The sequence below is a fragment of the Microtus pennsylvanicus genome, chromosome 9 (genome assembly GCF_037038515.1).
Source record: "Microtus pennsylvanicus isolate mMicPen1 chromosome 9, mMicPen1.hap1, whole genome shotgun sequence".
Taxonomy (NCBI): domain Eukaryota; kingdom Metazoa; phylum Chordata; class Mammalia; order Rodentia; family Cricetidae; genus Microtus; species Microtus pennsylvanicus.
The window spans coordinates 60,413,189-60,540,606 of NC_134587.1; the positions used below are offsets into that span (position 1 = coordinate 60,413,189).

General features: G+C 47.6%; 5 protein-coding genes and 2 long non-coding RNA genes across 9 annotated transcripts; 4 read left to right on the forward strand and 3 right to left on the reverse strand.

The window, feature by feature from the left end:
* Positions 1-2,888: 2,888 nt before the first annotated feature.
* On the reverse strand, positions 2,889-4,444 carry LOC142856852 (uncharacterized). The gene is made up of 3 exons (XR_012911732.1): positions 4,275-4,444; positions 3,296-3,435; positions 2,889-2,984 (listed from the first exon to the last, which is right to left on the reverse strand). It is a non-coding gene; the product is annotated as an uncharacterized LOC142856852 (long non-coding RNA).
* F7 (coagulation factor VII) lies at positions 4,234-15,276 on the forward strand. 3 transcript variants are annotated; one of them, XM_075984493.1, is made up of 8 exons: positions 4,234-4,351; positions 7,714-7,874; positions 9,903-9,927; positions 10,009-10,122; positions 12,021-12,161; positions 13,037-13,146; positions 13,592-13,715; positions 14,189-15,276. In XM_075984493.1, exons 1-8 carry the CDS (start codon positions 4,276-4,278, stop codon positions 14,779-14,781), a joined length of 1,344 nt encoding a protein of 447 aa, XP_075840608.1. In that variant the 5' UTR covers positions 4,234-4,275; the 3' UTR covers positions 14,782-15,276. The 3 variants fall into 3 exon arrangements, with proteins under 3 accessions (XP_075840608.1, XP_075840606.1, XP_075840607.1); XM_075984491.1 differs by having other exon boundaries at positions 4,238-4,478; positions 7,760-7,874; XM_075984492.1 differs by having other exon boundaries at positions 4,238-4,478; positions 7,760-7,874; positions 10,009-10,113.
* A 2,175-nt stretch (positions 15,277-17,451) lies between these two features.
* F10 (coagulation factor X) lies at positions 17,452-34,112 on the forward strand. Its single transcript, XM_075984494.1, has 8 exons — positions 17,452-17,576; positions 19,322-19,482; positions 22,934-22,958; positions 23,926-24,039; positions 25,789-25,920; positions 28,903-29,135; positions 31,564-31,681; positions 33,497-34,112. The coding sequence occupies exons 1-8, from the start codon at positions 17,507-17,509 to the stop codon at positions 34,084-34,086; spliced, it is 1,443 nt and encodes a 480-aa protein (XP_075840609.1). The 5' UTR covers positions 17,452-17,506; the 3' UTR covers positions 34,087-34,112.
* Positions 34,113-35,791: 1,679 nt separating this feature from the next.
* LOC142856855 (uncharacterized) lies at positions 35,792-40,438 on the reverse strand. The gene is made up of 2 exons (XR_012911733.1): positions 40,381-40,438; positions 35,792-36,292 (listed from the first exon to the last, which is right to left on the reverse strand). It is a non-coding gene; the product is annotated as an uncharacterized LOC142856855 (long non-coding RNA).
* On the forward strand, positions 39,069-48,025 carry Proz (protein Z, vitamin K dependent plasma glycoprotein). The gene is made up of 8 exons (XM_075984496.1): positions 39,069-39,156; positions 40,849-41,012; positions 41,996-42,020; positions 42,637-42,750; positions 44,502-44,633; positions 44,992-45,065; positions 45,384-45,501; positions 46,313-48,025. Exons 1-8 carry the CDS (start codon positions 39,075-39,077, stop codon positions 46,801-46,803), a joined length of 1,200 nt encoding a protein of 399 aa, XP_075840611.1. The 5' UTR covers positions 39,069-39,074; the 3' UTR covers positions 46,804-48,025.
* A 3,002-nt stretch (positions 48,026-51,027) lies between these two features.
* On the reverse strand, positions 51,028-72,054 carry Pcid2 (PCI domain containing 2). The gene is made up of 14 exons (XM_075986200.1): positions 71,262-72,054; positions 67,339-67,428; positions 64,918-64,991; positions 63,918-63,983; positions 61,351-61,392; positions 59,879-59,933; positions 58,385-58,488; positions 56,818-56,893; positions 55,851-55,992; positions 53,760-53,860; positions 52,721-52,794; positions 52,474-52,599; positions 51,682-51,805; positions 51,028-51,412 (listed from the first exon to the last, which is right to left on the reverse strand). The coding sequence occupies exons 1-14, from the start codon at positions 71,295-71,297 to the stop codon at positions 51,323-51,325; spliced, it is 1,200 nt and encodes a 399-aa protein (XP_075842315.1). The 5' UTR covers positions 71,298-72,054; the 3' UTR covers positions 51,028-51,322.
* Positions 72,055-72,194: 140 nt separating this feature from the next.
* On the forward strand, positions 72,195-111,347 carry Cul4a (cullin 4A). The gene is made up of 20 exons (XM_075986199.1): positions 72,195-72,386; positions 72,676-72,791; positions 81,310-81,424; positions 87,100-87,158; positions 88,214-88,287; positions 88,757-88,919; positions 89,426-89,515; positions 90,525-90,607; positions 93,446-93,513; positions 95,509-95,627; positions 96,154-96,346; positions 98,617-98,721; positions 98,838-98,948; positions 99,025-99,110; positions 99,521-99,628; positions 103,301-103,414; positions 105,784-105,889; positions 106,246-106,418; positions 107,342-107,494; positions 109,814-111,347. The coding sequence occupies exons 1-20, from the start codon at positions 72,239-72,241 to the stop codon at positions 109,907-109,909; spliced, it is 2,280 nt and encodes a 759-aa protein (XP_075842314.1). The 5' UTR covers positions 72,195-72,238; the 3' UTR covers positions 109,910-111,347.
* The last annotated feature ends 16,071 nt before the right edge of the window (positions 111,348-127,418 follow it).

Here is a 127,418-nt window from a genome sequence, read left to right on the forward strand (position 1 = left end):
CATATTCCTAGCTAGCTCTTACATCTTAAATTAACCCATTTCTATTAATCTGTGTATCGCCATGAGGCTGTGGCTTACCAGGTAAGGCTCTTTTCTGGTGTCTGGTGTCTTTCTCCTCTCTCTCTTTCTCTCTCTCTCTCTCTCTCTCTCTCTCTCTCTCTCTCTCTCTCTCTCTCTCTCTCTCTCTCTCTCTCTCTCTGTGTGTATATCTTCAGATTTCCCACCTGGTTTTATTCTGCCCTGCCATAGGCCAAAGCAGCTTCTTTATTAACCAATGGTAATAAAACATATTCATAGCATACTACAGAGGGGGAATCCCACATCACAAACAAATGTCATGCTTCATTCATGGTTGCTTTTATTTTCTACTGCTGATATAAATGAGCACTTAAAGTCAGAAGTCTTTATTGTATGGATGAAGTTTAGAGAAAGGCCAGCAGCTCCGCTGTCCACCACCTTGGTAAAGGCACTGGGCTCCCAGCACACTGGCACTCAGGGATGGTCACAAATGACCAGTGTGGCAAATCTAAGAATGAGGCAGGAAGTGGCAGGACACAGAGGAGGCACAGGCACCCAGCATGTCATAATGTGGGTTTTATTTATCAGACGGTGATGATGTCAAAATAGAACCAGGATGTACTTGTGGAAAAATGTGAAGGGGACCAGAGACGTGCAGTAGAGACATTACAGAGTAATAATAACACCCTCGGCAACTCCTCACTGACAAGCTAGATATTGAGGGAAGTGTGTTGATTTGTGAGCAGGAAGGGTCAGTAAATGGGGAATGGTGTGCAGAAAACACAAAAACATAATGACAAGATGGACCCAGACGTATCTGGCTCACAGCGTGACTAGTGTCCTAACTGGTGTGGCAGCACCAAGTAGATCACTGCTAAGGGAGATTCTGAACAAAAAGTGAGCAATGACGGAAAATGAGAGAAAGCAAAATAAGTAAATGAAACCTCAGAAGAACTCTGACATCGTAAGGCTAGTAACAAAAATGAAATTTAGGGCGGTTGGAGTATAAGAAACAAGGAGGTGATCACAAACTTGTAAGCCAGGATTGATGATCAGAATGCGGAGAGCAGCCTTGACATTGATATTACCTTCCTAGACACTGACACCATCTGTCAAACAGAAAATGAGACACACGAGGGCAGCCCCTGAAATATGCCTGGGATTGAACCGCACATCATCGAACGTGACAAAATTGCTAAGTCACTCACGAGTAAGATGATGAATAGAATCAGTGAAACAAAGTCTACAGAAGAAATTACTACCTTAAGGGAAGAAAATAAATAAAAATCAAAACCTTGATTATTGAAAAATGTAATTTATAGAAAAACTAAGAGACTATTTCAGAGACAGCGTGACAACATGTCTGTTTACAAAACAACAGTGGTAGCGTGCACGCACACACACACACACACACACACACATCCCATAGGGCCAGTAGCCTCCCAAGCCAGGGGGATTTTTGTTCTGTTTGTTTTATTTTTTTGGCCAGGTTTTACAGGATCAGACATGCATTCTCTCCTGTGGAGTCAGCCTCAGATCCGAATCAGAGAAGAGTTGGTTTCCCCCGTAACAGCCGCTGACTCACCATAGGCTCACCTTCCTGCAGGCCCCTGTCCTAGCACACAGGGTTCACTGTTAGCTGAAACGGTTGGTGACTGTTTCTCCTGGTGGTGCCTTCAGAGCTATGAAAATGCCATCGGGGGTACGTTTCCGAGTCAGCTGCAGTTTGAGTTTTCTCTGTGCTGCAGGCGAAGTGCGGTGTATCTTCAGCAATCATCTAGTTACGGTGGGCAATCGAGCAATGGCCTGTGTTGGAAAAAAAAAAACACATATTCTGATCAAGTAAATTTGTTTATGTCATTTAATTATGGGGCAATATTAGAAAAATAATGCTGTGATTTACCACGTTAAATTCAATCATGTAAGTCAGCAACTTCATAGATGCACAGAATTCTATCGATCATTTATCTTGGTTATCACGCCATTGAGTTAAAAAAAACAGTTTTTAACCTGGCAAAGCATGCCTAACAATCTCCAAAGCAAAAACTTTAAGTTTCTAGATTTCTTAATAATCCTCATCCAAGCCGGGCAGTGGTGGCACACGCCTTTAATCCCAGCACTTGGGAGGCAGAGGCAGGCGGATCTCTGTGAGTTTGCAGTCAGCCTGGTCGGTCTACAGAGCTAGTTCTAGGACAGGCTCCAAAGCTACAGGGAAACCCTGTCTCAAAAAATGCCAAAAAAAAAAAAGGAAGGAGGGAGGGAGGGAGGGAGGGAGGAAGGAAGGAAGGAAGAAAGGAAGGAAGGAAGGAAGGAAGGAACAATTTTTATCCAAGCAAAAGTAGAAGAGAGGGGTGAGCTAGCCTTTGCGGCATAGAGGACAAACATGGGGTGCCTCATGGTTAGGATCATTTACTAGAAACACTGGACTAGCACAAAGGAAAGGGACATGCATGAGTCGTGTGGATTGAAAGTAACTGTGCATAACTGGGAAATCCAGGAGCATCTTAGCATCACCTATTATTAGCAAGACTAACCCACAAAGAAAGACACAGATCCAGAGAAAATAAAAGTCATACAATTATAGTCTCAGAATTCATATCAGCTCTCTAGTTCTCAAACTTCAAGGTACTAACATCATCACCACTGGTCCACAACCTTCCCAGGGCACCAGAAGCTCTGTTCTTAGGAGCACTCCTAAGATTCTGTCTCTTCATGGAGTGAGAGAGCCTGTATCTATGTAGGTGTCATGGATGTGTGTCATGGATATGCGAGCATAGCATGCATAAGGATGCTATGTAAGTATGAAGATGGTGTGCATGTGACCATGGCTTATGTGTGTCCCCAGGTAGTTCTGAGCCCACGGTCACTCACCCTGTTCTCTTGTCTGTCAGCTGTACGAGGGAGAGGTCGGTGCGTGGCAGTATGCTGGGGATCCCAGTCCCGTCCTGCAGGCTGTAGGGACAGCCCTTGGGAAAGGAAATTTGAGCATGGCTGAGAATGAGACTTGGTGTTTCCGATCCCAAGGTGGGGGAAGATGGTGCCTGAGCACACACAAGGGATTCACAGAGCAGGACTCGGGGATCCCAAGGGGAACTTGGTCTTCCCTGAGAAAGTAAGTGGGGACAGGTCCAAAAGAGAGTCAGACAGTGGCCTCCGTGCCTACCTCTCTGAGCCATGTGCCAGGGCTAGGCACAGTGCTATTGGTAGCCATGGGGCAGGTATGACGGGAAAACCAAATAGGCAAGGCCCCTGCAGGTCCAGGGGGAACCCCTGATACCTGAGACTCAGGGCCAGCCCAGGTACATGCCACAGGGAGGTCCCCATCTGCTGAAGAAACTTCAGCCAGGGCCCAAACACCAGGTAGGCTTGGCTTCTGTCCTCTGGTGCAGCTATCACAGAGAGCTCAATACTCGTGGCCTAGAGATCAAAGGGAGGAGAACTGGAGACCGGGTCCTCACTCTCAGGTGAGAGCTGGGATAAATTATTGTGGCCTCCTCTCTTGTCCCTGTGATGAGGGTTGGGTTTTGCTGGGTGAGCTTTGACCTCTAGCCCAGAAGAAGCATTGCCTAGACTGAAGGGACCCAGGAGTCAGAGGTGCCCCTGACGTAGACTGTGGTGGCACCAGGTAGGGACAGATGGGTACTGTCAGTGTCCCATAGATGAGGTCATCCTAATACCTGTCCCTGAAAAGTGCCCCCCCCCCGGAGAGGTTCCAACGCAAACCCACAGTCCAGTCCAGGAGGCTACATACCCATAGACGCCGTGTCCTTAGGGTGGACCCAGTTTTTACACAGTGAGTCTCATATCCCGAGAAACCGATCACAGGCAACCCAGTGTCAGAAAGCCCCACCTGGGGCCTGGGCCAGAGGACACAGAGGAACCAGTCATTGGTCCTCTGCTGAGGGCTGCTTTCAGTGTGGGGAGGAGTAGGGCAGTACAGCTCCTGAGAGCTAGCAAGCCCAGCCTAGGTCTCCCCTGCAGATCTTTTACAGGCCTTAGGGCCATACCCAGCATTCTGTCCTTTCTAGTGTCCTCACTGTGGGTGTAAACATCCTGTGGGTGAGATCTGTTCCTACCTCCAGTGTGAGCCCTCTTTCCTGCCATGCCTTTCCTCTTTCCCTGGATGTACAACTACTGGAAACGTGTGCGCCTGCCTCCAGCCTCCGTTCCAGTTCTCTCCACCCCTCTCCCCTCCCCCTGCCCTTTGCCCTCCCAGCAGCATCTGGACAAGCCCCAGCAAGAAGCAACAGTCGCACCATGGTTCCTCAGGCTCGCCGCTGGCTGGTGTTTTTCTGCTTTCTGCTCCAGCTTCAGGGACCCCTAGGAACTGTAGGTACGGAAGTCCCATCTGTCCAGGGAGGGTTTCTCTGTGGACTGGGTGAGTTGAGAAGCCAAGCTGTTCGCAACAGCAGCTGGGACATCAACAGGAACCCGCTCCCAGGAGGCTCCATCAGATGTGTGTCCCTGCCAAAAGCTAATAGTGTCTGGGTGTTTGCCACCGGGAGAGAGGCTGTTCTTCACGGGGGCAGGAGCTTTGGCTATTGTTTTCCAAAGAGTTTTTAGAAGTAGGGAACTTTGCTGCCACTGTCCCCCTGTGGACACCTGCCTGTGAAGTTAGCTCTGGAGGCCACTCAGTGCAGAGTTCTGGGGCAAGGGGTCTCACATGTCAGGACAGCCACAGGACACTGAGCTACAGGGCTTGCTCATGTCTTGGCCCTATGGTCACAGCCATAGCCCCTCATACACACACATACTTACACACACACACACACACACACACACACTCATACACACACTCTCACATACACACACACTCACTCACACCTCCCACACACATACACACACTCATACACATACATACTCACACATGCACACACACACGCTCATACACCCACACACACTCTCTCTCTCTCTCTCTCTCTCTCTCACACACACACACACACACACACACACTCATACACACACTCTTACATACACACACACTCACTCACACCCCCCACACATACACACACTCATACACATACACATACTCACACATGCACACACACACGCTCATACACCCACACACACTCTCTCTCTCTCTCTCTCTCTCTCTCTCTCTCTCTCTCTCACACACACACACACACACACACACACACACACACACACAGAGCTCTGAGGCCTTGGTCTCTCTGCCTGGTGAAGGTCCTTGACAGGTCCTGTTTGACAGTGTCTCCATCTGCTCTTCTTCCACAGCAGGGGCTGATTCTCTAGGAACACCAGTCATGAAAGACTCTCCAGCTTGAAAAGGATACAGTGGTCCTTACCCCCTCCTCTTCCTTCTTGCTGTTCCTTCCCGAAATGATGCGACTGTCTTCTAGTCTTATCTTTCCAGAGGCCACTTCTTTTGGTAATGCCAGCATCCTCCTGTTGACCACAGCCACCTTTTCAGCCCCAGCCAAAGCCAGTTCCTTCCAGCAAGGCCCATATGGGTGCCTCTTCAGCATGGGGAAAGCCTGCCTCACTCTCTCCTTTAGCCCTGTTCTTGAGTACACTGGCTGCTTTTGACTCTTCCCTAACTGCTTCTCGTTCTCTTCTCCTCTCTTCCCATCCCAGTTCCACGCCTTCCCCTGGCTACCCCCTCACAGACACACAGTCTATGTAGCATAGTTGTCTTACAGGGCTTTGGTTTGCACCCCTTACTAATTTGGGTAAGTTAGAACCCTCATCCCCATCACCACACTCATATCTAGGGTTCAGACCCCATGTTCATTGGAGTGTCCCAGAGAACCTCAAAATCAGCATGTCCAAACTTCTGCAACTGCCTTCACCAAAGCTTTGTTTTTCCGAAGCCAAGCAGGAAACACTGGTCACTTAGTTCCCATCAGGGTGGGAATGGCTGGATCTGGTCCTGGGGCCCAGTGGAGCATCTCCAATGTAGCAAATCGCAGGAGTAGGAACCCCAGCAGGTGCGACCATGGTGCCCAGTGCTGATGAGGTGTTTTCGTAAGATCTGCAGCCCCAGGGCCATGTGGCCTGAGATTTCTGAATTTACTCGAGGGCACACACAGCACAGGGCACACACATGTGGGACTAGATGAAAAATTTACATATATGTTAGTGCATACATTTTCCCGTGTACCCAAGAAAGGGATTTCACAATGTGTGACTTGCTGTCTCCTTTTTGCTTGATGTCACAAAGTAAACTTGTGTTCGCTGACGTCATAGGAGACCACCGTTGGGCAGCCTCAGACTGTCACTACCAATGTATCATTTTGTGAGTTTTTGTACATCCTCCAACTTTTTCCTCATAATAAATCCTCAAGAGAGATAGTATGCAGGTCAAACCACACGGATATTGTAAATTTTCATTTCATCTAATGAATATATCACCGTATACTTCTGTGTAAGGCTGTACCATGGTATCTGTCACCAACCATCAATGAAAACACACCCAATTTAGATGCAGCTGAGCCTGGAGCTGGGTCATATTTGTGACCTTCAGCCTCCAAAAGAGGGTAAGCCATTGAAGGAGCCAACCTATGCACTTTCTATTCCTGGAGGTGGACAGGGACTCTTTGGTTCCCACCCCAGAAGAGAAAAAGATTAACGTGGGTAGTTGTTTCCTCCACTGAGAGAGCTGGATATGGCTGTGTCCATCATTGAGATATCTGGTGTGCATGGTTTCCATGAGTTGACCCAGTGTGGTTTCCTTCACTTACTGGGAGGATCCAGTGTGGGTGTGGGGGGGTCCAGTGTGGGCGTGGGGGGGTCCAGTGTGGGTGTGGAGGGTCCAGTGTGGGCGTGGAGGGTCCAGTGTGGGCGTGGAGAATCCAGTGTGAGCGTGGAGGATCCAGTATGGGCGTGGAGGATCCAGTGTGGGCATGGAGGGTCCAGTGTGGGCGTGGAGGATCCAGTGTGGGCGTGGAGGATCCAGTGTGGGCGTGGAGGGTCCAGTGTGGGCGTGGAGGGTCCAGTGTGGGCGTGGAGGGTCCAGTGTGGGCGTGGAGAATCCAGTGTGAGCGTGGAGGAGCCAGTGTGGGCGTGGAGGGTCCAGTGTGGGTATAGAGGGTCCAGTGTGAGCGTGAAGGGTCCAGTGTGGGCATGGAGGGTCCAGTGTGAGCGTGGAGGGTCCAGTGTGAGCGTGGAGGGTCCAGAGTGGGTATAGAGGGTCCAGTGTGGGCGTGGAGGATCCAGTGTGGGCGTGGAGGATCCAGTGTGAGCGTGAAGGGTCCAGTGTGGGCGTGGAGGGTCCAGTGTGGGCGTGGAGGATCCAGTGTGAGCGTGAAGGGTCCAGTGTGGGCGTGGAGGATCCAGTGTGGGCGTGGAGGGTCCAGAGTGGGTATAGAGGGTCCAGTGTGGGCGTGGAGGGTCCAGTGTGGGCATGGAGGATCCAGTGTGAGCGTGAAGGGTCCAGTGTGGGTATAGAGGGTCCAGTGTGGGCGTGGAGGGTCCAGTGTGGGTATAGAGGGTCCAGTGTGGGCGTGGAGGAGCCAGTGTGGGCGTGGAGGGTCCAGTGTGGGTGTGGAGGGTCCAGTGTGGGCATGGAGGATCCAATGTGGGTGTGGAGGATCCAGTGTGGGCGTGGAGGATCCAGTGTGGGTGTGGAGGATCCACTGTGGAGGATTCAGGGTGGGCGTGAAGGGTCCAGTGTGGGTGACTTTCCATCAGCTTGAGGAAAGCTGCCAGTATTGCCTGGGACCTTCTGTTTCTCAGTTTTTGTAACCCAGGAGGAAGCACACAGTGTCCTCCACAGGCAAAGGCGTGCCTATGCGTTTCTGGAGGAGCTGTGGCCGGGTTCCCTGGAGAGAGAATGCCTTGAGGAGCGGTGCTCCTTTGAGGAAGCCCGAGAGATCTTCAAGAGCACGGACAGAACAGTGAGTGCCCCTCACCCCTGGTGCCACCCAGACTGGAGGGAAGTGAGCTGGGGATGGCGGGGTCACACCTGTGTCTCTGAACCTGTCTCCCCATTTCTGTGGTGGCTGATGCCCAGGAACCCTGACACACACAGGCTTCTACTCTCAACTATGTCATGTGCAGTTTTAAAAAATATTTAATGTGCTTTATTTACTTTCTTTTTGATATTTATATTTAATTAACATTTTTCCCATTTATTTTGCATATCAACCACAGTTTCCCCTCTCCTCACAGAAGACCCCTAGCCATAGCGGAGAGGGCGTGTGAACTGGCCATCCACTGTAAGCCCATATGCAACTTTTTACAACAGAAAAAAAAACCTCCTTTAGGAGGCTTTAGCACACTTGATGTGTCCACTATTTTCCCAAAGGAAAATCCCTTATTCCCTAAGGATCCAGGGCTATTTGTGAAGTTGACCTGAGAAGGGAAGAGTGCCCTGTCAGGGAGGGTCTCACTCACACACGCACGCACACACGCACGCACACATGCACGCACACATGCACACACACGCACACACATGCACACACGCACGCACACACGCGCGCGCGCACGCACACATGCACACACACACGCACGCACACATGCACGCACACATGCACACATGCAGCTCTCACTGCTGCCCCTGCGGCAGGCAGCTCCTCTGGAAACTGTGGCCTCTTCCACCACACTTGGCCATGTGCACTACGATTCTGAGTTTCTCTCTCTCTCTCTCTCTCTCTCTCTCTCTCTCTCTCTTTTTAATCTGTTTGTTTCTTTTAGTTTGTTGAAATAAGGTCTTGCTATGTAGCCCAGGCTGGCCTCCAACACTCTCTTCCCGCCTCTGCCTCTGCCTGCCAAGCGCTGGAATTCCAGGTATGTGCTACCCTGCCCAGCCCTATGGTTTCATTATGTAAAGGGAGCATATTTAAACATTCTTGAGCTTTTTCCATTCTAGCCAGACGTCTGCCTTTGAACGTTTTTCCTAGGAAGGGTGTGTCAGGATAGGACCAGTTGTTGAGACCGGGTTCCTCTTGTTTCATTTTGTCACCGTCTCTAGAAAAAAAAAAACAGTCGGTCACGTTCCTGGAGTTACTGTGAGAGGCTTATTGTTCATTCTCTAAGGTACTTTTTCTTCCTCACCAGCTTTGAGTCAATATCACATCTCACTCTCCTAGAACATCTCTTTCACATACTCACACGCACACAGAAGACCTCACACTCAGAGGAGGCCTCAACTCACAACAGAGAACAACTCTCTCCCGAGAGTCCTCACACTCAAGAGGCTTCACACGGGAAGTCCAGGCGCACAGGAGAGCTTACACCTTGCAGAACACCTCACCCAGAAAACCTCATTCTCAGGGGTATCTCGCCACCTCAAAGGACACGTCACACAGGATGAGAACCCCGCATTCACAGAACACAAGTGTCCTCACATGCATGGGGCACCTCACACAGGGAACCTGTAGACGTTACTTTTCTCATTATGACCGAATATCTGATAAAAAAAAATAACTGAAGGAAAGACAGACTTCTTTAGGGAAAGACAGACTTCTTTAGGGAAAGACAGACTTCTTTAGGTCCATGGTTAGGAGGAAGTCCATCACTGCAGGCAGGGAAGGCGGGGCAGCAGGAGCTTGAGGCAGCCAGACACGGGGCATCCAGCCAGGAAGTAGCGAGAGGTGGATGCTGGTACTCAGCTCACTTCCTCCTTATCATTCAGCCCAGGGCGCCCAGGGAATGATGCTTCCCACACTTAGAGCTCCCGGCCACAGCTGGAGAAGGCAGGATCGGGGCCAGAACCCGGGTGCGCTGCCTTGGGAGAGGCAACTGTGTTGTGACTTTAGATGTCTCTAGAAAACGCATAGAAAACATCGGCCTCAGATATCCCTCCTCATCTCCAAAGGAAATATGGCTTCCCAAGTCCCTCACAGAGGCCCATGTTAGGAGCCCCACCCGTAGCTCCCGAGCTCCCTCCATGGGACACTAACTGCTACTTCTCCTCCCCTCAGAAGCAGTTTTGGATTGTGTACACAGGTGAGTAGGTGGGAAGCTGTTTGTGCCCCTCCCCCAGAGCCCTCCTTTGCATGACACTAACACACACTGACTCCCCTACAGATGGGAACCAATGCGCCTCGAATCCATGCCAGAATGGGGGCACCTGCCAGGACCACCTCCAGTCTTACATCTGCTTCTGCCTCATAGACTTTGAGGGCCGGAACTGTGAGAAGAGTGAGATCAGCGTCCTGCCTCAGTTTACAGAAGGATAGAGTGGGCGGGGGAGGGCCTGAGTGCCTGCTTCCAGGGTGAACAGCCTCACCAAGGAAGGGGAGGGAGTCCAATCCAGTCCCTTTGGGAAATCTATCCAGGACACATTAAGTAATCTTCAAATTGAGAGCCTTGGATTTATGAGTCTAAGATTTTGGGTCTCAGACTCAGTGTCCCCTTTGGTTCCCTGTCCTGGGAACTCTAGTGGTCTTCTGGAGAGAGCTGAGGGAACGTCCCTGTGTCACCATCCAGCTTCTGTCCCCACCAGGCAAGCCAACTGGGTAGACTTCATTCTCTACCGGCTGGTTTAAGGTGTGAGGTATTTTTTTCCAGCTGAAACATTAAACTAGTGCTAAGCTTGGAGACCATCAAAGCATTCTGGCCCCAGCAGCTCACTAGTGGGCCTCATGGGATCCACTGGCTGCAGATACACACCAGTGTTGTGTCATAGAAGAGGCCAGGGCAGGCTTCCTTCCAGCTGGGCTCTTCTGTGGACTCACACAGGCAGCTCTCCGTTCTTCTGGAAAGGCATGTACTATGGAATATCACCAAACTAGTGAGCCCTTTAACCCCAAGCCTAGGTGTGCACACACGTAGATGAGAAAGACCCATGTCCAGCGCCTCCCGGGACCATGGTCTGCCATTAGTCGTACATTGCTAGCCATCTGTATGGCCCACAGCCCCAGACAAGAAGCAGTATTCTGGTTGAAGGATCCCCCAAAGTCGCCTCTTGAGTGGGGGCAAAAGTCTCCTCTCTTCAGACCAAGGGCTCCTTGTTGCCCAAGTGGGTTCTTCTTGCTGTCAGCTGCCTCCTGTTCTCTTCAGAATGAGGCCAGCCAGAGAGAGTAAAGGAAGGAGAGATGCTCACAGAAGGTCACTGGCCTGAGCAGCCTGTATGTCTTAGCACTGACTGTGACTCAAGGGTCAGGCCTCCATACTGGAGCTCTGGGCTCACTCACGTGCTGAGCCAGGTCTGGTGTCCTGCACCGCTGAATGGACCACACCACTCTGCTGTCTGGGCCAACGGCCTATGTTGGAACCAAGGGCCTGGATGGCTCACGTGGTCTTGAAGTTTGGCCCTAGAACAATTCCTCCCTTTGGCCCTTCCATAGGCCAGTCTCCCATTCTGTTGAGGGTTTTTATTGTCCCTGGGAAATCTTTGCTTACCTCCCAGAACCCATCACAACCTCTCCTTAGACTCTTGGACGGGGTAGCCATCACACACCAGCTTCTCCTGAGACTCTTGGACGGGGTAGCCATCACACACCAGCTTCTCCTGAGACTCTTGGACGGGGTAGCCATCACACACCAGCTTCTCCTGAGACTCTTGGATGGGGTAGCCATCACACACAAGCTTCTCCTGAGACTCTTGGATGGGGTAGCCATCACACACCAGCTTCTCCTGAGATTCTTGGACAGGGTAGCCATCACACACCAGCTTCTCCTGAGATTCTTGGACAGGGTAGCCATCACACACAAGCTTCTCCTGAGACTCTTGGATGGGGTAGCCATCACACACCAGCTTCTCCTGAGACTCTTGGACAGGGTAGCCATCACACACCAGCTTCTCCTGAGACTCTTGGACGGGGTAGCCATCACACACCAGCTTCTCCTGAGACTCTTGGATGGGGTAGCCGTCACACACTAGCCTAGCATCCTCCAAATGCCATTAAGGAGCAGCTGTCAGGACTGCTCAGATGTGCTACTCCCAGCTCCAGGTCTCCTCCCTCCAGATCAGTTCCCAGGGCAAATGACATCAGGCTCAGCCTCAATAATCCGCTGCTACACAATGCCTCCCCAGGGGACAGGAACCCCTGCCATCATGGCTGCTGGCCTCTCAGGTTGGCTTCTCCCGTCCTCAGACAAGAATGAGCAGCTGATCTGTGCCAATGATAACTGTGGCTGTGACCAGTACTGCACTGACCATCCAGGGACCAAGTGCACCTGCCACTGCCATGAGGACTATGTGTTGCAGCCTGATGGGGTGTCCTGCAAACCAAAAGGTAAAGGGTCCCGAGGGCTGGCGTTGCCTTGCACTCTGAAGAACCAGTCACCTTCACTGGCCTATGGCAAGTTATCAGGCCAAAGATGCGTAATAAGGCCAGACCCCTGCTAAGCCAGCATCTGGTAGACACTGAATGACTGGGTGGAGGATGGAGAGGTGAATGACACTGCCTAGGAGCTGTTAGCTTGGAACTTCGGGCCAGCGTCCTGCCCTGTCTCAAGGCAAGCCATCGAAGGCAGGCCAGGAATGACATGAAGCCCCTCATCTCCTCTAACACCCAACTTGGACATCTCTAAGACATACCTGGCCAATGTGCCCACTGCTGCACAGTTAAGAACAAAGCATGACTTAGGACAGATTGTGTGCACGTGGGCAGGGGCAGTGTGAGCGCACACGTGGGCACTGCCTGCAGAGGTCAGGTGTCAGATCCCCTGGAGCTGAAGTTCCTCAGAAGAGGATGAGTCCAGCCTGGTCCATGCAACTGGAAGGTCAGTGGACCACAGCTAAATCTTCTTTCTTATCCAAGGACCGTGAAGCAGAGGAAGACGCAGGAGTGAGGTCGCCATGTGCGGGTGGCACATTTTCACACAGGCCATCGCTTGCCTTGTAGCAAACCCCAGCAGTGTCTTCCCTATGAAGATATAGCAGACCACAACTCTAGAAAACAAGGCCCCAGTTTCCCCAACCCAGAATCTGTCTCCTCTCCCAGCTGTTGCAATAGCCCTCCCTGACCACCCTAGAGGGAAGCATCTCCTTTACTCTGAGCTCCCTACTGTCCCCAGTAGGAGCTATGGCAGGGGCCAGCTGCATCTGAACCTCTACCTACAAGCACCTCACCACAGCACCCCTCTTCCTGACTTCTGTTTCATACAGTTGAGTATCCATGTGGGAAAATACCTGTTCTGGAAAAAAGAAATTCCAGCGGCCCCCAAGGCCGGATTGTGGGAGGCAAGGTGTGCCCCAAAGGGGAGTGTCCGTGGCAGGTAAGGCTCTCTGTCTTGTGCAGACCCCGCCCCCAGCTCTGCTTTCCCTGACTTCAGGGTTTCTGCCCTGGGGTGTAGAACTTTTGAACTGGGTCATATTTACACTCAAGGAACGTGGACCAGTCTCCACCCCACCCATATCCCAAGTTACTCCCCTAACCCCCCCCACACACACACACTCACACTTGTGCAGAGAAGAGAAAGAAAACAAGTATTGAGGCCCATCCCATGCAGGAAAACCAGCACGGTCTGCTGCTGCTGGGGGTGGGTGATTTGGGGACCTGCCTGTGTACCACACCCCCATCCTCCAGCACCCTTGTTGTCTACCAGGGCCACCCAAGCCAGAGATGCTCTGAGACCTCAGAGGCCCTGTATTGTAGGCAGGAATCTTGTCAAGCCAGCTGCTTCCTGGTGTGACTTTCTGTGTCTGTGTGTCCCCACCCAGGCTGTGCTGAAAAACAGTGGGTTACTGCTGTGCGGGGCCATCCTATTGGACAGTACGTGGATCGTGTCTGCAGCCCACTGTTTCGATACTATCAGGAGCTGGAGGAACATAACAGTGGTGATGGGTAGGTATGGCCTGTCCCTGGCCTCTGACCAGAGGGCATTTTCATATGTCTTTGGCTCAGGGTCAGCCTCCCTAACCTGATGACATCTCCAAGGAAGGCCGTACTAGAGCTAACCCACCTTGTCCTCTGGGCTTTCCCTCTCCTCAGGGAACAGAGGGAGGTTTGGGGCTTCTCTTTCCATCCTGCCCTTCTCAGAGTGGGCGGCAAGGGTCCCATCCACTCCTTATTCCCCCTCAGTGCCCAGCCTCAGGTTCAGCCCATTGGCAACCTTCCCTCCATAACTGCAATGGGCCCTCATGCAGGCTTTTCCTGGGACCCTGGGAAGAATACAAATCCTCCAGAAACCAGAGGCTGAACTGGCCACATCCCTGTCCACATACTCTAGGCCCGAGGGCCAAGACAAGCAAGAGCTCTGTGTGAGGGTATGGCCACACATTAGGGTATGTACCCTGAGTGGAATGGCTTCCTCTCAGGTGAGCAAGACTTCAGCGAGAAGGATGGGACTGAGCAGGTACGACGGGTCAGACAGGTCATTATTCCTAACAAGTACATCCCAGGCAAGATCGACCACGACATTGCCCTGCTCCGTCTCCACCAACCTGTGACCTTCACTGACCACGTGGTACCCCTGTGTCTGCCCGAAAGGGCCTTCTCCGAGAGAACCCTCTCCAGAATCCGCTTCTCAAGGGTCAGTGGCTGGGGCCAGCTGCTGGACCGCGGGGCCACAGCCCTGGAGCTCATGGCTGTTGAAGTGCCCCGGATGATGACTCAGGACTGCCTGGAACACGCCAAGCACAGTCCCAGCACCCCCCAGATCACTGACAACATGTTCTGCGCTGGCTATATGGACGGCACGAAGGATGCCTGTAAAGGCGACAGCGGCGGCCCCCACGCCACATACTACCGTGGCACCTGGTACCTGACAGGTGTGGTCAGCTGGGGCGAGGGCTGTGCAGCTGTTGGCCATGTTGGAGTGTACACCAGGGTCTCCAGGTACACAGAATGGCTGATCAAGTTCATGAACTCCAAGCCCCAGATTGGGATTTTTCGAGTCGAGCTTCTCTAACTCCTTGGACAGCCCAGCCTTTCCCGAGGAGAAGCTGCTGCTGTGTATAGCTGTTTTGTATCAAATCCTATGGAGTATCCTGCTATTCTTGGGGGTGGGGAAGGGGAAAGAGATGAAGAGATAAAGGGGGCAGAAAGAGATATCAGAGAGAGGAAAACAGGAAGAGAAACAGAAAGAGGGATCTGAATGAGAAACTAACAAAGACACTCAGGGACTGGATGGTAGAGCCACAGACGGGCAGCCCAAAAAGGCAGGGTGGTCCTGAGGGAGATGAGATCCAGCCCTTGCTGCTACCTCCCTGCAGCTGCCTCCCATCTGCATGTGCTCTGCCTGCAGTGCTGCAGTGTGCACACGTGCATGTAGAATGTGTGCGCGCACGCATGTGTGTGCACTCACAATGTGTACATCATCTGCACTATCATTCCCTTTCATTTCTTTCCTTTTTTGCATGAGTACCCCGTCTTTATTTCAATTAAATGAGAAACACTTTCTGAGCGTGCAGCATCCTTCTTCCAGGCTTCCCAAGGGAGTGTTTCTGAGTTAGTATGCCCTCCCGCCTGCCCGACAGTGAGAGGCTGACCCTCTCAGCACACTTTGGGGATGCCTGCTGTCCCCCTGGATTGACCTTAACTCCCTGAGTGGAGCCTCCGATGGCGTCAGATGCACATCAGCAGGGCTGTTCTCCCTGGGAAGAAAGGGACAGTGGGCTGAGAGGGAGCCGAGAGGGTTTGTCCTCAGTGTCCCCAGCCATTAGTAGGTAATACATGTACCCAGCTCACAGAGCTGTCCTGAGATGGTACCAGGAGCCCTTGAGAGGCCTTACTTGAGGGTCTAGCTCCCAGAAGACGGTGTGGTCAGCATGGGGTGTGCTTACTTTCCAATCAACACTCCTGGGAGTGGGGCCAGAGAGAGGGCCGGGTACAAAGGAAGGACCTAATCCCAGGCCACATGTCTGCTACGAGGACCTCACCACCTCACCCTTGATGCCATTACAGATTCAGTGTAGGCAATGGGACCTCCACATCAGCATCGCCAGGCAGGGCAGAGGTCAGACACCAATTGACGGCCACCAGAACACATGCATCTTTTCCAAGTTCTGCTGCAGTCTGGCCCAGCCTGATTAACGGTAGTGACTTCCTGCTGAGATGCCAGGCAAACATCATTCCAGTAACCTCTGGCTACGTGCGTGCAGCCACAGTCCTGAGTCTTTGCCTAACCAATCACCATAGGTGGCACAGGCTGTAGCCAGTATCATTCTGCCCACTGGTGTGAATACTCCCCAGGCTCAAAAATATCCCCACCAGATAAGGTTTCTAAGGAGGACTGGGTCAGCATGAGTGCCAGCAGTCTGGTCCACATGGAGAAGGTGGAGACAGCTGAGCATTTTCCCCTCACAGGACAAATCTTCGAGTTTCGTTGTTGCTGCTGCTATTGATAACTTCCAGGGGTGTTGGGACCATTTGGAGTCCTGGCCTCCAGCTGCTCTTCCCTGCTAGAGGTCTTTACTTTCCTTCTGATTTGAGTTACTGAAAGCTGTGTCAAAGTTGTTTATCAGCTCTGCTTCATGAGCACGTGTTGCCTCGGCCTTGAGGATCAGAGGATAAGGTTTTCACCTGCTGGCCCACCTGACTGTTGGGTGTATAAGCCTCCGTGGTGCTATTGAATAGAGGGCTTCTTACCAGTGACTAGAGGTCCGTGTCTCTCTCTCTGTCTGTGTGTCTTTGTGTGTTTCAACCTCGAGCCCCTTGCCTGGAGCTCGCGAACTGTATGGTAGCGCATAGAGCGCAGACAGGCATTGTGCGCGGCACAGGGGTGCCTCCTAGTGATGGGCCACAAGCTCAGAACCTCTGAGTCTGACATTCCAAGAAAGATTTCTAGGCTCAGGGCAAACCGCCCCACCCCCCAGCCCTGCCACGGCCTGGAGCGGCCTCCTTACATGTATACACACTCCCAGCAGTCACATGACCACAGCGTGGGCGAGAAGCTGTTTCCACCGTTAAACAGTCCTCGAATGACTTGTCCTTTTCTGGCCTCCTCTTTCAGGACTGAGGGAAAATGGCCACCCCTTTGCAGGTGTGAACGACAGGCCATGACCACCAAACACCAAACCTCCCCTCACACTCTCCGTCCTCCAAAGTTGGAAGTGGCAGGCCTGGCAGGCAGGGGCAGACACCCCGCCTCCTGCCAACCCTGATTTGTGCCTTGGGTCCCTGTGGACTCTCCTGGATGTCACATATCAGAGAAGAGAGTTTGTGTCAAGACACCAGCAGTTCAGGGCTCCTGTCCCCCAGCAGCCCGGCCTGCTTCCATGACTAGATTACACAGCCATTGTCCAAGGGACACACGAGCCCCACGCTTATGTCTGTGCCCGGAGTTAGCTGGGGCCAGCCAGAGGACTGAGGGCTTGGGCGGAAACCCGACATGTGCCCTGGTACCCAGGCTTTGCCTCATCCCATCTCAACTAACAGGGGGTAGGATGAGTATTAGAAAATGCTATAACTGCTCTCAGTGCAAAGCAGGCCCTTCCAGGCAGTTTGGGATAAGGATAGCCAGCCCGGAAAAGGCTGGGGCTGGTGGCCACAGTTCCCAGTCCCCTGACCTCATTGCTGGCTGGGGCTCCAATCAGGAGGCTGAGATAAGCAGGAGGACCATGGCCACCTGGGGCTCAGGGCGAGTGAACCTTGCCCCCAAGCCTGTCCCAGCAGCTGCTGTCCTTGACCACACCATGGGGAGCCTGCTGAGACTCAGCCTGCTCTATGTTGCCCTGGCCAGCCTCCTGTCACCTGGAAGAAGCCGTAAGTGCTCCAGCCCTTCACACTGTAGAGTTGCCCAGGAGGAGGGCGTGAGGGTGGGTAGTGGGAAGGGCGGGGTGGTAGGTGCACTGACCCAGCCACAGGCTGGCTTCTGCTGGTATAGTTAGGGCCAGCTGTGACTACTCATGCAGGCACAGGGAGTGAAAGGCCTGAAGAAAGGAGGAGAAGGGAAGCAGAACAGAGACAGGGTGGGACAGGGACAGTGATAAGGAGAGAGAGGAGGACAGAGATAAGGAGAAAGAGAGAAACAAAGGAGATAAAGTCACCCCAGCACGGGAGAGACAGGAACTGGGGCTCCCAAGCTTGGGAAGCTGAGGTGGGCCACAGACTGCACAAGACAAGTTTGTACAAACAGGCAACAAACAGCCCCCAGACCTGCTCCAGAGAGGGCTCCGCTCACACAGAGCTGGCCTTGCACCAGGACAACCTCAACAACACAGGGGCACTTCCCACTCATTTGGTCCTGACTGAGGAAAGCACCCTGGCAAACCTGACACCCAGTCGATGGGTCAATGCCTGCTAGTAACTGCCAAGGTCAGCGCCACAGAGACAACCCAATGTTTGAGGACAGCAATGTGCAGGGGCTGGAACAAAGGCCGCAGGTAACAAAACACACAGTCAGGACTAGGCAGTAGGATGTGTGTGTCAGGACGTTAGAGTCTTTGCCGGTTCCCAGGGACAGTGTTCACAACATTGCCGTGTTTTAATTTCATGCTGCCAATCTTGATTTTACTCAAATCAGAACCTATGGCTGCCAGCAGGGTGGGTCTGCGTGACTGTCTAGGGTGTGGGTATAGTGTTCCAGCAAAGCCATTCACAGAGACTGATTTAATCAAAAGGACAGGACGCCAGACCAGCTGCCTTCACTCACTGGACAGGGGATTAGTAGGTAGCATTGTTTCTAGACCTATGAATAGCCACAGGCAGATGGGCCACCTATGTTTATATTCCCAGAGAGGTGACAACAGCAAACCAAGAGATACATAACATCATAGAGCAGCCATGTACTATGCCCAGAAACAGCACAAGGCAAAGGGTCCAAGAGATATGGAGGTGGTCAGGATGGTGGACCTCCAGAGGGATCACATAATAGATCTGTGGAGGTGGTCAGGATGGTGGACCTCCCGGGAGGACATGCGATGGATCTGTGAAGGTGGTCAGGATGGTGGACCTCCAGAGGGGTCACATAATAGATCTGTGAAGGTGGTCAGGATGGTGGACCTCCTGGGAGGACATGCGATGGAGTGACCCATGTGTGCAGATGGGCACACCAGTCATTTTTCCATCACTGTGATCAAATACCTGCCCAGGCCACTTTAGGGAGGAAGGGTTTCTTTTGGCTCGTGGTCTCAGAGGTCTCAATCCATCGTAGCAGGGAGCATGTGACAGAGTGGAGCAGTTCCCCTCATGGCAGCCAGGAAGCAGGGAAAGGGAGAATGAGAACATACGGTCTCCTGGACCTGCTGGTCTCCTCTCTCCTCTCCAGGCTCCCAAGCCATGTGGCGACACACCCATGCTCACAGTGCATCTCCTCCCTCAGTTAGTTCTACCTGGAAGCCCCTCACAGACACACCCAGAGGTGGCTCAGTCCAGGCTGACAATGCAGGGTCATCTTCCTACCAGGGAAGAATGAACCAGGCAGGGAGAAAAGCTTGTGCGAAGGCCCTAGCGAGAGGACACCAGGGAACAGGTGAGGTCCCTCACCCTCGCCCTTCTCTGTCTGCTAGTGTTTATTAACCGGGAACGCGCCAACAATGTCCTGACGAGGATTCCAAGGGCAAACTCATTTTTTGAAGAGATGAAGAAGGGCAATCTGGAAAGAGAATGTATGGAAGAAGTATGTTCTTATGAAGAGGCCCGCGAAGTCTTTGAGGATACTCAGAAGACGGTGAGTCAGGCCAAGTCCTTGCCAGCTGGTGCTGGGCCTTCTCAGTTCCTTTCTAGCTGGGGTTGGGCCATTCTGGGCTGCTGCAGGGTTCCAGGCTGGCCCAGATTTGGATCCTTTACCCACAAGCCTGTGAAGCGTAATTGGGGAAAGCAAGCAAGGGGTTAGACGGTCAGGTATATTAACCTAGCCTGTTGCCTGTAGAACATCCATTTTGATCTCTTCTGCATCCCTTCAGCTCTCTTCCTGAGTAGAAAAACTGAGGGGGAGAAATGCCATATAACACAAAGTTAATGAGAACTTGTTCGTAACCTAAGTTAACCTAAGAAAATTATATATGTCTATAAATACACACGTGTGTGCATGAACGTACATATGCATGTATGTGTGTATATGTACATATGTAATATTTATGTGAATACACGTATGTATGTGTGTACATATATAATATTTATGTATTGTGTATTATGCTTGTATGTGTGTTTGTATATTTATCCCCTCATGGTCCCTATCAGTGCTTCCCGGATAAATGTACAACCGTGGCCACTGCCCTCCCTCTCCAGTGGGTAAGGAGACATGTGACAGGAGACCCACAGCACCGCCATCACTACCTGCATACGCAGCATCAGGAGTGAGCCTGCTCCTCTTCCCCAGAAGACGGGGATCTTCAAGTGCCCGGTGGAAACGTGAGCCCCAAGTAAACAGGAAGGAACTAACAAGAAGAGTCCCCAAAGGGGGCCGAGGAGGAGCTGAGGGAGGGAGGAACAGTTATTCCAAGCAGTTATTTCCGGACCCAAGTGGAAATGACAAGGCCCACTGCTGCTGCCACCACTGAAGGCCACAGAGCAAGACCTGCTCAACTACCAAGGCCAAGTCACTGGCTCCTTTTAGGAATTCAGCCACCTGTGGCCAGGGCCACCTGACCAAGGGCTTTAGGCCAATGTGACTCCTGGGGACTGGGATGGGACCAGTGGCTTTCATCCGGTTGTGACTAAACATCGTGAGAACAGGTAAAGGTGTGAAGTCTTAAGGGCTCTCGCTGTCAAAGGATTCTTAGGGTCTGTGATCAATTCATCTCATGATCTTAGACAGAACACCCTAGCAGCAGCCAGAAGAGACATGCTCTCCTCATAGCAAACAGGATAGCAAAGGGGAGGACAGGAAGGAGCTGGATCTGAGATCCCGCCAAGGACACCCCCACCCAACCACCTCGTCTTCCAGATAAGCCCCACCCAGAGTTTACAGAACCCCCCCCCAAAGTACCACCACCACCTGGACACCAAATGTTCAGTACGTGAGCCTCGGAAGGACAAGCCATCAGAAAGGCCAGGTCACAAGGCAAGGCCAGCTCGAGAGGGCAGGGTGCATTTACACGGGTGGAATACCGAACAGCCTTAGGGGGCGCACTGAGGTCAGGACCCTGGAAGAGTGGGAAGAGCCGGTGTCATGCTCTACAAAGCTGCATGGGCACCACTCCGTCACTTTCTCTCCAAAGAGATTAAGACTCCATTGAAGCCACTCGGACTGGAGCATGGATGATTTCCCGAGGAAGGAATCCACCATGCGTGCTTAAATCCTCCTTGGTTTTTTAGAAACATCCATGCATTGCATCACCTGACACAACAAAACCAGGTGTGAGGATTGTTCCAGAAGTGTACTGTAAGGTTTTAGTAGTTAATGACTTTGACTATACTTAAGAACAGGAATGCCAATTCCAGGATTAGAGGTTCACTTGACTCACGACCCTGAATCTTTCTATGTTCTGCGTGACCACATAGTCTATTATGATCCCACTGAAATCACGGAGAAGAGTGTAATGGGTGAATAGACACCCTGTGGGTGGTAGCATGATCACATTCATTCAGAAAGCCCATCCCATTTACCCCACCTTTGGTGAGAATCGGCATGGTGGAAAGGCATGATGGAGTCCTGGAGGTGAAGCTGACAGAAACCAACCTCTCAGGACTGAAGAAACCTATGCAGTTCCTCACGGCATCTCTGTGAGGTAAGCTTTTACAGCCAGCCATCTCCAGCTGCAGCCACGTTCCTCAGCAGGTTTGTTAGGGAAGGAGTGCTGGAGGTGATACCCACCCACATTCCTCTATCCCTACAAACAAGGATGCTTCTAGTGTGGGGGGGTGGCTCTAGGGGGCACTAACAGGTCACAAAGAAGGCGTGTGACGCTTAAACTGAGCCGTGAGAGCCTTTTGAAAATCAAGCTAAGATCATTGACCATGGCAAGACAGGTCTACGGGTGAAAACTTCTACATGGCCCATCCTATATGACTGGAACACGGGTATCAACTGGGCCATGAGTTTCTGCAAGATACAGGCAACATGAGGGGAGAATATGGTTTCTGTCACAAAAGACAAGATGAGGAAAATGCAGCAGGCTTGGGTACACAGGAAGCTGGACACGCCCTGGAAAGCAGATGTTGAAGGAAGAGAATTTCACAAGCTTGTTTCGTGTATGATCTCATTTATCAGAGATTCTTAAAACATCATTACTTTATCAAAGAGCAGTAGGTTCCTGGTGATACCAGGACTTGACAGTTTGGGGATGGTGATTGAGGGTTGGGTGAAGATGGGGCTGTGTTTGCTTGCCACAAACCAGGTGAGTGCTCTCCTCCAGGCTGGAGCTCCAGCCTAAACAGAAATATTTTAAAGACAGCACATTCATTGCCATGACAACCATAACAGGGTCCTATAAGCAGAATGACTTAGAGTAACAGGATTTATTCCCTTGAAATTTGGAGGTAATGAATGCAAAGCCAGGACCCAGGTCAGGCTGGATCCTTTGGAAGTGCCAGAAGAAACTCTATGCTGTAGCTCCGGTAGTTACCTCTGTTGTCACCGCCCGTGACCTCCCTCCTCTGTTGGCTCCAGGTCATTCTTTACTTCGAGGTGGACACTGTCATTGTCCTGGATGATCCTGGATGACCTCACCTGAGGTCCTAATGATGGCTCTAATTTACACCCACAAAGTTCCATTTCTAGTTAAAGTCATATTCTGAGGTCCCAGTAGGTCTGAATGGGGAGTGGGATTGTGACCGACTGTGTGTGCTGTGACTGTCTGTTCGTGTGACATAGGCCTTGACCTAAGATAGTTAGCAATTTATACCTTTCCCACTCACACAACTGGCAACCTGTGATTTTTTTTCTTAATTTTGAGCACGGGGTCTGTTAACTGATCATGCTCCCGTGGCGTATGACGAATAGCACTATTTCTCCTAGCCTGTTTCTTGTTTACCTTGAAATGTGGTCTCAATACTCATCAAGGGCCATGTGTTGAAGCAGATGGGAGACAGGCCCTCTCAGGAATGCTGGCAGCTCTCCCTTTCAGATGGAGAAGTTCTGGAACATTCCTCCAGGCAGGTTACTGGAGATGGTTACTGTTAGTGTAAAATAGTCTGTTTTTTTTCTAATGTGTTTTAAAATATTTTTTTTCTTCTAGAATGAATTCTGGAACAAATACAAAGGTAAGATATTTCTATTTTAATCATGAGAGAGACTCCTCAACATTTAAATGAAGAGAAAGGATTAGCTCTGGAAAACATTTTAAATTACATTCTGGTTCAAATCTTATTTATCTACACTTTTCCCTTCTATATTTCCATGATACTTTTAAAACGTATTTTATAGTAAATTTATATGGATTCCAGTTTATTATTTATTAAAATACACATCTTTCTGGGGATCTTGTTGCCCTCAGTGTCCTGTCCACAAACTCCCAGGTTCAAGCTGCCCTCATTATCAACCTCTTGAGGAACTTGGACTGTATGTGTTTTCTACCATGTCTGGCTCAGATACAGATTTAAGTCCGTTCTTCCTTGTATCTGAGGATGCCAAATTCCATGATATTTTTAACAAGTTTAGCAAGCTGAAGCAAACAGTGGAGCTTGAAATACTGGACTTTCCAAAAGGTGGTCACCCTGACGAATGTTCATAGCATCAGAGATGATACTGATCATGGCTACCTGGAAGTTATTTCAAAATGCCTATTAGACACTCCTCCTCTGAGTAAGTGACAAACCAAGAGAGGTGGAGCCTGTGCCAGAGCTGGATCATCCCCCGGTTTTCATTCCACACCCAGCGGCCTTGGGGGAAAGAGTTCCCTCCTTCTCTGACCAGCACCCAGTCCAGAAACAAGTGCCACATTGTCCCCTGTCCTCCTTTGCAGAGGAGGTAAAGCCCCTCTTCCTGGCCACAAACACATTGTAATACATCCCAGAGAAACCAGAAACCTGGCCAACGTTGCAAGGCACAGGGGTATCACACATACATAGCCACCAAAGTGGGAACTAAACAAAATCTGGTTATGATGAATTTATTCTCAAAGAGAAGCAAGCTCAAGCTATTGGCAAAGTGGCTGCAGGTACCACACAGTGTCAGTGGTGGCCACGATGAAACGACTTCAGCCTTGGTTTCCAAATCCTCTCACTGCAGATGGTGACCAGTGCGAAACCAAGCCTTGCCAGAATCAAGGCCAGTGTCGCGACGGCCTCGGCGAGTACACATGCACCTGCATGGAGGGATACGAAGGCAAAAACTGTGAATTCTGTAAGTCCCTCTCTTGATGGAGCTTCGGGTCATACCACAACCAGGGAAGAGGGAGACACTGAAACACCTAACGAGACACCTAAGTTGTTGGTCACTCTCCGACACATCGAACCACTGGATGTGTCTGTCCTCTAGCTGCTCGGCGGGGTGTGACGTGGGAGACACGGTTTCCCTGTGAGAACCGGGTAGACCGTGCCCACGGCTCCTCCTGCTTCTGCTCTGGCACTGCCTTTGTTCACACCTGTCAACACAGCATCAACAAGGAACAGTCTAGGCTGCCCAGTTTCAGATATGTGGTGCCCTTAGCTGATTCTACAGGAAGCCTCACTGAGCTATTCGTACCATGGTTACTCCATTTTTAAATAGTCATTAGGTTTCTCTCAGCCCGGTTCTCCCTAACAAGTAAGACCTGCATTTCCTTTACCTCTTTATCTTTTTATCATTTATTTATTTATTTGCTGCAGTCTCACTTTTTAACCAAGGCTGGACTAGAACTTATATAACTTATATATAGCCCACTCCAGATTTGAACTCCTAGCAAATCTCCTGCCTCAACATCCTAAGTGGGATTACAGGTGTATGTCACCATGCCCAGGGTTAAATTACTTTCCTTATAGAATGAGATCTTTATCCGGATGCCTTCAGGACTCTCCCCAGTGGAGCTGCTGATTATGATTATGAACCCTTCCACAGAAGCTCATCCAGTTCCTGTACACACTAGACTAACATATCTAATGAGGGCACAATCCGGGAGCTAAAATTCCATCAAAGTAGATTTTACTCCATAATTGTTTTCTCACCAAACCCAAGCAGAGGGCTGTAAAGCAAATTGCTACAGACGTGGTTATTAGCGTGAGCTGGATCAGCTAGCACTCTGGAAGCAGGTGGGTACCTCTGGTCTAAGACGCGGTGGATGGAGGAATACAGGCTCAGTCAGCCCTAAGGTGCAATGGCAGGTCAGAAGTTACCAAGGGAGTTTAGCAGGCGCTATGCCGCAATTTCATGTAGCCTAAAGTTCCTTTGCTTTCATGATTTCCTAGCCTGTAGATGGAGCGGTGGGACTTAAATGGCACCCCCACCCCTCCACTTCCGTCTTCTCTGGAGCTGACTCCTGGCTTTCTGCCACACACTTCCCATAGATAATTATTCCTTCCACGTCTCATGGGAACCCAGATCCCAAACCATGACATGCCCACAGCACGGTGCCCGGTGCGTCACTGGGGCCAGGGTAGTGCTCAAATACCGTTCATTGTTACTGAGTGAGGGAAGAAAGAGGTTCAGGTAGGATGCAATTCTTCGCCCATGCCAAGGGCAGCACCCTGGATGAGCAGGATTGCACAGCCCTCAACAGAGAACATGCATCTGCCCTCCCTCACAAAGCTTCTCATTGGAGAGCCCTGTGAGGATGCCAGGTGTCCCTCCCCTGGCCTGTGCGGATGCTGGGTATTCCCCTCATAACCTGTGCATATGACAAATGTCCCTCTCGTTGTCTGTAAGGATGCCAGGTGTTTCTCTTGTAACCTGTGCTTGTGTCAAATGTCCCTTTCAAGGTCTGGGGAGGCAGCAGCAGGAAGAAAGGCTTACATGTGGCTGGCATCTTGTTCGGCTGCCTGTCCTGTTATCATGGAAACCACCCTGGTGTGGTCCTTTGCATATGGCTAGGCATGGCCGAGGCTGGGCAGACAGAGCTGGCATGTCTGAATTCATCACGTGTCTATGGGAAGGGCTCATCTGTCCTCTGTTTTGCAGTTGTTCGGAAACTCTGCAGCCTAGACAACGGAGACTGTGACCAGTTCTGCAGCGAAGAGCAGAACACGGTGGTGTGCTCCTGTGCCAGCGGTTACTTCCTGGGTGATGACGGCAAGTCCTGCATCTCCACAGGTAAGAGTCATCGGGCTGTGGAGACGGTGTGACATTGCTGAGGGCATGTTCTGGTGGCATCTGCAGAGCAGTGATGACAGGAGATGGAGAGTAAGAGACGGGACTCTGGACAGATCAGCCATAAAAGCTTCAGGTTTGAGAGGAGATGCATTAGACCTAAGGATAAGTGGCTGCTCCACCTCCGCACCTGAAGGGGCTAACACTGCTGCCTCATTGCTGGCAAAGGAGGTGATCCCAGGCATCACTGAGTTGGGCATACCCACAGCTCTGGCTGTGACTTCTGTGCAGGGTAGTCCATGCTCCTCTGGCCTGGGGGCCTGGAAAGCACAGCTATCATAATATCCCAGGGGCAGAACCTGCCTAGGTCAAGAAGGAGGCCTGGGCAGGTAGCGGAGCCCGCACTGGTATCATTTTTGAGGCCCCACGCTGATTGGGTTTGCTTTTTACCTGGTGAGAGCTGGGTGTTCTGGGTCTTATGAGCAACAGAGCCACTACTAACAAGGCTCTCAGAGAGCGGTGAGTGCCATGTGGGCCGAGGAACACGAAGGCCACGGGAAAGATAAGGCCCAACTGGTGTTCTTGGTTACAAGGGTCTCCTGAAGAAACAGAGACACTGCAGGGTATATAAGCTTCTGGGCAGAAAGGACAATCAGCCTCTGATGGACTGACCGCCTAGTGACTCTTCAGAAGTTCTTTTTATTGATACACAAAAGGCCCTTTAGCGAGTCAATTCCCGCATACCAAAATCTCTTATCTGAACTAGGGGTCATCTTAAGGAACTATTACCTAAGCAAACACAATCATGCTAAAAATGCCAGGTTTGCCAGGAACATCTTATGACTGAGGTTATGCCAAGGCTCTGATATTCCCAAGACAGAGCAACCTCATAAAAACTCAGATAACAATCATTGATTATTTACAAGAGATTATTTCAAGGCCTAAGTGGTCATCACTCCAGAGTAAATGACAGGGGCAACGGCTCTTTTAATATTCCACTACACTCATCTGGGCCATACAGACATAAGTCAGAGTTGGTCCACAAATGGTCCCTAACTTTCGCCATGGCATCCCCCGGGGTGGGTTTGAAGTGCAGGGTCTCAGCCCCGCATACAGCCTGGATGATCAAGCTCAGATGAGAAGAGATAGGGCTCAGGATGCTGAGTCATTTCTCCCTCTTTCCCCACTCATCTGCTCCTCACCAAAACAAAACAAAAAAACAAAAACCGATTTGAGACTGGAGAGAGATGGCTCAGTGGTCAAGAGCACTGGCTGCTCTTCCAGAGGACCCGAGTTCAAGTCCCAACACCCACTTGGCAGCTCACAACTGTCTGCAACCCCGGTTTCAGGGGATCTGACACCTTTACACCAATGCACATAAAATAAAGTGAAATAAATTATTTTTTAAAGCGATTTTTTTTCAGAAATTAAATAATCAGAGAAGAGTGGCTCCAAATACATGCTTCAAGGATGAATTCAATTGCATAACATGAAATCTCTCAACAACCTAAACACAAGGACTTTATTCCCACTGACATATTTTTAAGTTTAAATTAGTTCAGAAAATTTTAACTAGAGCTATTTCTTTATATGTGTATAAATTATTTTAACTCCAGGGATAATTGCAAATCAATTCGAAATAAGACTTAATATCTGAAAACGTAACAAAAGGCTGAGGTGTGGCTCAGTAGTAGAGAACTCACCCAGCATGGGTGCAGAGGTTGCAACTGCATATCTCAGCCCAGAGATAGTAAATTGCAGGACAATGGATGCCATGTCCCCAGCAACAGAGTCCCCAATCCTTCTCACTGGCTAAGAACACAACCATATCTCATGGGAAACAGGAGCAAAGGCTACACTGTAACATGACCTTAACCCATCACTGGCACAGACCAGCCACTAGGCTCAACCTCAGTCTACAGTATCCCTTTCTCACCATTGGATTTTGCTACTTTTCTTGCAAAACTTAAAGGCTCTTAGCTCTGTTTTTGTGTTTCTGGCTCTCGCTTTAACCAATAACCATGCCACAGCCTGAATGCTGGGCTGCCAAGAAATTTCTTCCACCAATTTAGTTTGCCTGTCGTCTTTATAACATGGCTTCCACAGTCTGAGGGTATGAGCAAAATTAAACAAGTTTTTATAGTCAATGGCCTCCAGTCCAGTTCCCAAAAGAGTTCCTGTTCCTTTCCAAGCTTCATAGTCTTTGTTATCCACAATCCCATCAGCATTCTTGTCTTCCGAGCTCCCACTGGGAACACCCGTTTAGCTCTGCCAACAGAAGTCTAAGTTTTCTCTGGCTCTCATCTCTAAATGCTTTCAAATCCTTCTACAAACTGGCTCCAAGCCTTTCGAACCACATTGACCAAGTAGCCATTGCAACAACCTCACTCTTGGTACCAAATTTTTGTATTAGCCAGAATTTCAGGGATGTGACAAAGCACCTGACCATTAAAGGATAAGGGATTTGCTCAGCTCAGCTTTCAGAGACTTGAGCCGATCGTGGTGTGGGAAGCACAACTGGGCTGAGGCTCGTCTGGTGGCTGCCAGTAATGGAGAGAGAAAATGTCTGTGCCAACAAGTTTTGTCCTTTTCTCTATGTTGTTTTGTTTGGGTCCCCAGGGTATGTGATAGTGCTGCCTACACTTGGGGTATAGCTCTCCCATCTTAGTTAATCTTCCTGGAAATGTCTTTATAGTTATGCCAAGACTTTCTTTGAGACAGTATTTCTCTGTGTAGCCCTAGCTGTCATGGAACTTACTCTGTAGACCAGACTGGCTTTGAACTCAGAGATCCGCCTGCCTCTGCCTCCTAGGTGCTGGGATTAAAGGTGTGCACCACCACCACTCTGCAAGCTGTGTTTTACTAGTATCTCACTTGACTCTCAGTCAGGTTTAACCATCACCCCCTGGGCTTCCAGGGAGCCTCAGTAGGCCTGTGGAGCTTCTGGCTTTGCTGAGGCCTCCTCTGTTCTCCCTATTCTTTCAGTGCCCTTCCCCTGTGGGAAAACCACCATAGGACGTAAGAAGAGGTCCTTGGACCAGAGCACCAACCACAGTGAGCCTTTCCATGAAGACCTCCTGGACTTAGAATTGCTGTCACCTACAGAGAATCCTTCCAACCTGCTCAACCTCAACCAGACACAACCGGAAAAGGACAGCTCAAGCGTTATTCGGATTGTGGGTGGCCGAGCATGCAAAGACGGGGAGTGTCCCTGGCAGGTAACTGGGCCAAGATAGAACTGGTGGCCCGTAGAACAGGCTGGTGGGATGATCCACTGAGGTTCAGCAACTCAGACCTGCAAGGGTCCTTCCTGGTGGTCATCATTCCTCTTCTAGTGTGAGAGTATTTTTTAAACAAAAACATTTAAATACTAAGAGGTATAAAATAACTTTAAAAAAAAGACACATTTATTTATGTTCAAAATGTTTGTTTTCAACCACTCTTTGGTTATTGACGTGGCCCAGGGCTGCCAGACTTAAGAAAAAAATCCCAAGGCCCCCAGCAAGACTTGAGTCTCCCACAACGAACGCTCCCTGATGTAAAACTGAACACGGAAGGAAAGTGCTCACCCACTTTCTGACCCCAGCTTTGCAGGGTTTTCTGAATCTCCTTCATCATCCCCACTAGCACTTGAGGGTTCCAGCTTCCCAAACCTAAATACCTATCCAAAAAGAAAGCTGGGGGTCACAACCCCTTGGGATTGCATATCAGATATCCAGATATCCTGCATATCCGATGTTTACATGATGCTTTGTAACAGTAGCAAAGTTACAGTTATGAAGTAGCAATGAAATGATTTTTATGGTGGGGGTCACCATAAAAGGATTAAGGGACTGCATTAAAGGATTGAAGCATTAGGAAGGTTGAGAACCACTTTCCAGTAGTCACCGGTAATCCCCGGAGATCACCTAAAAACCCTCCTCCTACAGGGCCCTGGGCAGGCCTGACTGCCCAGAGGCAGGAGAAGCAGCCCCAGCCTCATTGCACATATGCACCAAGAACTGGCTGGGCCCAGGGAGGCTGCTGACTTCCTCTCCCTTGCCACTCAAGCAAGGTTTGAGTTTATATAACTATCCAGAATAAACAGGGACTGGGAGAATGGCTCAATGGTTAGGAGTGGGTACTGCTTTTCCAGAGAACCAGAGTTCAATTCCTGGCACCTGTATCAGGCAGCTCCCAAGTCCAGGAGATCTGCCACCTTTGACCTCCACAGTGACCCCCCACTCATAAACATACACATAAACATAATTTAAAAAACAAATATGTCTTTAAAATAAGAAAGAGAAAATAAACTCGGTAAAGGGAAAGTTGTCTTTTTAGCTATGAACAACACCAAGAATTCTTTCAGGACTTAATACTTCCATGTACTTTTTTTGTTTGTTTGTTTTAGATAGGGTCTCACTATGTGGGCCTGGCTAGTCTGGAACTCACTATGTAGATCAGTCTGGTTTCAAACTCTTAAGAGATCTGCCTGCCAGCTTCTGTCTCCCTATTCCCAGGATTAAAGCAGCCTTGACTTTTTGAATGTGGCCTCCATGAGAGCAGTGGTTCTCAACCTTCCTAATGCCGCAACCCTTAACACAGTTCCTCATACTGCCGTGACCTCCAACCATAAAATTATTTTGTGGCTACTTCGTAACTGTAATTTTGCTACTGTTACAAATTGCAATGTAAACATGTGGCATGCAATCCCAAGGGGGTCATGACCTGCAGGTTGAGAACCAGCATGTGAGAGGGTAGGGAATTCCCTAGAGAAAGTCAAGCCAGTCCACGCTTGGTGCCCAGCACTTCAGACCCAGTGCTCTGGGATGGGCATGGTTCCCCTCATGCCATCAATGTTTGCTTACCTCAGATCACTGCTCAGTGATCACATTCAAGAGCAGCCACATGTACCCAGAGTCAATCATGCCAGAAAGTGACATTTCACAAGCAGGAAGGCAGGTCTGAAGGCGGGATGACTCTGGATGATTCTGACTCTGGGAAGTGAGGTGTTTTCACAAAGCCAGGCTGGTCTAGGTCATGAGTCACGGCCACGTAAACCCAAAGGCTCTACTATGGTGAGATGCTTTTCTGTGCATAGGGAGAAAATGCTAGGACTGGTTTGGACAAGATGAAAGAGGAGGCCCTGTTAGAGGGACCTTGTCATGGGTGGGAAGGAGACAGGCAAAGGCATCCTGCAGGGCTACCACTTGGCCCAGGGCTGGAGCCTCAGCAAATGTCTGAGGACCATCAGTCGGTCAGTCCATCTTTAAAGCAGACCAAAGCTATAGTGTGGAAATAAAGCTGGGTGTCTCCAGGAGTCAGTCACAATGTGGGCACTGGAGAACATTCAGATTGCCGGGCAGGAAGGGCTGGGTCACTTGCATGGATGATTCCAAGAGGTACAGGGCCAGAAAGAGTTATAGGGCTGGCTAGTGGGGTAGTGAGCAGTGCCTTTCTCTCTAGCACTAAGAGAAAGGCAGGAAGCAGACAGGCAGAAGGGGCTGGATCTTGGGGTAGTCCAGCGGACATGGAGAGCTGTGGTCAAGTGCAGGCTCCTAGAAAAGGTTCCTTGAGACCCTGCAGAGAGCCCACACGGCCTAGTCAGCTTGGCATGGCCCTCGTGCAGACCGTAGGTGGTTTGCAGACACTCTGTTCTGGTCGCAGGCTCTGCTCATCAACGATGACAATGAGGGCTTCTGTGGGGGTACCATCTTGAATGAGTTCTACATCCTCACGGCGGCCCACTGTCTGCACCAAGCCAAGAGATTCAGGGTGAGGGTAGGTAAGTGACGCTCCAGCCCTGGGGATGCCACCATCTCAAGCCCTGGGAATATGATTGCTGCTCTCCCCCTAGAACTACACAAGGGCTCTATGAGCAACACCTGCTCAAATGCAGATGCTCTACTTGGAGATAGTCAGAGAGGAGAAGGGGGTGGTCATCTCCAGACTTCCGGGGCCGGGCCATTCCACACAGAGACTTCCCACCTTCCCTCTTCAGTGCTTTCATGGCGTTCCTCTCAGCGTCCTTCCCTCAAAAACCTTCCCAGCCTGCCTCTCTCCACAACACTCCTGGAGTCTCTTACTTCCATTTATGCCTCAATATTACTTCATTTTGGTGTTTCTATGAGACCCATGAGCTAGGCAGTGAAAAATCCTGCACAAACCCCAAATGCAGTTTGAAAATGTCTGGCATCCCTCCGCTACAGATTTAACAAGCAGAGATGGGCAAGGTTATTCCAGTGTCTCATTTCCAAAGCCCTGACTTCCCAGGTGTTTAGAAATAAATAAACCTCCTCAGCTACGAGCGAGATGTTACTACAGTCTCCTTTCACAGCCAGCGGCACTGCGCCTTCAGCTCATCTCAGGTCAGACCGCTTGGGTCTGGGTGCACAGCCCAGGTCTGGAAGAGGAGAGAGACCCTTGGCCCTGAGCTGATTGACAGACCCAGCTTGCCAGAAGTACTCAAGTGTGAGGAATTGGAAAGCACAAGAGCCCTAAACATTCACACAAAAATGTGATTAGTGGTTAGCAGTATTTACCACTCTCGCACAGGGCCTGGGTTCAGTTCCCAGAGCCCATGTGGTGGCTCACAGCTGTCTGTAACTCCAGGTCCAAGGGGATCTGATACCCTGGTCTCCACAGGCACTAGGCATGTGCACAGTACACACACATAAACACACAGGCAAATGCTCACAGACATGAAATAAAATAAACCTCTTTTAAAAGTCTTTAAAAATATGACCAGAAGGGGAAGCCCTGGGAGGAAGGCAGAGCCCTTTGGTCTCTGCAGAGAGCAGGCTCTTCGTGAATCTGCGAGCACTGCCTCGTCCTTCTGAGCGCTAGGACACAAGCATATGCTCCTTGACGTGGGTCTGGTTTTTTATTAGGGAAAATTATTTTGTGGGGTGGGGTGAAGGGTTTATTTGCCTTAATCTTCCACATCACTGTTTATCACTGAAGGAAGTCAGGGCAGGAATTCAAACAGGGAAGGAACCTAGAGATGGGAGCTGATGCAAAGGCCATGGAGGGGTGTTGCTTATTGGCTTGTTCCTCATGACTTGTTCAGCCTGTTTTCTTATAGAATTCAGAACCATCAGCCCAGGGATGGCCCCACCCACAATGGTCTGGACCCTCCCCAATTAATCTCTAATTAAGAAAATGCCCTGCAGGCTTGCCTACAGCCCAATCTTATGGAGGCAATTTTTCAATTGAGGCTCTCTCTTCTGTGATGACTTTAACTTGTGTCAAGGTGACTTAAGACCAGGCAGCTCATTCCCTCCCTACCTCCCTACCTTCCTTCCTTCCTTCCTTCCTTCCTTCCTTCCTTCCTTCCTTCCTTCCTTTCTTTTCTTGTGGAGACAGTATCTGGTTATGTAGCACTGGCTGGCCTGGAACTTACTATGTAGATAATGCTGGCCTTGAAGTCACAGAGATCCTCCTCCATCTGCCTCCTTCCCTGCGTGACTACAGGTGTATGCTTCTTTAAAGGTAGCTGATGTGCAAACATCCAGCACTGAGAGAACTAACTGCCATCTGCACTCTCTCCCTCCCTCCTTCCCTCCCTCCCTCCCTCCCTCTCCCTCTCCCTCTCCTCCAGGGGATCGGAACACAGAGAAGGAGGAAGGCAATGAGATGGTGCACGAGGTGGACGTGATCATAAAGCACAACAAGTTCGTGAGGGAGACCTATGACTTCGACATCGCAGTGCTCAAGCTGAAGACTCCCATTACGTTCCGCATGAACGTGGCCCCCGCCTGCCTGCCTCAGAAGGACTGGGCCGAGTCCACACTGATGACGCAGAAGTCGGGCATTGTGAGTGGGTTTGGACGCACACATGAGAAGGGCCGCCAGTCAAACATCTTGAAGATGCTGGAGGTGCCCTATGTGGATCGCAACACCTGCAAGCTCTCCAGCAGCTTCACCATCACACAGAACATGTTCTGTGCTGGCTACGATGCCAAACTGGAGGATGCCTGCCAGGGGGACAGCGGCGGCCCCCATGTCACCGAGTACAAAGGCACCCACTTCGTGACTGGCATTGTCAGCTGGGGAGAAGGGTGTGCGAGGAAAGGGAAGTACGGGATCTACACGAAGGTCACAGCCTTCCTCAGGTGGATCGAGAAGTCCATGAAAGCCAGGGTGGTTCCCACATCTGAGACCCCAACGTCAACAAGCCCTCCCCATTAAAGCAGCTCTCTAGACCTGCTGGGTCACATATGCGTTGTTTAATGTTGCCACCTGAGCAGGAAGCTTCTTAGGGCAGATGCCCCCCTACAGGGGTAGACTCTTCAGGTTCAAGTTTGCTGTTCTTTCAACTTCATGGTATCAGAAACAGACTCTGATTGAGCAAAGATTTCTCTCTTCCTAAGTCAGACTGCTGGACTCTCAGGGAGTCACGGGCTCTAGGGGATTAGGCCACTGCTCACACTTAGATAGATCCATCTCTTCTCACACTTGGATGGAGCCTATCCCTGCTCACACTTCGATAAAGCCATCCCTGCTCACATTGCGATGGAGCTGTGTCTTCTCCCCATCATAGTATATGATTCTGATTTTGAGTGGTCAAACTGACCCGCTCAACTGACTGTGCTTAACTTCCTTGAGAATAAATGCGCACACACACGCATGCAAGCACACACATACAGTGGGACAGACTTCAGTTCCCCAGTAGATGCTTTAGGTCAGGGGGCTCAGACTCTGATTTGCCCTTGCATGGCCAGAGAACTCTCACTCTCTCTGGGAACTAGGCTGCATAGAATTGAAAGGAGAGAATCCCCGGAAGATAGGCTAAGATCTTTGTCTAAAGATAAAGGGACCTTCGACCCAGATCTGAGTCAAGCACCAACCCTATGCTGGGCTTCCTGTGAGTGTGTACAGGAGTCTTTCTGAACTATGCTGTCTGCTGAGTGTACATGGACTCTGTGCTGAGCTGAGCAGTGAATGTGCGTGCAGTCTCCCTGAGCTGGGCCGTGTGCTAAGTGTGCTCGTGTCTTCCTGAATGAGACTGGGGGATAAGTGTGCACAGGAGTCTCCCAAGATGGCTGCCTGGTGAGGGTGTATGGAGGTTCCCCGAGCTAAACTTTGTGTTGAATGTGCATGGGCTTCTTCCTGAGCAAGTGCTAATAGTGATCTGACGCCCAAGCACATGGGTCTTAGCCCTGCTCTAGTTAGGAGACTCCAGAGGGGTCTTTGCAAAGCCTAAATCCTGGCCTTACCTCAAACATTAAATTCTAAGTCTCTAGGATGAGCCTCACCCCAGAAGTTTCTGCATCTCTTCCAGACACTGTTACGCCACCAAAGCAGGTGTTCAGTGGCATGACGTGGCTGGACAGGGTCCAGGGCATGTCTCACCCCCCCCCCCAGTCTTGCATTGCCTCCAAGCCCCAAGTTAAATGTTTGTGGGAACCAAGCCTACTTTCAGTAAATAGACTAATGTTTTTTTCCAAGATTTTTCCTATAGTTTGCACTTTGCGTAACTTTCCCAAGCAAAGTTTAAAGGTTCCGGTACAAACCTTCCCCCAGACCAAGAGCTGGATAGAGTCCTTTGTAAACAGATTTTGCAAGGTTAGGGAAAGTCGAGAACAGCGCTTGATTTCCTAGAATCATAGTAGCCAAGAGTGAGGCTGGGGTCTGAGAACCAAGCTGAGCTGTGCAGACACCGCTGGATCAGTGACCTACTGCATATCATGGCCCACTGGCCCGGCATGCAGGTCAGCAGTGGGAAGACCACGGTTTCACTCACCTGGCAGATGGACTTTGTGTTTGTCCCTAAGAACAAGAACTCCCTGGTCTCCAACCACCAACCCAGGACAAAGTCAGCACCCACACAGGTCCCTGTACCAACAAGTGCAAGAGTGTGTGGGTGTGGGGTCAGCCATGGGGAAGCTGAGCAGACATTAAAAAGTGAGTTTACTCAAGAGCACCTCATGTTACACATAGTTCACCACTAGAACAGCTAAGAGAATCTTCAATAATTTCAAAGCAAACAGAAAAGCCAGTACCCAGATCCTGAGTCAGGGGCCAGGAAGGTGAGCCCCAGATCTAGTGAGGTATCTCCCTTTATGGATCTGAGAATCAGGACCTAGGCTTCCTGTGGTACTGGCAGTGTGGGCACAGACTCCCTGGGGTGTGATGGGACTCCAAGTTCCCTGTGGTGCTGGCAGTGTGGACACAGGCTCCCTGGGGTGCTGTGGGGACCCAGGTTCCCTGTGGTACTGGCAGTGTGGGCACAGGCTCCCTGGGGTGCTGTGGGGACCCAGGTGCCCTGTGGTCCTGGCGATGAGGGTGCTGGTTCCCAGAGCAGTGATAGTGGCTTCTAGACTGAGTGCAGAAAAGAGTAGCATCCTCATGTGGTTCTGCTCCAGCAGAACTCTCCTGGACCCAGAAACAAGACCTAGAAAATAACAGGAGAAAATATTTTCCTTCCTGATGGTGGCTTTCGCGGAGGCCACACCCCTCAGTGCTGAGGACCCTGAGCCCCAGATGTCTTCCGTGTTTTTTTCCTCTCCTGGATGGAATGGAGAAGCTGATCCTGGGGTTGACATGCTGTTTACCAGCCCTCAGATCAGCACTGGGAGGAACCCGTGCCTAGGGAATGGGTGAGTTGGGAAGTCAGAAATAAAGCTGGGCTCAGCACCCCGACTCTAGGAAAGTGGGCAACATCCTCTGGGAATTGCTCCCCCTGTCTGGACCCCAAATTTATCCAAAGAATTCATTTAAAGTGGTCCTAGGTGGCAGGGGACAGAATAAAGGACAATGTCCTTCAGAAAAAAAAATGTGGTACCATCCAGGTGACATTAGTACACATTGACAGAAAAAACTGAGCCCGAGATGCTGAACCTGAACGTTTAGAGGTGTTGATGGCAGTTGTTGGTGTCAACCTGACAACACCTGGAACTAATTAAAACTCAAGTGACTGGTACACTTGGGAGGGAATTTTTTTTTCTTGGCTGAATCATTTTAAGTGGGAAGAACCACACTAAATCTGGATTTTTTTTTTTTTGAGGTGGGATGATCCACCTTTAAAACCTGGGCCACACCTTCTGCTGGCATCCTGTATAAAGGACATGCCTGCTTGCCGTCACTCTGGCTGACAAGTCAATTACTTATTGGCATCAGAACCTGCTTCCTTAGGATTCCAGTGTGTATTGAAGACCTGCTGAGACATCCAGCCTTGTGGGCTGAACAACTCCTGGATTCTCGCACTTTCTGTTGGTAGACAGCCATTGTTGGACTAAGAAGGACCCAGCCTGTAAGCTACTCCAAAAAACTCCACATATATGTGGAACCCTGAATAATAATACAGGCTGCTGAGACATGGTGGGTGATTCAGTGACTAGTTAGAGACATCTGATGTCTCAGTTCTCAGATACCCAGATCATCTGAAGGTATGATACATGTTTAATTCTTGTCAAGAGATTCAGCTAAAGAAAATTCCGTGCCTGTGGCAGAGAAGGGACCACTAGGACCCTGGAAGAGAATTCTGTTCAAATAAACAGACCTGGAGTAAACCCCAGAGCTAGAGAAGCCCTTGGCCTCTAGGCAGAGGGAAGGGAGGACTGCAGAGCTCACACTGAGGATCAGGAGGGCAGCAAGAGCTAGGTTTTAGCATTCTCACAATGTATTCTTTCATGGAGACGGACTGTGAGGAAACTCAGATTCCCACATACCACGCTACTGTCTCTGCTCTTATCCAGGGGATTATGTCCTCAAGGGTCACACGCTGACATCAGTTTCCAGTGTAACCATGTGAGGTGGGACCTCTGAGAGGCCACTGGGCAGTGTCCTCAGGATGTCAGCTACTGTTTTGTTTCTCCCCTCTACTGCATGGTGAGTCAGCTAGTGACTGTCTGTGAAGCCCTGGCCACGAGATTCTGACCCTAGCTAGTCTCAGAGATGCAAGCAGTGCTCTCCCGCTGCCCACTGCCCACTCTGTGGCTCTTGTTCTCGCAGCCCTGTGGACTGAGCTGGCCAAGAAGGAGTTCATTCACACGCCATGCTCCTAGGGCAGGCCAGCCCTGGAGCCCATAAACTGTCTTTGCCTGATTGATGGAAGCTTTGTCTGGTTCACTATTCTTTTAAATTAAAATGTAATTACACCATTTCCCCCTCCATCTCTTCCCTCTGGTCCTTCCCATGCTCACCCATGATCTTTCTCAAGTTCATAAGCAACCTCTAATTGTTCATTGTTGGAGATGCATGATAGATACACACACTTTGCACATCCTAAGCTGAATCCATACTTTCTGTCTTTTCAAAAATTGAAAGTAGATTTTTTTTCATACACTCTATTTTGATCACAGTTTCCCCTCCCCCAACTCCTCCCCACCTCGCCACCCACCCAAATCCACAAGAAACTAAAGCAAATAAACCAAAAAAAAACCCAATAAGATAAAACAAACTTTTTAAAAGCCAAATAAAAAGCACAAGAAAAGCATAGAGATGAGGAGACACACACCTGCACACAAGGAAATCCCATAAAAACGCACCATCTGAAACCATGATATATAATTCTTCTAGCTTTTAAAAAACAACTTCACCATGTATGTACTAGTTAATCTGCTGCCTACTCTGTTGTCTTCCCTTTCTTCTTTAGTGAACTGTTTTTATAGGTGTCACTGGATTTTGTTCCTGTATCATTCAGAAGATGCAGGCCCCAGCCCCACTCACTGCCCTAACCCATCCGCTCACGATGCTTTCATCCTCCCCTCATACTCCTTGCGACTCTGGCTCTCAGGTGACACCATGTGCCCTCACCTACGCCCCTCACCTGCCCTGATTGCCTGCCCATCTTCATCCCTAGCACTCTCTCCTCCCCTTCTCTGTCAATTCTCTCTGCCCTTCCTTTGCACGACTACACAATCCTTACGGTGGCATCCTTCCTACTCACGGCTATGTCCAGACCCAGGATGGCCCCTTGCAGGGAAAGAAGGCCACCTGCACTGAGACCCCTCCACTTTCCCCTCCATGTCTACGTCAGTTGGCTAAAGCAAATGCAGGAAAGGACCATAATGAGAGTCATTTCCTACTCTCCACCAACATCTAGGTCCACCAGTCACCTAATCTAGCCCTGTATGTGTTCAAAGGCACGGGTCAACCACAGTGCCTCCTGGAGCTCTGGACTTTGACTGTTTGCAGACTTTGCCCTGCCTGGGCCAGCCGGGCTCTGGGTCAGCATGGCTGGCTGTGTCTCGCTGCTCCGGGGCCTCATTCTCGCCTTCCTCCTTACCCTTGTCCTGCACCAGGTGGAGCTTTCAGGTAGGCGCTTGCTGTCTCATTCTTTCAAGAAACATTTTCTTTAAGCTGGGGTCTCATTCTATAGCCCAAGCTGGTCTGAAACTCACAATGTAGTTCAGGCTAGCTTCAGCTCTTGGCAATCCTCCTGCCTCAGTCTCCCAAGCGCTAGGACTACAGGAATGAACAACCAGATCTAGCTGTCTCATCCTTGGTCCGGCCCAAAAGTTCTGTAGATGATACTGTCTTTATGGGTCCTAAAGAACAAGCCACTCCCTCCTGAAAGTCAGTATGGATCTCATTGCCCTGCGGTAAGAGCTGTTGAAGATGACAGGGACCTATTGGGCAAGGACATCCTAAGTCATGCAGGCCAAGACAAGGCTGGGCACCCCTTAGCCAAAGCTGGGTTGCAGCTTGACCATCTAGATGTCGGGGGGTTCTTGTTCTGTGCTGAAGGACTGCCAGGAACAGCTAGCTAGCCTAAGCCTTGATCTGCGTTGCTCTTTCCACCCTGGAGCATCTAAGCCTTCCATCCCAGCCTCTGTGAGTCTCTTCTGGGTCCTCTGTCTGTCTATGTCCTCCTTTCCCCTGCATCTGACTGCAGTCCATGGCTCCTCCGCTCAGGCATGGTTCCAGACCACTAGCCTTTACTCTCTCTGACTTCTGCACCCCCTCCTTCCACACCTAGCAGTCCTCGTCACCAGCCTCTTCATGTTTGCTCAATACCAACTCCTGTGAGGGTGGCGCCCACACGGGCAAATCCTGCCTGCTGGCTCTCAGCACTGGCCTGAGCCCCAAAGCAGGACCAAAGTTCTCAAAAAAATTCCTGACTGTCGTCAGGTTGAGCCTGCTGAGTTTTGTGATCCAAATGTGCTACAATGGGGTCCATTTTAGCCAAATGAGGCTTCTTGACACCTTACGTACTGGTGTGGGGAAAAAAAAATAACCAGACAGCTTGCATGCTTGCCCTCGTCCTGTAGACAGGAGCTGTGAGCTGAGCGCTCCTGGTGAGCAAGGCTGTGCCCCTAAGCCCTGTGGTGGCATCACTGTCCCTGGGGTGGACACAGCCATCCTGCCACCTTAACACCAAACTGTGTGTATCTCAGGGATCTCCGAGGAAACTGTCCTCTCATCTGACCACTTCCCAAGGCATCCAAGGTGCTTGGTGGTGCTCAGAACCCAGTACTGTCCTGTGATTGCACAGGAAGGAAAACTATGTAGGTCTGAGCGCTGTTTGAGTGAGTTCACCTGAGCACCCCCTCCCTCATGCTGTCTGTCTCCGTAGCCTGTTCAGGACTCCTTCCTGCCATGGAGAAGTTGCTCAGTAATCCTGGCATCCCTGTATTTACATAGGACACTCTCTTACGTGTCTGTCCACACGTGTTGCAGTTTTGCAACATACCAGGATAGATCATGTCGAAGCAAATGGTGATAGGCCTGTCCCATGTCCTCCTGCTTCTGCGTGGACACTCACCTATTGCTGCTGATTGAGCATAGCCTCTCTGGGCCTGGATGCTCCGCCCACAAAATGCCAGTGTGTCTGCCTAACTCATAAGGGCCATGCGCTCACCCAAGAAGAAGAAAGTACATGTCCATCATAGGACTAACCCTGAGGACCGGCACAGCCCAGGCCCTGTGAACAGTGGCAAATCGCAGGCCCCGGCTGAGGCACCGTGTGAGACGGGGCTCCCGCTCACTTTGCGCATCCCTCTGCAGTGTTTCTTCCAGCCTCGGAGGCAAACAAAGTTCTGGTGAGATGGAGACGGTCTGGTTCTTATCTTCTGGAAGAACTCTTCGAGGGCAACTTGGAAAAGGAATGCTATGAGGAAATCTGCAATTATGAGGAAGCGAGAGAAGTATTTGAAGACAACATTAGCACTGTACGTGAGCCCTGTAAACCCTGAAAATGACATCACCACTGTACGTGAGCCCCGTGAGCCCCCGGGTGCACGCGCGTGCTAACTGTTCAGGCCCAACTGTATCAGAAAGCAGGTTTAACTAGCCCATTTCCTTATGGTGAGGTTGGTACGAGCCTGACTTCACAGACGAGAAGTCAGACTTAGAGGTGGGAACAAACTGGCGTCAGCAGCAGGTGGGGATCACACTCTAGACTCCTTCTAGTTGGGCTACCTAGCTGGGGAGACCTGCCCATCACACCACAACCAAATCACCAAGCTCTACTGTTTGCACATGTTGGGAAAATCTGGGAGAGAGGGAGAGAGAAAGAGAGAAAGAGGCACACACATGCATGCCCGTGCATATACACTGTAAGAAAATTTCCCGTGATCCCTACTCTGGATTAGGTAAATCCTTTTCTTAAAGCTGTATACACTCTAACAATCAGGTGAGCATTTGGCATGTTTATCGGAAGGCAGGAAGAGGGAGCCAAAACTTAAGGGGCAGTGGCTATTTTCGTGCGGGAGGGGCAGAGCGATGGTGACATCATCCACACAGCATTAGGAAGTTCGAGTATGGTTTGGGGACACCCCACAAACAGCTCATTTGGGTATCCCACTTCAGCCTCCCCCACGAACATTTACAATTATAACAGTGTACTTCTAAAAGAAAAAAATGGGGATTTCAGACCATTGCCAGGCACCTCTGTAGAGTGAGGTGGAGAGCAGCCGGGAAGGAGCCCTGTAGTGTTGGGCCCTCACACACAACCTCCTCCCTCCCCAGGAGACACGGTAAATGACCTGGTGCAGAATATGCCACTCCTGTTCAGTGTGAACAGGCTGTAAAATCATGCACAGAAATTCCACATCCTCCGAATGACTGAGTACAGCCCATGTTTTCTTAGCCCTGAGTCCATCCATGGGAGACTGAATACAGAAATTAACGCTCTTACCTTTTGCCTTGGCAGGAAAGATTCTGGAAACAGTACTGGGGTAAGTGTTTTCTCAGCTCTCTGGCCTGGTGGAGACTCAGGACAGTCTTCACTGGGGCCCATGGATTCACGTTCTAACCCTCCTGTGTCCTGGTGTCTGCCCAGGGAGGGGATTCGTCCCAATGATCCCACTAGCAGGACCACAAGGAGGCATCTGGTTTCATTGTGCTGATGTCTGGGTGTTCCTAGGCAGTTGGGGCTCAGGCAAAAGACAGGAGCCCTCCCCTACCTCACAACTCATCCTACTCCTGGGAAGGGGCATGCTGTAGGCCAGGAGATGCATCAGATTTAAGAGAACTGTGGCCATTACCCAGATGTTTGTCTTGGGGTCTGCTGTGTAGGCTATCCTCAGGAGGAGCACAGGGTGGGTGTCGGCAGAAAGAGATGTACAAGTGAAGACCACGTGGTGGGTGGGAGCAAGGACACACTTCGAAATGAGTAGAAGGTCCTGGGGTGCACGATAGTGATGGTGAGAACTTGGGGGTCGGGAGCACATGGCACCCAGTGGACAGCAAGCACCTGGAACTTGGCCTCCTCTTCTCTAGTACAGCAAGCTTAGGATGGGTCTGGCTCAGGGAGTCCACAGTGCAGTCTCAGAGGCCCTTCTGCTTCCGTAGGTGGTTCTCCATGTATCTCCCAGCCCTGCCTCAACAACGGGACATGCAAGGACCACATCCGCAATTATAGCTGCACGTGTTCCCCTGGCTATGAGGGCAGGAACTGCGCAATGGGTAAGAGGCACCGTCCACACCCAGTCCATGGTGGGGTTGCTGAGAGACAGAGCAGCTTGCTCATGCAGAAAAGTGTAGGGGCATTACGTTTGTAGCTCAATAAATAAAGCTTGCCTGAAGATCAGGGAGTAAAACAGCCTCGCTGGTCAGCTTTATAGATCGGGCAGTGGTAACACACACCTTTAGTCCCAGTAGTCACACTAGTTGCCATAGAAACCGGGTGGTGCATGCCTTAAATCCAGTGGTGCATGTCTAATCCCAGAACTAGAGAGGAATATAAAATGGGAGGAGATAGGTCTCAGTCTCATTCTGAGATTCCTGGAGGCAGGATCGTTATTTTGGACTGAAGTAGAGATAAGAACCAATGGCTGGCTGTTTGGCTTTTTGGACCTTCAGGTTGAACCCCAATTTCTCTCTCTCTGAGTTCTTATTAATTGTGCTTCAGAGAAGGGTGCCCTGGGAACCTTGATACACTCATCCCAGGGAAGTCTTTGGCTCCCCTCTTCTACCCCACCCTAGAATCATGCCACAGGTGCTGGCTGCATTCTGTGACCCACTATCCGGCCCCTTGCCCTCTTGAAATTTTCATAGCATAGTGTCTCCTTTTTCTCCCCCTTTCCCAACCATCCACCTCCCAATCCATAATCTGCACACAAGTTGGAAGAGGTGCACACAGGTGTGTCTGACTGACATGCCAGTCGGGGATACTCTAGAGAGAGAAAAAGCAAAGCTTCAAAAGTAAATAGGCCCCCTCCCCCTTTTCACCTATAGGATTTGAACGTAGGGTCTCAATATATTCCCCAGACTGTCCTTGAACTTGCTAAGCATGGGGCAAGAGAGGTAGCTCAGAGGTTAAGAGGATGGGCTGCTCTTCCAGGTTTGATTCAGCATCCACAGGGCAGCTCACAACCTTCTATGACTCCAGTCCCAGGGGGATCTAGCACCCCCTCTGGCCTCTTTGAGCACTGCACTCATATGGTACACAGACAGGGGCAAAACACCCCTCTACATAAAAAATAAAAAAAAAAATAAAGGAACTTGCTGTACAGTCCAGACAGGCCTTGAACTTATGATCCTCCCAACTCAGACTTCAGAGTAGCTACGATAGGCAGACCTGTACCACCAGAACTCACTAAGAATAGTCCTTAAATACCCATGCAAATGACCTCATAGGGCCAAGGGGATGAATTCCTGGTAATTGTCAACTACAGAAACAAACACATGTACCTTTTTCTGTGTCTCTGCCGCCCAGAACCAGCTCTCTGCGAGAAAAGTTTCTTTAGCCCAGATCTTTGCTCTCAGCTCCAGATTCCCACACTCCATCACCTCCCTGGCAATGCTTTCTGGTGTCCCACTTAAACTGTTCGGCCACCAACACTGGGCTCTGACCCCCTCTTTGTCCCATTTCTGCTCTTTGAAGGAACAATCCAAAGACAGCAGCTTTTGCAGTGGGAAAGGAAGAAGCTAGGGACATATATACGATACTAGTAAGATGTCCAGGTAACTCCTCCTGAGGCCAAACATCTCACTGCGTCTCCGTGGACATACCCGGGACACTTGAGTGTGGGAAACTTCACATGAAAACGGGCAAGCTAGGATGGGGAATGTGGATGCAGCTCCAAGCTTATATTTTCTTTATATGTGTAACATACAAGCAACACTAGGACTGGCAAGCCAGATCCATGCACAAGACAATGACGTTGGCTGTTCCCCATCGGCATGGCTGGTTTTAGCTTTTTCTTCCTTCTCAGCTACAAATGAATGTCACCTAGAGAGGACGGATGGGTGCCAGCACTTCTGCCATCCAGGGGAGTCATCCTACCTGTGCAGCTGTGCGAAGGGCTACAAGCTGGGCAAGGACCACAAGTCATGCAGTCCCAACGGTGAGTTCTCCCGGAGGTAGGCCGTCCTGTCTCCATGCCCCCGTCCTTCTGCCACCATGCTTATGGGGTGGAGTGTTGTTGTTCATGGGATGTAATTGCTGACTCGGGGTTCTGGCCTCCACATTAGAGTAACCCCAGTGTTGGAAGTGCTTTGTGTCAGGAGGCCCATTACCCTATTATCCAAACTGCCCCCCAAAAAAGCCTGGGTGCAGGCAGTTCAACTTCACCTTGCTCCCCATGACCACCAATGACCTCAAGTCTACCAGCATTCAGATGAGACTCCGGCTAGCACCACTGTAGACCCCACATCCGCTTGGAAACCACTGATTTTCTTCTCATGTTGCCACCACTGATGAAGACAAGTGTGCCTGCGGGACCCTGACTTCCAAAGACATCAGAGACTACCAAAGTCCGCCTGGCTTCCCGTGGCAGGTAACAGCATTTGGTAACAGCTTCTGTTTTGTTACAAACTTCATCCGTTATTTCCATGTTTTTGCCAAAAACGGATGACCCTGGAGGCCAGTCTTTCAGTTCTGTCTGTTTCCCTTGTTCCAGGGGGAGGGAAAATCTGATAGCCGTTACTTGTCCTTGGCCAAGAAGGGCCACTGTATCTTCCTGAGGTGACAGAGTGCTGGTAGCTGTGGAAGAGGCAGTGGGGTGTGGACACTGACTGTCCCTGGTGCCCAGACGGCCACTCAGATTTACTGTTCCCTATCTGACACTGGCTAACAGTCATTTTCTTTTTTTAAGGTCAAGTTAACAGACTCCAAAGGAATGGACTTCTGTGCCGGTGTTTTAATACAGGAAGACTTTGTGCTGACAACAGCAAAGTGTTCATTACTCCACAGCAATATAAGCGTAAAAACAAGTAAGTATTTCTTTCATGAATTTCCTAAGACGTCATTATAAATAAAACGAATAAACCAATAGAAACAAAATGGGAATTTTTTAACTAGAAATTTTGTTTCTAAAGCAAGGCATGAAATAGCTTCAGTAAAACCGAGGTGGTCATAAAATCATGTGCATATACAGAACAAGACACGTCTAGTTAGAATGTGGACACAGCATGCCAGTGCTAAGTGCCACAGGACAAATCTCAGCAGTAGAGCTACCACCTGGACACAGAGGCCTGGCCGAGGGCCAGAGGAGCTGGGTTCAAATCCCTCCTTCCCACGATCTTGGGCTGCTACCCTATCTCATCTCAGGATGTATCCGTAGCCTCATTTTCCATCCCTAAAACCTGGACAGTCCTTTCTCCCCACTGGAATGTTCCTATCATCAGCTCCGAGATGCTCAACGGCAAGTGTGAGTCTGGAAGTGAGCGTGTCTCACTCTTTATCCTTAAATACTTGTGTGAACTCATCCTGAAAGAGCTAAATGCCTGAGAGGTCCTGAGCAGCCATGTTCAGACTGGCCCAGAGACGTTCCTTTTCACCGCTGCCTGTTTACTAACCATAGTTGTACTGAACTCCAGAATAAAACCTTTCCTTTTTCAGAGGTCAGTGTGAGGAGGCCACGGAAATGAGTTGACCTAGCCCATTCTGTGATCTGTATTCAAGTCCTGGAAGAACACTGCCTCTGCCCCTCAGGGTTTCACTGGGAAATCCAGTTTCTGGAAGCTAACTATCTCGCCCATGAAAACAAAGGTTTCTAAGTCGGTTGTTTGCTCATGATTTCAGGTGCTGGCCAGAGGATTGGGGTCAGGAGCACTCACGTGCACATGCGTTACGATGAAGAGTCTGGGGAGAACGACCTCTCCCTGCTGGAACTGGAGGAGCCCTTGCAGTGTCCCAGCTCTGGGCTCCCTGTCTGCATCCCAGAGAGGGACTTTGCAGAGCATGTCCTCATCCCTGGAACAGACGGTCTCCTCAGCGGCTGGACACTCAACGGCACAGGCCTGGGTACCACGCAGACGATGCTTCCAGTCACACACGCGGATGGGGAGGAATGTGAACAGACCCTGAACGTGACAGTCACAACAAGAACAAGCTGTGAGAAGGGCAGTGTGGTGACCGGGGCTTGGGCGGAGGGGAGCGCAGTGACCCGAGAACACAAGGGGACCTGGTTCCTCACAGGGATCCTGGGTTCACCACCCCCACCGGAGCAGTCGCACGTGCTCCTCACCACAGTCCCAAGATACTCAATGTGGTTTAAACAGATCATGAAGTGACTGAAATTCAACAACATGGCTGCAGGGTGGTCAGATCCTGCCACAGTTGCCACTGGAAGATGATGTCGATGATGTCGCTTTCCTTGGAACTTTGAAACTTTCTTTATTCTTGAGAATTTCATATGCACATGCAATGAAATATGACCACATCCATGCCCCATTTCCCTCCTGCTCGCCTTATATTCCCCTCAACATGTCCCTCATGAAGAGTCCAAGAATAAGAAAATAAAAATGTAGATTCCAAAAATAAGAATGTAGAAATAAAAAAATATAAAGTTATAAGTCTAGGGGAATGAGAACAGACTGTCAGCAGGTTTCTCAGTAGATCAACGGTCAGTCATTCACAGTGAGCTATTTTCTCAGACACTTGAGCCTCCATCAGCCTAGGTCATTTCATTTTACAACTGGCTCTTCTATTTACAAGGCCAGAGCTTCTCTCTGCAAACCGAGAGTAGTGTCCTGGCCATCCTTGATGAACGACAGATATGAACTTAGTTAACCTCCAGGAGACAGAGATACGTGACGTCTGGGTTAGACATTGTCTCTGTTATGGGAAACTGGCACCATTAAAGGGGAGGCAGGGGGCTTCAGTATACACTGCCTGGAGGTACCAGGAGAGACAGTGACCACGGTTTAAACACCTGGTTTGACTAATGAGCTCTGAGAATGGAGGCTGTAAAGTATGGCAGTCTGTATCTGAGCTTTACCTTGAGGTAGTGTGAAGAACTTTCTGCTATCCTCTAAGTTCCTAGCCTAAGAACCAATTAATTCTAATTTATTAACCTTCTGGTATTACTAGCAGTCCCTTTTCTGACTGGTTGCTAAAGATACCTGTTTTCTTGCAATTAGTGACTTTTGCTGTAATCTACTCTGAAACATTCATGATAGCTGCCTAGTTACCTACTCATTGACGTTAGAATTCACTCCCCTCCTTCGGGCCTCCATTGACTGACCCACACTGACCAGGTCGGGGCAAGATCGTAAAAATTCCTTTGTTCAGACCTAATGCTTGGTGCCCTAACTATAAAAGGAGGGTTCAGAAACTAGCCTTTTGCCACAGCCTAACAAACACCATCTCTGGCTGTGGTCTCAGCTAGCTGATAAGCTTCTGTGCCCTGTGGTGTTTTTTACTTTTTATTTTATTTTTTTTTTATTTTTAAGTTTGCTTCTGGTTTTCCTAGGGTCTGGTTTCTGGAATAAAGTTTGCTTCTGGTTTATTAGACTTGGTGGTGTTCTCATCTCTGTGCAACACCTCCCACTTGTCTTTTTTTGATAACCCAGTAAGTTCCGTGAGGGGAGAAGCCAGCTCCAGCCACCTGTGTGTGTGGTAGGGGGCATCCACTGGAGCACCCTCAAAAGCGATGCTTTGCAGCTGTCAACTGCCAACAGCTCCTCAGTGAGGAGTGGGGTATGGTTCACACCCCAACCTGACCCCATCTATGCCGGAGTCTTGTCTGGCCTGACCTTGTGCAGTCTTGGCCAGGTCACCACGGATGCTGAGTCTGTAAATGAAACCATCATACTGTGTCCAGAAGACAGCCTCTCATGGCAGCCCCCCCACCACCACCACCACTTTTCGGCTCAGATATTCTTCCCACTTCCACAAAGTTCCCTGGGTGATGTAGATGGGCCTTCTACTTTCATTGGTTAATAAAGAGACTGCCTTGGCCTTTGATTGGACAGAAAATTAGGTAGGCGGAGTAAACAGAACAGAATGCTGGGAAGAAGGGAAGTGAGCCAGCCTCACCTCTTTGGTCAGATGCTATGAAGCTCCAGCCCAAGATGGACGCAGGTCAGACATGCTGAATCTTTCTGGGTAAGCCACCACTTCGTGGTGGTACACAGATTGTTAGAAATGGATTAGTCAAGATGTGAGAGTTAGCCAAGAAGAAGCTGAAACTAATGGGCCAGGCAGTGTTTAAATGAATACAATTTGTGTGTTGTTATTTCGGGAGTAAAGCTAGCTGTGCGGGATCCGGGTGGGTTGAAAAGCAGGCCCGCTGGCCTCATCACTACACCTGGGCCTTGGTGGAGAAGGAGGTGAGGGCACAAGGGGATGGGGAGAGTTCATTATCCTGTGGAGAAAGCAGTTAATTACTCCATACTGGCTATGCCATGCCTGCACCAGTGGGCACATCGTGCCTGGCACGTCAGTATTGTGGATTCAGGGTCCAGCACTGGACCAAGACCTTTGAGCCTTTGCTCCCCCTGCAGCTGGAGCAGCGCCTTCTGGCAGTATGAAAGCTAGCTGGCAGGGAGTTTCCTTGGGTTTGTTAAATAAAACCAATGTCAGCTGCTAACCTGATGAGCTACTGAGTGGAAGCTGAATGGTGAGGGGCTGAGAACATGAGGTTGCGGCATACTTGGTCTGATACACACTAGAACAAACATCTCTGGGATAGAGGTGTCTCAGCATTACCAGTGAGACATAAAAGGTAGCCTAATTCTGAGTGTGCTTGGTCCATTGCTGGGGAGAAGCAGGTTTAGTATTGGAAGACAATCATGGACCTCCTGATAAGGCTGTAGCTAGACACTCTGGGTGGAGAAAAGCCCTTTAGCAGGCTCCAGGGAGTGTTGGAGCATCTCAGCTCAAGTCATGTGGTCAGTGGGGCTGTGCCTTGGTAACCTCATCTCTGAGAGGAGCCTGGCTGTGATGATGTGACCCTGCCTTTAATCCCAGGGCTTGAGAGGCTGAGAAAGGTCCCATATTTGGAGACAGCCTGAGCACACCCTCAGGGACAGGATGTGAGCATTTGATGTTGATGTGAACTAGCCACATAGCATATGGGTCTGTGCACCCACAAACCGGGGCCCAATCACAGGGTGCAGGACAACGTACAAAAATGCTACACAGAGGTCCAACCACTTACCACTTTAAACTGTCTGTGCTTGACTTGGGATGTCACTGTTTAATAAACTACTTGGAGACATCTGAAAATTTGATTGTGTTGCTACTAAACTCAGAAAGAATGGAATTCAGGAAGCTCATAGGAATGTCAAAATTTGAATCATTGCAAGGATAACTATCAGAAGTTGGGGGTGCTTACGCACCCTGCTGAACAGCAGGGTCACTTTGCATGATAGCTCTGCATGAGGGCAGTGCCAGACCTGTACACAAAGGAGACAGCAAGGCAGGCTCAGCTCTGGTGGAGCTCACCCACACGTTGGGGCTGCACCACAAGTGCTGGGTGATTTTGCTGCTGCACGGGCACGCTGATAACACACCCTGATGATGGGGCCAGAAGAGGGCACTGGATTCCCTAGACCTGGTGGTCCAGATGGCTGTGAGGGGCCATGTGGGCGTGGGAACCAAACCCATGTCCTCTGACAGAGCAGTGATTGTTCTGACTGCTGAACTATTATAGTTCAGCAGTTAGAACAATAGATATCCAAATATCCACCAGCCCCCAAATTCCACTTTTTGAGAGAAAAAGTTTACAAAGTTTTACTAAGTTAGTTGTGTGTTGACCATATACTGCTTTGCATGGGGCCTTCTTTAAGTGATGTTAATGGTTCTTAATATATCTGGTGATACTTCACTGGAGAAAACTGCTTTTTCCCTTGTAAGTGGGTTTCAGGTGAAGATAGATTCTTGGTTAGGAATGAGACTGGTGTGCTCTGTTTTGGAATCATATCTGACTTAACTATGGCCAAGTCTTGTGTGCTCTGCCAGGTTATGTATGAGTTAAGATGAATATCTATCTATACTATTCTGTCTAAAAGACACTGATGGATACCTTGCTCAGCCTAGATATAGTAGGGAGGGCCTTGGACCTTCTCCAAAACAATGTGCTTTACCCTGAGGAGTGGATGGGGGCTGGGGTGGGGTGGAGCAAGTAGAAGGAATGGGAGGAGAGGAGGGAGTGGGAACTGGGACTGGTTATGTAAATTGAAAAAAAAAGATAGTTTGTTTTCTTTTTAAAAAAGCTACAATAGATTGCTGGTTCAAGGAGCAGACATGTCTCTCTCTGTCATGGAAAGTCTTCAGTCATTGTCTCCCATGGCCTATCACTCAGCAGAATGCAGACACTGCAGAGACCCCTTCCCCATGGGGCTCAGGGGGCTGTGCAGAAGAGGAGGTAGGAAAACCATAGGAGACTGTGGGGATGGGTGACTCCAAATTCTGCTTTAAGCCTCAAGTTAATTAAGCATTTTGAGCTCACAAAATGCTCAGGTTTTGTGTATGAAAATAGACAAATCACATAACACACAATAAAAAATGTGTTTTGTATAAATTTGGTTTACTTTTAAAAAAAAGAAAAGATAAAGCTACAAAATGTTACAAAGACAGCCTCCAGAAACAATACACAAACCCAAGCACAGCTGCCTGCTTCCTGGTAGTTCACAGCAGCAGCCAGGAGCAGGGGTGTTCGTCTACCCAGAGAAAGGATTCCAGGTCTTGGCAAAGCCAGCATGAGTTAGGACCATGGAGAACATGGCTAGGCACTTGTGCTGGCGACCACCTCGTGGGCTACAGACAGGTGCAGCAGGAGAGCCCTCCATCTGCAGGGTCTGGGCATCAGCACACCGTGGACAGTGGAGGGAAAGGGTTTTGCTTGCTGACAACCAGCTTCTGATGCTGATGGGAGATGTAGCCTTTAATGTGACCCTGAAACAGAAATCAGATCAGCCAACATCAAATATGCCAGGGGACACGATGATGAAAACCCCTCTCCCCTGGGGACGGCAGCTTAAGAAACAGATGGCAGAGAATACGAAATGTAGGCTATACTTCTCTCTCACACAGACCCCTGGGAGGCCCTTTAAATAGTATCTCCCGGGAAAACAGTTCCCTCAGAAACTGCCTACAAATAGAAGGTCTTGGATGACATCAGCGCCACACTAAAGGTTTGCTGAGAGCAGGAAAGACTCACGCACCATGTATATCAAGTTGGCCAGAATGCACTGGACTTCATCAATGTCTACATCTTCCACATGCATGAATTTCAAGGCGACCAGAAAGGCATCTAGAGACAGCTGATGAGTTCTGAGTAGTAAATACCTACAGAGGAAGAGAAATTACCGTGATTAATAACAGGACTCAGTGCTTCAAGGACCAATGAGGAGCCCTGAGCAGTGATCAAGAAATGACATCATCTAGTGAACCCATGTTCACAAATATTTTAAGTTCCCATTGATTAGATATATCCCAAAACACACCCCACAAACAACAGCTATTAAATACAATCGTATATAAGCTTTCTACTGTAAACAGCCACTATTTCTGATAGGTTGCCAACAGCTAACATGCTTAACTCCTGGACACACACAGCAGTGGGGAAGACAAGCCAGCAGCCAGAGAAGGAAAGAGAGCATCAGTTCCACAACTCAGACACGCAGAAACTATCTGGCACCCCAAGCTAAAGGTGAGTCTTCTGCCAAGCTACATCATTACACAGGCCTTCAGGGTCAGCTTCTGTCCCATGAGGGGCAGGATGCCGCCCCCACAGGTGGCATCAACTGCCCCAAGGGTTCTATTTACCAGACACCCCATTTTCTTTTTTGCTTGTGTGTGTGTGTGTACGCTGTCTGCACACTTGTCTCCCGCCTGCTGATACAGGGTCTCTATCGCAACTGTTTTACATCTCACATGCCAGGTGAGTTGGTCTGCAAGCCCAGCTTTCGCACGGATTCTGGGTGCCCACTGAGCGTCTCCCTGGGCACACTCACACTTTCTTGAAGAGGTTCCTGTACGTGATGATCTTCAGCTTCTCCAGGATGAGGAAGATGCCACAGCGGATGAAGAAAGTCTCGTGCTTTGCCAGCGCCTCATTGAGCAGCAGCAGATTGCCCTCGCTGGGCAAGAAGAAACACCACATGGGGCACAGCAAAGGCCCAGAAAGAGAGGTCAACATGGTTTCTGGTACACGTATGCAGTCTATTAGCCTCTTTAAAGCAATGCGGAGGATGGACCTACCTGACAGCCTTGGTCACTTCTGAGAATTGCATGAGGTGGTACTTCCTCAGGAGCTCAATGGTCGGCATGTGACCCTAGGACAGGTTAGATTTCCAGAACAGAAGAGTGGGAATTACAGGAGTTATGAGCTACCTGACAAGGATGCTGGGAACCGAACTCAGGTCCTCTGCAAGAGTAGCAAGTGTTCTTAACCCCTGAGCCATCATTCCAATCCCAGCATTTTGCTTTAACAGAGCTATGATCAGTAAATCTCTTATCAAGAAATTAACTTTAAACAAACAAACAAAAACATAGCAAACCAAACTTAAAAAGCTGAACAAGGATTTAACATCCTGTCTGGACCAGTTAGATGCTCAGCAGGTCAAGGCACTTGCCACCAATCTGATGACCTGAGTTCAATTCCCACATAGCGGAAGGAGAGAATTAGTCCCGACAGCCATTCTCTGACCTCCATGAGTGCTGTGGCATGCACACTCATACAAAGAAACATAAAAAGTCAATGGAGCAGGAGACTAGAAGGAAGTGACTCTGACCAGGAAATAAGGAAGCCCGGATACCACAGTTCTGTGACTCAGTGGCTATGACCTTGATCTTGACCCTCTCGTGACCCTCTCAGTTACAGGTGGTAACTGAGGTGACAGGATAAGCACAGGATACATCTCTCAGGAGTTAGCTGAAAATGGTCAGCTCAGCCTTCAGTGGAATGGGGAGCGGGGAAGGGACAACGCCACTACTTTCCTTTATAAACAGCCATATGCAGCTCTATTCTCCCCTCTCCCCACCCTCCTCTCTCCCCCACCTCATCACTATCCACTAGTCTTAGAGAAGAAAAAAGCAGCACTTTACTTTGATGCTACACCAGCTGACTAGTCTATCTACCTTACCTATGCGGCTTTCCCATTCAAGGATCAAAAAATGAACTTTGGGTGATATCCACCTGCAGTCCCATCATCTGGGAAGTGGAGGCAGAGAGATCAGAGTTCAAGGAAAGTCTTGGCTGCATTAAGTTTGAAGACAACGTGAACTACCGATCACTCACGAGCAGCATCTTCACGGGCAGCAGGTAGATCAGGATCATCCTCTTGTTCTTCTGGCTGGAGCGATGGCAGTGCTCAAAGGCAAACGACAGGTACTCCTCCGCTGCAGAGAGCAGGCCCGCACGTCAGACCCAGTGCACAGCCTAGCGCACCTCACACCCATTCTACCACGGCCTCTGTGCAGAAGGCAACATTGCTTCCTTTCCCATGGCAGCAACAGCAGCCCAGCCTCATTCCTGGCACCAGTGCCTCTCCTCAAGTAAAACCCACAGCAAGATTAAAATTCAACGAGAATTAGTCTGGACATCCTTGGCCCACCATGGTGCAATGGATGGATGGCCTACTTAACAAGAAACTTTGTGAATTAACTTCTGTTGAGGTTCTAATTTACTACAATCATTGCAAATCCTTGAGATTAGTGTTTACAGCTGGAAACCACAAATGCAATACCTTCAATAACACACTAATCAGGACTCAGAAGTGGAGAAAACACACCACATGAAGCATGGGAAGCTCCTTCCACCAAACGGTCATGTGCTTCAAACAAGATCTTCCTATTGGACTCTAAGTCTGTTCTATTTCATGTAGACAGTTTGAACCTAATAGGCTTAAGAATACAAGAAGCATTCTGCTTGCCAAGAGGCCCTACCCTCAGGCAGACTGTGGTAACACCCAGCATGAACCTCAAAAGATTTAACCCACTAAGGAGACCGTTAAGACAGTGAGCTGGAACAGCAGTGTCGGTAGACGGAGACAGGTGAGCCCTATCAAGCCAAGCTTGGTTGACAACTGGGGAAGAATTAGAAGGATGTCAGCAGATATGGCTGTCTCTCCTGCACTATTCATCCCCCTACTGTAAGAGAACAAAGATGCCCAGCAGCAGCACAGGCTCACCTCACAGGATCACCAGAGGCAGCTGGTCCTGAGACAGAGTCTGGGTCTGAGGACACCTACACCGAGAGCCACTTCTGCTCCCAAACAGTGCGGCTATGTCAAAGAAAACTTCCAATCTCACACTTGGAAGTAACTGTCACTGGGGCAGGACTGTGTCTTCCACCCCAAGCTGTCTTCCTAAGAACCCTGCAGAGGGAGGCACAGTCATCGACAAAGAAAGACCAAGCCCATGGTCTGCTCATCACTCCAGCGAACAAGTGTGACTTCTGCCACAGGGCCCTCAAGAAGTGTGGCATTTACTACCACTTGGGACAGTTAAGTCCCAAAGCCCTTGGGCACACAGGAAACATAACCAGACAGCCACTACATGGGGAGACTTCCTGCTGCCATTAGAGAGGGAGTCACTTTTCTCTAGTGCGGGTTGAACTGTAGTGCACCCCATATTCAAGAATATGTATGTGAGCAGTACGAAGTGGACTTGTCATGTTTGTGTGTGTTCTGTTTTGTTAAGAGCTCTTGCAGAGGACTCAGGTTTGGTTCCAATACCCAAATGAGGGCTCACAACCATCTGTAACTTCTGTTCAGAGAATCAGACGCCCTCTTCTGGCCCTGATGAGCAGTGCATGCACAAGGTACACTTACTACATACAAGCAGGCAAAACACTCAAACACATACAATAAATAAATCTTTAAAAAAAAGAAAGATAGGGAGAGGGTGAATGAACCTAAAAGCCAGGCATGGAAGTGCACCTCGAATTTGAGGCAAGGCTAGGATACATAGTAAATTCCAGGATAGCCTGGGCTACAGAGACCTGTCTCAAAAACCAAAGCAAGGGGAGTGGGGGACTGGAGGGAGGGCTCAGTGGTCTAAAGTGCTTCCTGCTTCTCCAGAGGATCCAAGTTCAGTTCCCAGCACCCACATGGGCACTCACAACCACCTGTAACTCCAGGTCCAGGGGATCCAACACCTTCTTCTGACGTCTGTGGGCACCTGTACAACACATATCATACATTCACACACTTGTGCACGAACATACGCATGCACAGGCACACACACAAACACATATTCATTTTGGATTTGGTTTACACATACTTTTCACCTTAATAAATTCAGTTTTTACATTATCTGGCATCAACATCATTCAAACTGGACAGGATGCATGTGTTATCTAAACACTGGAATAGAATTATCAACATACCTTGCTTGAAGTCACTGTCAAACATGGCCTTACGCCCAACATAGTATTTGTATGTGACCCTCTGTGCAGTACTATAGTCATCTTTCAAGTTTGAGCTGTCAATAGCTCTGATAAGAGGTTTACACAAGTGAAGTTTGTTGATCTATAATAAAGAAGAAACCATTTACAATAAAATACTCAAACAATATCAAGAGAACAGGCAGATGGAAGAACAGACATGAATTTCAAAATCATCAAAACTTCTGTAGAGGAAATGACACTGCCTGGAATAGACAACACACACTCTAGAAGCTTGGTGCTCTGGGAGGGGATGCAGCTCTGAAGGGAGTCAGAGCCAAGGCCGAGGAAAAGCCTGCACTTAGGCCACACTGGCAAGGACAAACTAAATGTCCCAGGAAGTGAGAGACAGATTCTTAGACAATAAAGGATGACAGACTGCCCTTTGCCTGCTGGATTTTATGAAGCAAAGCCTGATTCTTTTGCCCATCCATTTGTCTACACATCCTCTAGCTCCATAAAGTAGATATTACAACACAGGACAAAGGCTCCAGAGGGGACACCTAGACCCAGAGGTCAGCTACAGCACAGGGCCAGTCACTCAGTGTTCAGGGCCTCGGTCTCCACAGGACTGGTCACTCAGTGTTCAGGGCCTCGGATCCCACAGGGCTGGTCACTCAGGGCCTTCCAGCTGGATTCCGAGAGCTATCCTGAGTCAGACCTTCAGTTCTTATTTGCTTCTGTAGCATAGGGTGGGCCCTGGTTCTAGAGAATGTTGGGCAGGTTTCTCCACTGAGCTCTAGTCCTTGTATTAAAACAGAGCCTTGGGAGGCACTGAATGACCACCAGCTATTGGGATTATTACCGTGGCTGTGGTCAGGATAATTTCCTAACACATGTCAGAAGGCAAGCTAAACAATTTATCTGGGCAGACAGGGAATAAAGCTACAAAAGTCCATGCAAAGCAAACCTTAAAGTAGATTTTAAACAGCTGGTTCACCAGGAACAGCATCCCCCACTTCTTAGAGTCCTCTATACCAGCACGGCTACAGGAAGAGCAAAGAAACGTGATCAATCACAAAACAAACTGCCGGATAAATGACTATCTTGAGATAAAGCCTCCGCAGTTAGTTCAAGCCATAGTCACCAAAAGAGCACCATGAAAAGAAATGTGGCTAACAGGTCAAATTTTAAAATGGCCCACAATAGCTCATGGTAAATGCTCCTGAGAGAAAGAGCAGCTCTCCGGTCCTTCCTGTGCAGAGCCAGCTGCAGAGCCAGCCTCAGCCCTGACACACAATGGAGAAGACTGGAGCTGCCTTCAATTCTGGCACTGTTGTGGACATTGCTGCCATCAGTGACCCCTTCACTGACATCAACCACAGGTCTACACGTCCCAGCAAGTTCCAGGGCACAGTCAAGGCCGAGAACAGGAAACCTGTCATCAATGGGAAGGCCATACCCACCTCTCACTGTGAAGTCTACTGCTGTCTTCACTATGAGGAAAGCCGGGCCCACTAGAGAGTGAAGCCAAAAGGCTATCGTATCTGTCTCGTATGTTGATGCCCCATGACTGCAATGGGTGTGGATCATGACAAGCATGACAACTCACTCAGGTGTGTTAGCAACGTCTCCTCCACCTCCAGCTGCTTAGCCCCCATTGGTTGAGGTCATCCATGACAACTCTGGCATTGTGGAAGAACTCATGACCACAATCCATGCTATCACCACCACCCAGAAGACGGCAGACAGCCTCTGGGAAATTGGGGTGTAATGGCTGTGGAACTATCCAGATTATCAACCCCAGATTCACTGGTGCTGCCAAGACTGTGAGCAAGGTCCCCCAGGAACAGAAGCGGATGTTCAATGACATGGCCTTCTGAGTTGCTACCCCCAGTTGTGTCTGTTGTGGATCTGACATGCCACCTGGAGAAAGGTGCCAAGTATACTGACATCAAGAAAGTGGTGAAGCAGGCAGGGGAAGGCCCACTAAAAGGTATCCTGGGCTACAGTGAGGACAGGAGTCTCCTGTGACTTTGACAGTGATGCCCACTGTTCTACCACTGATGCTTGGGCTGGTGTTGCTCTTGCTGACAGCTTTGGGAAGCTCATTTCTTGGTGTTGCACTAGTTCTTGTATAACAACCAAAGTGGATGCAGTAGACGGTGATCACAGGGGAAGGCAGTGTATATGTCTGGTGCACTAAGTGTTTGGCTGTTTTTCAGAACATTAGCCTGGAGTTCACAGGGAAATCCTGTCCCGAAAAATAAAACATAAACAAAATCTAATAAAACCCAACAACTCAAGAACGCAGAGGCTCAATGAAGCTTATACAGGAGACTGAAACCCTCACTAGATACAAGAGCAATCTCAGCGACAAGAGAAAAGCTCAGAGTACTCCCAAGGAGCAAGGACAAGGCGTCTGCCTGTCAGAACCACTGAAGCAGATAAGGGACACTGACAGCGAGAGAAAGCCAGGCTACATGGCCACCTGGCACAGAGGCCTTCAGGAAGAACAGCCTCCGCCCAGCACTTACGTGTCGCTGGCGCAGACGCGGAAGCAGCTCATAAGCAGCTCGGCGGCTTTTTCCAGCATGTCCCCAACTTTACTCTTCCCTTTCTTCACCAACTGCTGATCTGCCTAACGATAGAAAAGTAATAAAGTAAACAAAGGCAAAATGAAGAATCCAAGTTACCAATAATCTGGAAGATTCGCCAGTGCTCCTAGCCTGAGCTACCCCCACAGACCCCCTCATACTGCTGTTTACAAACTGAGAAAGTCTGTCTATATAGACCACGTCCATCCTCAAGTCCAGGACACTGGCTCCAGTTTGGCTGGTTGGTCTTTGTCAACCTGACACAAACCTAACAAAGCTGGGAAGAGGGAATCATGATTGACAAAATGCCAATAGTCCAGTCTGTGAGGCATTTTCTTAGTGATCGATGGGGAAGGCCCAGCCCACTGTAGGCAGTGCCACACCTGGGCTCGTGGTCCTGGGTGCTGTAAGAAAGCAGGCTGAGCAAGTCACAAGGACAAAGCCAGGGAATATCACCCTTCTATGGGCTCTGCTTCAGTTCCTGCCCTGACTTCCTTTGATGATGGACCATGATTAGGGTGGTTTTGATGATGGTGTTTCCACAGCAACAAACAGCAAACCAGGACACCAGCCTTGATCTGCTTTGCACAATACTGAGAAGCTTCCTTTCGACTTAGTCTCTGACCTTTCCTCCTGCGCACAGCAGTCGGGCCCTGAACAAAACCTGCCATGGCAGAAGACTCTTTGTGATCAGCCCTCTGGGGTATTGTGTTATAGATAGGTCTCTGTTGGTCTCCCTGTGTTAGTGGGAGAGCAGAGACCCCAACTCTTTGCTGGCAAGAGGGTTGGGGCTCGGGCCCTCCACTGCTACTGCAGACTTGTTTGTGCAGCACTCAACAGACGGTCTGTCAGAAAGCAATGCCTTGCGGGCAAACCCTCTGCCTCCTAAGGCTGCATCACTCCATGCGGTATATGTCATGCTTTCCTTGTCCAGCTCTTCATCAGGACAGACAAGAAGCCCAATCCTTCTGTCCTTGTCACAGAGCTATGTCAACTATGAGCCGCTGGTCTAGAACCAGAAATAGTTTTTGCTATAAAAAGGGTCTAAGCCCCTAAGATGCTTCTGTGGCTCCAAGCTGAAGTACACTCCTTCTCTGCAAACCCAGGATCTGAACCCCTCAGCCACTTCCTAGAACTACATCAAGCTACGAGTCTTCAGCCCAGGCCACATCTTAGAAGCAGAGGACAGAAAAATGCTCCAGAACCATTCCCCTCAACACCACAATGGCTTGCCATTTCCCTCTGCACACAGAGGCTCTGTCTGCATGGACCAGAAGACAACCAACACTCTGCCTCCTGGTCTTCCCCTCCCAGCACCAGACACATTCCACTTTATTCATCCCTCAAAGCTTCAGGAAACAAGACATGGAAATTAAGCAGTAGTCATCCAGCAGATTTAAATTTGAAATAACAGGCACAGGAAATTGAACTTACATTATTGGCAAATATCCGAAGGTCAAGTGCTACTGCATACATGACAGGCAGAGCCCTAAGGGTAAAAGGCAAGTATGTTGGAAAAGCTAAAAGGTCCAACACCCTACCACTGACACCCAAGGTACTACCCAGAACTAGGTCCACACCCTCTAACTCAGATGGTGGCTTTGTTCTACTCTGTCACAAGGCAACCTTAGACCTCCTGGCCAAATGCTTGCCTCTTACTCCATACCACGATCCCAACCCCGCTCAAGAACCTAGACCTGGGTCAAGCTGGGAGCTCCCAGAACTCTGTCCTTCCCTAACTCCTCACCACCAGCAAACAGCTCCAAGCAGGAGCCAGAATGTAAATTCACACAATCATCAAACAGCTCCGTGTACATCTAGCTGCCAGCACTAGGCTTTCATTCATGTGTAAGCCAAGTCTTCACTTGGAACTGAAAAAGTGCAGCTGGTTGGTGGTGGTGCATGCCTTTAATCCCAGCACTGAGGATGGCGGATCTTTGAGCTTGAGGCCAGCATACAGAGCAAGTTCCAAGACAGCCAGGGTTACACCAAGAAACTGTCTCAAAAAAAAAAAAAAAAAAAAAAACGAAAGAAAGAAGACAAAGAAAGAAAGAAAGAAAGAAAGAAAGAAAGAAAGAAAAGAAAGAAAGAAAGAAAGAAAGGAAAGAAAGAAAGAGAAAAGCAGAAAAAGTGCATCCGATATAAAGACGCACATTTGGAGGTTGAGACAAGAGAATGAAAACTGCCAGGCCAGCCTAATGTACAAAGGAAGACCCTGCTTCAAAGTTCTCTGGTAACTGCCCCTCAAAAACTGGGGCTATGGATGTAGCTCAGTAAGTAGAGCACTTGCCTCGCACGCACAAGGCCTGGGTTCGATCCTCAGCACCATATGAATGGTGCAGTGGCACACGCCTGCAGTGCCAGCATCAAAGCAATGGGGTTAAGTTCAGTCATCCTCCGCCATAGTGAGGGCGAGACTAACCTAAGGCAGAAGAGACCCTGTCTCAAAAATAGCTTAAAACGATGTAGGAATATAACTAAGTGGCAGAATGCTTGCTAGCACACGTAAGGACCTAGTTCAAGCCCCAGCACTGAAGAAAACAACTGCTGAAGGAAAGGGCTGGGTTGGTTGTCTGTGAAAGGGCTCTAGCTATTATAGTGTAAACAAAATTTAAACATTTTCCTAGTTTGCTAATAAATCTTAAAATTAGTTTTCAAGAAATTTAAAATAATCCAAAGGAACTATAGTGTGCATTTAACCAACGTTTAAAACCAGAAGTAAAAAATTGGCAAATGAAGGGAAAAATAGTACTTAAATGTTTCTGTAACAGAATTACTGAAGTAGCACTTTCGACAAAAACATTGTACATAACCTGTCTGCTTGGCCATTCCCGTCTAACCCCAGCCCACACCCAGCCCACCCAGACATCATTTACTAATCTCTGGCTACTTCTGTTCATGCTTACCAGTTTTCTTCTTTGTGAGCCTGGAATGCCCGCAGGAATGACGTACTGTATTAAGGATGACATGACAAGCAAAACTGAAGTAACACTGCACTCAGTAAGAAACAGACTAGGGGTAAAGTGTGTTCTTTAGATGACTATGGCCGGGCGGTGGTGGCGCATGCCTTTAATCCCAGCACTCGGGAGGCAGAGGCAGGCGGATCTCTGGGAGTTCGAGGCCAGCCTGGTCTACAAGAGCTAGTGCCAGGACAGGCTCCAAAGCTACAGAGAAACCCTGTCTTGAAAAAACTAAAAAAAAAAAAAAAAAAAAAAAAAGATGACTGTCACAACAGCAGGAAAATCCTGAAGGCAGAAAACACTACAATATCCATGCATTGGCAGCAATGCATTCACTTCAGACAGACCTCTGAAACAAGCTTTATTATAAGGTTGCTCATATAGACCAAGCATTGTGGCACTCCTTTGATGCTAGCACTTGGGAGAAGAAAGTTTCAGGCCAGCCTCCATGGTTAGACCCTGCTCACCTCCACCAAAAAAAAAAAAAAAAAGAAAGAAAGAAAAAAAGATTGTGTGTATATGTACATGCATGCGTGTGTGGGTGTGTCTAAGTCTGTGTGCATATGTGTGCAGTGGTTAGATGTCAACTATAGGCGACATTCCTCAGGCTGGCCCCCTTCTTCCTTGAGAGAGACTCTCACTCATCAATTAGACTAGCTAGTGAGCCCCAGGGATCTGTCCGTCTCCAGGCCCACAGAGATGAGATTACAAGCACACACCACCACTCCCGCTTTTTTGTGGGTGCTGGGGAATCCCACTCAAGTTCCCATACCTACAGGGCAAGCACATTAAAAACTAAGCCATGTCCACAAATTGTTATAAGTCTTCTCTTTTCCATTTGTACTTACGTGTTTCCCTGAGTTCACAAATCATAAGCTACATTTAAGTCCTCAAGAATCTATAGCATAAGGTTTATTTCACCAACACTAAAATTCTTAAATTCTAGGGAAATTTGGCTAGTAGCATTCTCTTGTCTGTATATTTAAACACAGCAGTTTTCAAAAGCAAACTAAAATCCAAAGATCTACAAATCCTCAGCCTGCTCACTGATATGAATCACTACAGAAGCTGATGTTTAATAAGACTCTTCACTGATCACATGAAACACGGGCGAGTCCACGTCTCTCCATCTAGGCTGAGTTACGGGCCTCTAAGACTTAACCAGTTCCTGTAGGCACACTTAAAAACATCCTGCTCTTAATCAAGTCTTTAGGTTAGTATGCACAATAACGTGTAGGTTTCACTATAGCATCTTCATACATACATGGTATTGCCAAAACATTATTATTGGCTGGACATGGCAGTGCATGTTTTTAATCTCAGTATGTGGGAGGCAGAAAGAGGTGGATCTCTGTGAGTTCAAAGGCCAGCCTGGTTTACACAGTGAGTTTCCAGGCCAGCCAGAGCTACAGTCTCAAAACAAAATGAAAACATTATTCTTGAAGCTAGGGGTGACTCGGGGGGAGAGTGCTTCTGCTGCAAGCATGAGAACTGGGGTCAATATCCCAAGCAACCACACGGAAAGCCGGGAACAGCTATGCGTGCCCATAACCCCCACACTGGGAGACTGAGACAAGGAGAGCCTAAAAGCATGCTGGCCAGTTAGCTTGTCAACAGCAAGCTTCAAGTTCAGGGAGAGACCCTGTCTCAAGACAGTGAGGCAGACTGAGAGAAGACTTGACATGCTCCTCTGGCTTCTGACCTCACATGTGCATGCACAGACACCTGCAAGCTCGTGTGCACACACGCCACACACAAGCACCAACTGAGTTCTTCTCAGCCACGTTAAATAAAGCCCACCCTCCATGTATACTGTTGACATTAGTGTAGAAGGGAACTGTCTGTGAAATCAAGGAGACCAGGGGGAGGGGCAGGAAAGAAAGGGCAAGTGTGGTGGTCTTAATGCAATTGCCTGCCATAATCGCATAGGAAGTGGCACTATTGGGAGGTGTGGTCTTGTTGAAGGAAGTGTGTCACTGTGAAGGCGGGCTTTGAGGTTTCCTTTGTTCAAGACATTGTCCAGTGTCTGAGACACTTCCCATTGCCTTCTGATCATGATGTAGCCAGCACCACACCTGCCTGCCCACTGACATGATGATAAAGAACTAAACCTCTGAAACTGTAAGCCACCAATTAAATGTTTTTCTTTATAAGAGTTGCCGTGGTCCTGGTGTCTCTTCAAAGCAATAGAAACCCTAAGAAAATGGGTTAGTGGAATAGGAGGAAATGTCCTCAAAGTAAATATGTTTGCATTAAAAATAACCTCATGTAACCTTATATAATAGAAATAAATAAAATCCAATATGTTAACCAGTGTACTTCCTTACTAGATAAGCAACTGGGTGAGTCATAAAAGCCAGACTACACTTAGACACCCAAGCAAAAACAGTTAAAATGAGTTTCTCTTCCAAAATATTGTAGTTCCTTTTTAGTTGAAGGTTTGAACTGGTCCAGTGTTTCAAGACTGTGAGCCTCAGTAACCCACTGCTAGTAACGCGCGGGGTAAAGGATATTGGACTATCACGGTCTGGCACTTGTAGGCCTCTATGAAGTCGTGATTCCCCACAGCGTAGGTACACCTGGAAAAGACATCAGAGGCTGAAGAACAGGTGCATATTAGCCCAGAGCACATTCTACCACACACCTCAGTCACTCTCTACTGCTCCTGGAAGGCATTTCTGCTTGGCAGAGAACCACAGATGGAGGGAACACAGACGACCATTTGAATGACAGCAGTTGATATGAGGGGAAATCCCACACAAAGCTCTGACACTGTCTGCTGAGTCCCAGAACAGGAAATAGTTCAGCTGTTCTAAGTAAGGGACCAGCGACAAGTGTGACCGACGCTGCATGCCTGGTGCTCCACACTGTCGGTGGTTTTTCAAGACAGGGTTTCTCTGTAGCTTTGGAGCCTGTCCTGGAACTAGCTCTAGACCAGGCTGGCTCAAACTCACAGAGCTCCGCCTGCCTCTGCCCCGAGTGCTGAGATTACAAAGGAGTACGCCATCACTGTCCAGTGAGGTGCACCTATTGTTGCAAGGAATATAACAACACCACAACTCTTCCAAAGGCCTGGCCCAGCTTGCTTGGAAATACAACAGGCATGCAGTCAGAGGACAGTCCTGCACACAGGGCTTTAGGATCTAAAGTTCTGTCTAAACCGCCTGACACGCTGCAGTGAAAACAGCCGACATATTGTGTAAATAAAGAGAAGTTTCTGTTTGTTTTGCTTAACTCAGATTTTTTCCCTACAAAGCAAAGATAGTTAAAACCACATTATTTCCATGAGAAAAGCAAGGCCTCCGGTAGGCACTGCAGCTGACTAACAAAAGACAGCCCAGCCAGCAGACACACCAAGGGTGATACAGAGGCATAGGACACACTTGTCCACTTTTCCAAGCTAATTATTCACTGCTCAAGGCAAATAATGATGCACGGAAGAATCCGAGTGGTCCAGTGGCGTGTTACGGGCACGCAGCTGTGAGCCTGGCTTTCCTGCTGCCGACGGGTTACCTTAAGTGAGCTGCAAACATTTCGTCATACGGGGGCTCCAGAACTTGCTGGCATTTCTCTTCCGGAGAGGCCATCTAGTCCATAGGAGAAAGGTAAAGTTAGTGGTATGAAAGGCAGCAGTATACGCAAAGAACTTTAGATGATCACTTTCAGAACTTCACAGCCTCAAGAAATACTTCAGTCAGGCACATCTACGGGGAGGGCTCATTGCTCCCCCAATATCTGTATTTCAAAAAGAACCAAGAAGCCCAAGAATAAAATTCAGTTGTTCGCTGCAGGCTACAAAACATGCTAGGCACTTTCAGACATACTTATTTTTATTTTATTTGGTGTGTATAGGCACCTGATGTGGGCCTGTGTGGGCCCATATATGCCATGGCACACATACAGGTCACAGGAAGACTTCCCACCACTGGGCTCTGGGAGGAAACTCAGGGCACTACACTTGCTCAGCAACCGGCCAGCTCATGGGCTCTCTTAACAGCTAGTCAGTCAGCCAAGAAGGCCTTCAATAAAACAGGAGTACAGTTCCAACTGTAAATAAGGCCAACAAGTTAGTGACCACGCCATGTGAAGAGTTACTACACAACTTCCTGAGGGAACAGGTGTCCTGGGCTAGGGGCTCACATGGTGAAATCCAGACAATTTGAGCACACCTAGGCAGATGAATTTTATACGTCACCTGGACTGCCCAAGTACCCAGAATGAATATGACCTCTGCGTGCCTGGAGGATGTTTCTACAAGAAACAGGTCCAGAACTGGTGACTCCCCTGTCCAGCAGGATGGACACCTACCAACCTGATGAAGTGCTGAAGAGTACCAAAAAACACAAAAAACAAAAACAAACAAAAAAACAAAACCATACACTCTTCTGGCTCCTGACTGCCTCCTGAGTTGAGACACTGTGACATCTCAGGCAGAGCTTGGGTTTACCCACAGGCCTGTAGCTGAAGATGGCAGGTCATGCAAGGGCCTTCTCGGCCTTTATAACCACATGACCCAACTTCCTACTGAATCAATCTCTCTCTCTCGGTGTGTAAATGTATTGTGTATGTACAGATGTATTTTCTATCTGTTGTTTTTCAGACTAATAGTAAACGAGAGCAAGATGAATGACAGGCATCCTCACAGGTGTAATAAACACGCACACACTTAGAGTAAAGGTGGGAAGGAAAAGTGCTGGCGTCAGGAAACCACCATGCTGAGCCTGAGAGCTTAGCTCAATGCCCAGGACCCATATGTAGAAGGGAAGAACCAACTCCCATAAATTGTTCTCTGACCTTCACACACACCACGGTACATGCATGCCCAAATACATACATACAAAAATAAGTAAGTTTAAGATTTAACTAAAACAAAACAACAACGACAAGAAAACCCAGAAAGAAACAAAATTATCATTTCAGTTTCTCACGAAAAAAATTACTTGGATGTTAGCTGCTAGCATGGACCTATCAGGTGGAAGGTTAGTACAGCGCTGTCCAGACAGACAGACCTACTTGTCACACACACAAGCCCCTGCTGCCTCAGAAGAACGGCAGCAAGTACAGAGCGTTCTCTTACTGTGCTGTGGCCAAGTGGGCTGGGCTCTCTACAAGTCCCTGGACTTACTTCTTAGGACAACAGCTCTTAATGCTATTCATCAGAACCACACAGGACACCCTGAGGATGGACTACCTTGATTAGGATGCTGGGTCTAGTCACTGTTTTCCTCCCAAAGAACTCTGCTCCCACAGGAACATACTTTAATATCATAAAGGGCATCGGTACAGAAATAGAACTCTATAAAATATCCACTCAGTCTACAGGAAACACTGTCTATACAATACGTAAACTGCAAATGGAAAATGCTCATATTCTCAAAGCAGGGCTGACAAATGTGTTCCGTGAAAGGCTTTGCCAACCCTCTGCAGGCTCAGTCACCTGCGCCATTGTGGCAGGGAGGCCACCAAGACAACTTAACCAGCATACAGCTCTAGCCTCTAGGAGGGATCTTGATTCCAAGTGGGAACTTGGTGGGATTGCTTGCTGGCTCTAGTCTCCAGGACAGTTGGATATGGACAAGGTCTAAGTTCTATGGCCTCTTCCCTAGTGACACTGATAATGTTACTGACTTTAACCCTAATCTACATGGGGATCAAATATAGGAGTATGAGGTACAGTGCTCAGTAAGTAAAATGGGATTACAGTAATCATAAAGAAATTTGAAATTTTCACATGAGAGTGGTAATATTAGTTTCCTTTTACTTAAACCTCCATGGAAAACTAACTGCCTCACATCTCTCTCATAGCCCTTCCTGACTGAGAGCCAGCCTCACCTCTCTCTAGACACTATGGGCTTGTCTATCACATACCTGGAGCCGTGGGTTCACAGCCTCCCTCACCTCTCTCTAGACACCATGGACTTGTCTATCACCTACCTGGAGCCGTGGGTTTGCAACATGAGGGTGCTTGAAAGACACCAGCTCTGCACAGGACGCTCCATCTCTGGTATCAATGGCCTCATACACCTGAAACAAGTTGAAGGGGAAACCTGAGCAGGCAGGCAGGCAGGCATCCACTCTCAGAGGACCTGAGCAATGCATTGCATACCACAGAAGCTGTTCCCTCCTTCTGGAAAGAGGCCAGAATAATCAAAATGTAAAGGAATAAAAAAAAAACCTTCATTTCAAAATGGAGTCTTCTTAGAACAAGAAAAGAGGAAGGCCAGAGTTCCAGAGAGGCCCCTCTAAAGGTCTCAAGGACACTGGCCTTCTATGAGGCACAAAGATGAAGATGTGTCCTTTCACCATCCTTCCCACTGGAACCCTCATAAAGAGCCTCATAAGGAGCCTTGTCCTAGTCAGTACCAATGATGGTGGCTACTTGTCACACTTGAACATGACTCTCAGGTCTCCAAGGCCTCCAGAGTTCTTTCCACAGGAGATCTATGGGTAGTTGAAGCTTCAGAACTGGAGCACACATCATGAAACAGAAGCACACTCCTGATGGCTGTAGGTGCTAGGAGCACAGTGGTCCCCGGGGTCCAGGTATCAGGTCCGTGTAATGAACAGTGTAGATGTCGGGCAGGGAGCAGTCCTCTAGGGCTGTTCACATCCCAGTAACCTCCTTTGCAGTGACATTGGAGATGGAGGATGAAGTCACCTAAGTTGTGTCTAAAACCTCAAGTACAACTTCACTAGCACCTGGCTCAACTCTACAGGATCCTGCACTCAGGCCCAGACTCAATATAAGAGTGTCCTGTCGGAGTCCTGCCTCAGTAACAACATAAGGAAGTTGGGGTGGGTAAGAAAGTAAGGAGCTGGGGACGAAGCTCAGGGGAGAGGTATTTGCTAGCATATGCAAGTCCCGGGTTTAGTCCCTAGTGTTATTTTGGGGGGTCTGGCCACTCCATAGATATTTCATCCCTGGCCCCCATCCGCCTACCATAAGTGCTTTACCAGTGCTAACACAAACACTGCATCCTTTTAGGTTAGACACCACTGGATCATGAACTCACACTCTAAGCAAGCACCTATGTACAGTGCCCTCAGCTGGCACATCGAGGAGTTTGCTTCAGGCATCTCAGGAGACATCTCCCCTGACCAGGTCTTCTCAGGTCCTCCATAGCAGTCCACAGGGGGTACCATCTGCCCTTAAAACCCACAATTCCTTAAAACAGCACACATTAAACAAACAAATTGTACCCATTCCTTCTATTCGCTGAAATCATAGAGCAACAAGCAGAGCTGGCACCAGGCATCTTTTCTAAGTTCCACTCCTCACCGACAGGAAGCAAACCCCCTTGGAGAAAGGGTTGACTCCTGAGCTGGGACAGGAGAACTTAGGTGAGCTTGGAAAACATGTGGCCCCCAAAAAGCCCAAGAAGGGAAAGGGTTAGGTTCAAAAGCCACAGAAACAAGTAGAAGCAGCTCATGGAAATTTTGAGCTTCAAAAAGATTAACAATGATGACAATATATTAAAAATAATCCCTAACGTATGCTGGGTGTGGCAGCACATGGGAGGCAGAGAGAGGAAAATCTCTGTGTGTTCTAGAACAGCCTAGTCTACACAGTGAGTACCAGAACAGCTAGGACTATATAGAGATACATACATACATACATTACATATAAATCCATATGGTTTTTAAAGAAAGAGCATAAGAAAAAATTTTTTAATATTTATTTTTTAAAGATTATTTATTTTAGCTGGGCAGTTGCGGCACACGCCTTTAATCCCAGTATTCAGGAGGTAGAGGCGGGCAAATTTCTGAGTTTAAAGCCATCCCGGTTTACAGAGTGAGTTCCAGGGCAGCCAGAGCTGCACAAAGAAAGCCTGTCTTGAAAAAAACCAACAATAAAAAAGATTATTTTATGAGCTGCCATATGGGTGCTGGAAATCACACCTAGGTCTGCAAGAGCAGCAAGAGTTCTTAACCACTGAGCCATCTCTCCAGCCCAGAAGTTATTTCTTAACTGAAACTAATTGCAGACACACATACAAAGAGCACTGGGATGTGACACAATGATAAGCACTTTCCCAGATGCATAAGTCCCTAAGATCAGTCCTACATAAAAAACAAACCAGTCCAGAAAGGAGAACAGGAAATCATATTCTGGCCAACTGAGAGAGTACCTGGCTTAGGAAAGGGCTGTCAGTGAGGACAAACCACCTCTACAAAAGTGTGTGGAGGACAGGAAGCTCACGGAAGCACATTAGCCAGAGTAAGAACATATGACATGCAGTGTGGACCTGCTCTTCTGGAGGTCCTGAATTCAACTCTCACAACCATCCATAATGAGATCTGGTACCCTCTTCTGGCCTGCAGATAGAACACTGTACACATATAAATAAATAAATCTTAAAGAAGAAGAATACAGCATGGGTGCACTCCAGATCCAAAAGAACAATTCCTAAGGAACAATTTGCAGGAGAGTAGAAAATTAAATAAGAGTTCTATATTAGAAAATTTGTATACCACTGGGCATGGCGGCACACACCTTTAATCCCAGCACTCAGGTGGAAGAAGCAGGCGGATCTCTGTGAGTTCAAGGCCAGCTTAGTCTACGAGAGTTAGCTCCAAGACAGATTCCAAAGCTACAGGGAAACTCTGTCTAAAAAAAAAAAAAAAAAAAAAAAAACGAGAAGAAGAAGAAGAAGAAAGAAAAGAAAAGGAAAGGAAAGACGAAACGTGCATTGATGGTAAGTTTCTCAGGCTACTAAATATATTGTAGTTATAGGGAATATCCTTGTTCTTGATGCCTGTAGTTGTGGGCCCTGGCTTAGATGTGTTTTATACTTGCTAACCTTGGAAAATGGAGTAAAATTTCCTTCTGGTTTGACCCTGGACAAAGTAGACCTTTTTATTTCTTGTTGTAAGGGGTAATTCCTCAAGCTTGGCGTTTCTCTCTGAAACGTGCAGACACTCCTGCCACTGTAATACCCCTAAGGAACTGGGGCATCTAGGGACCAGCACAAGCATGCTGATGGATGCCATTCCCTATGATTAAGAAAGAACAACCTTGCCAGGTAGTGCTGGCGCACACCTTTAATCCAGCACTCAGGAGGCAGAGGCAGGTGGATCTCTGTGAGTTCGAGGCCAGCCTGGTCTACAGAATGAGTTCCACAACAGCCAGAGCTGCTATACAGAGAAACCCTGTCTCAGAGAAAAAAGAGAAAGAAAGGCCTCTACCACACGGGCAGTTAGGGAGGTATGGCATGCTGTGACTGACAACCACAGGTGACACCAGCAACTTCCACAATTAACCAGGTCTCTTCCCTTCTGAGCATATAGGCTCAAATTGCAGTATTTGTTCCCAAGCGTCCCTAGGGTTCTAGCTAATGAGATATTTGAAACAGAAAAACAGAGGCCTTGATAATGGAGCTAAGTGCAAAACTAAGACTCATAAACATCCATGAGCAGCAGTGTCATGAGCTGAGACGTTCATCTGACTTCCCCACTTGGCTGTCCCTTGTACCAGGCGTGTTGAAAAGTGGGATCAACCCTCTCTGTCCTAGGTTTGTGCAGAAAGCGCAAACTCAACCCTCAGCCCAGCTGTGCCATTCGGAAGTCTTGAGTGACACCTCTCTTAAGACACAATGTGCTTCGTGCAGACAGTGCTACACCGACAACCGCTTTTACAAGTGGCCCCGATTTTGCTACCTTCACCTGGAAGCCTCCTCTGTCCCAGATCCAGCGGGAAGCACTTACAGCTTGAGCAAGGCCTGCGGCCGGTCGCAAGCAACAGACTCTCCTCGCCTCAACAGACACCACCACCACCCCTGCCAGCCCCCAGTCTGGTCCGACCCTGCCCCTGGACCCATCCCCGTGGCCAGGAAGCGAGGATCCCGGGCGAAACCCACCTGCTGGAGGTACTGATTAATGGTGATGTGCGCCATAACAGCATCCGCGGGCGTTAAGTACCTCACTTCCGGCGCAGGTCCGTCTCCGTTCCTTGTCCCCACGCTGTATTTCCTGCACGTGGGTTCCAGAACCCGTGGTGCCAGCTGAGCGGAGCTGTCAGTGCCCGGGGTGCGGTCACTTTAGAGCGGCTCAGCTCCGGCAGGGGCGCGCGCGAGGACGGAGGACTGACGTGGAGGAGTCCCAACCGACTTGGGAACGTGTCCCCGCTCACGTCTTAAGTCCTAGTGACTCCCCGTACCCCTCACCCCTGCCTGGATGAGGGTAACCCAAGCCTCGATCCTCACTGTGCAGAGATGCTCCTGGCTCTCACACCCTCAAGCACACGGAAAGTCCGGACCCCACTCGGGAACACGTCCCCGCGCACTCCTAGCCCTCTCTGGAGATGTCCCCGAGTCCTCCCGCACCCCTCACTGGGCCACCCCAGAGCAATGGGTGTGGAATAGCCCGCTCCCCAGCCCTCGGCGTGCGGCGTCACGGAGCATTCCTGAGCCCTAGGAATGGCGTTGCCCCAGAGGCAAGGGGATGATGGGGTGCTCGTCCCCAGCCCTAGACGTGACGTTCAACAGCAAACTCCCGGGCACCCGGTGCGGGGTGTTACCGCGCCCTCTCGTGAGCATTCGTCGTAGAACGTCCGCGGGCCCCGAACCCTCCCTGCGCGGCCGCCGACACCGGAGCCCTCGCTGGGCGGAGTCCGCGCGCCCGAGCTGGCTCGTTCCGGTGCGCGCCGCGGCGGTTGGGCCTCGGGGGCGCGCGACCGGGACCCCGAGCGGCAGGAGGAGGAGGAGCCGAGCGCTCACGGGCGGAGCCCGACAGGAGGAGGAGGAGGAGGAGGAGGAGGAGCCGGGCGCGCACGGCCCGGGCGCAGGGCAGGAGGAGGAGCCGGGCGGCGCGGGGCGGGGCGGCGTCCGGCCCAGCCATGGCGGACGAGGGCCCGCGGAAGGGCAGCGTCTCGGGTCTCATGGGCCGCACCAACGGCCTCACCAAGCCCGCGGCGTTGGCCGGTGGCCCTGCCAAGCCGGGGGGCGCGGGCGGCTCCAGGAAGCTGGTCATCAAGAACTTCCGAGGTGGGTGCGCTCCGGTGAGGAGCGAACGGGGCGGCCGGCAGGTCGCGCGCTCGGACAGGGCCTTCTGGGGCTGCCCAGCCGGCCCTGTCCCCGCGCCCCGGCCCGCCTTGTTCCCGCACTGTCCTGTTCCGGCGCTCCAGCCTGTCTTGTCCCTGCACCTCCTGCTCCGCCACGTCCCCGCGCCCCAGCTGGCCCTGATCCCGCACCTCTTGGCTGGCCCTGCGGGGCCCTGCCTCGGTGCCCCGGCCTGTCTTGTCCCCGCGCGGCCGTTGACCCTCTCTCCCCACAGACAGGCCGCGGCTGCCTGACAACTACACTCAGGACACGTGGCGGAAGCTTCACGAAGCGGTCAAGGCCATCCAGAGCAGCACATCCATCAGGTACAACCTGGAGGAGCTGTATCAGGTGAGCGGCGGCGAGGGCCTGCGAGCACCAGGCTGTTTTCCTCCTCCCGCAGCCACGGTCGCCGACGCTAAGGAGGCCTGCCTGTCTGCCGGGAGCGGGGGGGGGGGGGGGGGACAAGCTGCGGCCCGAGCCTTCCCCCGGGGGGTGAGGGGGACGAGCCGCGGAGCCCTCGGTCAGCAGGTGTTTCTATGGATCGCCGCCCTGGATTAGTGCTGTGTGTTGAGGCTTACCTTACATCAGGCTGCTTTAGGAGGTCTAAGTTTTCCCATCACCAGAAGAAAGGAGGTGTCCGAGGCCCAGAGCCACAGGGCTCCAGCAGTCTTGAGTGTTATCAGAATGACAGATTGTTGCACATAAAACCCAGTACGGCTCCACTTGCTAGTAAGGTCCCTGTGTCGCCCCCCCACACACACTCACACACTGTTTTGTGGTTTAATTGTTGCAAATAAGGTTTGCAGAAAGTCCGGTATTTTTAATTGAAAGAGGGGCAGTGGCTACAGCAGGAAAAGAAATCATCAGAAGTACATTTTGCTGTTTCAAGCAGACTTTCCTATCATGGTTTTCTACAATAATTCTCGCTAAATAGTCTGCTATAGGTAACTATAAAGCATATAATTAACTACACTAGAGTCATGAACTTGCCGGTTCGTTTTATCCAGGTTACAAAGTGAATGTATTTAAAGTTACATAAAATACAAAAAGAAAAGTAAGCAATAGTACTGGGGAAAAAAAAACTATTACATTTCGAGCACTCCCAATCCAAAACTTAGCTCACGTAAGGAAAAAGATCCCCAGCTGACCCCGTCTGATTGGTCTCAGACAGAATACAATATATGCTAAAACTTTTATATAAAATTGCTTCAAGCTTGGGCCGATGAGATGATGCAGTGGGTAAAGCTTTTGCCGAACAAGCTTGGCAGCCAGTGTTCGAACCTCAGAACCCTCAAACAGGAGAAAATTGGAGATGGCCTCTGGCTGCCAGACTTGCCGTGGCACAAGCACCCGCACATATGCATCATGCATACACACGATAAAAAAAATTAAAATAATCCTTCAAATTGTGTTCAAGTTATATGAGATATGAATTAATTTTATGTTTAGACTTGAGTCCCATTTCCCAATTGCATATTCAATTATCAAATGAGAAGAAAAAAAATCTAATCCAAAGCACTGCTGGTCCCAAGCATTTTGAATGCGGGACAACCGGCCTGTAGTGATAGATTGATGCATGTTCCTTGTCTTGGGTTTGTGAGTTGATTGTTTATTCAGGGAAAGGGTTTTAAGATTTTGTTTTTAAGCATGTGTCTGTGTGTATGAATGGGGGTTGAGGGACTGGAGGCCGGAAGTTTAGGTGGTTGTGAGCCTCTTGACGTAGGTGCTAGGAACCAGCCTCAGGCCCTCAAGTACTCTGATTACCAAGTCATCTCTCCGGGCCTCTACCCAACCCCCTTTGTTTTTGAGAGTTTTGCTACATGGTGCTAGCTGACTTAGTTACTCACTTTGTATTCACGCCTTGTCTGTAACTTACAGCAATCCTCCTGCCTCGGCTTCCCACTTGGTTGAATGTACCACCATGCCCCTAATAAATTTTTATTTATTTATTTATTTATTCATTTTGTATACAATATTCTGTTTGTGTGTCTGCCTGCAGGCCAGTAGAGGGCACCAGACCCCATTACAGATGGCTGTGAGCCACCATGTGGTTGCTGGGAATTGAACTCAGAACCTTTGGAAGAGCAGGCAATGCTCTTAACCTCTGAGCCATCTCTCCAGCCCCCCTGATAAATTTTTTAAATAAGCTTTCTTGAAGTATAATTTATATATAACTTGTACTCCAGTAGGTTTTTTTAGGGGGAGGGGAAGTTGACTGGTTTTATTTTGTATAGCGCAGGCTGTCCCAAACTCAAGGTATTCCTCCTGTGGGTTACACTAACATACTTGTTGTGCTAGTAGATCTTCTTTTTTTTTTTTTTTTTTTTTTTTTTTTTGTTTTTCGAGACAGGGTTTCTCTGTGGTTTTGTTTTGGAGCTCTTGTAGACCAGGCTGGTCTCGAACTCACAGAGATCCTCCTGCCTCTGCCTCCCGAGTGCTGGGATTAAAGGCGTGCGCCACCACCGCCCGGCTTGCTAGTAGATCTTAATGGCCTAATATGCAGTTGTTTTGCTGCCCAACCCATATAGACTGTTTCCATCCCCCACAGAGAACTGCAGCCCTTTGCAAACCCCCACCCCACCCCCGCAGTCATTTCTCTGCCATTTCTATCTAAAGGAATCGTGCGTTTGTCTTCTTTGCTGTCTGGCTCTTACTTAGAATACCAGTTTGCAGTTTACATGTGGTGCTAACAGTTTGGTGTTTTGTTTTTTAAAATTTTTTAAATGTGTTATTACTTGAATAGAACTACATCACTTTCCCTGTTCCCCTTCCTCCCTTCACCAACCCCCAGTTCTCCTCTCTCAGACCCCCGCTGTACATCCCCCGCGTGCTTGTTGTTTTTATTCCTGATTAGTGTGGATATAGTACAATTGGCGTAATCATCAGGTAAAGGACCTTTGGGAGCCCAGTGGGAAACATTGCCAGCAAAGCCGCTGTGGGCATGAGTTCTCATTCCTCTCAGGAAACTATCTCAGAGATGTTAAGAAGACGTGTGTTTCACTTCTTAAGAAACTGGCTGCTTTTCAAAGTAGCTGGACCGTTTTGCACCCTGCCAGTAGTATGAAGTCCTGTTTGCTCCACATTCTCACCAGCATTTGGTGCTGTCTGCTTTACCTGTGGTTTAATTTACAGTTCTACTGATATTAGGCATCTTTCCATATATTTATTGTTATATTCTGTACCCTTTTTTGAAGTTAACTATTCAAACCTTTTGTCTGCTTGACTGCCTCCTCTCCTCTCCCTCCCTTTTTATCTCACTATGTAGCCTACTCTGGCTTCAAATTTATAACTTTTCTGCTTCAACCTCCCAAATTCTTTTGTTAACAGACATAAGCCAGTATGTCCAGCTTCATTTTTTTTAGATTATTTTCCTGTTACTGAGTGTGGATTTAGTATGGATTCTTCCAGATACAAGTTGCATATATTTTCTTCTAGTTCATAATTTACCCCTTAACTTTTAGATATATGTCCTTTTAAGAACAGTGATTTAAATTGTGAAGTCTAGTGTTTCAGCTGTTCTTTTAGGTTGAGATTTTAGTATCTGCCTAAAAAAATAAGAAAATAAAATTTTGCCATAGCTGGGAATAGTAGCACACTCCTGTAAACCCAGCCCCCGCTTGGCAGAAGAGATTCAGGAATTCAAGGTCAGCCTCTTCTACTAGCCAGCTCTAGGCAAGCTACATGAGACCCTGTCTCATAAAAAACAGATCTTTGTCCTAATCTAAGATCTTATATTTCCCTAGTAGACATTTAGAGTTAAAAATTTTGCATTTAGATCTGTGATCTATAGCTTGTGGACTTTTGTGTGTATTGTAAGATATAAATCTACATTCAGTGTTGTCCCTATAAATGTCCAGGTGCTGGGCACGTTGTTGCCCGACTGACTTTCTCAAAGACAAGACCAGCTGTCCATCTAGGAGTGGGTGTAACGAGGTGTTAAATCAGAAAGGGCTGGCTCCGCCTTGCGTTCCCACAGTCGTTTCAGCTGTTCTTGGTCCTCTGTCTTTAGGAATCTTAGAATCTGTTTTCTGGCTTCTTCCAAGAGGCCAGCTAAGGTTTTGATTGGGATTCTGGTGACTCTATTAGATCGGTTAGAGAGAACCGACTCAGCCTTAATGATAGAGAACACTCTGTTGGGGCTTTTTAAATATTTCTCAGCAATGTTTCTTGTTTCGGTTATACAGATGTTACAAACTTTTTATGGATTTTTTAACCTTAAGTTCTAATTTGTGATTTTCACTGTTATGGAGGAACACTGTTGATTTTTATATATTGAAGTTGTCTTTCTAACTTGATAACCTTGTTTGTTTCTAGCTTTTTCATAGATTCCCATTTGGTCTTCTGCCCAGATGATCATATGTAACTAGAAAGCTTTTTCTTTTCTAAATTTTGTGCCTATTATTTCTTTGCTTTGTCTTGCTGTACTGGCAAGAGCCTCTAGGACAGTGGTTAGAAGTAAGAAAGCAGGGCACTTGTCTTGCTCTGGGTCTCAGGAACGTTTATTTTACCGCTGTTGAGTGTAGTGCTACCACGTAGGTGGGTCCTTTCTGCTCCTGGGTTGATGAAAGTATGTTTCTGCATCTATTGAGGGATCATGTGGGTTTTGTCTCTTAGTTTGTCAGTTATGTTCATTATCCCCCCCCCCCTTTTGAGTATAAAGACAGTCTTGTATGTTTGGGCTATATCTTACTTGGCTGAAATGGGTTTTTGTTTGTTTGAGACATAGTCTCACTATGTAGCCTTGACTGGCTACTCACTATGTAGGCTAGGCTAGCCTCAAACTCCCAGAGGGTCCTCCTGCCTCTGCCTCCTGAGTGCTGCTGGAATTAAAGTGTCTGCCACTGTGCCCAGTTCTGTGGTCTTTTTATGTGCTGGGTTGAGTTGTTAATGTCTTGTAAAATTGTCTTACTGGATAATTTTCCTACTACAACTTTGATCAGTTTGCATGTCAAAGTAATGGTGGCTTTTTGGGTTTGAAATGAGTCTCCCTTATATACAGTTGGTGGCATTTCTTTCCTTAGACGTTTGAGGGCATTCCCTCATGGAGCCACTCTGTTCTCATTAGCATCACCATCATTGTTACCACTTGATGTGTGTGGATGTTTTTCCTGCATGCATGTCTGGGTACCACATTCCAAACCTAGTGCCCACAGGACAGAAGGTGTCACATCTAGAACTGAGGCTACAGACAGTTGTGAATTGCCACGTGGGTGCTGGATGTCAAACCTGGGTCCTCTGAAAGAGCAACTTCTAACTGCTGAGCCATCTCCATCTCGGTTTTCTTCATGGAAAGATTTTAAGTGCACAGTGATTGTTCCAAGTCCCCCTGAGACTACCAGCCCTCTTGTCTTCAGAGTCTAACTCAGTCATGCCTCCACTACTATTGCTGCCACTGGTGTGAGTTTCCCACACACTTTGTCTTCTTCCTACAGGCGCAGTTGGGATCATTCTGAAGGCTTTTTGAAGCTCTGCTTCATCTTTGGACACATAGACTCTCTTAGATGACTGTTTCTTCCTGACCTGCAAACTCTGTGTTTTGGTTCTGGTTGATCCCATTAAGGAGAATCTGATAATCTTTGACTGGATGTTCAACATTATAAATTCTGATATGCCAGATATTTTTATATACTTTATTGTTAAAGTATTTGGAGACCATCTGGCCTTTTTAAGTCTTGCTTTTAGGATCAGTTAAGCCAGACCAGAGCAATGCTGTATCCAAGACCCCAACACTGAAGCGGAGCTTCCTAGGACCTTGACTGTGGCTTCCAGTTGTTCTAGGCCCCGTGTGAACTCTGGCACTGTTTCCTCTACCCTTCTAGATGGTTCTTTTCTTGACATTTGTAGTTTCGTCCCCTTTGTTGCATATTGGGAGACTTTATCTCCCCTGCAGGCCCTCATCTCCTGACTCAGGGTCCTGCTTGCAGCCTGGAAACTGGGTGGGAAGCTGGATCACCAACCTCTAGTCACTGTCAAAGGCCTCACTATGCTTGTTGTGCTTTGTCTGGGCTTTGGTGCTCAAGACACCAATATGCTTTGTGTTTTGTCTGGTTTTTTTTTGGGGGGGGGTATTTTGACCAGGAGCAAGAACTACACCAAGTACCTAAATAAATACTCAGAAGTTTTGTTTGATAAAATGTATCTTGCTACTGAAGCTACTGTCCTGTTGCCTAGACACTGCACTGTCCAGTTTTAGCTGCCCTAGCAGTGTAAGGACTTTTCCATACCACATGTAGTGATGCCTCTGAAGGTGAGACCTCACACATTCCAAGCCGCTCCATCCCACCCTTGGGCCTCTGTAGAGAAGTGCTACTGAAGCAGAGCCAAGGGACAACTTGGGCCTTGAGCCAGTGGTTGCTCACCTGCTCCTCTGTGTTTGGTTCCAGCTGTGCTTCATGCTCTGCCTCAGAATCTTAGCTGCAATGCGAGCCTCAGTTTTTACCAGAGTCCCTGAAAATGTTTACTTTTAAAGTCCAGTGTAGACACAGAAACCCATTGGTTATGCTCTATGCTCAGCAACTTGTTTGCTCAGGTTTTCTCCTTGGATTCTGTCTGTCAGTTCATGATGAGGAAATCTTCGGGCTTCCCACCCTCTGTCTTCCTCCTCTGGGTAGGGCTATTTTAAGGATGCAGATCTCTGCTTTGCTTCTGAAGACCTGAGTCTGAACCACTCAGAAGAATGTTCATCTGTGGCTTTTGTACTGGAGTTTTGTTCTTTGGTCATCCTAGTGCATGACATTATTTCCAGGAGCCATTAGAGGAAGGCCCAGTGTTGAGCACAACTTGAACAAATTCCTCAGAGTGACCTAGGTTTCAGGGAGAGTCCAGGTCACAAAACAGGGCTGTTAGTGAAGGAGGAAGCAGCATAATTTTGTGTAGAAGTAAGTGATAGGATTGGCTAAAACTAGTGTGGAAAGCCCAGGAAATGGTGGACAGATCAGTGTTGTTCTTATCTAAGGTATTCTGTTACCAGTAAAGACTCGGGAGTCAGATATTGGGGTAAAAACCTTGTAGAACAAAGAAATGGCAGAAGAGCGACCAGCTGACCCCTTCTCTCCACAATTCCCAGAGTAAAAAGGACATCCAAAAAGCCCAAAAATCCTCAAGTCCCTGTCTGTTCCTTCCCGTGCCTCTCTGTCTGTATCCTGGTCCTCTGTATACTTTCTGACTGGTTCTTGTCAGGACTCACTGGCTCAGCCCCGATTCAAGGTTAACTTTATTAACACAGTCTCAGGGCATCACCGTGTGATCAAATATCCTACAACAGATCAGTATTGCTCTATTACCACTTTGATGAAGTCCTGCATTAGTATAGAGTAAATTCAGTACAGAAGCAGAGAATCTACCCTCTCAGACCACCAGAACCAGCCCTTGTCTAGCAGCCCTGCTCAGCACTCAGTAGCTGTGTGTCTTTAGCTCTTTCCTCAATCTTTTTTCTTTTTTTTTTCTTTTTTTGGTTTTCTGATACAAGGTTTCTCTGTAACTTTGGAACCTGTCCTTGAACTAGCTCTTGTAGACCAGGTTGGCTTCAACTCGAACTCATAGAGATCCACCCGCCTTGCCTCCATGTGCTGGCAGTAAAGGCGTGTGCCACCACCGCCCGGCTAAATAGATCTGGAGGACTGTGGTAGGTGCATGTCTCCTTAGAGGCTTCTGAGTTTCCTGTTGCCTGCATTTGAGTCCTGATTTCATTCTACATTGTCACTCAGGTGGGCATCTACTGAGGTCCAGTATCCCAGCACTGTTCCAGGTGGAATGGGGTGAGGAGGGGAGGTAGGAGACAGCAAGCCTGTGGTGTGACCATCCTTGCCCCAGAAAGTGTCACCAGTCCTGAGCTGCTGGGTCTGGGCAGCATGCCTTGCTGGACTTCTGCTATGAGTTCAGAGTCATCCTGGGGCCCCACGCTGCCACATCGGTATATCTCTTTGTCATTGCTGGGCTCAGATGTAACTAGGTGTGTGTGGCAGTTTCCTGAGGGCTTGCCAGGCAGTTGGGCTTGTTTCCCTTGTGTCCTTTTTGTCAGTGAGTTAGTGACACGGTCCATGATTTCTTGCTCCTATTTCCTGTGACTTCAGCTCCAGCCTAAGAACCTCTGCGTAAATTTGAATTTAGGAAGCCTACAGCTGCCTGCCGTCCCTCATTTCGTTCTTCACCTGAGGGGACTATACAGGGCCATAGGAAACATTGTTCATTGTTTCAATAGCATAAGCACATATAGGTGATGCTTGAGAGCAAGTGGACAGCCAGCACTCGACACCACAGCCCACACTTATCGGCATCCGGTGCTCTGACCCAGCCACAGTCTGTTAGTCTGGGACAGAAGTAGTCCACTGTGAGGAGTGACCCTTGGGGCTATATGAGCAGTATTTTTTAGGAATGGATTGATATGAGTAACAACTGTGAACTGGTACAAGCTAAATCCAAAATCTACCACATCCCACCTTTGATTGTTAGACTAAATCTTACTTCTCTGGAGTGGCTCTTTTAAATGCCCACACCCTCTACTCATGGTAGGTGGAGTCCCTGCCATACGTGAGCAGGAATTCTGAGCAGGATAAATAAATGTATGTCCTACCTCAGCCTGGAGAATCAGAAAATGGCCATAAGCTCCAAACCTGCTTTAGAATCCTAGTCCTGCTGTGCGGCCTGATACAGAAGCACTGAACTGGGCAGAGCTGGATACTTGAGGTGCCGGGCCTCCCAAGTGCTGAGGATAACAAGTGTAGCACAGCTTCAGTCCGAGCCCCTTAGTGGTGGCCATTGCCATGATGCTCGCACAAGTGCGGGAAGCACCCATAGTTCCGGGCTTGCTTGTAGGTCACTGAAGTACTCAGTGACATCTGACCATCACCCTCTCCCTCTGTTGTAGGCTGTTGAAAACCTTTGTTCTCACAAAGTCTCCCCGACACTCTACAAGCAGCTGCGCCAGGTCTGCGAAGACCACGTCCAAGCCCAGATCCTCCCGTTCAGAGAATATCCTTTCTGTGCTTTTCCTTTGTGCCTCGGGATGGTTGTTTATTACACACATCTTTAAAATGGGATAAAGGACTAATGTTTGTTTATTACACACATCTTTAAAATGGGATAAAGGACTAATGGATATCCTTAATATTAAAGGAATAAGTTTTAAATCCTTTTATAGAACAAAGGGCCTAAGTTTGTGTCATAACTCATTTTAATAGATTTTTAAGTGAAATTTGTAACATCTGAATGACTGATGGGGGAAACAGCTTCCACTTATGCATCTAGTTGGAGAATTTAGAGAAATTTCTAAAAATTCCTTAAAATTGAAATTCTGTCCTTTTAATGAAAACCATTTGTATTCATTTTCTATAACGTGTGACAAATCCTACAAATGTGGCTGCTTCAAACATACCCAGTTTATGTTTGGGGTTGTTTCTGTCAGGAATCAGGGTTCAGCCCCATGGTTTCCTAGCTCGTTGTCTCACAGGCCCAAGTCCGGGTGTCAGGAAGGCTGTCTCATCTGAAGGTGGGTCTTTCCTGGTTCCCACAGGTGGGTAGCTATAAGGAAAAAGATCCCTACTTACCATCTGGCCGTGGACTTAATCCGAGGACTGTGCTCAGATGCTTGCTGCATCCAGTTTCTCCTGGTGGGTTGTGTGCTATTGTGGGCAGGCAGGAGAACCTGCCTGTCTGGTCTAAGACTGTACCTCCCAGGACACGACCAGACAAAGAAGTGGTGGCTGTGGTGTTCAGTTGAAGAAGGGAATTATTTATTCAGGCATGCGCTATACACAGTGCTGGGCAGAGGGCAGCATAGGGTCTGCTGCCATATTATCTTGTGACTTATGCCCACAAGAACATCTGTATGACCTGGCCCAAGGCTGGTCCCCAAGCCCATTGCCAGTTTTAGGACACAAACGTCATGTGTGACTCCCATGCTGACTTCTTTGGCTCCGTGCTTTAGTGTATAAAACAAATCCCAACACCTGCCTATTGAAGACTTTCTCCGGGTTCTTCCTGTGACTCTCATCAAAGGAAACATGGTCCTGCTAGCTGTACAGACCCTGTTAATGCAGAGCAGCAAGCAAGCAGTGTTGCTGGATGTTGAGGCCTTTAGGCTTCTGCTACATAGGCGTCTATCAGATCCTCTCTATTCTCTGGCAAGTGTTCTGAACTAAGAGCTGCAAGATTGTACAAGATCACGGTGACCACATACCCTGGAGGCATGCACTCTTATCTCAGGAGGTGTCTGTGAGGCTTATGGAGCCCCTACACCTTTCAGAGTACTGGAGCAGCCTGGCATGTGGGCCCAGTGACACGTGATGTTCAGCAGCCGTGTTGTAGGACAGCAGTACCCATGAGGGTCAGCTCATCGTGTTTTGTTCTAATCCCACTTTGCTGGAAACCACATTTTGATTGCCTGTTTTAATTATCCTCCTGCCAGTTAATCCCACTCTGGGGGTTGACCAAAATGGTCACATATGTAACAAGTCTTTGTTTCCTACCCTATGGTGGATTATAGAAAAGTGACTGTGCCTCATTTCTACCCTCCAAGGGATCCTAACTCCAGGGTAGAGCCAGGGAAGGACGCTGTTCCTTGGTAACAAGCAGGGATGATAAAAGTCACAATTTGTTTACAGAAGGAAAAAGCGCTAACACATTAGATGCCTTAGTGACAATGTGTCTTGAACCCAGACACATGCAGCTGACAGCAGCAGGGCAGAAACCAGGGGCTGGGGCCCGGGAGGATACCACTGAATTGGGCCTCAAAGGACAATGGGATGTTAACCAGACAGAGTGAACATGAATGAATGCAAAGTGTGTTCTTAAGAACTGTGCCAGGCCGGATGGTGGTGGCACACGCCTTTAATCCCAGCACTTGGGAGGCAGAGGCAGACGGATCTCTGGGAGTTTGAGGCCAGCCTGGTCTATAGAGCAAGTTCATTCCAGGACAGGCACCAAAGCTACAGAGAAACTCTATCTCGAAAAAAAAAAAAAAGAACAAAACCCCTGCACAGTCTGGTGTGCAGTCCAGGTCACAGGCTGCATTTGGTTCTGGATATGCCACCACAGAGTTGCACTTCAAGCTGTACAAGTCAGTGAGATTACTTACAGGTTTCTAAGCAAGAGATCAACCAAATTGTCATATGAAGATCTATTGGGCAGAATGATGGGACAGTCTAGAACTGTGGCCAACATGCAGCCTAAAACCTTCACCAGCCAACACATTTCCAAAGTGGCTGTTATGTGTTGCTGGGCGTCAAACTAGGTTCTAGAAACAGCATTGTAACACAGGATTCTCCCTTAAGGCGTCCCTCAATGGAGATAACAAAGGTAGGCTTTTGTGTAGCAAAAGGCCACATGCACCTCTGGACATAAAGGAAGACTAACCTGCCTACCTGAGAAGGGATGTGCCAGGGAGAAGAGATGGTGCTGTTGGGTGGCCTGTGCAGAAACGTGGCAGGCAGAGTGAGACAAGCCCAGAGGCCAGGATGAGCAGTTGCTGCCACTGGCTTCCAGAAGAGAAAAGCCAAAAAAGGAAGACTCACCTGTGACCTGAAGTGTGGCTGGCTCCATGTTGTGCTCAGGGTTCTGCAGTGCACAGTTTCGCCAATGGGGAGAATGGTAATTAAATAGCCCCAAACAGATCAATGTGAGATGATTTTCTCGACCTGATTGAGATGCTGCAGCCAAGTTGAATGACCCTGGGGATTGGCACTCAGATAGCAGTGGACACCTTTGGAATATACACAGTGTATTTTTGCTTTCCTTTAAATGGTCTTTGTGATTGGCAGTTTTTTGATGGTGTGTCGTAAGCATTCTTCTTGTTGGATTTTATCGTACCATGAAGGACGTACCTCACTTTCATGGATGGTGTGTGTCTTTTGCATGGATTGAAATGAGACAAGAATGGCTACCATAAAGCTGCCTCAGCAGAAGCCACAACAGACCTTCCTGTCAGCTATGCATCTCATTGCCTAGACTTACTCACCTCTGGCACTGTGGTGATGCTGTAAGCCTTGCATCCTGGAATTGACTGAATTCTAGCAGGTTGCATAGGATCTTGGTAAATACCTACTCTGTGGTACTAGTTCACTCTTCGGTGCTTTTTTTCATGGAAAATACCAACAAATGGTTAATGAGGATGCCTGTTTAATTAACAGAGCTCTTTTCTTAAAGAACATTGACATTGAACCCTTACATCTTTTTTTTTTTTTTTTTTTTTGGTTTTTCGAGACAGGGTTTCTCTGTAGCTTTGGTGCCTGTCCCGGAACTAGCTCTTGTAGACCAGGCTGGCCTCGAACTCCCAGAGATCCGCCTGCCTCTGCCTCCCGAGTGCTGGGATTAAAGGCGTGCACCACCACCGCCCAGCGAACCCTTACATCTTAATACTGGACCAGGTACAACTCCTCCATGGTTATTAGTGATGCCTGAGCTGCCAGGTAGCAATAGAAGATGGACTAGCGTCAGTTTAACTCTGTTTTTAAGCTTAAAGGCCCATGCAGGCTCACTGCCACACAACTCCAGCTGCACAGTGTGAAGGCAGTAGGGACTCTGCAGATTGGCAGGCTTGTGGCATCTCTCAACCTGCTGAATGTCCTGTGGTTGGCCTTTGTCTTGCTTTGCACAAATAGAGGTCTGGCATATTTTACCATCATAGAAGCATTCTCCCAGGGTAATGTGCTAGCCACGGAACTGACAGGCCTTTTCTCTGTCTAAACTTGTGAATATGCTTCCTGAGATTAGGAGGCAAGAACTAGACCTCTTTGTCTGACCTACTATGGTTATTGCCACCTACACAGATGTGCCTGTGGCCTCACTGCCTCCCTAAGCATTCTCTTCCCCTCCTAAGGCTGGGCCAGCATCACCTGCCTCTACCACCTGCCCTTGACTGACTGAAGATCTGGTGTGGCATAACTGCCAAGTTTCTCCTCAGTCTGGATGCGCAGTTTCCTCGTGGGAACTGAGTGTGGGTGGCCTGCCACCCTGGAACTCATTGAAGGATGGTGCCGTGTGCTAGTGAGTGGCAGGCAGGGCTACAGCACAGGATCCCGGTGCTTTCCGCCTACGTGGACTGCTTTTTCTGTATTGGGAAGCTCAAAGAGCAAATGAAAATCCTTCTCTCGAAACCCGCTTTCAGATAGCTTTATTTTAAAATTGTATTTTGCGCATTTTTTAAAAAAGGTATATCCTAGGAGCTAGAGAGGTTACTCATTGATAAAAGCACTTGGTGCTCTTGTCGCGGACCCAAGTTCAATTTCCAGAACTGCTCACTTGAGCTCCATCCAGGTGATGTGACACCTCTGGCTTCCATGGGTATTGGCACCAACACACACATACATACCAATAAAAAAAATTAAATCACTTAAGAAAAAATCTAAAATTTAAAAAAATAAGTGGGACTGGAGAGATGGCTCAGCAATTAAGAGCACTTGCTGCTCTTGCAGAGGACCGGGGCTTGGTTACTAGAACCTACACGGTGGCTCACAACCATCCATAACTCCAGTTCCAGGAGATCTGATGTCCCTTTCTATTCTCTTCTGGGCACTACATATATGTACCCAAATACGTACATAAATTATAGAATATCCTAATAGCAAATTCCAGGCCATCCAGAGAACATAATGAGACACTAGCTCACAAAAAAAGTGTGTGTGTATGTATGTATATACTGGCACGTGCCTGTAATATCTGAGGACACTGAGGCAGAGGACCTCAAGTTCAACACCAGCATAGTATGTATGTCAATATCCTGACTCAAAAACAGACAAGCACAGTGTGGTGGCTAACACCTGAAATCCCAACATGTGGGAGACTGGGAAAGGAAGATTGCTTCATTTAAGGCCAGTCTTGGCTAGAATGGGACTGTCCCAAAAGCACACATACAGACACACGTGTACACTGAGAGTCTAGCTGAGTGCATAATCTGGTCATGAATACAACTTGATGGTAGTATTCTGAGCTTTTACTTTTACTGGGCAAACCACTGCTATACACTGCTATACACCAGCTCCCTGCTATACACTTTTATACACACATTGACTGTGGGGCACTCAGGCCCCACCAGACACCAGTTCTAGAAGGTCCATCGTGGAGTTATGTTTGGTCCTGACCCTCGGAAGCTGAAATCTGGACACCCAGATGAAGCACTCATGCCTGGTGGTTTGTGTCAGCGGGCAGGAATGGAAAGTAATCCTGCAAAGAAGAGAGAATGGAAGCCAATGTGGAGCAGTGAGAGACAGATCCAAGGGAATGGGATGAGTCAGGTAGGTTACTACAAAAGGAAATGAGGTGACAGTGGGCAGAGGCTAGTAACCCACTTGTGGTTTGGGAGCTGCAGGTCTCTGTCAGTCTTTTTGTAAACTGGCTTATAAGCCTGAGTGTTTCCTGGAGGCTGGAAGTCCAAGACCCAGGCACAAGTGGACTCCTGGTAAGAGCTTTCTGCTTAGTAGAAAGTGAGGTGTCTTTGATTCTTCTTGGTACTATTGCCTTGGGATTAGGTTTTCACTGCGGGTTTAGAGAACACAAGTGTTCAGACTATAGTGTAACTTACACTAGATAGTGGTATAATGATCATACTTTCTGTGTTACTAGAAGGACACCTGGGAAAGGTAATGAGATTGAAAGTTGTAAAAAAAATGGAACGGACTAGTGTGTTTGAAGTTTCCTTAGCAGGTCCGCACAGACTCACTAGACAGCGTTTTATTTCTAAAGAAGATTAACACATGCTGGCAAGACCACTGCAGACAAATGGTAAGTTTGCAGCCCTTCGCCAGCCCTGCTTCTCCATCCTGGGTGCTATTAGTAATGCCTGTGTTGGCTCACTCACACCTGCCTTAACCTGCCTTTCCATCAATTTAAGGCCTGAGCTCAGGGGTCCTTCACTACAATTGAGCAGGAGAGTAGGGTGGGGAGGGTGCTGGCCAGCTCTGCCTCCAGATCAGCAGTCAGTGTGTGCTTGTAGAAAGAGGCGCCTTAAGTTCTCAAAGGAAACCCCAGGTGTCTAACTGCAGTTTGGCCTGGGTTCCAGCCCCTCTCTGTAGTTAGATGGCAGAAGCTTAGGCTGTGATGGTGTCTAACTTGTCTTCACACATGTGAGTTTTTGTGTGGCCCAGCTGATGGCTTCTTCAAGTAGCCTGAGTGCTTATTTTCTAGAGATGAGGAGAAGGTGATGAGCATTTTGAGCCACGTGGATGTGAAAACAATGTCTGTTAGGGACAGTGTTCTCAAATGTCAGCAGTCTCTGCAGAAAGTGGAATCAGTCCCTGCTGGTAAATACAGGGCTTCAACAGCAAGGGTAGGACAGCTCACTGCCTGCGCTCTCGCTGTTCTTGCAACAGAGCACACTCTGGAGCCCGAGCCTCAAGACCATGTAGCAAGATTTAACTTAGAAAATTTAAGCCAGGAAGGGGGATCCTGCATGTGTCTGTAATCACATTTAGAAAGTAAACAGGAAAATAAGGAGTTTAAGGCCATGAAACCCCATCTCAAAAAAACCAAGAAAGACTAGTTTAGTACTTAGCCACCCAAAGAGCATCATTGTGTCGTCTGTTGGGAGATAATTAAATTTCAAAGATCACTGAGGTTAAATGCTTTAAAATTCCTGTAGTCTGGGCTGAAAAATACCAGAAGAGAAGTTAAATTTATAAAAATTGGGGACTTGATGTGTGAGGGCTTTCCATCAAGAAGTGATTGTTACATTCAAGACAGCTAATGTAAGGACGGTCCGGAAAGTCTGATCTCAAGTGGTCGGTGCATGGCTGAGCATGGGAACAGGGGTGTGAGTGCTGCTCCTTTCTGGTCTTCAGATCATGATCAGAAGCATCTTCCTGTTTCTGGATCGCACCTATGTCCTCCAGAACTCCATGCTTCCTTCTATCTGGTGAGTGCCCTCCTGGTCTGACAAGCCCTGCTGCCTTCTCTCGGGTGGAGTGATCCTTCCCAAATCTCCTAGGCTACCAGCTGAGGAGTAGAGAGGAGATTTCTGGGAACAGTGCAGGAAAAAGGAAGGGATCCAGAGGGAGCAGATGCAGTGCTGGTTCCCACAGACTTGACACCTTTGTGGCTTGCCCAAGAAGAATGGTGAGCCATGGGTCAGAGACAGCAGATTCACACAAAAGCAATCGATTGTTGGGCACCTGTGTGACATGTATCTCATTACCTCCTCGGGGTGGTCAGCTTGACCTATCCAGGAAATAACCTCATTTAGGGTAGAGACACTGTCATCCTGGACTAGAGGCCTTTCCAAGCTCTGGGTATAACCAACAAATAGCAGTTTGGGGCAGGTGCATGTGAAGCTTCTGGAGCATCCAAGGCTGACCTGAAGCCTTGCTCTGCTTTCTGCCTGTCAGGGACATGGGCCTAGAGCTGTTCAGGAACCACATCATCAGCGACAGAATGGTGCAGAGTAAGACCATTGATGGGATCCTGCTGCTCATTGGGCGTGAGAGAAGCGGTGAGGCTGTGGACAGGAGCCTGCTCCGGAGTCTGCTGAGCATGCTCTCAGATCTCCAGGTGAGGCTTTGGTCTTGAGTGTGTGTGAGCCACTGGAGGTGCCTGCTGCAAAGTAAACACAGGCTTCATAAAGTATGAGTTGAAGATACCGTTATCTAGTCCTTAAGGAGAGAATGCCTGAAGCTATCACCACACTACACAAGGAGCCACGGAGGAAAAGATTGATAAGTATGGCTATATAAAAATGTTAGTTTCAGCCGGGCAATGGTGGCACATGCCTTTAATCCCAGCACTCTGAAGGCAGAGGCAGGCGGCTCTCTGTGAGTTAGTTTAAATGGAAAATATACCATAAACAAAGGTAAAATCAATTGCCAAGGTACAAAGGCAAATAAACATTAGTGTTGAGCAGGTAGGGCCCTGGCCTGGCAGGAAAAGTTTTCCAGAGATCAGTGGCACATGATGACCACAAGCTGCAGCCTGCTGACTCAGAAGTGGGGGGGGGCTTAGTGCTTGAAAAGGCAGGCAGGCTCCTGCATGAAGCACGTCAGTAACTGCTCATTCCCTAGGTATATAAAGACTCGTTTGAACTGAAGTTTTTGGAAGAGACTAACTGTCTGTATGCTGCAGAAGGCCAGAGGCTGATGCAAGACAGGGAGGTGAGATGTGTGACCAACTGTCTTTGCTTTAACCCCTCAGGGAGCCATTCACAAGGATTGCACTCTTTCCTGTGTACACATTTATCAGTCTCAAGTCCTCAGGGATGGACTGCTTGTTGTAGAAGTTCATTCCTTCCCCTTAGGAGATTTGTCCTTTTATCCCCCTCCTCCCCCCCCCCCCCGCTGCAAGTAGTTTCTGGAATAGCAAAGGAGCACATGTCTAAGTGAGAGGATAAAATATAAATCCTAAATATGGAAGACAAATAATTAAGAATCAAAGATTTTCATCTATATAAAGCACTGGTAAAGAATAATCTCCAAGCCAGGCAGTGGCGGTGCACACCTTTAAGCCCTTGGGAGGCAGAGGCAGATGGACTTCTGTGAGTCCGAGGCCAGCCTGGTCTACAAGCAAGTTTCAGGACAGCCAAAGTTACACAGAGAAACTCTGTCTCCAAAAAAAAATTCTCTCCAAAAATGCATGTGTAATAAATATGTGATATTGCATATGTAATACCAATATCACTCCACCCTGTTGGGCAGCTTCCAAGGTCCTAGAGTTAAGTCCTGAAGGGAGCCCTGAGCACAGACATGGTAACCTGCTCCTTGTAAGGTGGCCCAGCCTGTCAGAGCAGAATTTAACTGCAGCAGTGCTGGCAGATGCCAACCCTGAGGACTATTCACCCCGGACAACTGACATCTGTTTGCAGTCTGGCACAGGGGAGGTCTCACCTCTGACAGCTTCCTGTGTGGGTGCCAGGTTGCCAGTAGGCTTTGGGCTTTCTACCCAGATACTACTATCTACCCAGTGACTCACCCTATGGGCCCTAATTTTAGAGGTGGCTCCCAGCCTGCTGGTTGTCACTTACATAGCCTCTCATCCTGCCCAACCCTGGTCATCTAGTAATATTCGACTTGAAGGTGTTCACTGCTTTTTCAATTCTATGAGGAAATCTTTTTATCAATAATGTGAGAAATCTTTTGTCATTGATGTGTTAATTTTTTTTGGAAGGTTCCAGAATATCTTAACCATGTGAGTAAGCGTCTAGAAGAGGAAGCAGACCGAGTGATCACTTACTTAGACCACAGCACACAGTAAGCACTGTCCTCCTTGGATCCGTTTCGGTTTCTCATAGGCCACATACTTTCTTGTTCCATATTGAAAGAGGTGAGCGGTGGTGGCGCACACGTTTATCCCAGCACTCGGGAGGCAGAGGCAGGCGGATCTCTGAGGTACCTCAAACTCACCCAGTACTCTGAGGCTACTCCAGTCATGAGACCATGCTTTGCTTATGATCCATCTGTGCCCAGCAATTATAAACTGTAATTTATATTTGTCGCGAGTGGCCTGGTCAAGGACAGTGACATCCTTAGCATCTGAGTGCTTTGTTTGCCTGATAGAACTTCACTGAATATGAGACTCTTCACTTAGAAGCTTTTTGTTTTTAAAGATTTATTTTTATTACTTTAATTGTGTGCAGTATGTGGGTATATGCTTGTGAGTACCAGTGCCTGAGGAGTCCATGGTTCTTGGATCCCCTAGAGCTGGGGTTATAGGTGATTATGAGCCACTTGATGTGAGTGCTGAGTACTGGCCTCTGCAAGAGCACTGCACACGCTTAACTAAGTCATCTCCGTCCCCTAGTTACAAGGTTGTATTAGATGTATTATATGGCCATAATTCTTATTATACAGTACATTTCCCCCCTCTTTTCATTCATCTTTTTCCTCTAGATTTTGGGTTGATGAGCAGCTAGGGAAATAAGGGAGAGAGAATGTGCATTTGTGCAAAATATGTATTATTTACTGCTGTGAGGAGACGGAAACAGGGAGGGGCACAAAGGGGAAATGGTGAACCGCACGAAGCTCCGGTCCTTGTGGAGTTTGGGACAAGAGGAAGGAAGGGGTCAGACTCTCAGGAGATGTAGCATGGGAGTTCAGGATGTGTTCCTCCTTTCCGGTGAGGGATGCCATGGGTCCTAGCCCAGAACTGAGCTGGGGGATGCTGGGTTGCTTAGGGATATTGATGTGCTCCTCACACTCTCACTTGATAGGGAGAAAAGTCAGAGGTGGCCACAGGAGGCTCCCTCCAGAGGGCCGCCCACATCTCTGACCTCCATTTTCATGGAGGCTGGGATCTCAATCCTGCCGTAGGTGCTGTGAGATTTAAATAGATTAAAAGGTTCCTTATTGAAGTCTGGGCATAGTGATACACACTGTTAATCCTAAAGCTCAAGAGGCAGAGGCAGGGGGATCTCTGTGAGTACAAAGCCATTCTGGTCTACATAGCAAGTTTTAGGCCAGTCAGGGCTGCACACTGACACTCTGTCTCAAAAAGAAAAGATTTGCTGCTAAGCCTCACTGCCTGAGTTCAATACCCCTGACTCCTTTTTTATTTTTTGTGGTTTGGTTTGGTTTTTTTTGGTTTTTTTTTTTTTTTTGAGGCAGGGTTTCTCTGTGTAACAGCCCTGGCTGTCCTGGAACTCACTCTATAGACCAAGCTGGCCTCAAACTCACCGAGATCCGCCTGCCTCTGCCTCCCAAGTGCTGGGATTGAAGGCATGTGCTACCACCACCCGGACTCCTGGAGGTTTCCTCTGGCATCCACACGTGCTGTGGTGTGTGCACAGCACACAATTTAAACTGGACTCCAGTGTCCTCCTTAGTTTACAAACTCTAAAGGAAGTCTTGGGAAAGGTAAACATTCTCTGTTATCTTCTGAAAAGAAAAAATATGTGTTATGAATAAAAAAGAGCCAGGAAGCTGGGTGTGGTGGGACACGCCTGAAATCCCAGCACTTGGGAGACCAAGGAAGGCATGGATCTCTATGAGCTCAGGACTGACTTGGTCTACGTGAAGAGTTCCAGGACAGACCCTGTCTGGGGGACGAGGGAGCCAGGAAGATCGTGTCTGTACCTGTGACTGCAGTGGTCAGGCCACATTTCCCACTGCTCTGTTCTGTGTGGTGCTCATGTGGCCAGCCCTCATAGCAGGCTGTTTCCATGAGCAGGAACCTGCCCAGTAATGGTGGGGGTCGGGGTGGCCAGGGTGAGGAATGGAGCTACAGGAGTACATCTCAGACAAAAAGTAGGTGGTCAGCCAATCTCTAGAACCCTCCATTGCTGGTCCCTCCTGTTAGAGAGGTGAGGACCAAAGCTGAGAACACACTGGAAGGCAGAGTAAGTACAGGAAGATTGTGGGACAGTGATGGAGGAAAGGGGTCAGAGTCTAAATTGTGAGGGAGATGGTAGTTTGCCACGGAAAATACTTATCCCTGTGGATTGTAGGCCTCGTGGTGCCACAGCATAGAGCAACCATCCTGCCTAACAGACTGACAGGACAGTGACCATGGAGAACAGAGTACTTGAGCAGACATAAGCAATAGACTGTAGACTGCACTGCTAGATGTGCCCTGCTGGCTTCTAGACTCTGCCTTCGAGTTCATGTCTACAGTTCAGGAAGCTTTAGCACGGGACAGCAGACCATGAAGGGCAGAGGTGAAAATCAGAAACCAAGGTTAAGACACATGTGCCAGGCTCCTCCGGTGCTCACTGCTGAGTGTTTTCGGACCTACCTATGGACTTGTCTGTGTTATTCAGCAGGTCGTGTTTAGGTCTTGTTTGCAACAAGAAGCCAGGTATGGTGATGAATGCCTATAATCCCAGCACTGGGTAGCTGGGGTAGAAAACTATTTGCTCAAGTCCAGTTTGAGCTATATATTGAGATCCTGTCTCATGAAAGAAAGAAAAAAAGAAAGAAATGAAATCTGGCGTTAGAATTGTCAACACGGTCACAGTTCATAGTTGATGTGATGAAAAGCTTATCTGTTAGCTCTCTGTCGTCTTGGCTGTAGGCTGTCTGTTGTGACTTTAACTTTCCCCTTTGATAGATGACCAGTTCTATGCTGCTGATACTTTCTGGTTTTCTTTATAGGAAACCTTTGATTGCCTGTGTGGAGAAACAACTATTAGGAGAACATTTGACTGCAATTCTGCAGAAAGGTAGATTTTCCCATGTGTAAATTTAAACTAAATTCTATTTTTAACTTGTGAAACTCTGGAAGCATTGTACATAACTTCTGAAATTGTTATTTTTGGGGATGAACTATTAAGACTCTTGTTTAATGGATGTGCTAGCCTTCAAGAGGCATACGTAGTTAAGAGAGCTGGGATCATGTGTGTGCACCACCACACCTGGCTTGTAACTTGGACCTTTCTTAAAAAATAAACATTAAAGAGCTGTATGCTGGTGGTCTCAGTGCATGCTTTGATAAGCTAAATTGTTGCAAGGAAATGGTAAAGTATACTTGTAAAAACTTATTCTAAATTTCACTAGGGGGCTGTGGAGATGTCTTAGTTGATCACGTGCTTGCCATGCAAGCATCAGTTCCTGAATTTGGATTCCCAGGATCCACATTAAAAAGCTAGGTAGGTGGTGGCGCACGCCTTTAATCCCAGCACTCGGGAGGCAGAGGCAGGCGGATCTCTGTGAGTTCGAGGCCAGCCTGGTCTACAAGAGCTAGTTCCAGGACAGGAATCAAAAAAGCTACAGAGAAACCCTGTCTCGAAAAATCAAAAAAAAAAAGCTAGGTAGGAGTCACAGCACTGGTGGCAGAGACAGGACGAAGTCTAGGATTACTGCCGGCCAGGAGAGCTGAATCGATGAGCTCTAGCTCCAGTGAGAGACTCTGTTGAACAGTAAAAAGCAAAGCAAAACAAAGATGGAGGGTAATTGAGGAAGACACCAAAATCAATCTCTCGCCCCCTAAGGAACACCTGCAGATATGTGCACAAATACATGAGTAAATACATACAATAACATACACAATTATATTAGAAACATTCCAAAAGGTAAAAGGCTTTTAAACTTTTTTAAGACATCATTTAGGACTCTTGGCAGATATTTTACAAAAAGCTAAAGCTTATTTGTGTGTTTAGCTCAGAAGTAATCTTGAGACATAGCAAGCAGCAAAACCTCTGGCTTAGACCAGGGACTGTCTCCACACACCTTGACCCTGTGTGTGTAGGCACCCAGGTCTACAAGTAGCTTCTCTGGCCTCTTCTGGCCTCTGCAGGTACTGCACAAACATGATGCATACGTTTACACACAGGCAAAATGCTCATATAATATGAAATAATAAAATTATAAGACCTAAATAGCTGAATAAAAATTCTAAAATTCCATGTCTTACAGTTTATTATGTGAATCAAACTAAAAATTTTAAATTGAATTAATTTTAGTTTATATTTATTTTATTTTATGTATATGAGTGCTTAGCTTACATATATGTATATGCACCACATGTATGCAATATCCACAGTGGTCAGAAGAGGGTGGAGATCAGAAAAGAGCATCAGATCATCCTAGAACTGGAGTTAGACATGGTTGCGAGCCACCATGTGGACTAGAAGCTGAGCCTGGGTCCTCTGTAAGAACAGCAATTGCTTTTACGTGCTGAGCCATTTCTCCAGCCCCTGAACCAATCTTTTAAGAATAATGTTTTTTTCTGACAAATAAACAAAACTTCAGATAATTTGCATTGTGAATTTTGGAGGGGGCAGTTCGAGACAGGGTTTCTCTGTGTAACAGTTCTGGCTGTCCTGAAACTTGCTCTGTAGACCAGGCTGGCCTCAAACTCACAGAGATCCACCTGCCTCTGCCACCCCAGTACTGGGATTAAAGGCGTGTGCCACCACTGGCTGGCATCATTATAAATTTCTCAGGGCAAATACTTGTCAAAATATTTTTTTTGACTCAGTGCTTTTGTTAAGGCGTTTGTAAAATGAGAAACTCAATAATACATTCCTAATGCACTCAGAAACTGAGATCCACCTATATGAGCGCCTCAGGCAAGTGACCAAACAGGCATGCCGTTGTGGCAGGCATGTGCTCCAAGTCTGCAAGCCATGTGCTCCCCGTGTGGCGTGGACTGTACTGTGTTCACTCCCGAATGCTGCCTTCCTCCTGTGACCTGCTCTTGCTCTGCACACTGCTAGGACTCGACCACCTGCTGGATGAGAACAGGGTTCCTGACCTTACCCAGATGTACCAGCTGTTCAGCCGGGTGAAAGGGGGTCAGCACGCTCTGCTGCAGCACTGGAGCGAGTATATCAAGGTACACACCAGTTTACACACTAGACCCTGCAGAGGCACATGAACTACTGAGAGGCGCCGTCTGTTTGCCTGTCTTCCACATGACCTGATGAATGTTTTCTTCAGCTAAATCCACTTTTCTAAGGTGGCACCAGCAGTGATGGCCACTGTCCAGGTGGACACCAGCAGTATAGTGACAACAGCTCTGCACCCCTTCATGTAAACACTTGTTTCTGCTGCAGTAGTGTATCCGGTGTGTCTGCTTATCAGTCATGACTGCCCACTGGGAACCGATACACACTGTACAGCAGTTTGCTCTGTCTACTGCTGTTTCTAAGCCCAGTTCCTGCCTCTGGGTTCCAGGCATTGTGTCTCTCACTTGCCAGCACACACAGCACCACTCCTCATCTTCCAGGATGCATGTCAGGCCCACCTGCCCAGAGGGATGCACCCGTAGAGAGGGTACTGCCATCATGTTGTGAGACAGCAAAAGATACTATTTGGAATCCTAAGCCTGTTGCTGACTTGGTTATATTTTGTGTCTGTAGACCTTCGGGACAACAATTGTCATCAATCCCGAGAAAGATAAAGACATGGTTCAAGACCTGCTGGACTTTAAGGACAAAGTAGACCACGTGGTGGAAGTGTGCTTCCAGAGGAATGAGCGCTTTATCAACCTGATGAAGGAATCCTTTGAGACGTTCATCAACAAGAGACCAAACAAGCCTGCAGAGCTCATTGGTAGCAAACAGTCCTAGATGCTTTTCCTCTGTTCCATTTAAAAGGTGGATTTTATATTGTACATGTGTGTACAAGTGTGCTCCAGCTCAGGCGGAAGTCGGAGGGCTTTCAGGAGTCCTTGCACCGTATGGGTTGTGGGGACTGGACTCAGTTTGGCCGTGGGCACCTTTACCCACTGAGCCATCATGCTAGCCTTTTTAGGTGCTTTTTAAATATAAAAGTGCCAGGTGTGGGCATGTGCCTTTAACCTGTGCATTCTCCATGTGATCTGCATAGCAAGTTCCAGACCATGCATGGCTGCATGATGAGACCTTATCTAAAAAAAAAAAAAAGCCAGGCTATGGTTGGTGTCACACCACGCCTGTAATCCCAGCACTTGGGAGGCAGAGGCAGGTGAATCTCTGAGCCTGGTCTACAGAGCTAGTTTTAGGACAGGAAAATGAAGGTTGACTATGGTTATGCATACCTCTTTGATCCTAACACTTAGGTGGCAGAGGCAGGTAGATTGCTATGAGTTTGAGGCCAGCCTGGTCCACATAGAGTTTCAGAGCAGCCAGGGCTACATAATGAAACCCTATCTCAAAAGAACCAAAAAACAAACCATAAATAAATAAACAAACAAATAGATAAATAAATAAGTAGATAAATAAATAAATGAAGGAAGGAAGGAAAAGAACCTCAAATATTTTTCCCAACCAGTTTGAGCAGAGTCCAAACCTTGTCAGGATGTATATGTTGAGCAGAATTCATGTGTGCACAGTTGTACATCCATGAGGGAATATGTGTCATAGGGACTGAGCCAAGAGCTGAAGTTTTGCATCTGAGAGGCAAGGTGAGAGGGTTAGTGAGTCAGGGCTCTGAGCTGCCCTGTAAAAGTCAGGGTTGATCCTTGTCCCAACTGTGAGAATCCCTGAGCAGCTGTGTTCAGGGTGAGGCCTTGTGTGGGGTCAGTGAGGTCATTGGCCTCTGGATAATGCAGTGCTCTTTAGTCACCTGGTCTGCTCCATATCAAACAGGATAAAATGAGAGCTCAGATACAACAGTCATAATCGCCGCCCTGTGTAGTTATCTCACTGCTCACACCAGTTAGTAAAAGTGTGACTGACTTCATAGGAGAAGGCAGAAAGGTGACACGAGCAAACAGGAGTGTGGTAGCAGTCGTCAGCAGGGCAGTGTGAGCACAGAGCAGCTCTCAGCTGTGTGCACATGGGCAGACTATTCCACAGGAAAACTGATAGGGGCTGAGGAGGTGAATCAGTTGGTAGAGTGTCTCCCACACAAGCATAAGGACCTGGGGACCTGAGTTCAGATCCTAGCACCCGTGTAGACACAGCCATGGTGGTGTCTGTAACCCCAGTGATGGGGAGGAAAGACAGACAGACCCCCAGAATCTCATTAGCCAGCCAGCCTACTCTTAACTTCAGGGTTAGTAACAGACCATGTCTCAAAAAGTAAGTTAGAGACCGGTGGTGGTGGCACATACCTTTAATCCCAGCACTTAGGAGACAGAATGAGTTTGAGGCCAGCCTGGTCTACAAAGTGAGTTCCAGGACAGCCAGAGATACACAGAGAAACCTTGTCTCAGTAAAACAAAACAAACAAACAAAAAAATCATTCTGGAGGGGCTGGAGAGATGGACTGGTGGTTGGGAGCACCTGTTCTTCCAGGATTCAAATGCTAGGACATAGTTTGTAATTCAAGCTTCTCCTGCTGATATTGGCAAAGACATACACCCATACATGAATAGAATAAATAAATTTTTACTAATAAAAAATAAAAATTCACCAGGTGGTGGTAGCTTACTTACACCTTTAATTTTGGCACTTAGGAGGCAGAAGCAGGCAGATCTCTGTGAGTTCAAGACCAGCCTGGTCTACAGAATGAGTTCCAGAACAGCTAAGGCTACACAAACCTTGTCTCAAAAAAACAAACCAAAAGAAAAAAAAATTCAATCTGAAATTGACTAAAAAAGAATTGTTTTGCTTTTTAAGACTGTGCATTTGTTAATGGTCTGGAAAGATACATTCTCATTACCTTGAGACCACCTGCTTTAAAATGTTCATTTGCTTCTTATCCTACAGTGGTGGTGTTTTGGGAAAGTTCCAGAGTGCCCAGTTATTACTGGGAGATTGAAAAGAGCTGTTTGGGGTTTTTTTGTTTGGTTTTTTTTTTTTTCTTGCAGTGTTGGTGTGAGATGGCACCCAGGGCCTTGTGTGAACCAGCAGTATCTCTCCTGCTTTGTTTTCTGATTGGAATTCTTGTTTTTCCAGCCAAACATGTTGATTCAAAGTTACGAGCAGGCAACAAAGAAGCAACAGACGAAGAGCTGGAGAGGATCCTGGACAAGATCATGATCCTGTTCCGTTTCATCCATGGTGAGATGTGGCCAATGAACATGCTGACCTGCGCTCAGGAGGAGCTTTCTTCTCACCCGTGTAGCACAACACGTAAACCAGCTATCTCAAGTCGTGGTTTTCCTCTGTTTGCACAGGTAAAGATGTCTTTGAAGCATTTTATAAGAAAGATTTAGCAAAACGGCTGCTGGTGGGGAAGAGCGCATCGGTGGATGCAGAGAAGTCCATGCTGTCGAAGCTCAAGCACGGTGAGCTCAGGGTGGGCCGGCTCGCGGGCGGGCACCACGCACAGCTCTTTCTCACCCACTCCTTCACATGTCGCAGAGTGTGGAGCTGCCTTCACCAGCAAGCTGGAGGGCATGTTCAAGGACATGGAGCTTTCCAAAGACATCATGGTTCACTTCAAGCAAGTGAGTTGTTTCTTCAGTAAAGCTGGCTCAGTGGGTCTAATGGTCAGTCACGTTGTAGCATAGACCAAGTAAAGAAAAAGATTCCAGTGACATTGGAACATAATGGAACATGTTTGAAACACTGAGTAGATCCATATGTGAAACTGTTTCTAAAATTATATAAATTCCAGGCTGGGCATGGTGGCACATACCTTTAACCCCAGCACTTAGGAGGCAGAAGCAGGCAGATCTCTTAGTTTGAAACCAGTTCTACATGGTTAACTATGGTTTCTACATAGTTAAATTTCAAAGTAGCTAGGGCTACATTGAAAGACTTTGTTTCAATAAAAAAAAGATACATAATTTTATACACACAACATTTCTTTTAAGCATCTATCTACTTATTGTGTCTTGGATATCTTTGTTTTTAGCATATGCAGAACCAAAGTGCACCAGGCCCCATTGACCTCACGGTGAACATCCTTACCATGGGCTACTGGCCCACATACACGCCCATGGAAGTGCACCTCCCTCCAGAGGTGAGTGATCTGCTGGGCAAGCCCACTATGGCCAGACCTGTTCTGTGGCCCCTGGAAAGTGGTGTTGGACAGTGACCTCTTCAGTCATGGTCAGAGGCACCTGTCCTTTTCTTCATCACAAGGGCACTCGTGAAAATGACAGCTCACCTGACTGCTCTCTGCTTTCCAGCAGAGTCTGGTCTGGTGTTAAGGGCCTTACGTATTGACTTGAAGCATTGTGCAGAACCTGAAGTGGAACATGGAGTTGTAGGCTCAGTGAGGCCAAAATCCAACATGGCCACACCATGCCCAGAGAAGGAGGAGTGAGTAGACCTCCTGAGTGACTCTGTCTTCATCACAAAGGGTGGGGACCTTTCCAGAGGACAGGGACTCAGAGGCTGCAGAGGCCCAGACAGCAAGGGTGAGGCTGGGCCTTCTAGGACCAAGTCAGAACTCTCTCCTGAAACCCTTCTCAGTTCTAAGATAGTTTGTTTCTCTGGTTTCCTTATTTGGACCCCACTGATCTCTATGGCCTTCTCTGTTTGTCTCCATCTCTGTCCTATGTGTCCTCGCAGCCTTGCAGCCCAGCATGCAGCTAGCATGTCTCCTTTCCCGTGGCTCTGCACAGTGCCCCATGCTTCCATCTTCCTCCACTGAACATGACTAGACCAGCTTCTGGCCAGTTCTCCTGCTACCCAAGTGCTGCCTGCCCCACCACTTGCCATAGACTTGACCACTGGGGGTCATGTTTATTTTGTTTTCAGGCTTTTTTGTGCCTGAGCAAAATTTCTTCCAGAAAACCCCGTGTTGCCTTTGTCCTGGTAGCTGTTCTTGGTCACACCCACAGGGAATCACTTTCCCTTCTACCTAGCAGGCCTCTCAGAACACTGCAAGTGTTTTCACTTGTTCTGAAATTGTCCAGACTTACAGAAAGTACACAGGGTGGTTCCTAGAATACCTGTATTTAGCGCTGGCTATGTCGATGGCATCTCTTTCCTGTTCAGTGGGGTGTGTGATACCTTTGCCTTCCCTGCCTCAGTGCAGGCCTCCCAGAATTGGCCCCAAGCACTTCAGATTAGAAAATGCTCACTGGTAGGAGTCCCTCCTCCAAGCTTTACCAGCTATCTCAATACATCCTTTAATTGCTGTGGTTAATCTGAGTTGTCAGCATGATTGGATTGAGGACGAATTTCAGCTAGTGAAGCTTGCCTCTGGGTGTCTGCGAGGACATGTCTAGAGAGATTCTGATCTGTCTTAGTCAGTTAGTGGGTTCAAATGCAAAGGACCGTTAAGAAGCTTGTGGATCTGCAGGGTGCAGCTACTGGAGGAAGCAGGCACGTCCTACTCTGCTCCCTGATTCCTGGCCACTCCTCTGCCACGCCCTTCCTCCAGGTCCTTTTCACCATGCCGTTGGTGACGGTGCCACAAACTGGGCTGAAAGTACCCCAAATGAGCACTTCCTCTCTATTTCTTTTTCTGAGGCATTTGTTGCAACAGTGAACACTGACTCAACAGTGTTGTGGTACTCACGAGCCCAGGGTCCACAGGCAGAGCCACATCTCGGGCTCTGGATCATTGTCCTGCAAGTGCTGCTCAAGTGTCTTGTGATGTTGGGCTCCTTCAGCCTCTGTTAGTGTTTAACCTCTATGAATAGTAATTGTAAACTGTGCTCATCTCCCTGTCTGAATCAGTCTCATCGGATGCATGGGGCTGGTTGTCCGGTTCCACCTGTTTAGAAGCTGACATTCTTCTATAATAGAGGTCTCTAGTCTCCCATTTTATATATCAGTTTTTAGGTCTATCACTAAACTTGGGGGTTCTTACTTAAATGTCCACATTATCTCTCAGCTGGCTCCTCATTGTCTTTGGGTACATTTTGTTTTCTTGCAAAAGATGTTGGAGCTTTACCTAAGGCAGCTGTGACAAAATACACATTCACATAGACTATTTCATCTTGGAGTGGCATATTAAACAGGTGGTAACCGAAGATAACTGAAGATGATCACCTCTGCTTTCTATGACTTGCTTGTCCTTGTTGTCCCATGTTTTGGGACTCATACGTGATGTGCACATTGATGTTGGCATTACTCCCTATTCCAGGATTCCTCATGCTACATCATGTGTTGGTGCAGTGCTTATTCCTCTTTCGGCTCTGTGTACGGGCAGCTTGCTCAGACATTCATTTAATGATAGGGTCCAGGTTCTTTCTGCCTTTGGATAATCATGAATGATGTGACTATGAAGATTGGCATACAGATTTATTTGTTTTGTTTTTTGAGACAGGATTTCTCTGTGGAACAGCCCTAGCTGTCCAAGAATAAGCTCTTATAGACCAGGCTGGCCTCAAACTCACAGAGATCCACCTGCCTCTGCCTCCCAAGTGCTGGAATTAAAGGCATGCACCACCACTGCCCAGAGTCTACAAATTTTTATGTGAACATCTGTGGTCACTTTTGGGCACATAACTGGAACAGATTTCCAGGCCTGAGTTGTTTTGCTTTTAATTGAGGAGCAGCTTGTTCCTCCTCACCAGCCTTTCCTCGCCTTTCTGCCATCCCCACCATAGAGGAGTGGTGGTGCCCACCTGGTGTGATTAGCATTTCCCCAATGGTGATGCTAGATATCTTTCCATGTGTGTTGACATTTGTGAGTCTTTGGGAACTGTCTATTCAACTCTACTTTTCGTTGTCTGTTTTTGTTTTGTTTTTTCGTTTTTGTTTTTGGGGACAGGGTTTCTCTATGTAGCCTGTTTTTTTTTTTTTGTTGTTGTTGTTATTTAAGAGCTCGTCGCATATGCTTGCTAGGTGCTTGACTCTCATCAGATGTGTGATCTGCAAATATTTTCTCTGTGAGCTCTCTTTTTACTTTCTTGAAAGTATCTGTCTTAGTCTGTTTTCTATAGTTGCAGCAGAATCCCCAAAACTGGAAAATTTAATTCTAAAGGCTGGGAAGGCTCAAAGGGCTCCCTGTGATAAGGGCATCGAGTAGAGAAGGGGCTCAGGAGAGGTAGCCACACTGCTGGTGGTTGCTAGCCTGCGCTCACTCCTTGGTGCCCGTGAAGTAAGTCATTCAGCATGTGCTCTGTGTGCACTTGTGAGGTCCATGCTGGTCAGCTTTTGTCACTGTGACAGTCCTTGAGAGAAACCACTTATAGCCATGGTCAAGACAGGAGCATCACAGCAGCAGAAGCCTTCAGGGTCAAAGAGGAGGCCAGGGATAGGACATACTTTCAAAGGCATATCCCTGGTGACCTACTTCCTCCAAACAGAACCCACCTCTGAGTTTCCAGAACTTTCCAACTAATTCATTAATGAGTTTAAATTCCTCGTGGCTCAATTGCTTTCCAAAGTCTGTCAGCTAGCAGCCAAGCCCCCACGGGCCATTTCAATACGAACGATAATAGCATATGACACCAGCCTTAGTCGGAAGAGGAAAGTCACTGGGCGGCTACAGGCACCATTTGACTCAGGTGGCCACATGGACCAGCAGGAGTGGGTGAAGCCTGAGTGCCAAGCACCAAAGCAGACAAAAGCCAGATGTCATAGGAAACTCCACAGTCTCAGGCCTGTGGGTATTATCACAGGTAGCAGAATATAGAAAATAAGGCTCAGAATCTAGAATCGCCTTCTCGGTTCAGCGGTGCAGGTCTGGAAGGGCTCAGTGTGCTCAGTCTCGTGTCTCTTGGCTTGGCAGATGGTCAGACTTCAGGAAGTATTCAAGACGTTCTATCTGGGTAAGCACAGTGGCCGGAAGCTCCAGTGGCAGACAACTCTGGGACATGCTGTGTTGAAGGCGGAGTTTAAGGAGGTCAGTTCTTTATGCACTACTCCTGTTTCTTCCCCTCTGCCAATATTTTAGGATAATTTTCAGGTTATTCTTGAACTTCCATAACAGTGAAAGGCAAGATTTTTTTTCAGTATGATGTAGCACTAGCTTTTTTTGGTCAATAAAAATAACAAGTAAAGGGTTAATACTCTACTTAACAAAAATCAATTGTAAATTAATCAATAGAAAATTATTTACCAGGGTTGGGGAATGAATCAATAGATAAGGTGATCCTGCTGCACAATCATGAGTTCCTGAATTCCTAGCACTCACATAAAAAACCAGGTATGGGTGTTGGCAAGATGCCTCTGCTGGTAAAGTCACCTGAAACCAAGCCACAACCAGAGGGATTCCCAAGGACCCACATGGTAGAAAGAGGGAAACAACTCCCACAAGCTGTCCCCTGACCTCCATGAGTGCACCATGACAGGTAACTACACATACACACACACACAAGATTACTTAAAACATCTGTAATAGGCATGACTCTGCTCACCTATAACCTATGCAGTAGATGTGCAGAGACAGGAGGATTACAGGGACTTGCTGGCCATCAGCCTCACTGAAAAACAGCGAGATCCAAGTTCAGCAAGAGACATTGTCTCAAGAGAAGAGGATGGAAAGCAACAGAGTAGGACACTCAACATCCTCCTCTGGCCTCCGCGTGCACACCAGCACATGTGTTTACACACAGTTACACGCCGTACATGCAATCATTAAAAGAGCAGTGGGTGTGAAAAGGCAGCAGTGTATAAGCATACCTGAAACCCAGTGCGGTGAAAATGTGCTCCAGTTCTCTGCTAAACAAAAGGTTACAGATTAAAACACAGTGGGGTGTGGCAGAGGCCAGGATGCTGATGGATACTAGAGAGGTCCAGCAAGTGCAGCTGCCAGAGGAAACTGAGCATGATACTGCACATAGTGTCATGGAGAGTAGCATGCAGAAGTCTGATCGTACAGATCAAAACCCCAGATTACCTACTTTTTACTGCCTTAGTTCCAGTTTAAGAAGCAACCTATTTTGGTGTGCCTGTGTGTGTGCCTGCATGTGTGCGTGAGGCCAAGGATATACTGAAACTGACTGCAGGCAGTTGTGGTCCCATACAAGAGCAGAGCACTCCACTGCTGAGCCCTCTCCGGCTGCTCTGTCTCTCTGTTAGCTGTTCCTTCTTCCTCCTGTTGTAAAGCGCCAAGCAAATGAACACGTTTTGTCGTAAGCCAAGAACCCAAGAGGAGAATGTTTCAAGATTTCCACATCCTCTCTTCTCAAGTTACTTCTGCTAGAGCTGGAGTCCTTCCTAAGGCATTTCACAGGGCAGGGGGTAAGAATGCTCTCTGCCATTACCAGCTGTCACATAAAAAGTGAGCAGACATGGGCTGTGTGAGTATACCAAAGACGTGTGTCACCAAGCAGTATGTGGGAGAAAGCCTTCATGCTCATATCTAACTTTAATATATAAATCATGTATACTTAAGTATGTCAAGGAGAATACTCAAAGTTCCTAATATTGTGGTACTGTATGGGTATCACATACCTCTTCTGCAAGGTCTTAGCAAAGTCCAGTTCTGCCACTTGTGTCTTTGATTGCTTTCTGGCTGTAGTTAGGAGCTGACCTCTGCAGACAGCATACAGCTTTCTGCTCATGTGAATCAGGGCTGTGGCGCCTGGCACTGCTGCTCCCCAAATCCCCTTCCTATCCTTTGTCTTCTCCTTACAGAAGTGATAGATCCTGTGGTACTGGCTGACACGTGTACACTGGGCCATTCTAGATAGAAAAAGTCTGCCCTCCACAGAGCAGCTAAGCAGAGGAGATGGTGCTGACTGAGCACTCTCTCCATGTGTTTGAACACCGTGTTGAACATTCTGCAGGCCTTTCTTTCCTATGCCATCACCCAACCTTCCCATTGCCACCCAGAGCCTCAGGAAGCCACCTGTAATGTTGATGAGCCCAATGCTCAAGAGGCAGAGACAGGCTAGAAAGTTCAAGGCCACCCTGGGATGGATCACAAGCCATTATCTTAAAAACATCAACAAACAAATAAATAGGCCTGACGTCTGGAAAATCATGTTAAAATGCAGAGAGCAGTGGACACACAGCAGACGAGACTCAGGATCCCTGCCTCAGCCTCCCACTGCTGGCTTACAGGCATCACCATGTCCAGCTCCAAGACAAGAATTTTTAACTGTAATACCCAATAATCATTTAATTCTTTTCTAATCAGTAACGTAATTTCATCTTACGTGGTGACTTTTAGTAAGTTCTGAATCCCCAAAACAATGCATACACAGCAGCCTGCCGTAACTCACAAAGTGTCCAGGCAGCCTGTGTGATGGCTCCTTTTTCTTACAGGGGAAGAAGGAGTTTCAGGTGTCCCTCTTCCAGACGTTGGTGCTGCTCATGTTCAACGAAGGGGACGGATTCAGCTTTGAAGAAATAAAAATGGCCACCGGCATAGGTAGGAAGATTCCTTAGGACTTTTTTGGTTTTGTTTTGTTTGTTTTGGAAATAGGATCTTACAGTGGCACCTTAGCTATCCCAGAACTCACAGAATTTCACCTACTTGTGCCTCCCAAGTGCTAGGATTAAAAGTGTGCACCACCACGCCTGGCTCTTAATACCACTGTGTTAATTAAAAAGAGGAAGTAGACTGGTGGTGTAGCTCAGAGGCAGGGTGCTTTCCTGGCATGCCACAGGGCCCTGGGTTCCTACAGCAGCACCGGGGAAATGAAGAGAAGGTGCAGACTCAGCTGTCACACCATGGTTTCTCATTGTCGAGACTCTTGGTGACGTCTGCCTCCTTCCCTCCCTCAGAGGACAGTGAGCTGAGAAGAACGCTGCAGTCTCTGGCTTGTGGGAAAGCGCGGGTGCTGATTAAAAGTCCCAAAGGAAAGGAGGTGGAAGATGGAGATAAGTTCATTTTCAATGGAGACTTCAAACACAAGTTGTTCAGAATAAAGATCAATCAGATCCAGATGAAGGAAACTGTAAGTGCCAGCTTTCTCTTCTTCCGCGGTCTCACCATGGGATCTTTCGCTTTTCTAGTAAAGTCGTGAGTGCTAGAGGCCAGGGCGTATGTCTGAATCTGTGCAAAAGCAGGGGTTTGGAGTAGCGTCCCCTCATGTAGCTTTCATTAATTTTATGTTATCAGTAGAAGCCAAGAACTCTGTTTAACTGCTATGCCCATCTGTGAAATCATACCTTCCTATATCAAATGCCAGCACAAAAGAAACACATGGGATATCCAGAATTAGTGCCTGCTCTCTGCTTTGCCTGGCACACATGCTTATGCTGTCCGTGGAGAAAGGAGGAGGTGTCCTACAGAACTACAGACCACAGAAGCAGCAGTTCCAATAGGGAGCAGGCTACACACACACCCAGTAGGTTCTAATGGTCTCCTCATTCCTAGAAATGCTTAGTCTAAGTAGGCGTGTGAGGAGACTTCTTGTGAAGTATGGGGGGGGGGGGCATGCAAAACAACTTTAGTTAATGGATTACTTCTGTTCCATAGACAATTATTGTGTCATTCATCCTGAGGCTTTCAATTTGCTGGACAGAAAATATACTCAAATTACCTAATAATGCAGTCAGTATAAGGCGGCTAGAGAAATGAATGTCTCAGTGGTTAAGAACAATGGTCGCTCTTTCAGAGGACCTGAGTCCCCAGTATCCACATGGTGCTCACAAGTGTCCTGTGCTCCAGGGAGGTAGCCGCTGTTATAGACCCTCTTTTCCAAGGGTTGGTTTTAGAGTTGTACACTGTGAAAAGCTGAGCTTTTATAGAACAAATGGAAATGTAATAAAGCACAACTCCAAAGCCTGCCTTAGTCTGCGTCAAAACCAGGTTTGTCAGTGCAAAGCAACACCGGAGCATCTTCATACTCCTCTCATTCTTTCTTCTTTTGTCTAGGTTGAAGAACAAGTTAGCACCACAGAGAGAGTATTCCAGGACAGACAGTACCAGATCGACGCTGCCATAGTCAGGATAATGAAAATGAGGAAGACTCTTGGTCATAACCTTCTAGTTTCTGAATTGTACAATCAGCTGAAATTTCCAGTAAAGGTAAGTTCTGTCAGCACAGTTGGATGTTAGGTTAACACGTGATAGCAAGGCCTCTGTGCAGATCTGACCCATCAGCACCCTGGAAACCAGAGCTCCTCTAAGCAGACTGCATGCTTGAGTTTTCAGGAGGGAGGAGGGCCACAAGGTGTCAGGACAGAGGTTCTTCCCTAAGTGTGGCACGTAAGTTGCTCCCCGGGCCCTTGTGTCAGTAATGTTGTTAACTCCCCGGGCCCTTGTGGCAATGGCATTGGCAACTCCCTAGGCCTCTGTGGTGGTGGTGTTGATAACTGCTGGATTTGACATTCACAAGGTACATAGCGTTTCCAACTTAAGAGATGTAAGTCAGCCTCAGGCTTGTTCTTCTTTCTTGTTCTAGAACTAAGCTCTGAGATTCTGTAAGTTATGAAATGCAGATGAGCTAGGGGAGTATTACAAAAATACACCATAAAATATGGCCTAAAGTACATTGTCAGCTCTGAAGGAATTTAACTCTCAGGACCTCTGGCCTTCAGCAACTGGAAGTTCCCTGGTTGTGTGACACCTGAGTTGATCGTCTTTATCTGGGGTCACACTGAGACAGACTGATTAGTCAGTGCCTCAAGGACGGGTACGACAGTGCCTGGCCCCTCCCTCCATGATGATTGGTGCACAGCCCATGCAATACTGTTGTTTCCTACCTAAAGCCAGGATGCGTTTGTCCCTTTGCAAAGGAAGTAACCTGGTGATTAAAGTGATACCGTGCAGCCGGGCAAAGCTCTAGCTACCATGCTTATGTAGTTAATTGTATGTTCAGCCACATCTTGTAAAATGCATGGCCTGCCACTGAATTTGCTGTTTAAAAATTGATGCTCCCCATGGCAGAAGGCTCTTGCTGCCAAGTGCCGACTGATTTGCTTCCCACTGCAGCAGAAGTGGAGGCAGGTGCCTTTGGGCAGAGACATTTTAAGGTGTGGACTCAGCCCTGATTTCAGTCATGCACAGAGACTGAATTCTTCTTTGGTTTATCGAGACAGGGTTTCTCTGTAGCTTGGGAGCCTGTCCTGGAACTCACATGGTAAGCCAGGCTGGCCTCGAACTCACAGAGATCCACCTGCCTCTGCCTCCTGAGTGCTGGAATTAAAGGCATGCGCCGCCACCACCTGGCCGAGATTGAATTCTTTGACTGGCATGGTGGTACACATCTTCAATCCCAGCACTCAGGGGTAGGAACAGGCAGATCTCTGTGAATTAGAGTCTACCCTGCTCTACATAGTGAGTTGCAGGACAGTCAGTGCTACATAGACCCTGTGTCACAAAACAAAACAAGAAAGGCAGGGCCGGGTGTTTGTGGCTGGTCACCTACTTTATAGTCACATGCGAGTTAAAGCAGTGAGACGAGGCTGTCGTGATGTTTGTCTAGTGACAATGACAGATACATTTTTGCAGTAACTTAGCAGAACACTCAAAATTGTGACTGTCCCCTGTAGATGAAGCGTACCTGGTGAATCTGGATTGATAGGAATGCGTCACAAAGGATGAGGATGGCTAGAGGTGTGCATGTCTATAGTCCTTACCTCGGGGAGCCTAAGACAGGAAGATTGAAACCAGCCTGGGCTACCAGAGTGAGTTCAAGTAGAGCAAACCCTGTCTTAGAATCTCAGCAGGACCAACAAGATGATTCGGTGGGTAAAGGCGTCTTCACAGAGCCTGACAACCTGGTGTGATCACGGAAACCCATGTGGTAGAAGGAGAGAGTTAAGTGCCACGGCTGTCTTCTGGCCTCCCCACAGGTGTTATGGCATGTGCCCACACTCTTACACACAAAAGAAATAAGTGTAAAAAAAAATTTTTTTTTTAAATAATAGCAGCAAGCTAGACAGTAGTGGTGCATGCCTTTAATTCCAGCACTCAGGAGGCAAAAGCAGGAGAATCTATGTGAGTTTGAGGCCAGCCTGGTCTACAGAATTAGTTCCAGGACAACTGGGACTACACAGAGAAAAAAAATACCAATAATAATAACAGCAAAATAGCAAAATAAGAATGTCCCACTAGAACATGATCAGAGTTTCCTTCTAAACATGTGAGAGCATGAAATATGTAGGATTTGCCCTGTTTATATGCTCATGTAAGGAGGTGAGGGAACCAGGTGCAGTCACCCCTGTGCAAACATTTGTTCAGAACATGATGCTAACACGATCATTTTGTAATTATTCGTGATCTTGATGTAAGTATGCCTGTTGTAGAGTTGCTTGCTTCTGTTACATGTGTCATGTTGTATGTTGGGTTTGTGTTTCTAAGTTTAGTGTCCTATAATGTTTGATTTTGATTTTTCTTTTCTAGCCTGGAGATTTGAAAAAGAGGATTGAATCACTTATAGACAGAGACTATATGGAGCGAGACAAAGACAGTCCAAATCAGTACCACTATGTGGCGTGATGTGTCAGCAGACTGCCTTCTCCCCATGAGACAAACACTAAGATGCACCTGCAGAGTGTGAACACTACTACTGCGCTGCTTCCAGGTCCCTGCAGCTGCAGCTGTGGTGACACTTGGATTCAAAGCAGAAGACATGGTGGTTCTTGGATCATCCTTCCCAGGGCTCAAGGACTTTGAGATGTCACACTTCTTTCCTCTCCGTTCTTCCTCTCCTTTGTTTCTGTCCCTCCTGACTTTAGATTGGACATGCCTATATTAGTTGAGAAGTTCCTTCACAAGCTCTTGTTCCTCCGGCAGAAAGCCACAGGCTTGGTTTGTTGTGTGTGTGATTGTGGGACACAGTGGAAATACCCTAGATACTGCGTTCTTCCCCAGGTGAACACTCAGAGGGGAGCCCTGGGTTGGTGGGCGCTGGGAAGAAACAGTGTCCAGACCGCCTACACTCAGCCTGGCAGCCTAAGCCCTGGGTTGGTGGGCGCTGGGAAGAAACAGTGTCCAGACCGCCTACACTCAGCCTGGCAGCCTAAGCCCTGGCCTCTGCTCTGTGTGTTTTCAGGAAGTTCAAAACTGGCTTCTGTAAATCAGGTTTCTAAGAGAGGTCCCTGATGTGCCAAGAGGACATCATGTCTGTCACTCGAGATGCAGAGCCCGTCCAGAGGACTACTTGTCATTTCTGTTTAGGGGCTTGGGGGTTTCGTGTTTGTTTCCATGCTGACTGAGTGTGGAGGTCCTGGCTTTGGCACTGGGGTGATCGCTGTTTGATTGTTGAAGCTGCAGTTTGTGTGGTGACCATAATAAAGCTGGGCCTGGTTTTAGAGTCTTGCCTAGGGACTGTCTTGGATCTCTGCCCTGGCGCTGTATGAAGCTTGGTTATTTCTGTCAAAAGGCTAAGGATTTGTTGGTGCCTGGTGATGTTATGTGTGTTCACATAGGAGGCTGAGCAGTGAGAACAGGGCTCCATGGTGGTGTTGCCATGGTGATGATGACAGACATTTTTGCAACATCTAAAAGTACTTTATATTTTACAGAGTAGCATGTTTCATTTTGATTAAAAGCTACCAAAGGAATTTTGATCATGTATAAGTGTTTAAAGCAATATTTTCTGGAATATACCAAGTTTATATAACTCGATTTTATGCTAAATTATTAAAGGATTCTCCCTTTTTGAAACATGCATGTTTAAAATCTGACATCTTTTGGGTTCCCATATTAAAATCCTTACTCTTTAAGTATCATTTCTATATTTGTAAATTTTCATTTATGAGTTCCATGATATGTGGTCTTGGAAAGACCAAATAGATTTCTATTTCTACTTCTTATATTTTAAGTTCATTGTGTCTACAGATTGTTAATATTGTAATTTAATGTAGACTTACTTTGAATAAAACTAGTTAAATTGGCCTTTAAATTACTTTAATAAAAATTTCAGTATACAGACTACACATTCCTCCAGACTGTTCAGCAGCCTTAACAGCTGGCAAATCAAAAAAAAGGAAACCACCTGTCTCTGTCACATGAATGACCCTTCCGGTCTCTTCCACTAAGGCACTAGTTCAGCAGGACATCAGCCAGTTCATTGCTGCCCATCTTTCACTTAGCAGGTCAAGTCAATGTGGAGAAACAGCAGACAGAATCATGGGAAACAAAAGGGCACCTAGACATACAGGCTGTAAGGGTGGAAATTGCATTGAAGAAAATGTTTTGCCTAGAATCCCTAAGAGAAATAAATGAAAAGTTGTGACACAAGATTAGAAGTTTGTTGGTAGCCTTCCCACAATATTGACTCTTACAAGATCCTTTGTTTCTGCGGCATCATCAAGAAGATAAACACCAACCAGTGAGAGCTCTGGAGGATCCCTCAGGGTGTGAATGAGGCTGCTCTAGTCTGTCTGCTGCAGCATTCAGAGGCGGGCGTCCCTCCTCAGAGTGGGCCAGTGACTCTTAAAAGTCTTAAAAGTTAAGGGGGAGCCAGGTGGTGGCGCACGCCTTTAATCCCGCAGAGGCAGGTGGATCTCTGTGAGGTGAGGCCAGCCTGGTCTACAGAGTGAGTTCCAAGACAGCCAGGGCTACACATAAAAACCCTGTCTTGAAAAACCAAAAGAAAGAAAAAGGATGGGTAGGGGAGAGACTGAGGATGTGGCTCACTGGTAGAGCACTGCCCAACATGCTTTGTTAGCAAGTCTCTGATTAGCTCTGGCCTCAAAAAAGAAAAGAGATGTGCATTCTCTCATTTTAAAGTACAGATGAGGTACCAGCAAGAAGACTCAGTGGGTAAGCGCACTTGGCACCAACTCTAGTGACCTGTCTTCAACCCCAGGAATACAGAGGATAGAAGAACCAACTCCAGCAGGCTGCCCTCTGACTTCCTTCCACACGCACAAAATGAGTTTCCAGGATCAACCCATCTCTTCCCCCATGCTGTAATAAGCCATGTGATAACATACTGACTTTCTTTCTTTGTGTTTCTGTGGATCAAACTCAAGTTCTTGTGCTTGCAATGACTTAACTGACTGAGCAATCTTACCACCACCTTACAAACACCTTAAATCTATGAAACATGCTCTGTAACAATCCAGACACCCCTGCTCCAGAGCCTAGGGCTTTGTCTAGTACTTCTACCCAGGCACTAACCAGTGGGGGCCTCACTTCTGCCCCCAAATGCTAGCTCTTCCTTGACTGCTAAAGACATTTCCACCCCTCCTGGCTCTGCTTGTCACCCTAAGCCACCTGTGACTGTTACCAAGAAACTGGGCTCAAAGAAGTGCCCTTTGGTACGTTAGAACTCAGAAAGGCAGGCGGGGCCTCAGTGTTACTGAGATGTACATTCTGCTAGTGCTGCCTGAGAGAGGCATTTCTGAGGAGGATAAGGACAATATTGCTTTAAGGGGATAATTATTCCTCCCATCTCTGTAGCACGCCCATTGGTGAGTCAGCTTTGGGAGTGTGTGGAGAAGTTAGACTTATGGCCCTGTTGAATTAAAGCTTAAGGGAGGAGTCAGAGTAGTTTAGAATGCCAGACCCTAAGATCACCTGGGGACTAGATACAATCCATTTCCACCATGAAGAGCTAGAGATCTAGTTTCAAAGCTGCTCGCCAGAGGGCATCAGTGTCTGGACTGGAGTCAACCATGCCCTTGCGTGTAGCTCGGAGAAAAAACAAAAACCAAACAAAACTCCTGGCCTCTGGCCAGGCAAGAACTGAGGACATTCTCACTTTCTGACCAAGGACTAGAATGGGACTGTTTGCTTTCAGGATCCCTGCCCCTAAGATCTGCCTGACCAGTCAATAGTTCATATTTCCATCACTATAATCTGGGGCTCCACCCTTCAGAAGTCTTTTTTCTAATTTTTTGAGACAGGGTTTCTCTGTGTAACAGCCCTGGCTGTCCTGGAATTAGCTCCTGAGAAATCTGCCTGCCTCTGCCTCCCGAGTGCTGGGATTAAAGGCATTCTTAATGCAGATTCTTACTAAATGTATACGTGCAACGCCCAGCAGAGCAAATGACGTCAAAAGAAAGAATACAGAGAAACATGGAGGAGCAGAAACCCACAAAGAAGGAAGTCTCAGGGACAAGTGGGAAGTGTGGTGAACTGGAAAGAACCTGGGCAGTAACTCAGGTTAGAGTCTGTTTTCTAAAGAAGGACAGATTCAGCGAGTGCAGCAGAGGCCTAAGACCAAGACCAGGACTTTCTGCAGGCTGATGAAGCTGAGGAGATGGCCTAACCCAGAGACAACAGGAAGATGACAGGGATACAGGAAAGGAAGCACAGTGGGCAGTCTGTTCCCAGAGAAAACAGGAATGAAGGAGTGCTCAGCTGAGGTGCGCTTGTTGGTTCATATATGGTGCGACAAGTGCCTCAAGTAGCAGCTCAGTTCAGCAAAGCTGGGGACGTGGGAAGAGACACTGAGGAGACTCTGGGGGTCTCCAGGGCACAGTAGTGAAGACTAACTGCAAACTGCATTGGGCCAGCACTGGGCTGCGGAGACCTGCTCAGGAGTCAGGAGAGATAAGGGTCCACATTTGCCAACTGACTGAGATTTTGGGTTTTCGAGACAGGGTTTCTCTGTGGCTTTGGAGCCTGTCCTAGCTCTGTAGACCAGGCTGGTCTCGAACTCACAGAGATCCTCCTGCCTCTGCCTCCTGAGTGCTGGGATTAAAGGCGTACGCCACCATTGCCCGGCCCCTGACTGGGATTTTGAAGTCAAAAGACAGACAAATTCTGACTTAGCTGGGTTGGTGTCCCTGGGCAAATTGCTTAAGTTCTTTGAGCCTTGGTGTTCTTATCTTCTAGGTGGAGATAATAATCTTAAAAGCTACTTTACAGCATTACCACAAAACCGATGGAGGAAATCACCACAGAAACCTGAATCCTTCATTTAAAAATACTGTTGAAACCTAGGACTCGATCCACTGAAAATACATTCCTAAGTGAAGGCAAACTGGAATGGGCTCTGCTAGGACCCAGAGGGTGGGAGACCCAGATGGCAAAAGCTGGCACACAAAATTAACACAGTTAACACTGTTCTCTAAGAACAAGGAGCTGGCTCAGTGTACAGAGTGCTTCTGTGAACGCATAGGGCCTAAGGTAGGAGTCCAACACACACATAAGCCGGACATGCCATGAGAAGACCTATGATTCCAGCGCCAAAGCGGTCAGAGGCAGGCACAACCCCGGATTCCAGCGTAGCTGACAGCGGTGAGCTCCAGAATCAACCAGAGACCGTGTCAGTGAGAGACCCTGTCTCCCAAATACAGTGGAGAGTGACAGAGGCAGATGTCAGGTATCAACCTCTGGTACACACATGAGCAAGCACGTGTGGACACACACACATGCACGTGGGCATATACCCCTCATCCACACACCCACAAAAAAGAATAAGGAACAATCCACGTGAACCTCACTGTTTTGTGTGCCCTATGTAGGAAACATTGTGTGTCATTCTACAATGTCAGAATTTACTAATTTAGTCTGTATTGGTAACAAACCCAAACCCAGTTGCAAGCATCACAGCTTAAGAGCGGAACTACAGAGTTGAGTCTAGCTTGTAGAAAAGAAAGGCAGAACAAGGCCTGAACAAAGGGACAGGCAGGTGACGGGCAGCAGACCAGACAGGCAAACGGGAGGATTGGATAGATGGGCTGAGTAGGCCATGTTAACAGCACGGATCTAGCCCAACTGCAGCCCTAGGGACCTGGAAGTTTTCTCTCAGCCTTGGATGCACACAGTAGGTGGCCAGAGCACAGATTGGTGGCAGCTGCTGTCTGCAGACAGGCATCTGCCTTTATGGGGTCTCTCTAAGGAAGTTGGTATCCCCTTTCCTTGGTCTGTGTCTGGTCTTAGGTCTAGTTTCCCTGATTGTTGCGGGAGGTCCTCCCACTCCTCCAACCTATCGCCGCTGAGATACCAGCCCCTTGGGGCGTGGTCTCTTTCCCTTTAAAAAAGCGGCCACTTCCCTCTCCTCTCTCTTTTCACTTCCTGCTCCGCAGGCGACTAGACTCCTGGTCGCGTAGAGGGCTGTTGCCTGGGACAGTGATCTGTAAGTTTTTCCCCTTTAAATAAATATCACCCTATTAATCATAATCCCAAATTGGGGTGGCATTGTTTGTGACTTACGCCTTCATTTTGGCGCCCAACGTTTGGTTTTAGAACCTCTCACGGCTCGCAGCCGCGAGTTCGGCTTGGCGGCCGGAAGTTCGGCTTGGCGGCCGCAAGTTCGGCTTGGCGGCCGCAAGTTCGGCTTGGCGGGAGCCCTTGCTTCCTCAGCCGCTGCCGGTGCCTTGCAGCGGCGGCCTTGGCCTCCCGTGGTTTGCTCTTTTCTGAATTGTTTTTAAATCTCTCTTGCAAGCACAGCTCTTAAAGTGGCGCGAACCAGAGCACGCGGTTGCTGAAAGCTGCAACCCCTCAGGGTGACTCTGTCACGTGGAGGCATAAGCAGCTTCCAGATTGCTCTTCTCTACCCCTGGATTCTGGGTTTCTGGTTCCGTCTCTGGAATTGATTTAATTACATTTACTTTGTTGAGAAACTTGCGTTTTCCAGTTTTTAACATCTACTAAGGCACTGAAACAGGACCATGTTTTCATCGCGATTCTGCAACAGCGCCACCTGCTGGACAATAGGTAATATGGCAATTTTCGTTTCTAACGCAAATTTTACTGCTTTGTTTTCACTAATACAATGGATTAGTAATTTTGTATTTACTAATACAATGAATTACATCATACAAGGTCTATATGATTATGGGATTACCTTAATTTGCTTGTTACTAGGCTTCAGTTTTCTTTTCCATATTCTATCATTAAGGAAGAATATGGCACTCCTAAGAATGATAGAATCTTTACGAACTAATAATGAACAACTAATTGACAGGATTAAAATTATTGAAAATCAGAGGTTATCTGAACAAGTGGATACTATGACAGACAAAATTGATTCCATATCCAAGGGTATTAGAAAGTTACCTGAAAGGGTTCAGGCTATTGAATTTGACCTTCAGAGTTTATCACAAAGTTTTGATAAGGTAACAGACAGAATGTACCTCCAAGATGGGAATCTACATGATATACAAGAAAAGTTTAAGGAGGACATGTTATCTTTGAAGGAAAAAATTAAAGCTTTGGAATCACAGGTGCAGAATGGGGACCAAAAAATTGATACCTCAGTGAAATCACTGGAAATATATACAGGTCAAGAGATTCAGGATTTAAGAGAGACAATGATAAAAAGATTTGAAAAGATTGGAGAAATTATTGCAGCTGGTGAACAGAGTAAGGAGGCACAAGGACAGGATACAATGCCTCCACCAGCTATTAGAACTAGCTTACCCAGGGTTCTAGCGACATACCCTATACTTGATTCTGACAAAGCGTCAACTTCTAAAGGCTCAAAGGGAGTCAGAGAAGCTAGATGGACACCAATAGCAATGAATGATCTGAAAGAAATTAAGCAAGCTGTTGTTAATTTTGGCTTGCACAATGCATATGTAAAGGAAATGATAAAGACTTGGGCTTCTAATGCTAGAGCTATCCCCCATGATTTCCATCAGTTAGTGTCTGCAGTTTTAGATAAGGGACCTTCCTTGATGTTTGGAATTTATTTCAGAGAAGAATCCAAACATATGGAACAGCAAGGAAGAGCAAAAGGTATTGAGGTTTCCCAAGATCAAATTCTTGGTGCAGGAGAATATGCTGATCCACAGGTCCAAGCCCTTTATGATGATGAAGTACTGTGTCTATGTCACCAAGCAGCTTTAAATGCTTTGAATAGGATACAAGATCCAGCAAAAAGGGTTGAATCATATACCAGAATTAGGCAGGGACAGAGAGAACCCTTTATTGACTTTTTGCAAAGATTGATTAAGGCTCTGGACATAGGGGTAACAGACCCAGAATCTAGACGAATACTTCTTGAATCTCTAGCTTTTGAGAATGCAAACATAGAATGCAAAAAGATAATTGGGCCTTTAAAATCTAGATCAGCACCTATGGATGAATGGATTCAGCATACGATGAATGTTGAGACGTTTAGCTATAATGATGAATCTTGGGTAGGAGAAGTGATTTCCAAAGCAATGAGGAGACATCAAACTGCCAGGTGTTTTAATTGTGGTAAATTAGGACATTTACAAAGGGATTGCAGGCAAAGAATTTCTAGGAATAATATCTCTTCTGGGAATGACAAAAATAGGAGACCTCGGCCTTCAGGTATATGTAGGAGATGTGGTAAAGGCAGGCATTGGTCCAACGAATGTAGGTCAACAACAGATAGACGGGGCAATCCGATATCATCGGGAAACTCCATGGGGGGCCTCTCGCAGGCCCCCAAGCCAACAGTGGCCCAGTCATTCCCAGTCACAGTGGAGAACGTGCCTCACCAAGAAAATTAAAAGCTCCAATTTCTGCTGTAAAAAGTAATACTGGTCTAAATGATGAATTACGTGTGGAGGATGAGTCAAAAAACCCAGTAGGACAGAGTAAACGTATATTTTGGCAGACTTCTATTAATGATCAAAGACCAAAGCTAAGAGTCTGTATAAATGGCACTTTTATTGAAGGCTTATTAGACACAGGTGCGGATGTAAGTATCATTACCCCAGAATCTGGGCATCCGAATTGGCCTCTTCAAGAGGTAGATGTTCAGTTCCTAGGAATTGGAACCCTATCTCGTGTAAAACAAAGCACAAGATGGGTTGAATGCATAGGGCCCGAAGGGCAAATAGGAAGACTAAGGCCATATATAGCCAATATTGCCATAAATTTATGGGGCCGTGACCTGCTACAGCAATGGAATACCCAGATTAACATTCCTGTATTTCCAGGAATTCATAATTCTGGGAAGGATATGATGAGGTATTATGGAAAAAGGTCACCAGCCATTCAGGCTGTACAAGAACATACAGCAAATACCAAACCTTTAGAGGTACCAACAGCCCTACCTTTAAAATGGCTAACTGAGAAGCCAATATGGATCAAACAGTGGCCTCTAGCTGAAGATAAACTACAGGCATTGGAACAGCTGGTGCAAGAGCAACTAGATGCTCACCATATTGAAGAATCAACCAGCCCTTGGAATTCTCCTGTGTTTGTTGTAAAAAAGAAATCTGGTAAATGGAGAATGGTGACAGATCTAAGAGCTGTCAACAAAGTAATTCAACCTATGGGCCCACTACAGTCTGGAATTCCTTTGCCTTCTCTGTTACCAAAAGGATGGCCTCTTATAGTTATTGATTTGAAAGATTGTTTTTTCACTATACCGTTACAAGAAAAGGATAGAGAAAAATTTGCCTTCACAGTGCCTACTTATAATAATTCTCAGCCTAATAAGAGATATCAGTGGACTGTCCTCCCACAGGGTATGCTCAATAGTCCTACACTGTGCCAATATTTTGTAAGTAAGCCATTGGAAATAATTCGTAAACAATTCCCCAAGTCCATCATTTATCATTACATGGATGACATCTTGTTATCTGATTCAAATAAAGATACTTTAGAAAGGATGTTTGAAGAAGTAAAGAAAGTCTTGCCTAGGTGGGGATTACAAATTGCCCCTGAAAAGATTCAAAGAGGAAATTCTATTAATTACCTAGGTTACAGAATAGGGTTAGAGAAAATTAAAACGCAAAAGGCACAAATTAGGAGAGACCGCTTAAAGACTCTTAATGACTTCCAAAGATTGTTAGGAGACATTTCCAGTCTACGACCAGCTGTTGGGATAACACCTGATCTAATAGTTCATTTAAACAAAACCTTAGATGGTGATAAAGATTTGAATAGTCCAAGAGAACTGACAGCTGAAGCAGAAAAGGAACTGACAATGATTGAGGAAAAATTACAGGAGGCACATGTGGATAGGGTGAACCCAAATCTTAGCTGCATCCTAGTCATATTGCCTTCCAGAATTTCTCCTACAGGGATTCTAATGCAGAGGGAAGATATTATTTTAGAGTGGATATTTATACCTAATAAACCAAGTAAAAAATTAAAAACTTATGTGGAAAAAGTCTCTGAATTAATTATAAAAGGTAAGCTGAGACTTCGTCAACTAGCAGGTATAGACCCAGCAGAAATTATAGTGCCTTTTACTACTGATGAAATAAAAAAGTTATGGGAAGACAATGAACCGTGGCAAAGAGCTTGTGCTAATTTTTTGGGAGAAATTAATAGCAACTATCCCAAAAGTGGTAGACTTAACCTCATAAAAAGAACTTCTTGGATTCTTCCTAGAATTGTACGTGATGCTCCAATAACTGGAGCCCGTACTTTCTATACTGATGCAAATAAATCAGGGAAAGCAGGTTACAAGTCAGATGAATTGAGTAAGGTGGAACAAAGCCCTTATAATTCTGTCCAGAAGGCAGAATTATATGCCATTCTTATGGTGCTAAGGGATTTTAAAGAACCTCTTAATATAGTTACAGATTCACAATATGCAGAAAGAGTTATCTTGCATATTGAGACAGCTGAATTTATACCAGATGACACAGAGTTGACTTCATTGTTTATCCAGGTACAAGACATAATCAGGAACAGGCTTTGTCCGATGTACATAACACACATCCGGTCCCATACAGGTCTGCCTGGTCCTCTAGCCCAAGGCAATGCTGAGATTGATCAATTATTGATTGGAAGTGTGTTGCAGGCCTCAGAATTTCATAAGAAGCATCATGTCAATAGTAAAGGCCTAAAGAAAGAATTTTCCATTACTTGGCAACAAGCTAAGGACATTATAAAGAGATGTCCTACTTGTTCTTTCTATAATCAAACACCGTTGCCTGCAGGGAGTAACCCAAAGGGTACTAAGAGAAATGAAATCTGGCAGATGGATGTGTTCCACTTTATGGAATTTGGTAAATTAAAATATGTACACCACACCATAGACACGTATTCAGGTTTTCAATGGGCTACTGCCCTGAGCTCAGAAAAGGCTGATTCAGTAATCACACATTTATTGGAAGTTATGGCCATCATGGGTATACCTGCACAAATAAAGACAGATAATGGTCCAGCATATGTATCTAAGAAAATGAAATGCTTTTTTGATTATTATAATATAAAACACATTACAGGTATACCAAACAATCCTACAGGTCAGGCAGTTATAGAAAGATCAAATCGTACTATAAAGGATATGCTGAACAAACAGAAAGGGACCGAAAATACCCCCAGAAATAGATTACATAATGCTTTATTAACCTTGAATTTTCTTAATGCTAATGAGAAAGGAACGACAGCAGCAGAGAGACATTGGATAATGGAAAAGTCTGCTGAACTAAATCAACCGATTTATTTCAAAGATGTGCTGACCTCTCAATGGAAGCCAGGAGATGTGCTACGTTGGGGAAGGGGTTTTGCTCTTGTTTCCACAGGAGAAGAAAAATTGTGGATACCATCAAAATTAATAAAGTTTCGATTTGAAGAGGAGAAACCTCTTGGAAAGGAGAAATGACAACCCATCCACAATGATGATATTCATACAGGTGGTAAGAAAAACATATAGAATGGGGGCAGGGTTCTGTTCTTATCTCCACAGGAAAACACTCATCTTTGAAAAATTCAAGGGACCCTGGATATTTGGATACTGACAGATGGAAAAATACCTGCCCAATAGGAAATATCAAGAAAACTGAAAGGGTTGTGTAAGTAATATTAAACCATATTTCTAAATTTATAAAGCTGGTTTTGAAGTTGGACTCTGGCTCAGTCCTTCTCCAATTCCAAGCCTGTTAATAAGAGAAAAACCCAGAGTTTCTGGAGTTTCTGTCTCATGTCAAGAGCCATGATATGGGACAGAAAGAAATATGAGTTTAGAAAACATCTTTGCTTTTCTTCATATCTATCATACTTTTCATTGAACATATCTATCATGCCTTTCAGTGAATATGTATATATATGTCTATATATGTCTATATGATTAATGTTTAAGTTTTTCACAATGAACAATGAGTTTTTCCTGAAGTGACATTTGAAGTTTCCAGGAAGAAGATGGGGCCCCATAACAACAACTCCACCTGGTTGATATGACGTCATGATACTGACAGCGCTACTACAAGACCTGCTTTGGGTACCAGCTGCACAAGACAGTTCCAACTTGGTTAGCTGAAATGGTGCACATCTTATACAACATTTTGGCCAGACCTGCACAAAATACTCAGAGACTATTGGCAATTTTAAAAGACATTGATCTTGAAATTTAACCATCATTTTACTTTCACAGGATCCCCCAGAAAGAACGTCGCCCCTATGACAGCTGGAAGTAATTTTAGAGGACGACGTCCCCTCTCCCAGTAAAGTTTGCCCTTGGGTTTAGGGACATCATTTAGGGGTTGATTATAATTAGTATACGATTGAGGGTTGGGGGAGGAATTTTATAAGCTCAGGGATCATTTTGAAAAAAAAAAAAAAAAAAGAGGGATGATGGGATAATAGATTTGTAATTGTGAGTTACTGTTGTTAGACAAATATATTGGTATAGATTCTTGTATATTGATACAAAGTTAAATTGTATTGACTATTGTATGCATTCATGTTTCTACCTCTGTTTAAAACATTTTTTATGTATTGACATATATTGTATTGATATATATATATTGTATATATTTACCATATTGCAGTGTACATTTCTACCTCTGATTAAGATACTTATATAATGTTTGTGTATTGATATATATTTACCTACTGCAATGTATATTTATTTGTACATTGTTTATATTTGGAGGTCATTGTCCTCATTTGTTTCACAGTCGTTTATTGTCTTAGTCTTTAAGTTAGATAGATATTGAGAATTATATAGACTAATAGTCATCTAAGTTTGTCATTTATAATTAGACTAATCAGGTTCTTTAGATATATAGAGATTATACTCAGTATAGATAGATAATCTTCAACTTCTTCAAAGAGCTGTAGAAAATGGCCTTTAATCTAACTCAGAGTTTTGTGGTAGTGAGACACAATTGCTCCTGGCAACACCACTCTATTCCCGAGAGAATGTTGAGCACCAAAGACACTCCACCTGGAGCCTTTCTTTTTGGCAGAACTGGCCTTGGGGCAAAGAAATGCCTATACCTCAACCACTGACAAAGATACAGAGCATGCATCAATGGATAAAACAGGGCTGTCTTATCCTGCCAAGACAGGGTAAGATAGTTTTGAAAGTTGCTTGCCTTTGAAAATGGTGTGTCAGTTATGTTAGGCCTTAGCCAAAGTTGGTTGCTTCAACGCTGCTAATGTGACTTTGGGTGATTGCCTAGGTAGCTAGTTGTCTCTGTGATTTGATGCATGTTTTGGAAGTTGTTTTACTGAACTTCCTAATTACCCAGGTAACATTATTTCCCTTCTCAGATCTTTGATGGGGTTGAAGACTATATAAATGTAGTTACTTTCTCTCATGACTTGGCCAAGTTATTTATTATACAAGACCTAAGCTAGTCAGAATAGGATATTTGTACTTATTGTATATAATTTCATAGTAGGTTTAGAACTCTCTTATTTAAACAGAAGGGGGAGGTGTTGCGGGAGGTCCTCCCACTCCTCCAACCTATCGCCGCTGAGATACCAGCCCCTTGGGGCGTGGTCTCTTTCCCTTTAAAAAAGCGGCCACTTCCCTCTCCTCTCTCTCTTCACTTCCTGCTCCGCAGGCGACTAGACTCCTGGTCGCGTAGAGGGCTGTTGCCTGGGACAGTGATCTGTAAGTTTTTCCCCTTTAAATAAATATCACCCTATTAATCATAATCCCAAATTGGGGTGGCATTGTTTGTGACTTACGCCTTCACCTGATGAGACTTTAATGTGGCCTAAAATTGTAATTGATCTCAATAAATTTATTGGGTGGGACTTTCTACTCGAAGGAGTAAGGCCAAAGAGGACAGATGCCCCGGTCTACCACTCTCTACCCATCCTGACACAGGACCTCTTACTGGACCTAGACCTAGGCTGGACACCAGCAAGCCCCAGCAATCCTCCTGGCTCTGCCGCTGGGTTAGAGGCGCTTGTGCCACTTTTCTGTGTGCCAGGGCTTTGAATTTGGTCTTCAGGCTTGCATAAGCACTCTTACCCACCGAGCCATCCTCCCAGCCCTGGGTTGGTTATTGTGTCCAGAAGTTCAAGGAGCCCATGGCCTCATGCATTCCAGGCAACTGTCCTACCACTGAACCACATCCCCACCCCTGTTCAGTAGATTCATAAAATAGAAAACTTCAGGAGGCACTTCCCCAACTCCACTCCAACAGCCTGAGTCAGGAGACCCTGTTTTCTGAAGGAAATGCTATTAGAGGGAGCTCAGTTCACTGCAGGGTTGGTTTCCTTTTTCTAAGAAGCAGGAACAGACGGGGCTGGCTGAGGCCACTATTCAGCCTTCACAACAAATCCAGGGATTACAAGATTCTAACTCCTCACACCCTGTCATTCCTTTTGAGGCCTGATCTGAACAAGGCTCCAACCTGGCAGCTCCATCCTTCAGTGCCTGGAACACGGAGCCCATTCTTCAGCGCACCTTCCAACGCCACCCCAGCGCCTTCCAGTTAAAATCCTGAATGCAAATGGAGAAGTGTTTCTTAAGAATTTCAGTTCCCAGTCTGGGTCTCCCGCCATGAGGAACGGACTTCAAACAACATTCAAGCAAGAACTGACCCTAGTATTTATTGTTTGTTTGTTATTTACTTATTGGTTTTGTTCGTTTTTGAAACAGGATCTCACCATGTATGTCTGGCTGTCCTGGAACTCACTATGTAGATCAGGTTGGCCTCCTACCTCGAGTGCTCTTTTGGCTTCTTTATGAGGCCCACTGCTCAGCTCCCAAATCACACATGGAGGCTTATTATTATTTAGGAATGCTTGGTCTTAGCTTGGCTTTTTGCCAGCTTTTCTTAAACTATCCCGACTACCTTTGCCTCTGGGCTTTTATCTTCCTTAATTCTGTATACCTTTCTTTACTTCTTTCTCCGTGGCTAGCTGTGTAGCTGGGTGGTTGGCCCCTGATATCCTCCTCCCCTAGTTCCCTTGCTCCATATCCTCATTTCTTCCTGCCAGCCCTGCCTATCCTTGCCCCTGCCTTGCCATTGGCCGTTCATCTCTTCATTAGGACCATCAAGTGTTTTAGACAGGCACAGTGACACAGCTTCACAGACTTAAACAAATGCAGTGTAAACAAAAGTCATACACCTGGAAATAATATTCCCCAACAAGATCTCTTATAACTTTAGAAAAGAAACTAATGAGGTATAACTACTTCAAGGGAGATCAGTAATCAGAAAATATGCCCATCTTCAGAGACTAAATAAGAGCACTTGACCCTTGCCACGGCCATCAGGTGAGCAACCTGAGTAGCTCCTGGAGAGAGACTTAGAAACATGTAAGACACACGAGAAGGGGCTGGAGACATGGCTCTGAGGAATTATTGCTTTTGCAGAGGATTTGGGTTTGGTTCCTAGTACATTTTATGGCTCACTGTGGTGGTTAAAAAGAAAACGTCCCCCAAAAGGAGGCGTGGCTTGGCTGGAGGAAGTGTGTCACTGTGGAGTCAGGCTTTGAGGGCTCACATATGCTCAAGAAACCATACCACCCAGTGTCTCAGACCACTTCCTGATGCCTGCAGGATCACGATGTAAGAACTCTCGCTCCTTCTCCAACACCATGCCTGCCTGCATGCTGCCTTCCTTCCTGCCATGAAGATTATGGACTGAAACCCCGACGCGTAAGAGAGCCACCACAATTCAACGCTTTCCTCTGGAGGAGTTGCTGTCTCTTCACAGTTAAAGACACCCTAACTAAGACACTCACAGTCTCATCTAACTCCAGGGGGTTCTGATGCCTCCGGCCCTCTGGGGACCTGCATGCAAGTGCACAGACATTCATGCAGGCAAGACACCCGTACATATAAAATAAAACTTCAAAAAGAAAAGCAATATAAACTCACTGTACTGCTTTAACATTCTATACTCTATAAAGTCACGTTTCCTTAACCTCTCGTTTTGTCTCTATGTCCTGTTCATCTGTTAGTGTTCATAGAAGTTAGTGTTGTGTTAGGTAAGGACTCTCCTTGAACACAGTAAACTGTTCACACAGGATTTAAGCAGAAAAATGACATAAAGAAGGGGCTCAGAGAAACTTACAGAGTCTCCAAAAAAGGATACAAAAGAAATCAGGCCAAGTATTAACCATGGAACAGCCAGGAACGTAAGAGAATACACAGATTCTACCAGAGAGTCTACCGGTGAGGGCCAGGCAAGGTCAGCTCCTGCTGCCACTGCGCAGCGCCGACTCATGCCAGGTGTTCGGTACACTGGCTCCACGTTCAGTTCATCTGACCACGTTCTACCTCCAGCTGGGCTCAGGCCAGTAACTACCCCTTAGCTGCAAAGAATGTTGGGAATGCTTCGGGGTTCTGTACACCCACCAATACTGATGAAATAAAAGGACTTCAGGAGGCTGGGAAGCAGACCTCAGGGGCTGGGAAGCACAATTCAGTTGGGGAATTTTGTTTCCGTTCAAAAAAAAATTATCTGGTGAATTTTCAACATCAGGATGTTTAGGAGAAAACGAACATTTTAGAAGTCCTCCAATTGTTAGCCCTCTACTTCAGAGAGCAATCCAAAGAGAGACACCATTTTCTTTAGTTTTATTTTTCTAACTTTATGTGCCTTGGTACAAAGGTGTCCGACACCCTGGAACTGGAGTTACAGACAGCTGTGAGCTGCCATGTGGGTGCTGGGAATTGAACCCTGGTCCTCTGGAAGAGCAGCCAGTGCCCTTAACCCCTGAGCCATCTCTCCAGCCCCCCCCCACCATTTTATTTTACTGGACAACATTGCTACATGACTACTAACGCGCTACATCACAATAAGGGGATCCCAATGTGCTCTCTGCTTCCTCTTAGGGATCAAAATGTGAGCTCTCAGTTGCCACTCTCCTGCCTCACCTACCTGCCTGCCACCATCCTCCATGCTATGATGGTAATGGATTCTTAACCCTCTGACCCCAAAGAAACCCATCTCTGAGTTGCCCTGATTATGTTTTATCACAGCAATAAATAGACAAGTAACAAAAGTCTTCGGATCACCAGCTTGGGACACCAGGCCTCCTAGTTTTCTACCACATCCACCCCCGTCTTTGAAACAAGTCTGTTATCCTGGCTGGCCTAGGATCCACCTACCTCTGGCTCCCAAGTCCTGGGATCAAAGGGATGCGCCACCACCCAGCCACGGACACCCTGCTCTTGAAAGGGACCTTGTTCTTCATTTAGGTACAAACTGACCTCTGACCCATGTCTCCCGCTTTCTTTCTCTTTAAAAATTGGTTTTGTGTGTTTTGCTAGACTGTATGCCTGTTCATCACGGGCATGTGTGGTGCCCTCAGAAATCAGAGGAGGGCATTGGATTCCCTGGGACGGGAGTTATGAATAGCTGTGAACCATGTGGATGCTGGGAATGGAAGCAAGGTCCTGCCCAAGAGCCAAAAGTGCTCTTAAACACTGAGTCATCTCTCCAGCCCCTCTGCCAGCTCCTTACTCTCTGGTGAAAGAATTAAATTCCTCCACCGCATAAACAGCTTTAGTGAACTGGGCTTGGTGGTACACACCCTAAAACCCAGCACTCAGGAGGCCAGAGCAGGCTGATTGATCACTGAGGTCAGCCAGGTCTAAAAAATGAGTTCCAGGACATCCAGGGTTATGCAGAGACTCTGTCCCCAAAACAAAAACAACAGTAACATAAAAACTTGGATTTTGTGGGTCATGATGGTACACTTGTAACTTCTGCACTAGAGACAGGACGATTGCCCAAAGTGTGAGGGCAGCCTGGTCCACACAGTGTGTTCCAGGTCAACCGGGGCTTCAGGCTGACATCCTAGCCTAAAACCAAGAAAAACCAAACAACAATAAACCCCGGAGTTTTGAGTCTTACATCCACAAAGAGGAAGATATTTTAGTATTGAGTTCTTCATCTCAAGTAAAATGACCATCATGCAGGAAGCTCTTCCACAACCTGCTCAGAAGCGCTGCATGCATGCATTTAATCCC

Bases quoted from the DNA above. Each gene is read 5' to 3' on its own strand.
- F7 (XM_075984491.1), top strand. From the start codon at position 4,276: ATGGTTCCTCAGGCTCGCCGCTGGCTGGTGTTTTTCTGCTTTCTGCTC. The intron at 4,479-7,759 runs GTCCCTGCCAAA...CCACAGGCAAAG, and splicing joins GGAGGCTCCATCAGATGTGT to GCGTGCCTATGCGTTTCTGG. The intron at 13,716-14,188 runs GTAGGTATGGCC...GCTTCCTCTCAG, and splicing joins GAACATAACAGTGGTGATGG to GTGAGCAAGACTTCAGCGAG.
- Proz (XM_075984496.1), top strand. From the start codon at position 39,075: ATGGCTGGCTGTGTCTCGCTGCTCCGGGGCCTCATTCTCGCCTTCCTC. The intron at 42,751-44,501 runs GTAAGAGGCACC...CTTCCTTCTCAG, and splicing joins GGGCAGGAACTGCGCAATGG to CTACAAATGAATGTCACCTA. The intron at 45,066-45,383 runs GTAACAGCATTT...TCTTTTTTTAAG, and splicing joins CGCCTGGCTTCCCGTGGCAG to GTCAAGTTAACAGACTCCAA.
- F10 (XM_075984494.1), top strand. From the start codon at position 17,507: ATGGGGAGCCTGCTGAGACTCAGCCTGCTCTATGTTGCCCTGGCCAGC. The intron at 19,483-22,933 runs GTGAGTCAGGCC...TTTTTCTTCTAG, and splicing joins TTGAGGATACTCAGAAGACG to AATGAATTCTGGAACAAATA. The intron at 29,136-31,563 runs GTAACTGGGCCA...TTCTGGTCGCAG, and splicing joins ACGGGGAGTGTCCCTGGCAG to GCTCTGCTCATCAACGATGA.
- Pcid2 (XM_075986200.1), bottom strand. From the start codon at position 71,297: ATGGCGCACATCACCATTAATCAGTACCTCCAGCAG. The intron at 63,984-64,917 runs GTAACCCGTCGG...TGTCTTTTCCAG, and splicing joins ATGTTTGCAGCTCACTTAAG to GTGTACCTACGCTGTGGGGA. The intron at 51,413-51,681 runs GTGCGTGAGTCT...TTTCTGTTTCAG, and splicing joins TGGCCAACTTGATATACATG to GGTCACATTAAAGGCTACAT.
- Cul4a (XM_075986199.1), top strand. From the start codon at position 72,239: ATGGCGGACGAGGGCCCGCGGAAGGGCAGCGTCTCGGGTCTCATGGGC. The intron at 95,628-96,153 runs GTACACACCAGT...TTGTGTCTGTAG, and splicing joins ACTGGAGCGAGTATATCAAG to ACCTTCGGGACAACAATTGT. The intron at 106,419-107,341 runs GTAAGTGCCAGC...TCTTTTGTCTAG, and splicing joins AGATCCAGATGAAGGAAACT to GTTGAAGAACAAGTTAGCAC.